This window comes from Budorcas taxicolor, chromosome 2 (genome assembly GCF_023091745.1).
Source record: "Budorcas taxicolor isolate Tak-1 chromosome 2, Takin1.1, whole genome shotgun sequence".
Taxonomy (NCBI): Eukaryota; Metazoa; Chordata; class Mammalia; order Artiodactyla; family Bovidae; genus Budorcas; species Budorcas taxicolor.
The window spans coordinates 140,275,392-140,419,570 of record NC_068911.1 but is presented as its reverse complement, the minus strand read 5'-3'; the positions used below and the strand labels follow the sequence as shown (position 1 = coordinate 140,419,570).

The 144,179-nt window shown below is 40.1% G+C and overlaps 2 protein-coding genes across 8 annotated transcripts; one reads left to right on the top strand and one right to left on the bottom strand.

Annotated features, from left to right (window-relative positions):
- The first annotated feature begins 57,601 nt into the window (after positions 1–57,601).
- On the top strand, positions 57,602–65,759 carry METTL21A (methyltransferase 21A, HSPA lysine). Of its 4 annotated transcripts, none has more exons than XM_052653861.1 (5): positions 57,627–57,647; positions 57,989–58,079; positions 58,501–58,680; positions 60,107–60,218; positions 64,859–65,759. In XM_052653861.1, exons 3-5 carry the CDS (start codon positions 58,534–58,536, stop codon positions 65,254–65,256), a joined length of 657 nt encoding a protein of 218 aa, XP_052509821.1. In that variant the 5' UTR covers positions 57,627–57,647; positions 57,989–58,079; positions 58,501–58,533; the 3' UTR covers positions 65,257–65,759. The 4 variants fall into 4 exon arrangements, with proteins under 4 accessions (XP_052509828.1, XP_052509821.1, XP_052509811.1 ...); XM_052653851.1 differs by lacking the exon at positions 57,627–57,647 and adding an exon at positions 57,703–57,840; XM_052653868.1 differs by lacking the exon at positions 57,989–58,079 and having other exon boundaries at positions 57,602–57,647.
- A 15,696-nt stretch (positions 65,760–81,455) lies between these two features.
- Positions 81,456–131,176, bottom strand: CREB1 (cAMP responsive element binding protein 1). Of its 4 annotated transcripts, none has more exons than XM_052653822.1 (9): positions 131,100–131,176; positions 112,368–112,489; positions 105,876–106,022; positions 105,134–105,175; positions 98,189–98,289; positions 94,971–95,113; positions 91,549–91,731; positions 89,500–89,650; positions 81,456–81,823 (listed from the first exon to the last, which is right to left on the bottom strand). In XM_052653822.1, the coding sequence occupies exons 2-9, from the start codon at positions 112,479–112,481 to the stop codon at positions 81,679–81,681; spliced, it is 1,026 nt and encodes a 341-aa protein (XP_052509782.1). In that variant the 5' UTR covers positions 112,482–112,489; positions 131,100–131,176; the 3' UTR covers positions 81,456–81,678. The 4 variants fall into 4 exon arrangements, with proteins under 4 accessions (XP_052509782.1, XP_052509774.1, XP_052509790.1 ...); XM_052653814.1 differs by having other exon boundaries at positions 130,984–131,136; XM_052653830.1 differs by lacking the exon at positions 105,134–105,175 and having other exon boundaries at positions 130,984–131,136.
- Between the last annotated feature and the right edge of the window lie 13,003 nt (positions 131,177–144,179).

Genomic DNA, 144,179 nt, shown 5'->3' with positions numbered 1-144,179 from the left:
TGATAGTGAGAAAAGAGTTAAAAACTAGAAAAACATTTAAATGAAAGAAAATTGATTCATCAACTCAAAAATCAATGAAAAGCTTATGTAATTATAATCTAAACTAAACCTATTTGATGATTTTAATATAATTCTATGAGAGTCACATAGTTAAGCTTCTGTTATCCTTGTAGGTAATCTATTCTGAAGTATAATGATCAAAATATGTCAAATTTACTCTTAATTCTTTGGCTTCCATTTGGATCCCTTATGACCTAGTGACTTTATAGGAATATGTGTGCCTATATCACATTCTAACATATTTCTTTTACTAAATAATCCATCATTTCATCTTCTTTCCTTGATTATTTTATTCTCTGTTGTCTCACATTCCTTGAGTGCTAATTCTCCCATTTATTGTCTCCTGACTCTCTCCTTTGTCAACAAAGTTCTGCCTAGTCAAAGCTATGGTTTTTCCAGTAGTCATGTATGGATGTAAGAGTTGGACTATAAAGAAAGCTGAGTGCCTAAGAACTGATGCTTTTGAACTGTGGTGTTGGAGAAGACTCTTGAGAGTCACTTGGACTGCAAGGAGATCCAACCAGTAAATCCTAAAGGAAATCAGTCCTGAATATTCATTGGAAGGACTGATATTGAAGCTGAAACTCCAATACTTTGGCCACCTGATGTGAAGAGCTGACTCATTAGAAAAGACCCTGATGCTGGGAAAGATTGAAGGTGGGAGGAGAAGGGGATGACATCAGCTTCGTGTCAGAGGAAGGTAGATGGCATCACCGATTTGATGGACATGAGTTTGAGTAAGCTCTGGGAGTTGATGGACAGGGAAGCCTGGCATGCTGCTGTCCATGGGGTTGCAAAGAGTCAGACATGACTGAGCGACTGAATTGAACTGACTGACTCTCCCTTACAGTGGATCATTTCCTCACATAGTCTGTGATTTTTAATTGTGAGCATGTCTTTAGCAGGTACATTGGTTCTTTAGATGTTCCACATGCTTTGCATTATAAAAGTGCCTCAAAGAAAGATTTCGCATTTTCTTCCAGTCTAGCTCTCAGAGATTCCATCCCACTCATGATATATTTTCACACTGGTTTCTGGGCTTGGGATTCTCATACCTCATGGACAATATCAATTCAGATCTTACATCTCTGCTTGGGGTTTTAATTTCTCAGTGGAGACTCCTCTTTATGGATGAAGTGCCAAGGGCACTAGCTTCCTTGAGGCCACTGGTGTGTTGTGTCTAACACTCTCTTCACAGAGGGACTGGACGTCTAGGACTCTGCTCTGAAACAGCAATCTTGGTTCCAGTTCCCCACCTGGTGTGAGCCCTCAATCATGACCTTTATTCCTATATGGTTGCTAAGATGCCAGCCCACAGCCATTAGGACATGTGTCTGGCCCCAGTGCCCCAGGGGCTTGGATGTCATCCCATACACATATTGCTCTAGTTTTGATTTCTATCTTCTGTTCTGATGCCTCAGCATTTCCTTTTCGAGCTTATATGTTTTTAAAATTTTTTTTGCATCTTATCCAGAAATCCTGTGGTTTCTAAGAGTCCTGTGGGATTCTTGGAACTCTAAAAGGGGAAGAGTTGTCTCAGCTGGATCTCTCAAGAGATTTTTCTGGACAAGATCATCTCAGATTATTAAATTAACACAGCTGGTGCATCGCCCTCATTTTGAGGAAAGTCACTAGAGATTCGTCATTAACAACAGTTAGAGCATCTAACTTTTTCATTTTCACAGCTCTTCATGTATGATCACATGACCTTCATTTCCTTAAATTCTTTCAGTTCAGTTCAGTTGCTCAGTCATGTCTGACTCTTTGTAACCCCATGGACTGCAGCACGTCAGGCTTCCTTGTCCATCACTAACTCCCGAAGCTTGCTCAGACTCATGTCCAGCGAGTTTAAATTCTTTAGTAGGTAGAAATGCTCTAAGTATGTCACTTTTGTATGTTGAAGTAGGCAAAAAAGCTACGAAATTATTCTGGACTGTATTCACTGTTCTCTTAGGCATCATCTGAAGACACCCTCAACACCAAACCATGGTTAAGGTAATTCTTTAAAACTGAACATAATGACCAGAAGAAAACTAGACATACTTTTTTGTGTCTTTTCCCAAGATTTTTCTTATGATAAATTCCAAAGTGAAGTTTCATCCAAATTAAACAATTGGTTAAGTATATGCTATAGTTGCTCAGTTACCATAATAGGGAAATGATTTGCACTTCTTTCCTCACCGCAAGTCTAGTCCTGAGCTTAGGCAAAGAGCCCCAAAGAGGAAAATGAAAGCTACTGTAATGGGGCACCTCTCACCCACACCTCTTGTCTGTGGCTAGTAGCCACTAGCCACTCTCACTCCTGAGAATTCTGCTATTTGCACCCATGTTCTCCTTGTTGTTGATGAAAAACTTGAGAGGGCTGGATACAGATAAGTACAACCCAAGGGCAATTGACTAGTAGGTTCTGATTTTTAGCCACATCACTGAAATGAATGAAGTGAAAGTCGCTCAGTCATGTCTGACTCTTTGCAACACCATGGACTGTATACAGTCCATGGAATTCTCCAGAACAGAATACTGGAGTTGGTAGCTGTTCCCTTCTCCAGGGGATCTTTCCAACCCAGGGATGGAACCCAGGTCTCCCACATCGCAGGCGGATTCTTTATCAGCTGAGCCACAGGGGATCACTAAAATGTGTTTTCCTTAATTATATGATGCCTCAACAGAAAGTAATGGTAGGAATTATCTCTTCAAAAAAGATATAAAATTTGTTTCCTGTTGTATAGGACATCACCAAGATTTGTGTAAGCTCTTTTTGTCAAGCATCATCTCATTGGCTTTAAGAGAGTCCTCTGAGAAAAGGAAAGGGAGTTATTATTCATCTCACAGCAGAAGCTGCCTGAAGACCTTCTGGTGTCCCCCGGGCAAACCTGGGGCATCTAGATTAGCACTGACCTGACACCTTCCTTGACTCAAGTTGCCCTTTGCAGCTATGATCTGGATTCAGCAGTTCTTTCTAAACTTTACTTCTCTCAGACCAGAATGAGGTTTCACCCTCTTATTCTGATCCTTCTGCATCTCAGCTCCACAGCAGCTGAAATTCCCACACATATCACTGCCTTCTCACCATAAATCTTCCCCGTTACTCCTGAAATGAACCCGCATGGACTTTCACACGAGCCAACTGCACATTTATCATTTCGGTTATATTGACCATTGGCTGCAATCTTCTCAGTCAGAACAGACGAGCCAGGGTGATTCATGCAGGAATGGTAGGAATGACTGTGACAAATCTTTGGAAAGACAAACATTACATGGTACTTCATTTGTGATGGGAAAATATCCCAGCATATACAAGGCATCTGACTTTGTTAGCTTGGTGAAGCTCTAATGTAGCCACTAATATATACGGGATTTTTTTCTCACAGTCTGATAACAGCTTTATTGCATGTGAGTCTTTATCATTTACTGCTTACTATGACTAAAAAGGGGAAAGAGCATGCTATGACTTGACTGGCTGACTTAGATTCATGATTTGTTTGATCAGAAACGTGCCCTCTAACTATAGCGCTTCAATTTATGGTCGCCGTTGGTTTGACAATAAATGAAAAACATAATTAGAGAGCATTTAGGAAACTGAGCTGCTTCCTTCAATTAGAGCTTCTTATTTGGTCATTATTTTAGCCCCAAACTCTGCTTGAGTTTTTATTTTTGCCCTATAACTTTATAAAAATGATATAAATAAATCAGAAGTGCTAGCTAGGTGATGAAAAGTCTTTGCTGGTGGCTCAGGGGTAAAGGATTTGCCTGCCAATGCAGGAGACGCAGGTTTGATCTCTGGGTCAGGAAGATCCTCTGGAGAAGGAAATGGCAACCCACTCCGGTATTCTTGCCTGGGAAATCCTATGGACAGAGGAGGCTGGCGGGTTACAGTCCATGGGGTTGCAAAGAGTCGGACACGATTTAGCGACTAAACAACGACAACCACAGCTGATGAAAAGACCAGGAAGCCTCTTTATGTTGCTTCAGGCTGAAGAGGAGGATCTGTCCAGGGTCACACATTTGTGTCCGAGAAGCAGGAGAACAACAGGGAGACAAAAGGCAAGGGGCTGTGAGCAACAAGTCTGTGGCACAAAGATGAAATACTAGCTTTCTTTAAAATCTTCCCCGCCTTTTTTTTTTTTTTTTTAAATCAAAGGATTGGTTTAAGAGACAATGACAGTTGTGAAAAAAGGTGGGAAATTTAGAGTTTGGCACTTATGGGTTCTTATTCAGAAATCTCGTAAAAATCCAGAGTAGACACATATAAAGAGATGAGAGGGATTAACAAAGACAGTAGTGTCAAGCCCATGAGATCAAGGAAAGGCTAAAGCAACGTTCCAGTATGTAGGACACGGCAGAGGCGAGACAATTGCATATAATACCTGACTCTGAAGTGGAAACTTGCTCTAAAGCAGTTATTAGAACAATTGGCCAACTTGAATGGGTACTATGAATTATTAGATGGTAGTAGTGTATCAAAGTTAAATTCAGGACTTGGGTTTTTATTTTATGGTTAAGTGGGAGAATGTTCTTATTTTTAGGAAAGCACACATAGAAATGTTCAGGCATCAGGTAGATAACTGACCCTCAAATGATTAAAGAAAGTGAAATTCTTTGAACTGTACTTAAAACTTTTCTGTAATTGTTTCAAAATTTAAATCTATTTCAAAAATTCTAAAAATTAAAAGGACAGTCAGAAAGGTCAATATCTGTGTTCATATCTGTCCATTGCAGCATGATTTATATCAGAAAACTAAAAACAATGAAGATGTGTAAGAAATTATACATGATGATCTCAACTGTGTTTAAAAATATGGAAGAAATGATTATAAAGAAATCTGTGAAAGTGTTATGGTTATGTATATCTATGTGGAAGAACTATGATTTTGTGTTTTTTGGAGGGGCATGTATTATCACAGAGGAATGTTATGGTTCACTAGGACTAGATGGTAGAATTTAATTATAAAGTAACAGAAGTGAGGAAAGGGATTAGATGACATAGTATTAAGTAAATAGAATTGAATCATACAGAGAAATTGCATATATATGTCTTTAGTTTCTGACAAGTCAACTGTGCATATTCAAACTGTAGTTTTCATATGACCTAGGCCTGAAATGCAAGCCAACAACTTTATCTGTTGCCTAACAATAGAAACAGTGAAGGACTCCAGTCCTGTGGGAAGAACTGGCAGTGCTGGATTCATTAAGAAATGGTAAAGACTGAACTACTACTGACTATTACTGTATCCTGGGCAATTCATGAACTTTTCCAGAATAATTTTCATTTGACATGCTGTGTAGGATGTAACCTTTGGTTAAAAAGTAACTCTAGTTTTGATTTTAGGTTAAGTTCATAGTATTTACTTTAATTCCTTCTAGTGATCTTAGCTAAATCATGTAATTTTTTTTTTTTAATTGAGGTAGCTCAGACAGTAAAGAATCCACCTGCAATGTGGAAGACCTGAGTTTGATCCCTGGGTTGGGAAGACCCTCTGGAGGAGGGCACAGTAACCCATTCTAGTATTCTTGCCTGGAGAATCCCCATGGACAGAAGAGCCTGGCTGGCTACTGTCCATGGGGTCGCAAAGAGTCAGACACGACTGAGCGACTAAGCACAGCACAGCACATAATTCACAAAGCATAAAAATTTCATTTCAATGATCCATTTTTAACATGGTACAGTTCAGTTCAGTTCAGTTCAGTCACTTAGTCATGTCCGACTCTGCAACCCTGTGAACTGCAGCACGCCAGGCCTCTCTGTTCATCACCAACTCCCAGAGTCCACCCAAACCCATGTCCATTGAGTCAGTGATGCCATCCAACCATCTTATCCTCTGTCATCCCCTTCTCCTCCTGCCCTCAATCTTTCCCAGCATCAGGGTCTTTTCAAATGAGTCAGCTCTTTGCATCAGGTGGCCAAAGTATTGGAGTTTCAGCTTCAACATCAGTCCTTCCAATGAACACCCAGGACTGATCTGCTTTAGGATGGACTGGTTGGATCTCCTTGCAGTCCAAGGGACTCTCAAGAGTCTTCTCCAACACCACGGTTTAATAGCATCAATTCTTCAGCGCTCAGCTTTCTTTATAGTCCAACTCTCACATCCATACATGACCAGTGGAAAAACCATAGCCTTGACTAGACAGACCTTTGTTGGCAAAGTAATGTCTCTGCTTTTGAATATGTTATCTAGGTTGGTCATAACTTTCCTTCCAAGGAGTAAGCATCTTTTAATTTCATGGCTGCAATCACCATCTGCAGTGATTTTGGAGACCCCCAAAATAAAGTCTGACATTGTTTCCACTGTTTCCCCATATATTTGCCATGAAGTGATGAGACCAGATGCCATGATCTTAGTTTCCTGAGTGTTGAGCTTTCAGTCAACTTTTTCACTCTCCTCTTTCACTTTCATCAAGAGGCTCTTTAGTTCTTCTTCACTTTCTGCCATAAGGGTGGTGTCATCTGCATATCTGAGGTTATTGATATTTCTTCCAGCAATCTTGATTCCAGCTTGTGCTTCCTCCAGCCCAGCATTTCTCATGATGTACTCTGCATGTAAGTTAACATGGTACAGGACAGTGAAAAAAGAATTTTCATTTTCAATAGTTCTACAGATTTGTTTAAAAGAAAAGGAAACCCACATTTAACATTTGGAAAGAAAAGTGATTAGAACAAACCACTGGGGCAAGGCCCTTCAGTAATGACAATCAAGGTAGGGACCCATCTGAGCCTAACTGCTGTAGCCAAAGCAGAAGTTAAGACTTTCTTTAAAGGCATGAGGCATCCCCCCCTGAAGAGACGAGGTAAAATAGTATGAAGACGCATACAGAGACACACCTCCACATGGACATACTCCCTCCCCCCCGGCCGGCCCCCACACCCATCCGTCTTTCTCTCTCTTTAGCGAAACCTTTCTTTTTTGCTGGGTGCCTGCATTCGTGCTCAGTCTTGCTGACTTTTTGGGACTGCATGGACTGCAGCCTGCCAGGCTCCTCTGCCCACGGAATTTTCCAGGCAGGAATACTGGAGTGAGTTGCCAATTCATACTCCAGGGGATCTTCCCCAACCAGGAACTGAACCCGTGTCTCCTGTGTCTCCTGCACTGGCAGGCAAATTCTTTACCACTGAGCCACCTGGGAAGCCCCTTTTCTTTTTCCCTACGTATGGACAAATTCCCTTTCTGCATTCAGAATCCTTCCTGGGGCGAAGCTGTAGTTTACTATGTATGAGACTCTCATGGCATTTTCACAGCCTCTCCAAGCCTCACTTTCCTCCTGGTAAAACAACCATAAGAGTAGTTCCAGCTCTGCTAGGATGTTGTGAATATTTTTTAAAGGATTCATGTGAAGTGCTTTGCATGAATCCTTTAATGTTACTTCTCTTCTGTATTAGTTTCCTGTTGTTGCTGTAACAAATAACCACAGAGTTAGTGGCCTAAAACAACACGCTTTGATAAAGGTTGCAGCTGTAAAGGTTAGGAGTCTGACGTGGGTCTCCCTGAGCTAAGATCAAAGGTCTGGACAGAGCTGTATTCTCTCTGACTCCGCTGTTAGCTGCTTCAGTTCAGTTCAGTTCAGTTCAGTTCAGTTCAGTTCAGTTCAGTCACTCAGTCGTGTCCGACTCTTTGCGACTCCATGAGTCGCAGCACGCCAGGACTCCCTGTCCATCAACAACTCCCTGAGTTCACTCAGACTCACGTCCATTGAGTCCGTGATGCCATCCAGCCATCTCATCCTCGGTCGTCCCCTTCTCCTCCTGCCCCCAATCCCTCCCAGCATCAGAGTCTTTTCCAACGAGTCAACTCTTCGCATCAGGTAGCCAAAGTACTGGAGTTTCAGCTTTAGCATCATTCCTTCCAAAGAAATCCCAGGGCTGATCTCCTTCAGAATGGACTGGTTGGATCTCCTTGCAGTCCAAGGGACTCTCAAGAGTCTTCTCCAACACCACAGTTCAAAAGCATCAATTCTTCAGCGCTTAGCTTTCTTTACAGTCCAACTCTCACGTTGCTTCAGTCATGTCCAACTCTTTGTAACCCCATAGGCTGTAGCCCCCTAGGATCCTCTGACCATGGGATTCTCCAGGCAAGAATACTGGAGTGGGTTGCTATGCTCTCCTCCAGGGAGGCTGGAGGAGATCAATTTCCTTGCATTTTCAACTTCTGGAGGTTGCCTGACTTCAACGGTTCGTGGCCCCCTTCTTTCTATCCCTCCAAGTTCTGCTTCCATGATCAGATCTCCTTTTGACTCTCTTGCTTTCTTCTTCCAGATATGGACCCTTGAGATCCCATTGTACCCACCCAGATAAACCAGGATTATCTTCTCATCTCAACATCCATAACTCACATCTGTAGAGTCCCTTTTGCCATGTAAAGTGACATATATGGTCATGGATGTCTTGGGGTCAGCATGGATTATTCTGACTACCACACTTTCCCTTTCTGCCCATATTTGTTAACCCCCAGGTGTTCCTCAATCTGGCCTAAACTTTCCTTTCTTGCTTGAATTCTCTCAGGTCTCCTACTCATTCATCCCGCTTCCAGCTGTTAATTTCTCCTTCTCTTCCAACTCAAATCCAACCCATTCCACAAGTCCCAGGCAGTTCGTAAGCCCTTTAGTAAAGCCTGTTCAGGCCAACAACTTACAAGGATGGCTTCCTAAACCCCATTGCATGTGGTAGCTGTACTGTTCATTTGGCAGATACTCTGCCTTCTTGTCACATATTCATGGCACATATGAAAGTTGTTCAGTTGTGTCCGACTCTCTGTGACCCCATGGACTTTCCAGCCCACAGAATTCTCTAGGCCAAAATACTGGAGTGGGTAGCCTTTCCCTTTTCTAGGGGATCTTCCCAACCCAGGGATTGAACTCAGGTCTCCCGCATTGCAGGCAGATTTTTACTAGCTGAGCCACCAGGGAATCCCATCATGGCACATAGGTGCTGCATATGTATCGAATAAGTAAATGAATCTCCACCACCAGACTTTAAGAAATTGAGTCGTTTTGTCTTTTTTTCCCAGCTTTATTCAGGTATAATTAACATATAATATTGTGTTAGTTTAAGGTATACAATATGATGATATGATACACCTATATATTGGAAAATGATTACCATAATAAGTTTAATTAACACATTGATTGCCTAACCTAATTACCATTTTTTGGTATGGAAACATTTAAGATCAACTTTGTTAACAATTTTCAAGTACACAATACAGTTTTGCTAACCGGGGACATAAGAAACTGAGAACTTATTCATGTATAACTGGAAGTTTGTATTTGGCCAACATCTCTCCATTTCCCCGCCCCAACCCCTGGCAACCACCAACCTACTTATAGAACCATGTCTTATGCTACTTTCTAATTCAACACTTCAGGGTGGTTGAGGGGAGATACATGGCAATGATGAAAAGATAAATCATGTCCAGGAGCTCCAGGGAGGGAATATTTCCAGAGTCCCATCTGTTTCCTTAATTTAGAGCAATACCAGCTTACCTCCTACAAAAACATCTAGGGCAGGGAATCTTTATTCTCTTTGTGCTAGTGTCTATGACAACCTTTAGTAACAATTTTTCCTAAACTCTTCCTGCCCAACTTCTCATGCTCTCTTAATATGGTACCCATGTGCATGGCCAATAGAAGCTCTTACAGAAGCACAACGTCACTGCTGAGCAGCGTTCCAGAGGCCACCATTGCCTGTGCAGGGTAGGGCAGAAGTGAGACGTGGGAAGACTCAAACCCTCTCATTCTACCTGAGGATGACATTCTTAAGAATCTATGACCTCCCTTAATTTGCATATCACTAGTATATTATTTATTGGCTGATAGTTTTCATTGTTTAAAGAGTTTTGGACAGGAGGCATTTGTTATTCTAGTTCACCCCCAAAGATAGATATCACTACTTCATGTGTAATTTTGTCTTTCCAGTTTACGATGACCACTTTCTGTAAGTAAATAGTTTTACTTTTCTACTAATATTTTGAAAAAAATATCTTTAACAGAACTTTCTTCATCAGCTCATAGCATTTATTGAGCAGTTTTCTCAGTCAAGGAAAAGGGAAAAGAAAATTTGGTTTCTTTTGTCCTCATGGTTCTACCTACCAGCCTAAAGTTCATATGAAAATACACATCACACAACGCTATTTGTTGAGACAAAAATTTGTCTCACATTTTTGAGAGATGAGTTGAAAACTTTTTATATAATTCAGCAAATGATTAATACATGAACACTTCACTTTGCGAAACAAATAGATGAACAAGAAACAGTTCTGGCCATCGTGCTCATCAGGCATGAGCATAAAAAGCTGCCCATGAACTATTCCAGGCATCCATTCTTGCTCACCCCTCGTGATAGATTGGGCACTAGACCAAGAAAAATTAAACCCGAGATGTGGGAAAAAAAAAGTTCCTTTCAACTTACTGGGCAAACAACCAAGACTACAGACCTTTTAGGTTTCAGAAAACATTACAGAGAATCTTTACTGATGGTAAATTTGCTCTTCCAGCAATATACAACTTTTTCTGTATCCATAGTTATTGTGCCATTTCTGTGACTGCGTTTCACAGTTGGGCACAGATGTGGAGTTTCGCTTGTATTCAACTGTAGAAGATTAATTTGTAACTTTCCCCCCCTCGCTTTGGGGAAAAAAATCAGGAAGGAACTTAAATACAAGGCTTTTCCTCCTATTTTACATTCAAACATGTCTTGCAGGAAATGAACAAATAGTGATTCTCAAATATAACATTGTGCTTCTATGTGCTGCAGTACAAAAAGAGCTTTACTGGAATTTTGTGTGTTCCGGAAGTTGAGATTTTTTAAGGACAAATGTGGGACTTGCATTTTTTCACTTCCTGTAGAATATAAATGCCAAATTCCTTAGCCTAACACTCAAGATCTCCAAAAGCTCATCCCAGCTCACTTCCAGTCTTATCTAGGTCCATCCTGATTCCATGAACCCAGAAACATCTTGTGAGGCATGTTAAAGATTTTTACCTCCAAACTGTTTTTCCCTCTGGATTATCCTTTTATCTTTCCTTCCCTCATCCCCCAAACCCACTGTCAAATTATTTATTCTTCAAGATACATCTTCAGAGAAAAGGCATCCATAAAGCAACCCATACAGCATCTCCAAGTTAGAATTTCCTCCTTTCTTGGGTTTTCATAATTTTGCATAACTAAGGATTACAGCTTTTGTAATGAGGAATAAAAACTAAAAACTACTTAACAGCTTATCAAATAAAACTTGATCGTAATTTTTTTTTTTTAAAGGGCAAGAAATTCTTTCAGAACCAAAGAGTTACATTCATACCTTTAAATGCTCTCCCTAATAAGCAAAAAGAATAGAAATGCCAACCAACATAGGAAGCAGTAACAAGATAGAGCTGCCCTAGGGGTCAAACGTTACTATTTTTAAAAATAATGGAAAGGTGGGGAGAAAGCAATTAAAAAGCTAAAATACAAAAATTGAATGTGACCTACAAGAATAAAGTCAACAACATTTTAATTGGAGATTTAAAAATGATAGATGAATACATGCATACTCCTGCAAAATTTCTTCAATTAATGTGTGGGTTTAATGCAAATACTAATAAAAATTCCAATGTGATTTTTTTAATTAAAAAAAGGAAGTGAAGTTTATTGGGGAAAACTAAACAGACATGATTTAAAACATATATTGGAAAAAGAATAATGCAGTGACATTCGTTCTGCCTGATACCAAAACATATAAAAGCTACACTAAAGTAGAATGCTGTTGGAAGATGACCTGGGAAGTAACTTAACAGAACAGAACAGATAGCCTAGAAATAAATCTTGTTTTATGTAATACACTAGGAAATGATAAAGAGAAAAGAAAGGACTTTTCAGTAGCTGGTGTTGAAGACTTCAGCTCTTTAAGAAGAATTTTCTGGTTGCACACTTCAGAATAAAATGTGTTCTAAGTAGAATTTTAAAACTAATGATTCAAATAGTAGAATCTTCAGACAAAGTAGAAGAGGTGACTATTTTTTAATGTCTGGAGGAGAGGGTTCTTTAGGGTTAGAAGTAGGAAGAGGAAGCAAAAGAGGAATGAAGTAATATTTGATCACATAAGTCCCAAAGGTGTGCATATTAAATATAAACAAGTAACTGATTGATGTCTGGTAAGTTGGTGAAGCAGCTTCAGGCTCTGATAAAATGCTCCCTTCCACCTTTAGTGCCTATATCTATTTCAAACGCATAGTAATAATAAACAGGATATTGAAAGGAAAAATCAAAATGATATAATTGAGTTCAAGAAAGGAGACCAAATAATAATGATAAAGAAAGGAGACAAAAGCAAAAATAAACAAGTGGGACCTAATTAAACTTTTTTGCACCACAAAGAAAGCTGTCAACAAAATAAAAAAGAGAACATACTGAATGGGAGAAAACATTTGCAAATGATATGACTAACAAGGAGTTAATATCCAAAATATATAAACAGCTCTTACAACTCAGTATCCAAAAAAACAAACAACCCAATTTTAAAAATGGGCAGAAAACCTGAGTAGACATTTTTCCAAAGATATACAGATTGTTAACAGGCACATGAAAAGCTACTCAACATTCCTAATCATCAGAGAAATGCAAATCAAAACCACGGTGAGATATACCTCACATTTGTCAGAAAGGCTATCATCAAAAAGAACATAAATAAAAAATTTTGGCAAGGATCTGAAGAAAAGAGAACTCTTGTACATTTCTTGGGGGAATATAATTAGTGCAGCTACCGTGGAAAAGAGTATGGAGGTTCCTTAAAAAAACTAAAAATAGACCTACCATATGACCCCGCAATTCCACTCCTGGGTATGTATCTGAAAAAACAAAAACACCAATTCAAAAAGATACAGGCATCCTAGTGTTCATAGAAGCATTATTTACAATCGCCAAGACGTGGAAGCAACCTAAGTGTCCACCAACAGATGACTGAATAAAGAAGATGTGGGATAATAAACAATGGAATACTACTCAGCCATAAAGAAGAATGAAATTTTGCCTTTTGCAAAAAGGGATGGGCCTGGAGGGTATTATGCTTAGTGAAATAAGTCAGATAGATAAAAACAAATAGTATATGTCACTACTGATCTGTGGAATCTAAATAAAACAAACAAATGTAGCCAAACAGAAAAACTTTCAGTTATAAAGAACAAACTATTGGTCACTAGTGGGGAGAGGGAAAGAGTCTGTAGTAAGAAAAATGTAGGAGATTAAGATATATAATTACTATATATAAAATAAGTAAGATACAAAGATATAGTAAACAGCACAGGGAGTATTACATAAAAACTTAAATGGAATATAATCTATAAAAATTTTGAATCACTATATTGAACACCTTTATTTTCTTGGGCTCCAAAATCACTCCAGATTGTGACTGCAGACATGAAATTAAAAGATGCTCATTGGGAGAAAAACTATGACAAACCTAGGCAGTGTGTTAAAAAGCAGAGACATCACTTTGCTGACAAAGGTCTGTATAGTCAAATCTATAGCTTCTTCAGTAGTCAAGTACAGATGTGAGAGTTGGACCATAAAGAAGGCTGAGCACCAAAGAACTGATGCTTTCAAATTGTGGTGCTGGAGAAGACTCTTGAGAATCTCTTGGACTGCAAGGAGTTCAAACCAGTCAAACCTAAAGGAAATCAACCCTGAATATTCATTGGAAGGACTGATGCTGAAGCTGAAGCTCCAATATTTTGGCCAAAGGCAGGAGGACAAGGGGACAACAGAGAATGAGATGGTTGGATGGCAACACCAACTCAATGGTCATGAGTTTGAGCAAACTCTGGGAGATGGTGAAGGACAGGAAAGCCTGGCATGCTGCAGTCCATGGTGTCACAAAGAGTTGGACATGACTTAGCGACTGAACAATTGTATATTGTAACTATACCTCAATGAAGAAATTAAAAAAACATAAATATAAATACCACCATGGAACTGAAGCAAGCAAAACCTGCCACAGTTGAAGAGAGCAGAATTTCAGCTGTATACCTTCCCGTCTTCCATTCCCATATCCAAGGGTGCAGCTCGCATAGATACAGCCTCATACAGAGAACACTGAGGACAAAGATTAGGGCTGAGACTCCCTCTAGTCATATGAAACTGAATGGAAAATTGGCTTACCCATACCTTAGAGGTGTGAGTTCATAGGAAGCTGCAGACGTTGGGAAGTAGGAATTCAAAGACACAACCTGAGGCGTGAAAGAATTTGTGATATCTACAATGTCTCCTATCCTGGTACTAACCAGATTTGACCCTACTTAGCCTCCAAGTTCAGAGGAGATCAGGGGTGTTTAGGGTTGCAAGGCACGTTGGGATCTCCAGTTCAAAACTGGGTATGTAGTAGAAGTTTGATGTTCCTGACTTACTTTGATATTGTAGGTTTCATTCTACAGCCATACCATCTAAAACAAGACCATACAAAATTTGAAAGAAAAAGAAAAAGAGGATGGGAAAGCGTGGTATATGCCAAAAGCAATGCTGTCATATAGGAAGGAGTGAACTTGGAGGGAAAGGGAAAGAGAAGAAATAAATAAAAGACTAAAAACCTTTCTACTAAAAATGAGTTACAGTGTTCTCATGTCAGTAGACCAGGTTGAGGCCTTGACTTACAGGGAAAGTCAGCTTTGAGGTGACAGCCAGGTTCACTTCTGAGCAGGGAGGAGAAAGGGGAGACAGAACTCACTGACATGGAAGATGGTATCTTTAAAGTCATATTGTGCCATTGTAGATGAGAGTAACTACAGCCTCCCTTGGGATGAAATGTGAACGCTGAATGGCTCCAATAATTTAGGACAAAGCAGCAAATCAAAGGACCCTAAGAGGATGTTAATTACTGGAAGAGTACAAAATCTCTTAGAACAGATGCCTTTTCTGAAAAGATAGCAATCCTAGTCCTGAAGGGATAAATTTAATACTGAGACCACACAGAAAAGTAAGATTGCAAAGGAGATATAAATAACTTTAAATAAGGATTTTCCATAGAAAGCATCTTCTTCAAAGAAAATATTTTAAAATATGTTGGCCTATTTTACAAACACATTCCTGCCATTTCCTTCTCCAGTGCATGCAAGTGAAAAGTGAAAGTGAAGTCGCTCAGTCGTGTCCGACTCTTTGTGACCCCATGGGCTGCAGCCTACCAGGCTCCTCCGTCCATGGGATTTTCCAGGCAAGAGTACTGGAGTGGGGTGTCATCGCCTTCTCCTAGACATCCCAAAGTTCTCCCTAAAGAGAGACAGCATCTCCAAGACAAGAAATAGGATTTTGCAAGCTTTCGAAAAAAACATGTCTATGAACTGAACATTTGTTTTGTCTCAATGGTTGAAATAGGTTCCAGTTCTACAAAGGTGGATTTGGTCCTCCTACAGAATAAAGCACTTTTTGATTATTAAAGGATTTGCCAATGTAGCTACAGTCAGAAAAGAACATGTCTACTTGCTGGATTTATCCTTCTTCTCTCTCTTTCTTCATCTTTCCTGTCTTCCTTGAATTACAGATTCCCATGTCCATAAGGGCTAGGCAAGCTGCGTAAATAAACACAAGTTGTGGATGTGAGTGTGGGAAGTCTGGGGCAATGCTGGGCTGGAGAACACAGGCTCCACAGGAATGGGCAAAGGTACTGGCCAGCAAGAGCCAGCAGGCAACCTTGCAGGAATGCAGGCCCAGTGCTAAGAGATAGTCCCATTTCTGCAATAAGCCAGAATTATAGACATTCATATGAAATCCATCAGGTTTTGAAATAGCTACAGTTGATTCAAATATTTGCTTAAATTGGGCAGGCCAACTTTGGCCTTTTTGGCCACTTTGCAGTCTCTGATTTAACCTATTTAAGGCTAACGGTCTCATCTACCTCACAGGACTATTATTGATAGATTTCTTTTTTTTAATAACAAAAGCTATACTCATTGAGCCTTTACTTTTTGCTAGTCAATACTTGAAGTGCTTTACAGGTATTAATTCATTTTTACCTTATGTCAACTGCATGATGAAAGGAACTTCTAACCTCATTTTGTAGATGAGAAACAGAGGTACATGAAAAACAGATGAGACGATGCACAATTAGCATGCTAGTAACTCTTTATGTGCTGCCAGAACACAAGGCAGTATTATAATTATTAATGAAGGATGGGACTTCCCTGGTTGTACAGTATCTTAAGACTCCATGCTCCCAATGCAGGGGAGTGGATTCTAGCCCGGGTCAGGGAACTAGATCCTGCATGCCACAATGAAGATCAAATATTCTGAGCGCTCCAACTAAGGCCCAATGCAGCAAAATAAATTTTCAAACAAACTATAATGGTGGAATAAGGGGACTCTTTTGAAACTGGAAGGAAAAGTTGCACAACCGTGTTCTGAAGAGCCGGGAGTCTAGATGTGTTCTAGTTATCTTGCTGTGTAACAAATCACCTCAAAACTTATCAGATCAAAACAATAATTTACTCTCATTTCTCATGGTTTGGGGGTTGATGGGTTCATCTGGGCAGCTCTTATTGGGGCCACTCATGCAGCTGTAGTCAGATGGCTTCTGAGGCTGAGGTCACGTGAAGGGGTCTTCATTCACACATTAGGCACTTGGCCCAGGATGGCTGGAACCACTGGGTGCTGGCTGGGCATGGGTTTCTTCGCAGGACCTCTCAATGTGGCTAGCTTTGGCTTCCTTACAGCATGGTGGACTCAGGGTGCCTTGGAGCTCCATGAGCAAACCTGCTAAGGGATAAAAAGTGGAAGAGGTCTATGAGAGCTAGGCACTGAAACTGGCAGTCACTTTCACTTATTCTTGGTCAGAGCAGTCACAGAACCTACCCAGACTGAAGGGGTGGGTCATAGGCTCCACCTCCTAGTGGGAGAAGTGACCGAGGATGGATAGCCATCTTTAATCTGCCAAAGGATGGCCGACCAAATGGATAATCTCCATCATCCTAGCTGACAGGCTATCGCCGGAGTGAATCACTGTCAATTTTTGTCCTTGTTTTGCCTGAGTTCCATCTCCATGACAGCGAGATTGTCTAGGCCAAGGGGACATGCAACAGGGGAGTCACAGTTCCCCAGAGAAAAATCATGTAGTCCTCACTACAAAAAAATGATGAATGGATGCTACAGAAGTAAAAAACAATGTCTGCTTCAGATAGCTATTATTTGATTTAAATCTATTTTTGATCAACATGATAATCTTCACATAAACCCTTGCCCCTCCTTCCATGCCTTTCACACCCAAACACTGTGTCCCTCATTTTATTCGAATAACAGATGTTCACCAGTGGCAATGCTAGGCAGGCCTAGGCTAGGCTCTGTGTGGGAGATCAAAGAAGAATTGGCACTGGAGCTTGCCCACCAGTCACTCACTCTTGAGTAGGGGGAAAACCCAGGAACAACAGTAACATCAGAGAGGAGAAAAGAGGTGCCATAAGAAGCACAAAGTGCTCTGGAAGTTTAGAGGAAAGGGAGATTTCTCCCAGCTGCACCCTAATCACATACTGCCTCGCATCTCTGCAATTGTTGTCATGTCTGGTTACTGATTCCTGTGTTGTTGAACAACAGCAAACCAGTCACACTGAATAATTCACAGGGCCACTCCTTCCTCTGTCTCCGGACCATCAGCTCCTCCGAGGCAGGGCTGGAGAACTCTGATAGGCATATTGCAGGGGCTCATGTCTATAGACTGAAGAACGCCGCTCCAACAGAAAAGAACATCAGTAAGATGCTATCTGAATATGTAATATGTGCTCATAAATATAGGTCTTTATTCGCTTCCTCATATTTCTTCAATGCATTAAATAGGAGATTAAAGGCCACCTTACCTTGCCCTCTCCACTCCCCCTACCCCTTCCCCCTCCCACCCACCTGGAATGATATATCTTTCTAATGGCGCCTCCTGCTTCCAATGACTGACATCTCACTTGGGTGTGTCCTCCACTGCAGCTATGGAGAGATGTCAAATAAAGGTGATTGACTGTCATAGTAAAACACACTTTGGTGATGGCTCTACAAGGACTTGTACACATAGCAATCTCAGATTTCTTCATGGAAATTCTTTTGTGTGTGTCCCATTAGAGTGTCGCCTTTTGGCATCCCTTCCAAGCCTTTCTGAAAAACATACTATATTTTCCTTTTTGTTTCTTATTTTTAAATGACAGATGGTTAGGAAATATCTCCTTCTCTCGTATAATTATTTTCCTCAGTTTTTCTCCATTAAACAGCAATTACCCTCATGCATAATCTTTCTAAGTAGTTATTTTCTAGCTCCCAAAGAGAATAATCACAGTGAAGGCATTCATCTTACATACTTCACGGTTTTCCTCAGCAGGAAACTTCTAGTGAATATAATTTGTACCACAGTAACTAACATAGACACTTAAACATGCTTGGTAGTTAATTTTTTTTTGAGTGGGACCAAATTTACAGATAAAACATTCATCAGATATTTTCCAAGGGAGAGATGGAGTGAAAAAAAATTGTTTCCTCTGGCTTAAATTACCTCATTTTTGTACCGTGCTAAGCACTTTACAAAAGATGCAAATTGTCTGCCTTATGGAGAAGTAAAACCCCTCCAGGATTTATTTCTTGATGCCAGCAAGATTGAAAAACAATTTAATTCACATTATACAAAAAAAACACCTTAGATAGATTTAACAATTAAATATATAAATCAAGTCACAGCTAAGTAGTGGAAAGCAGAAATAAGCAGTTATGACATCTTTAGAAGAATTATAACTTATCCAAGCTAGGAAACAGTAAGTGAAATATCAAAGGACAAAAACAAGAGATTTGATGTTTTGTAAATTGTAACATTAAAGATGATTTTAAAAAGCAACATTATTTTACCAAAGATCATTCATGATTAATTTAGAAGAAATTATTCTTGGCTTTTGGCATTCAGTGATGGTCACATTTCATAAGATATCCCCAAAGCCAATGACATACAGAACCATGTTATTCTGAGTCAAAATTTGAATAATGTTGAGACCATGGTATGCCTGACAGAGTCCCTCACGTGAAAGTATCCTATATGACCCCCCAGCACCTGAATTTCAAGGAGGCCTTGTTCTTTTTACCAGGTTATTATGACATACTTCTCTCCAGAAGCCACATGTTAATATATTAATATTTGTACAAAGGAAAACATTCACTGCAATAGTTTTTCTCAAATGTGGGGATTCAGAAAGGTTTCATTCTGGAGAATGACATCACTGCTGGGAAATTCTATAGAATGGTGATAACAGAAAGATCAGCGGAAAGTTGCTGAATTTCTAGAGATATTAGCTGAATCAGGACTCAAATTGGCTTTAGAAAAATTGCAACTTTGAATGACAGTATACAAGGGAATCGATTAATACAAGGGATCAATTTTCAACAATCTCTGATTAAAGAAAGGAAAAAGAAAAATACCCATGCACACACACTAAAGATTCTTGTCCCCATCATACAGAACAAGAACCACAAGTGGTTAATGTGATTTCTAACAAGGAGACCTCTTGAATTAAATGACCTCTCCCGGCCGTATTAACAGCACGCCCAGCTGGACAAGTCCCAAGGTTATACACCTCAGGAACGACAACAGCGGTTCCCAGCCACACCTGCGTTCCTGTGTGCTGTTATATCTCCTTCCTGTTTCTCTCTGAGCTGGTCACACTATCATTAACCCAGATCTGGACCATGGGCTTCCCAGGTGGTGCTAGGGGTAAAGAATCCACCTGCCAGTCAAGACCTCGGTTCCATTTCCGGGTCGGGAAGATCCCCTGGAGGAGGAAATGGCAACCCACTCCAGCATTCTCGCCTGGGAAATTCCATGGGTAGAGGAGCCTGGTGGGCTTTATATAGTCCATGGAGTCGAAAAAGAGTCAGGCACAACTGAGCACAAAGCACAGCAGCATAACTGACCATGGCAAGCCCTCCAATTAGTCCCTCCGGCTCCAGCCCATTTCATGGTCAATCCATCAGACACATTCCCAAGAGGCTGCTGTCTAAAATGCAAGTATAGCTTTGTCCCTCCCAGCTTTAATATACTTCAGGGAATGGCCCATCACCTTCAGGAGACTTCCCAATTCTTTCTTTCTTATTCTGGTTTAAAAAAAGCAACATGAAGTTTACTACTGTAACCATTTTATGTATACTGTACATTCGTGTGAATTAACTATAAGTACACTGTTGTGCTGAACAGATCTCTTGAACTTCTTCATCTTGCAGAACTGGAATTCTATACCCACTGAACAATTCCCCATTTCCCCTCTCCTAGTTCTTGATAATCACTCTTCTGCTTCCTGTCTCTCTGAGTTTAAGAACTTTAGAGACTTCATGTAAGTGGAATCATAGAGCATCCGTCCTCTTGTGACTGGCTTATTTCACTTAGCACAATATCCTCAAGGTTCATCCACACTGTGGCAGGCAACAGATTTCCTTTTTAAGATTGAATAATATTAATACTCCACTCTACATGAAGATCACCACATTTTAGTCAGCCATTCATCCATTGATGAACATTTGGGTTCTTGCCATGTCGTCGCTATTGTGAATAATGCTACTTTGACCCAAAGTGGACAAACACCTGTCTCTTCAAGATCTTGCTTTCAATCCTTTCGGATACATACCAAGAAATGGGATTATTGGATCACATGATAATTCTACTTTTTGAGGAACTTTCATACCATTTTCTATAGTGGCTACAGTATGTTACATTCCCACTAACAGTGCACAAGTGTTCTAACTTTTCCATATCTTCACCAGTACTTATTACATTAGTCCCCTCTTATCCGTGGTTTCACTTTCCATGGTTTCAGTTAGCCATGGTTCAAAAATATTATGTGGAAAAATTCCAGAAAGAAACAATTCATAAGTTTTAAACTGTGGGCCATTCTGAGTAGCATGATGAAATCGTGAGCCACCCTACTCCAACCCACACAGGACGTGAATCATCCCTTTGCCTAGCGAATCCGCCCTGTAGTCAGTCACTTAGCAGCCGTCTTGATTATCAGCTCAACTGTCATGATATCTCAGTGCTTGTGCTCAAGTAACCCTTATTTTACTTAATAATGGTCCCAAAGTGTAAAGGTAGTGATGCTGGAAGCGACTACTATATTGTTATTATTTTACAGTGGTCAACCCCTTGTGATTAGTGAAATGGAACATCTTTTCATGTTTGTGGGCCATTTGCACATCTTGTTTCTTTTTTGGAGACATGTCTAGTGAAGTCCTTTTTTTTTTTTTTTAATCTGGGGTCTTTTTGCTGTTGTTTTGTTTTGTTTTTCTATTATGGAGTTGCTGTCCTTAATTCTTAAGCATGGTCTACACCCTTCCTGATCTGATTTGGACATCAGCCCCATTTCCGTCCTCTCCTTACCTCCTACACTTCTCTTTGGCAGGCTCAGTTGTTAGAAGTTCTCTACTAGAGGAGCTGGGCTATTGATGTCTCCAAGTGTAGCTCCTGCCAGGGTGCTCCCCTCCCTACTCCAAAAACATCTTGACCAAAAAAAAAAAAATCTTGACCGCTGGAGAAAAATTCTGCTTCTGTTATAAAGAACAATTACCTTGGGGGGATTACCTCTGAGAGGCCTTCTCCCACCATGTCCTGTAGCCCATCCACTATCTGTTGCAAAGAGAACCAAGTTCACCCTCTTCTGGACCATCGATCGACCCTATGTTCAGGGCTGATCACGTGGGGCTGTGATTTTTATGAGTATCTGACTCCCCTATGGGAGAAGGCAATGGCACCCCACTCCAGTACTCTTGTCTGGAGAATCCCATGGATGGAGGAGCCTGGTAGGCTACAGTCCATGGGGTCTCGAAGAGTCAGACACGACTGAGCGACTTCACTTTCACTTTTCACTTTCATGCATTGGAGAAGGAAATGGCAACCCACTCCAGTGTTCTTGCCTGGAGAATCCCAGGGACGGGGGAGCCTGGTGGGCTGCCATCTATTGGGTTGCACAGAGTCGGACACGACTGAAGGGACTTAGCAGCAGCAGCAGCTGTCTCCTGCATCTCCTGCATTGGCAGGTGGATTCTTTACTACCGAGCCACCTGGGATGATACAATCATGCTCTGTAAAGATTTTTTTCCATTTGATTTTAAGTGTTTTTTTTTTTAAATATGAAATCAATACAAGCTCAAGAAAATTAAAAATTAAATAAAATTAAAAATAATCCATAATTCATATTCCAGTAATCCTAACATATTGATAAACATGGTATTAGAGTTAGTTCATTTGTACCCCATTTTAGGCCTTAGAAAAGATGAATTCATTCAGTGAATGGTTGTATATTTGTACATAAGCACACAAGTACATATAGAATTAGTTTATATTATATTCTTTATAAAATATGGTATTCTTGCTGAATACTATGAATAACTTATTTCATTAAAAATCTTTATAAATATTCTTTAATATGGAAAGGGTTTTCACCATAATCATAAAAATAATACTTTTTCATTGGGGAAACATTTTTTAAACATATGTAACTCTAAAGTAAAACTACTTATTACCACCAAGAGAAAACTTCTATTAAGACTTTGGGTTGTGTTTTTTTTTTTTTGAGAGGAGAATATCTTTTTGCTGTTTATGAATGTGTATTTTAACAGAAACAAATGGAATAGATATTTTCAACCCTTGATATGTTTTTGCCAAATTACTTTCCAGAAAATTTGTTTTTATTAAAATGAACAGCATTGGTGAATGAAACTGTTCATCTCACAGTATCTTTTCCAACATCAAATATTATCTTTTAAATTCAGGGGTTAATTTTATAGTGGGGAAAAATGGTTATGAATGTGAACTTTAAAAATACTGATGGTTATGAAAATAATTGCTCATAATTATCTCATATTATGACACAAAACAGATTATGTACAACTAAACATACTTGAGAGCTCTATACAGCTAAACTCTAGTTTATATCATATCTGTTTAGACTGTTTTAAACCAAGATAACATTGGCTTTAAAACTGTTTTGAAAACTGCATTGTATTAAATGATAATGAAAGAATAAGAAAGTACCTGGCAAGGCAGGTAAAATAGCCTCAAATAAGACTTCCGTGGAAGAGACAAAGGCAGCATCTCTCTGTAATCTGTTTGTCTCTTTCTTTCCTACCCTATTCCCAAAAGGGTAGACAACTAATACATTGATATACACAGCACAATTCAAACAGTCAGATCCTACCTGCAATCAGAATTTTTAAAATGTTCTACTTGGGTATATTTTAAAGTCACTGTTGTATTTGAAGGGCTGTACATCAAAGCCACAATTCACAGAACACTAGAGTCAGAAACCTAAGTACTTTCAGAAGAAGTTTAATTTCTAGTCCACTTCCTAAGGCTCCCCAATGCTGTTGTATGTGCCCCTCTTGTCTCTTTGCCCCTGAATTTTTAAAAACAAATATTTATGCCCATTAAATGTTCAACAGATCCCTGGGTCAGGAAGATCCCCTGGAGAAGGAAATGGCAACCCACTCCAGTATTCTTGCCTGAGAAATCCCATGGACAGAGGAGCCTGGCAAGCTACAGTCCACAGAGTTGCAGAGTCAGTTATGACTTAGTGACTTCCACAGCAACAACAATAAATTAAATGCCATCACTGACCTTAATATTGTGACTGCGTCATCGGTCAAAGGGAAAGGGAAATCATATTTTCGGAATGTGCAGTGTTTGGTGTTGGCATTCAGAGTTCACAGCCCCAGGAAGGTCCTCTGTGGTACCTGAGAGAAGGGACGCCTGCCATGTGCTGTCTGTGTGTAAGGCTACTCCCTGCATCTCTAGATAACTATGTGAGATAATCCTGGGAGAAGGAGCAAGAGTGAGGTGTAAATGTTTGGGTTGTACTTCGTAAACACCAAGATACATGGGAACAAAGGCAAAATGTTAGACTCTGTTACAGCCCGTGAATGTAATACGATGCTGTCCTTAGTGTTACTGTCTGAAGAGATGAAATCCCTTCATACAGAATGTATTGTCTGGTCTGTGACTGTTATTCATCAGGGATTAATGCTCTCATTGTTCTGGGGCCCTTGTGTTAAAAATGCATGCTAATCGTAATAATGGAAGCGCAGGATTCAAACTCCCAACATTCAAGGCCCTAACGTTGACCTAAACAACCTTTCAATCTTGATCGCTTTCCTATGCAAAGCCTTGTTCCAGGAAAACTAGTTTCTCAACATTCCCTCCCCATCTCCACTCTGTGTTAGTGCCAGTCACTCCATCTGGAACACCCCTCTTACCAACATGGTCTGGCAGTTCTGTCTGTTAATCAAGAATCATCTTCTCAAAGTCACCTCCACAATAGCTCCCTTGTTGACCTTTCTCTCTACTCTGAGGAAGGTTCTAGAGACCTTTAGTTCGTTCTCTTCCTTCCTGAGTATGAATTTGTTGCAGGAAGTGGCTACTCAGCCAGTGACTACACTGGTCAGTATTGTACAGCCAGGTGTGCCTGAATGACTTGTTCTTGCTAGTTGAATATAAGTGGAAGGGACAGGTGTCACTTCTGGGCTGGGTGTTTTAAGAAATACGTCTGCATGAAAAGATGTTCAACATCGCTAATTATTAGAGAAATGCAAATCAAAGCTACCATCTCACACTAGTCAGAATGGCCATCATTTAAAAATCTACAAACGACAAATGCTAGAGAGAGTGTGGAGGAAAGGGAACCTCCCTACACTATTGGTGGGAATGTAAGCTGGTGTAGTCACTATGGAAAATGACATAGTGGGAGGGGCCTAGGAAAATTAAAAATGGAGCCACCGGGTGATTCAGCAATCCCACTCCTGGGGATATGTCTGGACAAAACTATAATTCAAAATGATACATATACCCCTGTGTTCATAGCAGCACTATTCACAATAGTCAAGACAAGAAAACAACCTAAACACCCATGAAATGAACCTGTTCCTCTCACAGATGAATGGATAAAGAAAACGTGGTACGTACATCCAATGAAATGCTACTCAGCCATTAAAAGTACAAAATAATGCCATTTGCAGCAACATGGATGCAACTAGAGACGATCATACTAGCAAGTATGATAGAAGTCAGAAAGAGGAAGACAAATACTGTCTGATACCACTTACATGCAGAATCTAAAATACCGGATAAACGAACCTATCTATAAAACAGAAACAAAATCACGGGCCGGAGAACAGACTGGTAGTTGCCAGAGGTTGGAGTTAGCAGATGTAAGCTTTTATGAATATATTTGTAATGGATAAACAACAAAGTCCTGCTGTATAGCACAGAGAACTGTATTCAATATCCTATCATAAGCCATAATGAGAAAGAATTATTTACTTATTTACAGCTGTGCTGGGTCTTTGTTGCTGTACGTGGGCAGACTTTCTCTAGCTGCGTGGCGCTGGGGCTGCTCTCTAATTGCATGGGCCTCTCACTGTGATAGCTTCTCTTGTAGCAGAGCACGCAGGCTTCAGTAGTTGAGTAGTTCACTGGGCTTGGTTGCACGGAGGCATGTGGGATCTTTCCAGACCGGGGATGGAACCCAGACTGGAGAGTAAGAGGAAGGTGATAAGGTAATCAGAAGCTTGGCATAGACAATCAGAAATTGGCTTGCGGCTCTTCCTGGAATTACTTTTTAACCTCTTCTCAGAGTGCTTCCCCCCGAACCTCCCCACACCCCTAAGAATCCACTGGCAGGTGGATTCTTAACCACTGGACCACAAGAGAAGTCCCAGTGGAAATTATTATAATTTTTTTTAAGAATTACAGAAAAAAAAGAAAGAAATGTGCCTGCCTTCTTCACTCTTCCTCCTCTTAGGCAGTTTGAAGCCAAAAATTGTGAAACCCTAGAGCATGGCAGGGACTCAAGAGGTACAGCCCAAGCCCCTGGATCATCAGCTGAAAGAAAGCTGCATGGAATACCATCACTGAGTTATTAAGTGAGGGTAACATTAACTTTCAGGGGGTTAAGCCACTGAAACCCAATGTTTTCTTTCTTACAGAGCTACGGCCATCTCCCTGACTAATACAACTTGGTATATTCGTTTGTGCTTGGCTTATTTCATTTCATATAGCAGGTGCTCAAAAAGTATTTGTTAAGTTGAACTGAAAATTCAGACACAAACACAAAGAGATATAAATTAGATTATACTGTTAGAGATAGTATGAGATATCCATTGACACCAAAATGCTCTTCCAGCTCTATTTTCTGAAAAAAAAGAAAAAAGAAAAAACAAAACAAAAATCCCTCACCCCAAGTCTCTTGTTTTACATGATAAGTACTCATACTTTGAGATCAGTTGTCACTTATTCTCAGCAAAGACAAAATAAGATGTTTTGAGAATTGACAGTCACTCTCATTGGATGAAAGTGCCAAGTATTCTTCTGGTTATAAGAACCAGATGGAATAACTGTGAACAATAATGGCAAGATGTCATTTGATTGTCATCTCTTTGATTGTCAGATCCTTGGGTCAGATTTTCAAATAAGACATAATTAGTGGAAAAAGGCCCTTGGCCAGTAGCACTTTCATTCATATTCCAATTCAACTTTCATTGTAAAATGATACTGTTATTATTGCTGGTATAATTTTTTAGGCTGAGCTAAGTTAGACAAAAAAGAGATCTCTATTAGCTCCAAGTTCAAAATGTCATCAAAACAAGATTGGGTTATCAGTCCTCCAAATCAAGCTTCAGGCTAATGCAGTATGATTGAATTATTGCATTAGAACATCAGCATATAAAGTTTGAAGAGGAAGAGGAAGGTAATAAGGTAATCAGAAACTTGGCATAGAGGATCAGAAACTGGCTTATGGCTCTTCCTGGAATTACTCTTTAACCTCTTCTCAGAGTGCTTCCCCCCGAACCTCCCCACACCCCCACCCCACACCTGGCTGTGTGGCTTGTGGGATGTGATTTCCCAGACCAGGGATCCAGGAACCAAACTTACACCCCCTGCAGTGAAAGCCTGGAATCTTAACCACTGGGCCACCAGGGAATACTCCTCAATGTGCTTCTTCCTATTTAAACCTCCTTAACCATTTTGGGCTTTCTTGGTGGCTCAGATAGTAAAGAATCTGCCTGCAATGTGGATTTGATCCCTGGGTTGGGAAGATCCCCTGGAGAAGTAAATGGTAACCCACTCCAGTATTCTTGCCTGGAGAATCCCACGGACAAAGGAGCCTGGCAGGCTACAGTCGATGGGGTTTGAGCGACTTAACACTTTCACTTTCACATTTTCCACCCATTTTATTTCTCATCTATCTCAATAAGCAAGCATCCACATGGAGCCCTAATCCTGTCTCTGTGTTCAGATACATTTTCTTAAGACCCATTTGTATTCCTGGGCTTCCCTGGTGGGTCAGCAGTAAAGAATCCACCAGCAATGTAGGAGACATTGACACTGAAGTCGCTCAGCCATGTCCGACTCTTTGCGACCCCATAGACTGTAGCCTACCAGGCTACTCCATCCATGGAATTGTCCAGGCAAGAGTACTGAAGTGGGTTGCCATTTCCTTCTCCAGGAGATCTTCCCGACCCAGGCATCGAACCCGGGTCTCCTGCATTGTAGGCAGATGCTTTACCGTCTGAGCCACCAGCGAAGTCTCCTGCACTGCAGGAGAGGCAGGGGATATAGGTTTGATCCCTGGGTCGGAAAGATCCCCGGGAGGAGGGCATGGCAATCCACTCTAGTTTTCTTGCCTGGAGAGCCCCATAGGGTTGCAAAGAGTCAGACATCACTGAAGTGACTTCGCATGCATCTATATTTCTAGATCATTTAATTTGCCTGGCTGGCCTATTGTATCATCAGATTATTTTCCATGAAAACATTCATGAACATGTCTACATATGTTTTTGATAATTTTTTTCCAAATTTTTTTTGCTTTTTCCTAAAACAAAAAGCTGAACCCATACTTTCTGAAGGCAAGGGGATTAACTGACTCAAACCCACGTTTGGGGACCCATTGTGCTCAGTTGTGTTTGACTCTTTGTGACCCCCTGGTCTGTAGCCTGCCAGGTTCCTCTGTCCACAAGATTCTACAGGCAAAAATACTGGCGTGGGTTGCCATTTCCTACTCCAGGGAACCCATTTGTGGTTCATAAAAATAAATTTACTGAGTCACGACTGGCATTTCCAAAAATGAAATCAAATAGAACAGGAAAAAATATTAGAGGGTGTCATACATCAGGGCTTCCTTCATAACTCAGTCAGTAAAGAATCTGCCTGCAATGCAGGAGATCTGGGTTCAATCCCTGGGTCGGGAAGATCCTCTGGAGAAGGAAATGGCAATCCACTCCAGTATTCTTGCCTGGAAAATCCCATGGACAGAGGAGCCTAGTGAGCTACAATCCATGGGGCCGCAACAGTCGGACACGACTTAGTGACTAAACCACCAAACCACACATCTGTTCAATTCAGTTCAGTTCAGTCACTCAGTCATGTCCCACTCTTTGCGACCCCATGGACTGCAGCACGCCAGGCCATTCTGTCCATCACCAACTCCCGGAATTTCCTCAAACTCATGTCCATCAAGTTGGTGATGCCATCCAACCATCTCATCCTCTGTTGTCCCCTTCTCCTCTTGCCTTCAGTCTTTCCCAGCATCAGGGTCTTTTCAAATGAGTCGACTCTTCGCATCAGGTGGCCAAAGTATTGGAGTTTCAGCTTCAGCATCAGTCCGTCCAATGAATATTCAGGACTGATTTCCTTTAGAATGGACTGGGTAGATCTCCTTGCAGTCCAGGGGACTCTCAAGAGTCTTCTTCAACACCACAGTTCAAAACCATCAATTCTTTGGCACTCAGCTTTCTTTATAGTCCAACTCTCACACCCATACATGACCACTGGAAAAACCATAGCCTTGACTAGATAGACCTTTGTTGGCAAAGTAATTTCTCTACTTTTTACTATGCTGTCTAGGTTGGTCATAACGTTCCTTCCAAGGAGTAAGCGTCTTTTAATTTCATGGCTGCAATCACCATCTGCAGTGATTTTGGAGCCCCCAAAAATAAAGTGATCACACACCTGCCACAGTTTCCACTGTTTCTCCATCTATTTGCCATGAAGTGATGAGACCAGATGCATGATCTTAGTTTTCTGAATGTTGAGCTTTAAGCCAACTTTTTCACTCTCCTCTTTCACTGTCAAGAGGCTCTTTAGTTCTTCTTCACTTTCTGCCATGAAGGTGGTGTCATCTGCATATCTGAGATTACTGACATTTCTTCCAGCAATCTTAATTCCAGCTTGTGCTTCATCCAGCCCAGTGTTTCTCATGATGTACTCTGCATAGAAGTTAAATAAGCAGGGTGACAATATGCAGCCTTGTTACTCCTTTTCCTATTTGGAACCAGTCTGTTGTTCCATGTCCAGTTCTAACTGTTGCTTCCTGACCTGCATACAGATTTCTCAAGAGGCAGGTCAGATGGTCTGGTATTCCCATCTCTTTCAGAATTTTCCACAGTTTGGTGTGATCCACACAGTCAAAGGCTTTGGCATAGTCAAGAAAGCAGAAATAGATGTTTTTCTGGAACTCTCTTACTTTTTTGATGATCCAGTGGATGTTGGCAATTTGATCTTTGGTTCCTCTGCCTTTTCTAAAACCAGCTTGAACATCTGGAAGTTCACGGTTCACGTATTGCTGAATCCTGGCTTGGAGAATTTTGAGCATTACTTTACTAGCATGTGAGATGAGTGCAATTGTGTGGTAGTTTGAGCATTCTTTGGCATTGCCTTTCTTTGGGTTTGAAATGAAAACCAAACTTTTCCAGTCCTGTGGCCACTGCTGAGTTTTCCAAATTTGCTGGCACACTGAGTGGAGCACTTTCACAGCATCATCGTTTAGGATTTGAAATAGCTCAACTGGAATTCCATCACCTCCACTAGCTTTGTTCGTAGTGATGCTTTCTAAGGCCCACTTGACTTCACATTCCAAGATGTCTAGCTCTAGGTGAGTGATCACACCATCATGATTATCTGGGTCGTAAAGATATTTTTTGTACAGTTCTTCTGTGTATTTTTGCCACCTCTTCTTAATATCTTCTGCTTCTGTTAGATCCATACGTATCTGTCCTTTATTGAGCCCATCTTTGGATGAAATGTTCCCTTGGTATCTCTAATTTTCTTGAAGAGATCTCTAGTCTTTCCTATTCTATTGTTTTCCTTTATTTCTTTGCACTGATCACTGAGGAAGGCTTTCTTATCTCTCCTTACTATTCTTTGGGGAATATTGATTCATGAAAATTCTATTTAATTTGCTTATATATTAGTATGGGCTTCCCAGGTGGCACTAGTGGTAAAGAACCAGCCTGCCAATGCAGGAGATGTAAGAAATTCGGATTCGATCCCTAGGGCAGGAAGACCTCCTAGAGGAGGGCTTGACAACCCACTCTAGTATTCTTGCTTGGAGAATCCCATGGACAGAGTTGCCTGGCAGGCTAGTCCATGGGGTCACAAAGAACTGGACACGATTGAAGTGAGTTTAGCAAGCATGCATATGTTGGTATGTTCTAGTAAGCAAAAGAAAATATTTCTCAGTGTGAGCTGAAGTAAAAAAGTCTGAAACCCACTGATCTAGCAGATATGTTTTGGTTATTGTTGCCTTAATAATTTAGCTACCTATTATTGGGGCTTCTTAGGGTGGAGGGAATAGGGGAAAGATCAAGATTTTAATAATTAGTATTGTTCCTTAAGGTAACAATGAAAGAGAGAAAATTCCTCAGTGAAGAAACAGAATACAAACTTCAGCAAGTCTTTTTACAATGAAAAACTTGAGGCTTATTCCCTAAAACATCCATAAAATTCATAAGAAAATTATCACCTTGTCCTAAAATTATAGTAAAACATTAATTTGCTTAATTATTAGCTTTAAAGGCTAACTCACTTTTTAAAAATCGTTTCATTGAGATATAATTCACATACTATAAAATTTATTCAGTTAAAGTATATAACCCAGTAGCTTTCAGTACATTCAAAGAATTGTGTAATCATTCAGTTCAGTTCAGTTCAGTTGCTCAGTTGTGTCTGACTCTTTGTGACCCCATGAATCGCAGCACGCCAGGCCTCCCTGTCCATCATCAACTCCTGGAGTTCACTCAGACTCACGTCCATTGAGTCAGTGATGCCATCCAGCCATCCCATCCTCTGTCGTCCCCTTCTCCTCCTGCCCCCAATCCCTCCCAGCATCAGAGTCTTTTCCAATGAGTCAACTCTTCGCATGAGGTGGCCAAAGTACTGGAGTTTCAGCTTTAGCATCATTCCTTCCAAAGAAATCCCAGGGCTGATCTCCTTCAGAATGGACTGGTTGGATCTCCTTGCACTCCAAGGGACTCTCAAGAGTCTTCTCCAACACCACAGTTCAAAAGCATCAATTCTTCGGCGCTCAGCCTTCTTCACAGTCCAACTCTCACATCCATACATGACCACTGGAAAAACTATAGTCCTGACTAGACGGACCTTACTTGGCAAAGTAATGTCTCTGCTTTTGAATATGCTATCTAGGTTGGTCATAACTTTTCTTCCAAGGAGTAAGTGTCTTTTAATTTCATGGCTGCAGTCACCATCTGCAGTGATTTTGGAACCCTAAAAAATAAAGGCTGACACTGTTTCCACTGTTTTCCCATCTATTTCCCATGAAGTGAAGGGACCAGATGTCATGATCTTCATTTTCTGAATGTTGAGCTTTAAGTCAACTTTTTCACTCTCCTCTTATTGCTGCTGCTGCTGCTAAGTAGCTTCAGTCGTGTCCAACTCTCTGCGACCCCACAGATGGCAGCCCACCAGGCTCCACCATCCCTGGGATTCTCCAGGCAAGAACACTGGAGTGGGTTGCCATTGCCTTCTCCAATGCATGAAAGTGAAAGTGAAGTTGCTCAGTCATGTCCGACTTAGCGACCCCATGGACTGCAGCCTGCCAGGCTCCTCCATCCATGGGATTCTCCAGTCAAGAGTACTGGAGTGTGGTGCCATTGCCCTCTCCGCTCCTCTTATTACTACAAACTAATTTTAGAATATTTTCATCTTCACCCAAAGAAGGCTTACACCCATAGCAATGACTCCCAGTTCCCCACCTTCCCCAGCTCTAATAAGGCACTATTCTATTTTCTGTCTCTATAGATTTGCCTATTCTGGTCATTTCATATACAATTGACTCTTGTACAATGTGGGGGTTGCAGGCACCTATGTTCCTTGCAGTAGAAAATCTATATAACTTTGCAGTCAGCCCTCCCTATATCCAAGTTTCTTCAATCTTGAATTCAATCAACTGCTAATTATGTATTACTGTAGTATGGATTTATCAAAAAAATTCATGTATAAGTGGACCCACACTTAATGTTTAATTCCCTCTTGTTCAAAGGTCAACTGTAAATAGTATCATATAATACACGTAGTCACATATACATAAATTCTTATTGTCTTTCATGTTTGGCTTCTTTCACCATGCATGTTTTCAAGGCTCATCCATGTTGTAACATGTATAAATATTGCATTCCTTTCAATGGGTGAATAATATTCCAGTGTAGGATATACACATTTTCTTTATTTATCAGCTGATAGACATTTGAATTGTTTCTACCTTTTGGCCATTATTGATAATGCTACTACAAATATTTTTGTACAAATTTTTGTGTAGATATTATATATTTTCATTTCTCTTGCACATATACCTAGGAGTGGAATGATAAGTCATATAGGAACTCTATACTTTATATTTTAGAAACTGTCAAACTGCTTTCCAAAGTCCTGCACCATTTTACATTCCTACAGTAACTTATGAGGATTCCAGTTTCTCCACATCCTCTCCAACACTTGTTATTGTGTGTACTTTTATAATAGCCATCCTAGTGTGTATGAAGCGGCATTGTACTATGGTTTTGATTTTCAATTCTCTAATGACCAGTTATATTGAGCATAGTTTATTCTACTTATTGGGCATTTGTAATTCTTTGAATAAACCTTTATTTAAAGACTTTGCATGTTTTAAACTGAGGTATCTTTTTCATTGCTAATGTTTAAGTGCTCTTGATATACTTTGAATACAATTTTCTTATCACAAATGATTTGCAAATATTTTCTCCTATGATTGTCTTTTCACTTGATGCTGTCATTAGTACAAACATCTTTAATTTTGATAAAGTCCAATTTTCTATTTTTTCTTTTATTACTTGTGCTTTTGATGCTGTATCTAAAAAGCCACTGCCTAGCCCAAGGTATAAAAGATGTATCCCTATGTTTTCTTCTAAAATTTTTATAGTTTTAGCTCCTAAATTTTGGTCTAGGATCTATTTTGAGCTAATTTTTTGTATATGCTGTAAGATAAAGATACAACTTCATTCTTTTGCATGTGAATATCCAATGGTTCTGGTACCCTTTGTTGAAAGATGCCAGAACCATTGATTTGGCCATCGAATTATGTTGGCACCCTTGCCAACAGTCTGCTTACCGTAATTACAAGTGTTCATCTCTGGAATTTCAGTTCTATTCCATTGGTCTATATGTCTCTCTTCTTGTCAGTGTGACAAAGTCTTGATTACTTTAGCTTTGTTGTAAGTTTTGATATTGAGGACTGTGAGTGCTCCAAAACTGTTCTTTTTCAAGGTTGTTTCATCTATTACGGGTATCTTCCATTTTTGTTTGAAGTTTAGAATCAACTTGCCAATTTCTCCAAAAAGCCCAGCTGGGATTTTTGATGTGTATTGCATTGAATCTTAGATCAGTTTGAGGACTACCGTCATTTTAATAATATTTTCTAGGTCTATCTATGTCAAGCAGAGTGAAGTCAGAAAGAAAAACAATATTGAATTTTAATGCCTATGTGCGGAATTTAGGGACTTCCCTAGTAGCTCAGAGGTAAAGAATTTGCCTGCAAGGCAGAAAATAGCATAGATGACCTTATCTGCAAAGGAGACGTAGAGACACAGATGCGAAGAACAAATGTATGGATAGCAAGGGGGAGAAAAGGGGTGGGAGGAATTGGGAGATTGGGATCAACCCATACACACTGCTAAGACTACGTATAAAATAGATAACTAATGAGAACATGCTGTATAGGACAGGGAACTCTGCTTAATGCTCTGGGTGGTGACCTGAATGGGAAAAAAGTCAAAAGGGAGGAGGCATATGTATATGCAAGGCTGATTCATTTTGCTGTGCAATAGAAACTGACACCGCATTGTAAAGCAACTATACTTCAATAAAAATTAATTAAAATAATACTGTGAGCTTCAAACATGGGATATCTTTCCATTTATTAAAGTTTCAATTTTTTTTTGTTTTTGGCTGCAACCTGCAGCGTGTGGGATCTTAGTTCCCCAACCAGGGATTGAAACCACACCCCTGCAGTGGAAGCCCAGAGTCTTAACCACTGGACTGCCAGGGAAGTCCACCAGGGGAGTCCTTGTTTGTTTATTCTTGCCTCACCTTTTTTAGACCATGGGAATTTCTTTCATGCCTGCTTATGCCCTAACTTCAATGTTTGCCTCTTTTTTTTAATTTCAGCATTAATGATATAGAATAATTTTCCTAGAGCTGCTTCAAGAACTTAAAAAAAATCTTAAATTTGAAACTTCTATTTTAAAAAATCTCTGTTCTATTCGACCACTTCTAAGTCTGTAAAATGCAGACACATGGATTTATTCTGAGAGAAGTTAGTGCATCTGCCCTCAGCTACTTCCATAATGTGACTGGCATCAGAATTATTTTTGGCCTCATAAACTGTTTTTTTTTTTCTTTTTTAAATTATAGGTAACTCTAATGCTCTAGAAATTCACATATACAGCAAAACACACACCCACATCCACTGAAAAAAACCCTATTTTAGCAAAGAGCTTCTCCATCCAGCTTGTTCTGTTCAGCTTCTCTTTGCTCCTTCTTCAGTTCTGCAAATTCAGGTTTATATTTAGCTCCCTTTTGATTCTCCATATGCTCCTTCTAAAAACATTTCCTATTAAGGACGTTTCAACGGCTGATCTCTTGGAGAAATACTGAGTGAATGTGACCTGGAGTAGGTGTGACTGAGGTTTGTCTGCTGGGGGCATCCCGATCAGACTGTACTCAAGGAAGCCCCTTGGGGAAAGGTCTGGCCTGCAGCTCTCCCGTTTTTCCAGAACCCTTACTGCTGACGACTAGAGAGGGTTAAACACAGCGTGTGCAGGGTTGGTGGGGTGGTGGTCAAGGCACCCCTGTTTGCCCATGTTTTTCATTTCATGGGGAGGGGGAGTGGGCAGAAGATGGGAGGGGTGGGGTCCCAGCACCACAGACAAGAGCAAACAATCTCCTGGCAGGGAGAGGCCAGCATGCCTACCTGCCCAGGGTCAGGTCAGATGGGGGCTTCCCAACCCAGCCAGGTCGCTGACTCCTGATGGTGGTTCTCTGACAGAGCTGACCCTGGCCCCCTGATTTCAGAGCAACTGCTTATGCTTGGCCTGAAGGACAGGAAGGAAGAGAGGAAGGATTTCGATGAGACTAGCTTTGGGGTCCCTCCATTGGCCCTTTAAAACCACTCTGGGCCTTGGTTTCCTCATCTCTAAAGACTAGATGGTGCATTACTCATCTGCTTTACTGTGTTGGTCTGGAACTGAACCTATGATATCTCCGAGGTGTGCAGGTACTGCAACAAAGCAACTCACATGAATTTTTTGGTTTCCTAGTGCATTTCCTTGGAGAAGGAAATGGCAACCTACTCCAGTGTTCTTGCCTGGAGAATCCCAGGGACGGGGGAGCCTGGTGGGCTGCCGTCTCTGGGGTCACGCAGAGTCAGACATGACTGAAGCAACTTAGCAGCAGTGCATATAAAAGTTATGTTTACGTGATGCTGGAGTCTATTAATGTGCATTAACATCATGTCTAAAAAAAATGTACCTTAATTTTAAAATACTTTACTGCTAAAAATGATAACCATGATCAGCCTTTAGCACGTTATAATATTTTGCCTGTGGAAGGTCTTGCTTCATACTGATGGCTGCTGACTGATCAGGTTGGTGGTTGCTGAAGGCTGGGGTGGCTGTGGCAATTTCTTAAAATAAGACAATGATGACAGCTGCCTCATTGATTGACCCCTCCTTTCAGGAACAATTTCTCTGTATTCTGCAGTGATGTTTGATGGCATTTTACCCACAGTAGAGCTTCTTCCAAAATTTGAATCAATCCTCTCAAGCCCTACCACTGCTTTATCAATCAAGTTCATGTAATATTCTATTTTTTGTTGTTGCCATTTCAACACTCTTCACAGGATCTTCACAAGGACTTGAGTCCATCTCAAGAAATCACTTTCTTTGCTCATCTGTCAGAAGCAATGCCTCATCCATTAAAGTTTTATCATGAAATATTATTGGGTCTTCCTGGTAGTCTAGTTGGTAAAGAATCTGCCTGCAATACAGGAGACGCAGGTTCAATCCCTGGGTGGGGAAGATCCCCTGGAGAAGGAAATGGCAACCCACTCCAGTATTCTTCTCTGGAAAATCCCATGGACAGAGGAGCCTGGCAGGCTACAGTCCATGGGGTCGCAAAGAGTTGGATACAACTTAGCGACTAAACCACCACCATGAGATTCCAGCAATTCAGTCTCATCCTCAGGCTCCACTTTTAATTCTAGTTCTCTTGCTATTTCCACCGTATCTGCAGCTACTTCCTCCACTGACGTCTTGAACCCCTCAAAGTCATCTAGGAGGGCTGGAGTCAACTTCTTCCAAACTCATGTTCATGTTGATATCTTGACCGCTTCCTATGAATCACTAATGTCCTTCACGGCATCCAGAATGGTGGATCCTTTCCAGAAGGTTTTCACCCGAGTTTGCTATGATCCTTCAGAGGAATCATTATCTCTGGCCACTATAGCCTTTTGAAATGTATTTCTTAAATAAGACTTGAAGGTTGAAATTACTCCTAGATGCATGGGCTGTGGAATGAATGCTGTGTTAGCTAGCATGAAAACATCAGTAATCCCACTGTACATCCCCATCAGAGCTCTTGGGTGACCAGGTACATAACCAGTGCCAGTAATATTTTGAAAGGAATCTTTTTTTTACTGAACAATAGACCGCAACAGTGGTCTTAAAATATTTAGTAAACCATATTGTAAACAGATGTGCTCTCATGCAGGCTTTATTGTTCCATTTATAGAGCACAGGCAGAGTAGATTTAGCATCATTCTTATAGACCCTAGGATTTTAGAAATGGTAAATGAGCATTGGCTTCAACTTCAAGTCATCAGCTGTATTAGTCCCTAATAGAGTGTTGTTGTTGTTGAGTTGTTAAGTTGTGTCTGGCTCTTTGTGACCCCACGAACAGTAGCATGCCAGGCTTCCCTATCCTTCACTATCCCCAGAGTTTGCTCAAACTCATGTCTATTGTGTCAAGGATGCCACCCAACCATCTCATCCTCTGTCATCCCCCTCTCCCTCTGCCTTAGATTTTCTCAGCAACAGGGTCTTTTCTAATGAGTCAGCTCTTCCCATCAGGTGGCCAAAGTATTGGAGCTTTAGCTGCGGCATCAGTCCTTTCACTGAATAGTCAGGGTTGATTTCCTTTAGGATTGACTTGTTGATATCCTTGCTGTCCAAGGGACTCTCAAGAGTCTTCTCCAGCACCACAGTTCAAAAGCATCCGTTTTTCAGTGCTCAGCCTTCTTCATGTTCTAACTTTCATATCTGTACATGACTACTGGAAAAACCTTAGCTTTGACTCTACCAATATTTGTTGGCAAAGAATTGTCTCTGCTTTTTAATACGCTGTCTAGGTTTATCATAGCTTTTCTTCCAAAGAGCAAGCAACCTTTAATTTTGTGGCTATAGTCACCATCCACAGTGATTTTGGAGCCCAAGAAAATAAATGAGCGTTCGCCTGTCATTCGAAGCTCTGAAGCCAGATACTGACTTCTTTCTAGAAATGAAACATCTAGAGATGAAACATCTCTAGAAATGAAACATCTGGCGTCTTCTTCCAACATAAGGCTGTTTCATATACACTGAAGATGTTGTGTAGCATAGCCACCTTCACAAATTATCTAAGCTAGGTCTTTCTGGATAACTTTGACAGTAGCACTTGCTGCTTCACCTTCCACTTACATGTTCTGGTGATGGCTTCTTTCTTAAACCTCATGAACCAACCTCTGCTAGCTTCATAGTTCTCGTCTGCAGCTTCCTCACTTCTCTCAGCCCTCATAGAATTGAAGGCCAGTTAGGGTCTCGTTTGGGATCTGGCTTTGGTTTAAGGGAATGTTGTGGCTGGTTTGATCCTCTATCCAGATCACTCAAACTCTCTCTACATCAGCAATAAGGCTGTTTTCCTTTTTTACCACTGACGTGCTCACTGAAGTAGCACTTTTCATTTCCTTCAAGAACTTTCCCTTTGCATGCACAACTTGGCTAACTGGTGCAAGGTGCCTAGCTTTTTGGCCTCTCTCAGCTTTCGACATGCTTTTCTCACCAAGCTTGATGGTTTCTAGCTTTTGATTTAAGGTGACAGATGGTGACTCTTCTTTCACATGGACACTTAGAGCCGCTGTAGGATTTTTAACTGGCTTAATCTCAATATGGTTGTGTCTCAGGGAATAAGGAGGCCCCAGGAAAGGCAGAGAGATGGGGGAACAACTGGTCAGAGGAGCAGTGACACGATACTCATGAATTAAGTTCACTGTCTTGTACGATCAAGGTTCATGGTGCCCCAAAACAGTTATGATAGTAACATCAAAGATCACAGATCACCCTAACAAATGCAATAATGGAAAAATATGAAATATTGAAAGAATTACCAAAAAGTGACACAGAAACACAAAGTGAGCAAATGCTGTCAGAAAAATGATGCCTACAGACTTGTTCAAAGCAGGACTGCCACAAACCACCAATCTGTAAAAAACACAATTATCTGTGAAGTGCAGTAAAGTGGAGAGCAGTAAGGCGAGGCACGCCTAGGCTTTGTAGGGTTGTGAATGTGCTCGGCACCTGCTGCCCTCAATAAACATGATGATACCCCCTCAGCTGCTGCCCCTCCATCTCTGCTGGTGGCCGGTCTGTTCTCCTTCCCTCTCTGTCTCTGTCTCCCTTATTTTCCTGAATCTAGCCCCCACGTCCTCAGCACATCTTGGATTCCCTTTCAGCTCTTCGTCTTTATTCCTTGGCCTTCATTTTCAGTGCTTTTCGTTCCACTCGAGTGGATGCCAGCTTGATCCTGTTGATTCATTCCAGTTGATCCCAGTGGTCAGAGGGTTCAGCTTCTTTGTTTCTAGACTCTTCGTTTTCACTGTTGCTGAATGTTACCATATTTATTTGCCTTGAGCTAAAAGCCACTTGAACTCACCACCACAGTGGGAGGAGACGGTTTTTACCAGCCTGGCACATTCTGGAATCCTTTCTCCAGCCGACCTCAGCCCAGTGCTCCCGGGGGCCAGGCCAGCAAGCAGGGCTCCTTCCTCTTTCTGAGATCTTCAAGACCATCACTCCAGGCCTCTCTGCCTTTTGACACCTTTGGGGAGGGATAAACTTCTGAGACGTGGCTCGTTTCTGTCCCTTTTCCTCCTGGAAGCAGGTCTGTGCACAGAGCCCACGCTCCCTGTGCTGAGAGAGTCACCTGCATGCCCCACTCTCACCCAGCGTCAGCTTGCTTTTGCCTACAGATATAACCCATGCCTCCAGCCTCTTCTCTCTCAGTAAGTAAAAAGCATATTTTTGTTTTCAGCTTTATTCACTGTTTTCTCTCTCCAGCTTCTTTAGAACTCAAAGAAGAAAAAGAGAGATGCCATTTATTAAGGGCTCCTCAAAGACTCCCATGGTGTTGGCAATGCATGAAACTGGCTAAGGAGAAGACACTAAGAAATAGAGGGGACTGTGGCAAACTGAGAGAGAGAGTGTACCGTCCAGGGAGGAGCGTGCCAGCTCAGCTCTAACTGATTGCTATCTTCTGGGCTTTTAGGCTCATTTTAGCCAGATACTTTCAAAAATGTCAAAGAAAGCCAGAGACCTTGATTTTTACCTGACATTTCCTCCTTTTTTTTTGGTCTAATTTAATTTTTAGATCAAAAACTTTTTGGGGCCACATGTGGGATTTTAGTTCCCTGACCAGGGATCAAACCCATGTCTCCTGCATTGGAAGCTCAGAGACTTAACTGCTGGACTGCCAGGGAAGTCTCTATCTCCCCACCTCGAAATGTTGACAACAAAATTAAAATTAAAACCATGAGAGCCAAGTTGGTGTGGAATGAACAAAACCTATCTGTAAGTCAAGGCTGTCCACAGGCTGTCGGTCAGGGACAGCTGCCCACATCCTGTCCTGGACCCTCAGCACCGCATCCTCCCTGCTCACATTTGCATGTAATTCCACTTCCATCATCCCATCTGGAAAACTTCCTTACAGCCCATCAGCAAAACTTGAATTCCAAATGCCACGTGATACCTGAAGAGGGGCATTGCTGTAAGTGAATGAGTTCTTTTGGAACTGCAAGCTAATCATTTTCATTTGATAACATTTGATTCTCCTTTTGATCTGACTTACTTAAAATGTATCCACTTTTATACTAGTTACATATCAATTAACATGCCCAGTATGAAAAGCAAATGGTTCCATCCCTTTTCTTGGAATCAGGTTGATAAAACACTGCTAACTCTTCAGCATCATTGACTCGAAGGTGCCTAGTAAGTGGAATTTGAACTTAAAAACTCTTGCAGTGAGGTGGGCAATAATTTTGTGTGATGGTTCTGAATTGTAACATTGATTCAACAAACATTTACTTGGTGTATGCATGCGTGTGTGTGCTCAGTTGCATCTGACTCTTGGTGAACCCATGGACTGTAGCCCACTGGGCTCCTCTGTCCATGGGATTTCCCAAGCAAGAATACTGAAGTGGGTTGCCATTTCCTTCTCCAGGTGATCTTCCTGACCCAGGACTGAACCTGAGTCTCTTGCATCTCCTGCCTCAGCAGGTGAATTCATTGCCATTGCACCACCTGGGAAGCTGTGTTTACTCAGCAGTTCTCTATAAACCACAGCTGTGATGGCAAAACCCACCAGAACACAAGCCTGGAAACTTCTCCTGAAGCTGCCTCTTGTGCTGTTGAACAAGAACGTCAGGCTCAGCTGCAGCTGCTATGCAGCTGTGAACCAGGGCAACCTCACCGGCAACATGAAATGTCCGAATGCGGCTACTGATGCTACCCATCCCCTTAGGGTAGAGCTCCTGGCAGTCCTCCTTTTCTCTCTTGGTGAGGTCTTACGGAAACTTTGACATTCAGAAACTGCAGGGTAACTTCAGGAAGATGGTAATGAACATGGTCATGCCAGGGCTCTGAATGTGATTAACTTTCTGTAGCATCAACGTGAGCCTTGTTCCTTAGGCTTCTCGAATATCCTCGAGACTGCCTCTCTCTGGCTGTGTTCACGTCATCCAGGGCAGTCAGCCTCACCCTGGAGCCACCCAGGGCTCTGTGACTCACCCAGAGGAGCCGGGTGGCGGTGCCCCAGAACCACCTCTCCTGCGGGGTGAAAGCCGGGGAGTCAGGTCCTTCAGTGGTTCAGTGCCAGGTCTGATTGCTCTTCAGGCTCATCTCCTACCGCCCCCCTCTTGCCGCCCACCTCGGGATCATCTCCTGCTGCCCCCCTCTGGCTCACAGCTGGTCTTCCTTCCCCCTGGGGCTTTTGTATTTTCTACTCCCTTGCTTGGAAAGCCTCCCAGCCTCTTTAAGTGGGGGTTTCTTTTTAATCCTTAAAAATTTCCATTTAAATATCACCCCCTTAGAGTCCTCTCCTTCCAGTGAGTTCCCTTATGTATTAGTGAAGATGGGGCCAGGCTATTCTGCATTTGTGAATAAGCCCCAAATCTCTGTGGCTTAATAAAATGAAGATTGATTTCTTGTTCCTGTCACAATCTAGCAGCTCAGGGCTCCAGCTTCTCCTCAGCTGGAGGGTGAGCTCCAGCTCACGCCTCCCAGGGCATGAGGATGGGTGAAAAAAGACTTTCAGGCAGGGACGCTATGGCCCTCACCCTCATGGCCAAACCCAGCCCTGAAAGGTGGCTGGGAAAGCAGTCTTCTTTTATAGGCATTATTTCAGTTAAGCTCCACAGCAGGCCTCGAAGGTAATTGGGAATAGCTTGCTCATTTTCCAGGTAGGACACTGAGGCTGAGAGAGGCTATGTGACCCCTCACCCTTGACCCATGGCCATGCAGCTAAGCAGTGGAGCCAGAATTCTACCCAGGGCATCAGCCTCCTGAGTCCACTCAGAACCCAAACTCTGTATTGCCTATGTTGCTTCCCTGTTAAAGATAACAAGAAAATGGATAACCTATAACTATTTTCACAATAATACTGAGATGTTATTCACCTTTTTCACTCTCATTCTCTCATGAATGGATTATGGGGCTTTCCAGAGGCTCCGTACATATGATAATGTCATTGCTGTGATGGTGACATATAATGGCGATGTGGCTGTAACTTTAAAATGAATTAACAAATAGTTTTATTTTACCTTCTTAAAATGTATCCTTTCTAATATAACATTAATAGATTTTACCCACACAAAGGTCTTCCCCAGTGGCTCAGACAGTAAAGAATATGCCAGGTCTGCAAGGCAGGAAACCCAGGTTCGATCTCTGGGTCAGGAAGATCCCCTGGAGAAGGGATGGCTACCCACTCCAGTATTCTTGCCTGGAGAATCCCATGGATAGAGGAGCCTGGTGGGCTACAATCCATGAGGTTGCATAGAGTCGGACATGGCTGAACAACTAACATTTTCGCTTTCAACCCACACAAAAGTTCTTTGGGGAGGTCTTCAATGATGTCAGGAAGTGTAAAGGATCTTAAGACCAAAAAGTTGGTGAACTGCTGCTGGGTTATAAGTTCAGGGCAATGTGTTTCCTACTGCTGGGTTAGAAGTTCAGGGCAATGTGTTTTCTAGTCACAGTTTAAATGCTAGTGTACAGCAATTAAGAGTCTCAGTTTAAACTTTGCACTCAATTAAGAGTGCACGTCCACTGCAGGAGTCTTGGGTTCAATCCCTGGCTGGGGAACCAAGAGCCTGCATGCTGCAAGGCATGGCCAAAAGGGGGGGAAATGCCCACACATCTCAACTTCTGTATCTTTAAAAAGGGGTTATGGTATAACTATCATATATTACAGGCTTCCCTGGTGGCTGAGATGGTTAAGAATTCACCTAAAATGTGGGAGACCTGGGTTCAATCCCTGGATTGGGAAGATCCCCTGGAGGAGAGCATGGCAACCCACTTCCATGTTTTTGCCTGGAGAATTCCATGGACTGTATATCCATGGGGTTGCAAAGAGCCAGGCATGACTGAGTGACTAAGCACAGCACATAATATATTATAAATATGACATATTATAACAAATAATCTGTATTACAACATTGGATAAGAGTAATTTAAAACATTAATCACAGTAGGTTGGATTAGAATTGAGCATTCTAAAAACTAAGAGAGGAATATTACTATTTAATAATAAATTCAAAGAAACTTTCCATATTTTCTATACCTTTCTCTCAAGTCCATTCCTTTCAAGAATACTGGGGAAATGTGGCCAATTTGCTCTTACTATAATATTCAATCAGTGAGGCTTCTACCTTCCAGAGACTGATAGTCTTATCAATTTACCTTGGCCCATATTAACAAAAAGTCACTACAGGTAAAATTCATAGTAGCAAAATCCATTTTACCTATGTACTGTGTAAATAGCTCTTGAACTTGGCTGATGGGTTGTTATGTTTTCCCATGCTGCTGTCATTATGGGAAATTTCAGTTTAAATAAAATCAAGCAGGCACTATCTTCCAGTTCACTGCAGTGGCTATATGATGGCACAATGGCTCAAGTTTATAATCTGATTTACCTTCCCATAGCGAGTAGGCCATGTGAGCAGAATGTTCACTGCAATGGAATACAGTGTCTGAATAACTTGATATTTATAATCCCTGTTACTTAATAGAAGGTGAACTGTGTGAGCATAGAGTAGCCCATTTACAAAACAACAGCTAAGGATTGCACAAGGGCAAATAATGCTTGATTTAAAGTGCAATAGCAATTCCTTTAAGATATTCTAGCGTTTTGAAAAATTAAAATTCTAAATGATAAATTAAAAAGGAGTAAATCAGAAGAAGTGGTTAAATACTACTATTAGGTCAGGTGTTATACGTGGTAATTGACATGTTTATCATGCCATGTTTATCATGTTAAGTTGATACGCTCACCACCTCCCAACAGTTCAGTGACATAGGCATTACTATTTTGTTGTTATTCAGTCACTAAGTCATGTCCAACTCTTTGCGATCCCATGGACTGCAGCACCCCAGGCCTCCCTGTCTCTCACTATCTCCTGGAGTTCTCTCAAGTTCATGTCCATTGAGTCTGTGATGCCATCCAACCATCTCACTACTATTAACCTATTTCTGAAAAAGGGGAGAAGTTTATCTTTTTAGGATTTAAACTCAGACGCTATGATTCAGTGGGCCAAGCTCTCAACCACTGTCCATACTGGTGTCTACTATAAAATTGTGCATTTTAAGCAAATTTGGAGTTTTTTAAAAAGTTATTTTTCATTAAAATTTTGTTCTCATTTATTGTCCTCGCTGCTTTGTTGTGGATTGTGTCCCCATAAAAGAGATGTTAAGCTTGAACACCTGGCACATGAGAATGTGACCTTATTGGGAAAGAGGGACTTTGCTAAGATGCCATTAAGAAGACATGCTAGATTCGAATGGGCCCTAAGGACTGGTGTCCTTATAAAGAGCAGCAGATCTGGACAGGAAGAAGACTGCCGTGCGAAGATGGAGGCAGAAATTGGGAATGCATTGTCACAGACCAGGGAACACTGAGGGCCCCCAGAAACTGCCAGAAGCAGGGAAGGAGTCTTCCCTGAGACCTTTGGAGGGGGTATAGCCTGGCCTGCCTACACCTTGATTTCAGACTCCCAGCCTCCAGCTCTGAGAGGAAGTATCAATATATTTCTGTTTTTATAAGCTACCCAGTTTTTGTACTTTGTTATGGCTGCTGGAGAAGGAAGTGGCAACCCACTCCAGCATTCCTGCCTGGAGAATTCCAGGGCCGGGGGAGCCTGGTGGACTGCCGTCTATGGGGTCACAGAGTCGGACACGACTGAAGCGACTTAGCAGCAGCAGCAGCATGGCTGCTGCAGGAAAAGGATACACTGACTCCATGGGTTGGAGCCCCAGCTGCACTCACACTCCTGAGAGCGAGGCCTTGACTACTGATGCACTGTTGTGCCAGGCACAGAGTAGATGCCCCTGGAGACAATGTCAGCAAGTGAACGGATGATCTGAACAAATTAAGCTAATAATTCGATCTGGATTCTGAGACTGTTTTGAAGGTCTAGTTTTGCAGTGAGATCACTAAGAATCTCAAAAAAGTAAATAAGATACTATCCTAAATATCTTTTGGAACAAAGGAGAATAAAAAAAACAGGTTTTTTAATTTGATGCAATGAATTGATAGGCAATAGGGAGCTACTGAAATGCATGGCTAGAAAGATTGTGTGCAGGCAGAGTGCTCTCTTTAGAAGTGAGCTTTGAGAAGGGGACCAGAAAAGTGAAAGTATTAGTTGCTCAGTTGTGTCCAACTCTTTGTGACTCCATAGATTGTAGTCCACCAGACTCCTCTGTCCATGGAAATTCCCAGGAAAGAATACTGGGGCTCCCTGGGTGGCTGCAATGCGGGAGACCTGGGTTCGATCCCTAGATGGGAAGATCCCCTTGAGAAGGGAGTAACAATCCATTTCAGCATTCTTGCCTGGAGAATCCCATGGACAGAGGAGCCTGGCAGGCTACAGTCCATGGGGTCACAAAGAGTTGAACATGACTGAACGACTAACATTTCACTTTGAGAATGGGAGGGTGGTAGAGTGACGACCTGGCAGGACACTGACCCACGGGCATGGCAGCAGGTCAGCCAGCCAGGAGACCACTCTCGAGCAGCCAGCTCAGGCAGCTCACTCTCAGCAGCTTAGGTTCAGCCAAGGCTCCAGCCCATGAAGTCAGCGTAACCGTTTCCTAGAGCTGCCATAACAAAGTACACCAACTGGGTGGCTTATAAAAAACTGAAATGTGGTATAGACAATCTTATTTTACAAAGCAGAATTAGAGACACAGAAGTAGAGAACAGATTTATGGATACAAAGGAAACAAGGGCCAAATGGGGGTGGGATAAACTGGAAGATTGGGGTTGACACATACATACTTGCAGCCAGTATTGGGATGTTTCAACCACCAGCAGGGCTGCCCAGTGTGTTCTGATGTTGGTGGCAGACAGGAGACCAGGAGGCCAGTCTACAGACAAGGGGGTTTGTCTCAGAGAAGGAAAGTGTTTAGGAAGAAACAATGAGAGCCTGCTACACATTCAGACAAATAAACTGAAGGATGGCAAATCATGTAAAGACTTCATGGTGCCCTCAGGTCAGAGGCAGTGCCTACGCAAGCAGCCAGGGCAGAGGAAGATATCAGGATGAGATGGGGGAGACAGAAACCACAGGCTTCTTCCCTGGATGTGCACCACCAAGGCCTTGAACTCACCGCAGTCACTGAAGGCACCTGGGATCAATGAGCACCGTCGAAACAGACTGAAGGCGTGGGCACTGGAAGGCGCAAAGTTTACAGATCTTGTGACCTAGGGGAAAGCGGGGGCAGCAGATGAGGGTGATGAAATAAGTAATGGCAGATGTTTAGTAAACATTTCCTGTGTGTGTAAGGTACTGGTCAAAGCACTGAGCGTGTGGTCACCACCTTCCTTTTCCCATCAAGCTGGCAGGGTCATGATAAGACATCCCTTTTGCAGATGAGGAAAATTCACAAAATGCTAATTCATGAGTCAAGGTCCTACAGTTAGGAAAGGATATGACCAGCAGTGAAGTCCAGGCCTTTGACTCTAAGCCTGTTTTCTTAATTTTTCACTCTAAAGATACTCAATACCATGCATTAAAGTGTTCAGTGAGCTCTTCCATACAGCATCCCTCTTGGTGCCTGCAGCAATCCTGTGAGGTGGGTATTATCAACCTCATCTACAGATGAGGAAACTGAAGCTCAAGGTGTGGTAATAACTTGCCCAAGGTCGTGAGATTTGGGACCGGTGGAAGTGGGTCTCAAGTCCGCGTCCTGCAGTCCCAGCCCCCCACTCTTCCACTGCTCGGCTGAGCTGATGAGCAGAGCACTGCTTGTGCGGAAGTGGTGATTTTGAATACACTGAACCCTGAAATTGCAGTAAAGAGGCTAAGTAGGCAAGAGCATAGGAAGAAAGGCCAGCATTCTGAGAAGCTGCAGAAGCCTGGAGGACCCTGGTGGCAGAAGGGCGACACCAGAGCCTGGTGTCCTGTTGTCCTAGAGGAAAGAACCTCTTTAAGTCCAATGTCCAGAGAAGGCTGGTGCCAGGACAGAGCCAAGACCTGGCGCTGGCCAGAGGCACTCTGAGAGAACAGACCATGTCAGTTGGGCGCCGAGAAGAGTAGGGAGGTTACAGGCAGAGGCAAGCCTGCAGCACTCTTAAAATCCTGAATTTTTAGATAATAGGGGACTCTTAGACTTGTTTGAAGGCAAAAAGCAGCCAGTGGTGGAAAGAGTTGGGGAGCAATCCTCCCCAGTTCTGGAGAGGAGACAGAAGACTTAGGGCTGTGTGAGGTGGGGGTGGGGGGTGCCTTTTCATCCTAGAGTGGACAAGAAAGATGCAACCAGATATCACACTTCTGTTTCACCAACATATTTATCAAGGTGGGAGGGGAGGCTTCCCAGGTGGTGCTAGTGCTAAAGAACCTGCAAGCCAAGGCAGGAGATGTAAGAGACGTGGGTTCGATCCCTGGGTTGGGAAAACCCCTGGAGGTGGGCATGGCAACCCACTCCAGTATTCTTGCCTGGAGAATCCCATGGACAGAGGAGCCTGGCGGACTATATAGTCCATGGGGTCACAAAGAGTCGGACATGACTGAAGTGACTTAGCACGCACGTGTGGGCTCCAGTCATCTGCTGACATTGAGTGTAGAGAGGAGATTTTTTGTCTTTCAAACACAAGTCCATCTATTAGGATCATATTTGTTGTTTGGCAAATACAATAGCAAGTTATTATATAGGTGAAAGTTCCTCAGTCTGACTCGTTGTGACCCCATGGACTATACAGTCTACGGAATTCTCTAGGCCAGAATACTGAAGTGGGTAGCTGTTCCCTTCTCCAGGGGATCTTCCCAACCCAGGGATTGAACTCAGGTCTCCCGCATTGCAGGCAGATAGATTCTTTACCAGCTGAGCCACAAGGGAAGCCCTATTATATACATGAGGACCTTATAGAATGTTTATTTTCTGTTTATGTTACTTCCTAAAAAAACACATCAGAAAATACAATAGCTAAAGCAAAAAAGGGAGCTTTATTATCAGGTTACACTGGCGTCCTGTAGACCCCAGGAGCCCAGGTGCAGCAGGAGCTGGAGGACCATCTGGAGGCCTGGCTTCTCCACATACAGCACACCGGGTGGCCCTGATGGGCATGGCTTTTTCTCCTTTGTTCAAGGAACCAGCCCAGGCTGAAAGTATCAGGATTGTTTTTCTTCTTCAGGGGACACAAAAGGGAAAAAGCAGCTCAAACTCATTTAAGTTAATTAGGGAATTTAATGGCTCAAATAACCAAGCACTTCTGGCCCACTGGATCCAGGCGGTCACTCGGCGCCACAGGAGGCCCTTCTTCCACTGGCACCTGCAAGGGGCTCTAGTCGCTCCTGGTTCAGTCCTCTTGGGACCAGATGACTAACAGGACTTGGATTTCTCGTCCTTCTCAACCCTCTGGTTCTCTGAGAGTTCCAGCAAGTCTCACGATTGGCCACAGGAAAGCCCAGCTTTGGCCACATGCCTACTTCTGACCCAGCAGATGGAAGGAAATACTTTTTGGCCAGGCTGGGGCCACTTGCCTGGTCCTGGAGTCAAGGCTGAGGTCAGTCCCACCCCCAACATAGAAGAGTAACAGCAAATGCTACATGAAGTTCACTGTTTGCTGGGCATGGTTTTAAGTTCTTTAGACAACTTATTTTAACCTCACCTTGTGTGCTAAAATAGTTTCAGTCATGTCTGACTCTTGGCGACTGTGCACTGAAGCCCACAAGGCTCCTCTGTCCATGGGGATTTTCCAGGCAAGAATACTGAGTAGGTTGCCGTGCCCCCCTCCAGGGGATCCTGCCGACCCAGGGATTGAACCTGCGTCTTTTATGTCTCCTGCATTGGCAGGCAGGTTCTTTACCGCTAGCACCACCTGGGAAGCCCTTGTTTACTAATTTAATCAGCAGATTATTCCCTCTTTATAGCTGGGGAAATTGAGGCACAGGTGAACGCATCTTAGCTAGGGTCTCACAACTAATTGAAAATAAGTTGCAGAGCTGGGATAGGACCCAGATTCTCGGGCCCCAGGGCTGTTGACAATTAGCCAAAGGGGACTGCTACCAACAAAACAAGAAATAAATATTGAATTAATAAAGATAATAACAAGAGATGTGCAGTAGCCACCCTGAATTCTCAATCTGCAGAGGGAATTATCTGCCCAGCCCGGGCCGAGTATCCACCTTGGTCCAGGGCAGGATCACATTGTACCAGGGTGGCTGCATCTGCTTTGACCTTGTATATGGACCAGTTCCAGAAAACAGGAAGGATAAAAGAATAAGCTCCCTTCTACCAATATTCTCTAGTGAGGAGTCATAAGACTGGGGAAAGGCAGTTTTAGTCATAGGAATAAAAATAAAAAGCTGTAAATTAAAAGGCCCTGGGTATACTTGTTTATATTCTATCTTACCCTAAATTCTGCTCTCCACAAGGGGAGAGTAGGTATGAGGGTCCAATAGACGAAAGGTACATGGGGAACCATGGACCTGGAGGAGACGACCAAGCACGGTCCCTTTGTTTGGGTCCAGGAGATGCCCAGGGAGTGAAGCCCAGCCACCTTGCTATAAGCAAAAAGCACATAGATTTAGAGATTGTTATATTACGAACGAGCTGCACTTTGGAATTATAAATAATCCAGAAAGTGAATCTACCTTTTTGCACATCTCCCACCAGACTGTCCCAAGTAGGAAAATGATCTTCAAGCCTTAGAATCACAGCTGCATAAAAGCAGTCAGTTGTCTCAGTTGAGGCTGATGCTAACAAGGGACAGTGGGAGGTGTGTGAGTGCTCAGTTGTGTCCGACTCTTTGCGACCCCATGGACTGTAGTCCACAGGCTCCTCTGTCCATGGAATTTTCCAGGCAAGAACACTAGCGTGGGTTGCCATTTCCTCCTCCAGGAGATTGAACCTGGGTCTCCTGCATGGGCTGGCGAGTTCTTTACTATCGTGCCACCTGGGAAGCCCCATGTAGAGCTCCCCAAGAGGATCACCTTTACTGAAATTGAGCCACCCACACTATAAACTTCTCCCTGTTTTGAAATTTCCATCTTTTTCACACTTGTGTTCTGGCAGCTTTTGCTGCCTTATATTGTAATAACAATCTCCAGTCTCAATGATGAGCTCAATAAAGGCTTATTTCTCACTCGTGGTTCAAGTATTACACAGGGTGATTGGGGCTCTGCTCCACCAGGGGATGGGGTTAGGCAGCACCCCCATCTGGGGTCTGCAGGTCTTTAGCAAAGGGAAAAGGAGCAGTGACAGGGCTCCAGAAAGGGGCGGTCCCTAACCCCATCCCCAGGTGGAGCAGACACAATACAAGGGAGAAAAAAACTGTCTTTTCAACAAATGGTGCTGGAACAACTAGACATCCACATGGAAAAAATAAGTCTAGATACAGTCTTACACCTTTCACAAGAATTAACTCAATATGGATCACAGACTTAAAATGCAAAACTATAAAACTCCTAGAAGATAAAATACGAGAAAGCCTAGACAACCTTGAGCATAGTGATGATGTCTTAGGTATAATACCAAAAGCATGATCCATGAAAGAAATAACTGATAAGCTTAACTTGCATTAAAGTTAACATTTCCGTTCTGCAAACGAAACTCAAGAGAATAAAAAGACAAGCCACAGACTGGAAGAATATTTCCAAAAGACACATCTAATAAAGGAGTATTATCCAAAGAACTCTTAAAACATAACTATAAGAAATCAGATTTTAAAAAGGTCCAAACAACAGGTATGTGAAAAGGTGCTCAGCATCATTAATCACCACAGAAATGCAAATTAAAGCCACAATGAGCTATTTGTTGAATCCCTATTATCAAAAAGGTAAGAGATTACAAGTGTTGGTGAGAATGTGTAGAGAAGAAAACCCTTGTGCACTGTGGGTGGGAATGTAAATTGCCACACTCACTATGGAAAACAGTATGGAGGTTCCTCAAAAAATTAAAAATAGAACAGAATTACCATAAAATCTACCTAGAGGCTTCCCAGGTGGTGCTAGTGGTAAAGAACCTGCCTACCAATACAGGAGACATAGAGACATGGGTTCGATCTCTGAGTCGGGAAGATCCCCTGGAGGAGGGCATGGCAATCCACTCCAGTATTTCTCAGTTTTCTTGACTGAGAAATTCCAAGGACAGAGGAGCCTGGAGGGCTACAGTCCATGGGGTCACAAAGAATCAGACATGACTGAAGTGACTTAAGATAGCAGATCTTAAAAGTTCTCATCACAAGGAAAAAAACTGTAACTATGTGAGATTATGGATATTAACTAAACTTGCTGTGATAATCATTTTGCTATATTTATATATATATCATGTTATTATGTTGTATACTGTAAACTAATGCAAAGTTATATGTCAATTATATCTCAGTAAAACTGGGGAAAAAAAGATGCTCCATGTCACATGTAATTAGGGAATTGCAAATTAAAACAGCAATGAGAGGCCACTACAAGCCCATTAGAATGGCCAGCATTCAAACACTGACAACATCAAATGCTGGTAAGGATGTGAAGCAATAGGAACTCTCATTCATTTCTGATGGGACTGCAAAATCACAGTCACTTTGGAAAGCAGTTTGGCTGTTTCTTATAAAACAAAACATACTCTTCCATGTGACTCAGAAGTGATGCTCCTTGGTCTCTACCCAAAGGAGGTGGAAACTTATGACCATAGAGAAGCCTGTACAGGAATGTTTATAGCAGCTTTATTCATAACTGCCAAAACCTGGAAGCAACCAGGCTGTCTTTTAGTGGGTAAATGGACAAACTGTACTACATCCATACAATGGAAGGTGTGTCATTCAGCACTTAAAAGAAATAAACTACCAAACAATGAAAAGATATGAAGGAACCTTAAATGCACACTAAGCAAAAGGCTACACACTGTACGATTTTAACTATATGACGTCCTGGAAAATGCAAAACTTTTTGGAGTTAAAAAAAAAAATCAGTGGTTGCCAAAGGTTATGGATGGATATGTGGAAGACAGAGGATTTTTAGGAAGTGCAACGACTCTATGTGATACTCTAATGGTGGGTACATATCTTCATTTGTCCAAGTTCATAAAATGTACAACACCAACATGCTATGGAGATCAGTGGAGAAATAACTCCAGAAAGAATGGACAGAGCCAAAGCGAAAACAGCACCCAGTTGTGGATGCGACTGGTGATGGAAGCAAAGTCTGATGTTGTGAAGAGCAATATTGCATACGAATCTGGAATGCTAGGTCCATGAATCAAGGCAAACTGGAAGTGGTCAAACTGGAGATGGTAAGAGTGAACGCTGATGTTTTAGGAATCAGCAAACTAAAATGGTCTGGAATGGGTGAATTTAACTCAGATGACCATTATATCTACTACTGTGGGTAGGAATCCCTTAGAAGAAATGGAGTAGCCATCATAGTCAACAAAAGAGTCTGAAATGCTGTACTTGGATGCGATCGCAAAAACGACAGAATGATTTCTGTTCGTTTCCAAGGCAAACCATTCAATATCACGGTAATCCAAGTCTAAGCCCTGATCAGTAATGCTGAAGAAGCTGAACTATAAGACCTTTTAGAAGGTTCTATGAAGACCTATAAGACCTTTTAGAACTGACAGCCGAAAAAGATGACCTTTCAATTATAGGGGACTGGAATGCAAAAGTAGAAGTCAACAAACACCTGGAGTAACAGGCAAATTTGGCCTTGGGGTACAGAATGAACCAGGGCAAAGGCTAATAGAGTTTTGCCAAGAGAACGCACTGGTCATAGTAAACACCCTCTTCCAACAACACAAGAGAAGACTCTACACATGGACATCACCAGATGGTCAACACCGAAATCAGATTGATTATATTCTTTGCAGCCAAAGATGGAGAAGCTCTGTACAGTCAGCAAAAATAAGACCAGGAGCTGACTGTGGCTCAGATCATGAACTTCTTATTGCCAAATTCAGACTTAAATTGAAGAAAGTAGGGAAAACCACTAGACCATTCAGGTATGACCTAAATCAAATCCCTTACGATTATACAGAGGAAGTGAGAAATAGATTTAAGGGTCTAGATCTGATAGATAGAGTGCCTGATGAACTATGGATGGAGGTTCATGACAGTGCACAGGAGACAGGGATCAAGACCATCCCCAAGAAAAAGAAATGCAAAAAAGCAAAATGGCTGTCTGAGGAGGCCTTACAAATAGCTGTGAAAAGAAGAGAAGAGGAAAGCAAAGGAGAAAAGGAAAGATATACCCATTAGAATGCAGAGTTCTAAAAGATAGCAAGGAGAGATAAGAAAGCCTTCCTCAGTGATCAGTGCAAAGAAATAGAGGAAAACAACAGAATGGAAAGATCAGAGATGTCTTCAAGAAAATTAGAGATACCAAGAGAACATTTTATGCAAAGATGGGCTTAATAAAGGACAGAAATGGTATGAGCTTAATAAAGGACAGAATTGGTATGGACTTAACAGAAACAGGAGATATTAAGAAGAGGCGGCAAGAATACACAGAAGAATTGTACAAAAAAGATCTTCATGACCCAGATAATCATAATGGTGTGATAACTCACCTAGAGCCAGACATCCTGGAATGTGAAGTCAAGTGGGCCTTAGGAAGCATCATTACAAAGCTAGTGGAGGTGATGGAATTCCAGCTGAGCTATTTCAAATCCTAAAAGATGATGCTGTCAAAGTACTACACTCAATATGCCAGCAAATTTGGAAAACTCAGCCACAGGACTGGAAAAGGTCAGTTTGCATTCTAATTCCAAAGAAAGGCAATGCCAAAGAATGCTCAAACTACCACACAATTGCACTCATCTCACATGCTAGTAAAGTAATGCTCAAAATTCTCCAAGCCAGGCTTCAACAATACGTGAACTGTGAACTACCAGATGTTCAAGCTGGTTTTAGAAAAGGCAGGGGAACCAGAGATCAAATTGCCAACATTTGCTGGATCATTGAAAAAGCAAGAGACTTCCAGAAAAAACATCTATTTCTGCTTTATTGACTATGCCAAAGCCTTGACTGTGTGGATCACAATGAACTGTGGAAAATTCTAAAAGATATGGGAGTACCAGATCACCTGACCTGCCTCTTGAGAAATCTGTGTGCAGGTCAGGAAGCAACAGTTAGAACTGGACATGGAATAATAGACTGGTTCCAAACGAGGAAAGGAATACATCAAGGCTGTATATTGTCACCCTGCTTATTTAACTTATATGCAGAGTACATCATGAGAAACGTTGGGCTGATGAAGCACAAGCTGGAATCAAGATTGCTGGGAGAAATATCAATAACCTCAGATATGCAGATGACACCACCCTTATGGCAGAAAGTGAAGAAGAGCTAAAGAGCCTGTAGATGAAAGTGAAAGAGGAGAGTGAAAAAGTTGGCTTAAAGCTCAACATTCAGAAAACGAAGATCATGGCATCCAGTCCCATCACTTCATGGCAAATAGATGGGGAAACAGTGGAAAAAGTGTCAGACTTCATTTTTGGGGGCTCCGAAATCACTGCAGATGGTGATTACAGCCATGAAATTAAAAGATGCTTACTCCTTGGAAGAAAAGTTATGACCTAGACAGCATATTAAAAAGTAGAGACATTACTTTGCCAACAAAGGTCCATCTAGTTAAGGTTATTGTTTTTCCAGTAGTCATGTATGGATGTGAGAGTTGTACTAAAAAGAAAGCTGAGCACCGAACAACTGATGCTTTTGAATTGTGGAATTGGAAAAGACTCTTGAGAGTCCCTTGGACTGCAAGGAGATCCAACCAGTCCATCCTAAAGGAAATCAATCCTGAATATTCATTGGAAGGACTAACATTGAAGCTGAAACTCCAATACTTTGGCCACCTGATGCTAAGAGCTGACTCCTTTGAGAAGACCCTGATGCTGGGAAAGATTGACGGGAGGAGAAGGGGATGACAGAGGATAAGATGGTTGGATGGCATCACCAACTGAATGGACATGAGTTTGAGTAAACTCCAGGAGTTGGCGATGGACAGCGAGGCCTGGCATGTTGCAGTCCATGGGGTCACAAAGAGTCAGACACGACTGAGCAACAGAACTGAACTGAACTGACAACACCAACAGTGAAGTCTAATGTGTAAACTCTGGTCTTTGGGGGTGATAATGATGTGTTACCGTAGGTTCATCAGTTGTAATAAATGTACCATTCTGGTGGGAGATGACAAATGGGGGAGGCTAGGCACCGGGCAGGGAGTGTTTGGGGAATCGTTGCACTTTCTTGCCAGTTTTGGCATAAAACAGCCAGTTTTATGCCACTAACATAAAAAAGTTAGTGATGAATAACTGAGCAAAGCAAAGAAAGGAAAGAAAAAAGGAAAACATTTTCACTGGTGACCTTCAAAGTTCTTCAAGTCACTTTTGCAGCCCAGGGTACCAGCTTTCTAAGGAAATCTGGACAGAGAGCAGAGCACGCCCCCTGCGGGATTCGAGAGGAATAGGAAGCGGGGAAGCGGGGGTCGCGGGCTGGTGGTGGTCCAGGCTGCCGGCCGGAATCACCCGGGAAGCTCTGAAAAATAGGATTGCTCTAGGCCCCACCGCTTACCAGCTGAGACTTTGCAGTGGCGGCATCCAACTCTGCAGGGCTGAAAAGCGCTCCAGTTTATTCCAAAGTGCAGGCGGAGCTGAGACTCGCTGCGAGAGAGCGGCGGCGGGTGGGTTGCGGGGTCTGGGGGTCAAGATCCAAGAGGAAAAAGAAACCTTCCAGGGAGAAGGAGGGTAGCCCTCATCTCGTCATTTTTGCCCCCCCTCCCTCCAACCCCCAGCGCAGTCACATTCCTGGATGCTCTCTCCAACCGCGTCCCTCCCAGGGGCCTGCGGCCAGATGCCACACTCTGAGCAGCTTTCGTCTCAAGAACGGGTGCCCCCAGGGCAGGTGCGCTGACCTTTCGGCCGGGGAAGGAAGGAGACAGGATTCCGGCTGACAGCGCTAGCAACAACCCCGGCCAGGGTGCCGCGTGCGGGCTCCGAGAAGGGCTTTGTCGCGTTTCCCACTCCGCAGCCACGGAGCACGCGAATTCACTAATTCGGACTTCACCTTGGTGAGATGGTGGATGGGTGATGGGTGGTGGATGGCTGACCACGTATTCTTAGGGGCGAATTTTCTCCTACACCCGCTAACTGACCACCCTTAAAACTAAAAACCCGCAAGCGCACAGATTCTAAGACCACACACACACAAAAGCGCGAGCGCGAGAACTAGCGCACAGACTGGCACGGAGACCCGCCGCCTCTCCAGCGCCAGGCGGGGGGCTTCGCGGTCCCCGGCCGCCGTGGCACCCACGCCCTCCGCGCCCCCGCTTCTGCAGCGGTGTATATCCACTAGTGTAGTAGTGTTAGTCACTTAGTCGTGTCCGACTCTTTGTGACCCCATGGACTATGGCCCTCCAGGCGCTTCTGTCCATGCAATTCTCCAGGCAAGAATACTGGAGTGGGTTGGCATTTCCTTCTCCCATCCTGATGGTAGTGGACACTGTAAACATTTAGGCATAAAGTGTTGGCTAGCATAGCTCACCAGTAGAATGAGATCACCTGTTGGCTCTCAGCACCGCCCTCAGTGTGGCGATCTGCTCCCGTTTGGTGCTCAGTAGGGACTTGAACTTGAGGATCTCTTTCATTAGGGCTTTCTTGTCTTTATCGACCACGGGGTCTGCAGCTCCTTGACGAGACAGTTGCAAGGACCGGTCCACGGCTTTCTGCAGATGTTTGATTTGGTCCCGGAGCATGGCATTAAGGTTGTAGATATTCATTGGTTCTTTGCGAATGTCACTTGTATCTAATACTGGAGATGATGGCGGGGCAGTAATAACAGAGGGTATCGTAAAGCGGAATAATCATACTGTTAATGCCTAGTATTTAAGTTCAGGATCGACTCCGCCCAGTTTAAGTTCAGGATCGAGTCTGCAGTGGTCGTTATAGAACTCCCCGATTTAGACAGCGTGGATCCCCCACGAGCTCCACCCTCGGCGGCCAGAGAAACTGACTTGCGGGTGCGGATACCTTGCGGACACACGCGGCGGGAACCGCGCCCCGCCCCCGCCCCCGCCCCGCCATCCCCGCTCTGGGTCCCCACACTGCACCCGCCGCTCAGCGTCGCTGGCGCTCGGGGATCGCTTGTTCTGGGAGGGCGGGGGACCGGAAAAGGGTGGCCCAGCGCCGGCCGCCCGCCCCCGCCCGCCCCCGCCCGCCCCGGCGGTCTACCCGGTCTCTGGCCCTTTAAAGCCGGTCATTTCCGCCGGCGACCTTGGGGGCGGGGAGAGCAACGCGCGCGCCTCGCGAGGCCGTCTCCGGAGCCGTAAGTAGAGGCCAGGCCGTGCCGCGGCCCCCAGTGCGTGGCCCGCCGGGCTCCCGGGGCGCTGGCCGCGCCCTCGGCGGGGAGCTTCCGGCGCTCCCGGGGCGGGGTGAGGCCGGGCCGAGCGGGCGGCCCCTCTCCAGGCTCCCGCCCCTACGCCGCAGCTTCCCGTGGCCCCGGGGCCCGGCGGAAGGACGTGCGTCTCTGTCGGCCGCCCGGTTTGGGGTTGGGGGCGGGCGACTCCGGGGAGGGCTCGCAGCCGCGGAGGGGGGCGACTCCATGCCGGACCCAGGGTCCCGCTCCCCGCGAGTGATTCACAATGCCCGAGTGTCTTTCACTTTCAGTCTCCAGGAAATGGATCTGCGTAGACCGTGTATATCCAGCTGGTGCCATAAACCAGGATAACCGCAACGTTAACCCCAGGTTGAAGTTCAGGTTCGAGTCCGTGGTGGTCCCCACTGAACTCACCGAGCGAGAGGGAGCGAGGGGAGACCAACACAAAGCAACAGATGCCCCGCCGACCGCGGCGGGTTGCAAGCCGCCGTCCACGCGGGCCCAGGCGGTTTAGAAAGCGCTACTTTCTCCGCGCCCTGAGCTGTCACCTCCACTTCGCTCACTCATCGCGCTGCGGATTCACTGAGTGGTTACGGCTGAGTGTATAGGGCACCCAGCACCTTTGGCTTGAATTCAGAGCGAAATCTCACTTCCCAGGAGGGCCGTGCAAAAGGGATTAGAGACTTCGCCTCAACTCCTTCTTCTTTTGAACTTGTAACAATTGGCTTTGAGCATTTGGAGCTACTAAAGAGATCATGCATTTTCTAGCTAGAGCCTCACTCAAGATTCTTTTGCCCTACAGCTTGGAGGGAGCAGAGAGCTGGGCGGGGGCGAGATGGCCCTGGTGCCCTATGTGGAGACCGTGGAGATGGGGCTGCAGAGATTCCACAAGCCTCTGGCCACCTTCTCCTTTGCAAACCACACGATACAGATCCGTCAGGACTGGAGGCAACTGGGAGTCGCAGCGGTGGTTTGGGACGCGGTAAGTGATCCCCGGACGCCTCTGAAAATATCAGCAATTGATGATAAGACTGCTCTTATTTTTGAAAAGTTAACAGCTTTGTTGGCTTGTAATTCATATACTGTACCTTTCACTTAAAGTTTTTTTTTTTTTTAAAGTAAATTCACAAAGTGGTGCAAGTACCACTATGCTCAGTTTTAAAACATTGCATCACCACACCCCATCCCCAGAAAACCTCTACCCATTAGAATCATTTTCCTGCACCCCACCTCACCAAACAGATTGCATTTTAAGGGTGAGTAAAGAAAGCTGAGAGAAATTAAATGACTTGCCACTGGAGCCCCTAGCTGCTTTGGACACTAGTTTAACACTGCACAAAGGAAATGTAACTGACAAAGCCCCGCAGGAGGATCATGTGTTTTCTTTAAGTTTTCCATAGTTGTCATGATCAAAAAACGACACTGTAATGGCTACTTTTTCCTCTCCCCAGCCCTGTTCTTTGAACTGCTTGTGGCAGACTTGCCCTCAGCCTCTAGCCACACCTGGGATTCAGTGGGAACTCAGGATTCAGCGAATGCTGGATAAATGATTGGCATAGATACAGTTTTACAATCTTAACATTGTATTGCAGGTGTCAGAAACATTCAGGGATACAAAATATTGATATATCTGTAACCCAGTAGTACTACTTCTTGGAATCTAGTCCAAGGTAACAAGAAAAGTTTTCTTAGAAAGAGTAATAAAGATACAGAATAGTGAGGAATGGATGAGTCTCCTTCATTCTCACTGAGAAGAGGAATTGCTTGGTATACTAATAGTATGTGGCCATGAAAAATTAAAATGATGTTAAGAGCATACATGATTTTTAGAGTTGTTTGCAAATGCTAACTCACATATCAAGTCCAACCCTTCATCTGAAACTTACCCCTTGAAGTCCGGTCGCTGTGGGGTGATGAGTGTTAGGGGCTCAGGAGAGAGGGATGCACCTCCGAGAGACTTCGTGGGGCTCTGCTTGTCCCCTTTGGTTGTGGCCTTGCTGATTTGAACTGGGTTTAGGAACTGGACATGCCTTAAGCCAAATCACAGAGACTGTTCATGTCAGCTCTGCCAGAATGGGTTTGTACACCTTGAATGTCAGAGTGCTGTGACACAGAAGTTAACCTTCCCAGATTCAGCAGGACCCGGTCTTGGATGGGCAGAATCACTGACTGCTGCTCTCCCCCTAAGGGCCTCTGGTGGGGCTGGGGGCAGCTGGGCTGTGGGACTTGGTATCCATGTTTGCTCTAGGTGACCCTACCAGCAGCAGCTGAGTTCCCATGGGTGCTGTTAACCTGGGAGTTGAGCTTTGCAGTGGGAGGGGGTGTGTGGTAACTTCCTGGAGCATGGAGCCTGCTGGAAATCCTAAAGCGCTTATTGACCTTAACTGTCATACTGTGTTTTGACTCAGGCTGTCGTTCTTGCCACGTATCTGGAGATGGGCACTGTGGAACTCAGGGGCTGCTCTGCTGTGGAGCTGGGTGCTGGCACAGGGCTGGTGGGCATAGTGGCTGCCCTGCTGGGTGAGTGTGACGCAGGGCTCCCTCCTGTGTGAGTGGAGGGGTCGCCTTTTCATGACGCAAACCCATTGTTAGTTTCCCTCTTACTGGGTTACTGTCCTTCTCCTTGTACTTATTATGAGTCACAGGCCACAACTGCTATGCTCACAACTCCAGGAAGGCTCATTCCTTCTCTCTCTGTCTCTCATCCTGTTATTTATATTCTCACTGGAGATGCTTTGCCCACTTCAATTCTGTGATGATCTTAAGGAGACTGAATTCAAAGAGAATTATCCAATTCATGTGTTTTAAAAAAAAATTTTTTTTTATTTTACAGTTTTAGGTACCGACCTCCTGCAATGCAGGGGAAGCAGATTTGATCTCTGGGTTGGGAAGATCCCCTGGAGAAGGAAATGGCAACCCACTCCAGTATTCTTGCCTGGGAAATCCCATGGAGCCTGGCAGGCTATACAGTCCATGGGGTCTCAAGAGCTGGACATGACTTAGCAACTAAACCACTATCCCTGTCTCTATATTTGGATTTACCCCCAAGGAAGTAAGGAGAGCAGAAAATCTTTTACCTTTGTTGCTGAGGAATCTTTGGTGGTTTGTTCCTTTTAGGAAGGGTTGGGCCCCCTGCAGTTTGAACTGACATCTTCTATTAAACAGTAGGTAGTTCTGACTTGATGTCAAGGTGTGTGTGTGTGTGTGTGTGTGTGTGTGTGTGTGTGTGTGTGTGTGTGTGTTTTGCATACAGACATTAATTTAGGCCTAGAGCATTTTTAACCTTCATTTCTATTTCATAATTCATTGACTCTTTTGACAAAGAGTTGACTGTTGACAAATTTTTTGATTCTTTACAACTTCTGGCTTGTGCAGTTCAAGCTATTTGATAATTGGGTAGACCTGCTTCTAAGATACAATATATACTATTCCTCACTTCAGTATTGTCAGCTGGGGCTCTTGTTTCTGCTTCCCTGGGTCTGGAGTGGGGCCCAAGAGCCTGCATTTCTTATGAGCTCCCAAATGATGACAGTGATGCCCAAACTGCTGGTCCTCAGACCACGCAGAGGTGGTCAGGATCTAGAATTCCATCATGTGCGTACAAGTACTTGAGGACCCACTAAAGCCCCACTTCTGTCCTGTTCTTTTTCTGGTAACATATCTTTTTCAGTATTCCTTTCTCTGTTTAGATTTTGCCTTCTGATGGGGAGCATAGGCAGGGGCGGTGGGTGGAATTATGTACCTAGAAGCTGACTTAGGTCCATCTGTATGACATCACTGGAGAAGGCAATGGCACCCCACTCTAGTACTCTTGCCTGGAAAATCCCATGGTTGGAGGAGCCTGGTAGGCTGCAGTCCATGGGGTCGCTAAGAGTTGGACACTACTGAGCTACTTCCCTTTCACTTTTCACTTTCCTGCATTGGAGAAGGAAATGGCAACCCATTCCAGTGTTCTTGTCTGGAGAATCCCAGGGATGGGGGAGCCTGGTAGGCTGCTGTCTATGGGGTCGCACAGAGTCGGACACGACTGATGCGACTTAGCAGCAGCAGTCTGATATGACAGGTGGCACTAGTGGTAAAGAACCCACCTGCCAATGCAGGAGACATAAGAGATGTGGGTTTCATCCCTGGGTCGGGAAGATCCTTTGGAGAAGGGAATGGCAACCCATTACAGTATTCTTGCCTGGAGAACCCTGTGGACAGAGAGGCCTGGTGGGCTACAGTTCCATGGCGGGGCAAAGAGTCAGACACGACTGAAGCGACTTAGCACACAAGCGTGTCTGATGTCACAGCACTTTCAGTCACTGGGGAGGCCCTCACTGATACCACCTTTTGTTCTCCTCGCATTAACCTTATATCATCCGTATGTATGTTAGGTATGTTTTAAAATTTTCATTTTGCCAGTGAAGCTGGAAGTTCTGGGAAACTAACCCACTTTCTGAAGTCCTGATCAGTGTTGACCTGAGACTCAAACCAGGCTTGTCAGATACAGCAGCCTGAGTTCTTTTCTTTCTGCAATACTAACCCTCATCTCGGTGACATGAGAGGAGTTAACTGGATGAAGAGATGAAGTTTCTTTTGTCTCTTCCTGAGAACAAGGGCCTCCTCACTGCTGGCAAGACAGAGTGTTGTGATGTGCACAGGGTTAGAGGCCCACTAGGCGCTGACCTTTTTTTTTTTTCAATTTAATTTTACTGAAGCATAGTTGATTCCCAATGTCATGCCAACTTCTGCTGCACAGCAAACCGACCCAGGCATATATATACATATATACATTTTCCATTTTGCTCCGTCACAGCATACTGAATACAGTTCCCTGTGCTACGCAGTAGGACTTTGCTGCCATTCATCCCACATACAATAGTTTGCACCTGCTGATCCCAAACATTGGGAAATATGCCCTCCTGCCCACTCCCTCACCACCCCCCAGCCGCAAGTAAGCACTCCACCTGCTCTGACTTCTTTTAACTCTTACTAGCTGTGTTACCAGAGAAGGCCATGGCACCCCACTCCAGTACTCTTGCCTGGAAAATCCCACGGACGGAGGAGCCTGGTGGGCTGCAGTCCATGGAGTCGTGAAGAGTTGGACATGACTGAGTGACTTCCCTTTCATTTTTAACTTTCATGCATTGGAGAAGGAAATGGCAACCCACCCCAGTGTTTTTGCCTGGAGAATCCCAGGGACGGCGGAGCCTGGTGGGCTGCCATCTATGGGGTCACACAGAGTCGGACACGACTGAAGCGACTTAGCAGCAGCAGCAGCAGGTTGCTTCTAAGTCCTAGCTATTGTAAACAGTGCTACTATGAACATTGGGGTACATGTGTCTTTTTCAGTTGTGGTTTCCTCAGGGTATATGCCCAGTAGTGGGATTGCTGGGTCATATGGTAGTTTTACTACTAGTTTTTTAAAGGAATCCCCATCCATATTTTAATCATAGTTATGATTGTGATTCCATACATGTGCCTATGCATTTGGTTATTCCCCTGCCTAAGTTACCTTCTCAGTGGGGCCTTTCCTTTCAAACCAACTCTCTTACTTCCTGATGTTTTATGTCTCTTTTTCCTGCTTTATTTTTTTCTTAGTGTGTACTTCCGACTAACATACTGGACATCCTACTTTTAAAAACACCCCTTGCTGCCTCTCTCCTCGCTTAAATGTAGATTCTGTGAAGGTAGGGGTCTTTGTCCCATGGCTGATGGCAGCCACCTGGATATTTATGGAATTGGTGGATGTTTTGGGGAATGGTCAACTGACAGTAAGATTCTGCTGAAACTTGTGGCACACTCGGCAGGTCAGAAGTAGCCTCAGAAACCTCTGAGGCAGGCATTCGAGGAGGTTTCCATCTAAGAGCTATTAATGTGAACACCGAGGTGACATGGAAAACCACATCACTCCAGTGCTGACAGCAGAGTGCTCAGTAGACTGTTAGGAAGTCCAGAGGTAAAGTTCTAGGTCAAAGCAGGAAAAGGCTTGTTACCGGGAGAGATGGAAAGTATCACTGAATTCTACTCACCAGGCAGCATTCTGGCTAGCAACAGTGATAGGTGCATGCATCTGTCAACTTGCACATTTTCACACTATCACACTCAGGACTGAGTCACATGTCCAGCTGAATTATATACCCTAATATGTTCTATGTCAAGATAAGAAACCTTCAGTGTAGACTGTACTGAAATGGTGCTGCCAACAGCTGTTCTGGGACCCTCTGGGGGATTGCCCATGAAGATTGCAGACTGGAGGATGCAGATGAAAAATAACTTACGAAAGAGTTAAATGTAATGTTTATGTTTTAGAATTTACAGGGTTAAAACCAAGCAGGATTATGTGTATGACAGTGTTAATGCAATGTAGATGAGGTGTTTCAGGGCTGACCTTATGTAGTTGCTTCACCTGAAGGGTAACTACCATTCAGACTTCTCTCCGCCATACTGGTTCAAAAAGTTGAATCTCTTAGTTCATTGTAAACAACCCACAAGAAACAGATTAATACAATACTGCCTCCTTTATTTTACACATTGCTTGTAGAAACTTAGCACATAGAGAACATTATTTCACCTACAGGACTGTAATACAATCTTGTGATTTTTAACTTTATCGTTTTTCCATAATTATATATAAATGGAATGATTACATATAGATTGGCTGCTTCCTGACAGCGTAAGTAGAGGTAGATTGAAATTTCTTAGTAGCCAGTTAATCTTTTCCATGCTTCCTTTTAAAGCTTTAGCCCCAGAAAGGAGCCTTTCTGTGTTTAAAAGTATCTTGCTGTCTTCATAATCGTTTGCACCCAGATTTTTCGTCTTTGGCTTCAGTTTTGCCCTGGAGCCTACTGACTTGAAGATGGTAACCTAATGAATGAAGTGTAATGGTAGACACTTATGGAGGGTTGGGCCACTTCTGCCTGCAGATTTCAGAAGCATCAGCTAGCGTTCACTTGGGTGCTTTGTATTTAATTGGCATAATATCTGCAAACAGCAAGAAGGAGTCATAGAGGCAAACCGGAGGTTCATGTTTACCTGCAGGCGGCAGAGGAGGAGCTTCTGGCCATTGTTCTGATACATCAGGTGAAATGTGTAGAGTCGCTCACCTGCTGTTTAACTTGACCCCTCTACTTGTTAATTATACTGATGTGTGCATTACTTTCTGTCCCACATTCTAGGTGCTCACGTGACTATCACGGATCGAAAAGTAGCATTAGAGTTTCTTAAATCAAATGTTCAAGCCAATTTACCACCCCATATCCAGCCCAAAGCTGTTGTTAAGGAGCTGACTTGGGGACAAAATTTGGGGAGTTTTTCACCTGGAGAATTTGACCTGATACTTGGAGCTGATATCATATATTTAGAAGAAACATTCACAGATCTTCTTCAAACATTGGAGCATCTCTGTAGCAACCACTCTGTGGTTCTTTTAGCTTGCCGAATTCGCTATGAACGGGATTACAACTTCTTAGCAATGCTGGAGAGGCAATTTACTGTGAGTAAGGTTCACTATGATTCTGAAAAAGACGTACATATTTACAAAGCACAGAGGAGACGCCTGAGAGAGGACTTATAATTGGTTCCAATTTATAAGAATGTTGTCACTGAGTGTATCAATTAAGGTCTTACATGGGGAATATAATCATATGTAATAAAGTAGCCCGCTGTACAAGTTTAACCAAAGGTTCTCAAAAGACAAAGCAAATGGGCAGTTTTAAAACAAAGCAGCACTTTGTCCCATAGCTGTGACTTCTTTAGTTATATTTTACTAACTCTGAAATTCAGTTAACATTAAAGGAAAGTGTGAGATTTTGGTTTGTGTTGTTTCTGTGTCCCATACGCTCCCTCTCAAAAAACAATTTTCATCGATGCTATGATGAAGGGTTGGTGTAAAGAACTTGTTTTGGTGAGGCTAGGTGATACAAATCATTTAAAACACACTGTAAGACATACGTTTATCCCAGTTTTCTAATTTTCTGAGTATAAGACAAGAAGCTTAATGTACATTCCCTAATCTGTTAATACTATTGAAATCTTTTGTCTGATGTATTTAGGCCTTAAGTACTTTTGGTTACTAGAGATTAGGATGTGAGTTTTCTGAGGTCTCATATGGTTTTTTGGTGTAATTTCAGATTTAGGTATATAAACAAAAGTAAATAAAAATAAAAATTTAGTTACTTTTTGGTAAGCTCCTAAAATCTTGGACCTCTGTGTGCTGGGAATAGGTTATCTTCTTCAAATCCAAAGCTGTAGTATCTCCTTTCAGCTTTACCCTTTCTCGAATGTGTTTGTATTTCTCAAATGTTGTTTTGTAGGCTTTCCCTGCCTCCTCATGATGCACAGGATGACAGGAAAAGGAAAAGTTTTAGACCTCACCCCTCGATGGGAGGTCGACTCCCCACGTCTCAGCTCCTTCCACATTGCACTTGTAACTGTTTAGTCAGTGTTTGTGTGCCCCAGAAGATTGCACAGTTCTTGGGGGGCCAGGAATGCTTCTGCCTCTTTCATTATGGTCTCCCCAGTATCTAGTATATCATAACCAAAGATTTGTTGAATGAAAAAGATACATTACAGTTAGAGGGTATTGATCTTTGGATTGACTGATTGCTACATTGTTTTATGATTACCTTTGATAGACTTTATGAAGTCACACACATACCCTGGCCTTTTGTTTTTTACCCCCACAACGTAAAACCTTAAACAACAGCTTAAACATTTAGACCACAAGAATATTATAATCTCAGTATGATGTTTCGTACTAGATAGATTTCTTTGTAAAACAATAGAAACAAGACCTCCTCCCTCTTAACCTTTTAATGACTATTTTGGATGTGTCATATTTTAAATAGAGGTTTAGATAGAGGTTTTACTTTAATACAGGCGAATTTAAAGTTCTGAGCATTGTGATGTACCAGTTCAACACAGTTCTGGTAAATGCACATGAAATGGAAATATCCACAGATAACCGAATCCAGAAAATGCCAGTACTGTACCATGGGCCTGGAACATCTTTAAAAACAAGTAAAATAAAAGCCCTGTAATATTAACAACATTGTAATGAAAGGCCAATCCCATCTAGGTTTGTTACTAGAAATGAATATATTAATTGGAGTTCAGCTCCTTTGCTTGAACATCCCTGGCTTTGGAGAGAGCCACGAGAATGTCCGGGTATGGATGGGGTGGGGTGGGGGCAGTAGACTGCTTGGATGTACTACCAAGTGAAGTAAGCTGTGATTGGGTTCTCTTACATTTCTGTAAAACATAAAGAATCAGAAAAGGTGGAAGGTAACTTTTCCCCCTTGTCCTACAAATAGAAGAAAGGTGAAAAAAATTCACCAGGAATAGCTCGGCCTGTCTAAGTGAAAATCAAGTCATGGTTTTCTTTTTTTTTTTTTGGCTTTGGGTTCAAAATGTCACAGGTCCAGTTCCCCAGGGAAATAGACTCAGGGTTGAAGGTTAAGGTTCAGAAAGTTTAAATGAGAATGCTTTCAAGAACCTCTGAGGGAGTAAAAGTAGCAGGATTGGGAAAGAGGGAGAAATTGGGTTGGGATGCAGGTGGGAAAGCCCTCAGCAGCATTCAGAGCTGGGGTGGCCAGAAAATGGGTGTTGAGGCAAGGGGGTGGGACTTACATCCTTGTGTAGTCAGTCATTGGATCCAAGGGGCTTAACTTTGGGGTGGAGACAGTTCCTGAGAGACTCAGCTGAGCGCCATCAGCCACCGATGTTACCAGAAGCTGAGAAATGAGTGCTTCAGGGGTGTGTACAGAGGGAGGGGGTGTAAGAATATATCTGGTCCACTATAAATGTCAACAAAGTTGCGACTTTTTATATCTGAGAAAAGGAGTAATTTATCCCATAAATATGCATTTTAAAGTGTGCTTATTTTGTCTTCAAGGATAGAAATCTAGTCTCCTCTAGACCTACTGTCCTAAGCCTTGATTCTCACATTGCTCAGTTTCTTAACTGTTACGTGGTTAACAGCCAGTGGGTATCAGTAACTTTTTTTTTCCCAGTTAAAATCAAATGCCAATTCTAATGAGGTGGATGAAACTGGAGCCTATTATACAGAGTGAAGTAAGCCAGAAAGAAAAACACCAATACAGTATACTAACACATATATACGGAATTTAGAATGATGGTAACGATAACCCTGTGTGCGAGACAGCCAAAGAGACACAGATGTATAGAAGTCTTTTGGGCTCTGTGGGAGAGGGCGAGGGTGGGATGATTTGGGAGAATGGCATTGAAACATGTATATTATATGTGAAACAGATCGCCAGTCCAGGTTCAATGCATGATGCAGGATGCTCGGGGCTGGTGCACTGGGATGACCCAGAGGGATGGTATGGGGAGGGAAGTGGGAGGGGGGTTCAGGATGGGGAACATGTGTACACCTGTGGCGAATTCATATCGATGTATGGCAAAACCAATACAATACTGTAAAGTTATTAGCCTCCAATTAAAATAAATTTATATTAAAAAAAATCAAATGCCAAGATGCTGAGCTAAAATATACATCAGGTGTTTAGAACTAAAACTCTAAAGTCCACTTGTTTTCTAAGATCTCTCTTAAGGGTATCTTCCTTTAGTTCATGACAGAACCATCTGAAGCTATGGTTTCTAACAGCTTCTAACAGTACATTTATTCTTGTACTCAAGGATCACAATTATAATTGATCAAAAAACTTTATCTAAATGAACTGAACACTAGATTGAAAACAGGGCAGAGTAACATTGTCTGGAATGTTTCATCATCTCTCCAAGTACAGTTTATGCTCCAGCAAGGCAAGGACTGTACCTCATATTTTATATTTCAAGTATTAAGTGTCCTCTTCATAAAAGTTGTTCAATAAATATATACTCATGAAAAATACATATTCCTTTACATATCAGTTACTTTATTAAATTGCCTATTCTCAGGGATATCAAAATGTAAAGCATATTCTCAGTAACAAAATTGTTATGAATTTATATAAAAGATTCAGTTCCAACATCATTTCTGTTTAATCTATGCTTTTAGTTTATGGTGGTTGATGGAAGCAAATGATTTTCAGTCATTTTTAAAATCAAGAAACAAAAATAAAAATTTAAGATACTGTTCTTAAAATTCAAGCACTTTAATTTTTAAAATTTCTTATTTGTTTGACTGCACTATGTAGCTTGTGGGATCTTAGTTCCCTGACAAGGGACTGAACCCACACCTTTGACAATGGGCAGAATCTTAACCACTGGACTTGCCAGGGAATTGAAACAATTTATTAATAAGATTCTTTTGAAAATCACTTTCAATGCACTATTGGTAAGAGTCCCTTGGACTGCAAGGAGATCCAACCAGTCCATCCTAAAGGAAATCAGTCCTGAATATCCATTGGAAGGACTGATGTTGAAGCTGAAACTCCAATACTTTGGCTACCTGATGCGAAGAGCTGACTCATTGAAAAGACCCTGATGCTGGGAAAGATTGAAGGCAGGAGGGGAAGGGGAGGACAGAGCATGAGATGGTTGGATGGCATCACCGACTCAATGGACAGGAGTTTGAGTAAACTCGGGGAGTTGGTGATGGACAGGGTGGCCTGACGTGCTGCAGTCCATGGGGTCGCAGAGTCAGACACGACTGAGAGACTGAACTGAGCTGATAAGAGGTCCTGGATATAGTTGGTGAAATAACGTGATTTAGTGTGAGAAACAGTCATGTTACGGCTCCCACAACCTCTGCTGAGACAGAAGCAGCATTTTCAAGTGCTTTACAAGAATGAGGTGAGATGCTATAGTGAGTATATTTCCGTGTTGTTGGAAACTGGAGACTTGGGTTCTCTCACCACTGACGTGAGCTGCCAGGAAAAGCAGGGCAGTCCTTGGGCTCTTTTTGTCACTTCAAAATTCGAGGACTTGTCAGCTCAGAAGTTTCTGCTTTAAAATCACGTTATGCTTTTCTTCCTACAACCAGAGAAGGGTTAAAATCTAACACTAAAATGATGGTCTCATTGCATGCTCCCTAGCTGAGGACAACTGTTGCTCACGAAGATTAGAAGGGAAAACAGTATAACAGAAATGAGAAGGACTGCTAACCTTAGGCTAGTCTGCTACTTCTAATTTTTCTTTGAATATTTATGAAAAGAGAGACTGTGAAGTTTGACATAAAGAATACTAATGAATATGACATTTTAAAATTAACTTAGCAGTTTCTTAATACTGCTTGGCAAACCACCTCCAAATATGAAGAAAACTATACTTAAAGTTTCCACTTTTCAGTATCTATCCTGGAGACACACTAACGTGTATATACATCTATACTAACTTGTGTATATCTTAACAGCCAGCAGTTTCAAACTAACTAAATGTCCAGAAAGAGTACTAGTTAAATAAGCTGTGCTATATCTATACAATGGGATACTTCACACCTGTTAGACTGAGATAGATAGACATGTAGTGAAATACAACTATTGCCAAGACACATTCAGAGCAATAAAGCACCATCTATATAAAAAAGGGACAAGGAGAGAAAAGACATTTACATTTGTGTGTACATTTAGTGACAGACTGTCACTAAAAGGATATACAAACTCACCCATTTGTACTGTTTTTTACCAAATACACTATTACTTTAAAAAACTAAGTTAAAAAATTAGAATGAGGACATTATCAAGAAAATGAGAAGAAAACTTACAGGAGAAAATATTTGCAAAATCCTATTATTTGATAAGGATGTAGTATCAGAATATATAAAGAACTCAAAACTCAAGAAAAAAAAAAAGCCGAGCAATGAAGTTGGACACTTCTCCAAAGAAGATATACAAATGGCCAACAAGCACATGAAAAGACGTTCAGTATCATCAATCATTAAGGAATTACAGGTCAAAACCCCAGTAAGACACCAATTCCCCATCCATGAGAATGGCTTTACTATTTTTTTTTTTTTTTTCCAAAAAGTAAACAAGTGTTGGCCAGGATGTAGAGAAACTGGAACACTTCTGCATCACTGGCGGGAATGGAAAATGGTGCAGCCACTGAGGCAGTTCCTCAGAATTTAACTCATAGAATTATATGACCCAGCAATTCCACTCCTAGATGTATCAGTTCAGTTCAGTCGCTCAGTCGTGTCCGACTCTATGCGACCCCGTGAATCGCAGCACACCAGGCCTCCCTGTCCATCACCAACTCCCGGAGTTCACTCAGACTCACGTCCATCGAGTCAGTGATGCCATCCAGCCATCTCATCCTCGGTCGTCCCCTTCTCCTCCTGCCCACAATCCCTCTCAGCATCAGAGCCTTTTCCAGTGAGTCACCTTTTCCCATGAGGTGGCCAAAGTACTGGAGTTTCAGCTTTAGCATCATTACTTCCAAAGAAATCCCAGGGCTGATCTCCTTCAGAATGGACTGGTTGGATCTCCTTGCACTCCAAGGGACTCTCAAGAGTCTTCTCCAACACCACAGTTCAAAAGCGTCAATTCTTCAGCACTCAGCCTTCTTCACAGTCCAACTCTCACATCCATACGTGACTACTGGAAAAACCATAGCCTTGACTAGATGGACCTTAGTTGGCAAAGTAATGTCTCTGCTTTTGAATATGCTATCTAGGTTGATCATAACTTTTCTTCCAAGGAGTAAGCGTCTTTTAATTTCATGGCTGCAATCACCATCTGCAGTGATTTTGGAGCCCAAAAAAATGAAGTCTGACACTGTTTCCACTGGTTCCCCATCTATTCCCCATGAAGTGATGGGACCAGATGCCATGATCTTCATTTTCTGAATGTTGAGCTTTAAGCCAACTTTTCACTCTCCACTTTCACTTTCAAGAGGCTTTTTAGTTCCTCTTCACTTTCTGCCGTAAGGATGGTGTCATCTGCGTATCTGAGGTTATTGATATTTCTCCCAGCAATCTTGATTCCAGCTTGTGTTTCTTCCAGCCCAGCGTTTCTCATGATGTACTCTGCATGTAAGTTAAATAAGCAAGGTGACAATATACAGCCTTGACGTACTCCTTTTCCTATTTGGAACCAGTCTGTTGTTCCATATCCAGTTCTAACTGTTGCTTCCTGACCTGCATACAGATTTCTCAAGAAGCAGGTCAGGTGGTCTGGTATTCCCATCTCTTGAAGAATTTTCCACAGTTTATTGTGATCCACACAGTCAAAGGCTTTGGCATAGTCAATATAGCAGAAATAGATGTCTTTCTGGAACTCTTGCTTTTTCCATCCAGCAGATATTGGCAGTTTGATCTCTGGTTCCTCTGCCTTTTCTAAAACCAGCTTGAACATCTGGAAGTTCCCGGTTCACGTATTGCTGAAGCCTGGCTTGGAGAATTTTGAGCATTACTTTACCAGCATGTGAGATGAGTGCAATTGTGTGGTAGTTTGAGCATTCTTTGGCATTGCCTTTCTTTGGGATTGGAATGAAAACTGACCTTTTCCAGTCCTGTGGCCACTGCTGAGTTTTCCAAATTTGCTGGCATATTGAGTGCAGCACTTTCACAGCATCATCTTTCAGGATTTGAAATAGCTCAACTGGAATGCCATCACCTCCACTAACTTTGTTCGTAGTGATGCTTTCTAAGGCCCACTTGACTTCACATTCCAGGATGTCTGGCTCTAGATGAGTGATCACACCATCATGATTATCCGGGTCGTGAAGATCTTTTTTGTACAGTTCTTCTGTGTATTCTTGCCACCTCTTCTAAATATCTTCTGCTTCTGTTAGGTCCATACCATTTCTGTCCTTTATCGGGCCCATCTTTGCATGAAATGTTCCCTTGGTATCTCTAATTTTCTTGAAGAGATCTCTAGTCTTTCCCATTCTGCTCTTTTCCTCTATCTCTTTGCATTGATCGCTGAAGGCTTTATCATCTCTTTTTGGCATTCTTTGGAACTCTGCATTCAGATGCTTGTATCTTTCCTTTTCTCCTTTGCTTTTCACAGCTATTTGTAAGGCCTCCCCAGACAGCCATTTTGCTTTTTTGCATTTCTTTTCCATGGGGATGGTCTTGATCCCTGTCTCCTGTACAGTGTCACGAACCTCATTCCATAGTTCATCAGGGACTCTATCAGATCTAGGCCCTTAAATCTATTTCTCACTTCCACTGTATAATCATAAGGGATTTAGGGTGGCAGTGAGCAGATACCCCTCATCCAAGGTATGGAGCAGCAGCTGCGCTTTGCTGGAGCAGCCGTGAAGATACCCACGCCCAAGGTAAGAGAAACCCAAGTAAGATGGTAGGTGTTGCAAGAGGGCATCAGAGGGCAGACACACTGAAACCATACTCAACAGAAAATTAGTCAATCTAATCACACTAGGACCACAGCCTTGTCTAACTCAATGAAACTAAGCCATGCCCATGGGGCAATCCAAGATGGGCGGGTCATGGTGGAGAGGTCTGACAGAATGTGGTCCACTGGAGAAGGGAATGGCAAACCACTACAGTATTCTTGCCTTGAGAACCCCATGAACAGTATGAAAAGGCAAAATGATAGGATACTGAAAGGGGAACTCCCCAGGTCAGTAGGTGCCCAATATGCTATGGGAGATCAGTGGAGAAATAACTCTAGAATGAAGGGATGGAGCCAAAGCAAAAACAATACCCAGCTGTGGATGTGACTGGTGATAGAATCAAGGTCCGATGCTGTAAAGAGCAATATTGCATAGGAACATGGACTGTCAGGTCCATGAATCAAGGCAAATTGGAAGTGGTCAAACGAGATGGCAAGAGTGAACATCGACATTCTAGGAATCAGCAAACTAAAATGGACTGGAATGGGTGAATTTAACTCAGATGACCATTATATCTACTACTGTGGGTAGGAATCCCTCAGAAGAAGTGGAGTAGCCATCATGGTCAACAAGAGTCCGAAATGCAGTACTTGGATGCAATCTCAAAAATGACAGAATGATCTCTGTTCATCTCCAAGGCAAACCATTCAATATCACGGTAATCCAAGTCTATGCCCCAACCAGTAATGCTGAAGAAGCTGAAGTTGAACGGTTCTATGAAGACCTACAACACCTAAAAAAGATGTCCTTTTCATTATAGGGGACTGGAATGCAAAAGTAGGAAGTCAACAAACACCTGGAGTAACAGGCAAATTTGGCCTTGGAATGTGGAATGAACCAGGTCAAAGGCTAATAGAGTTTTGCCAAGAAAATGCACTGATCATAGCAAACACCTTCTTCCAACACAAGAGAAGACTACACATGGACATCACCAGATGGTCAACACCAAAATCAGACTGATTATATTCTTTGCAGCCAAAGATGGAGAAGCTCTATACAGTCAACAAAAACAAGACCAGGAGCTGACTGTGGATCAGATCATAAACTTAAATTGAAGAAAGTAGGGAAAACCGCTAGACCATTCAGGTATGACCTAAATCAAATCCCTAGATGTATATACCCCCCAAAAAAGTTGAAAACAAGCGCTCAAACACAAAACTTACACATGAATGTTCACAGAAGCATTATTTACAATGGCTCCAAAGTGGAAACAAAAAAGGTACAACAGATGAACAGTGGCATATACATACATTGGATATTGCTTGGCCATAAAAAGAAGTGACGTTCTGATAAATGCTACAATGTGGAGGAACTTCAAAAACAGTAGGCTAACTGAAAGAAGCCAGACGTAAAATGTCACATATTGTATGATAATGTGAAATATCCAGACCAGGTAAATCTGAAGATTGGTGGTTGTCAAGGGCAGAAGGGAGGGGAAAATCGAGTGACTCTTATTCGAGTACAGCATTTCTTTGGAGTGCTAAGAATGTTTTGGAACTAGATACAGGTGGTGGTAAGACATTATGAATGCAGACCTCAAACAAGAACAAAAATCACATTCAGACTCAAATTACCTTCCCTCTTCACTTGTTGGGCCCTCACTAGCATTCTAAGCCCTAGTATGGTCAATGTGGAGAAATTAAAATGAAGAGGGAAGGACAACCCTGATTTAGGCAGTGGTTAATGGTCTCACCTTCAAGATGGAGAAGAACCAGCTTAAGGGACAGTTCATTTAGAGGAGAAATTAAAAGTTCAGTTTGGACCTCTATTTTGCAGTCGGAGTAGATGACAAATGTGAGTCTAGAGTTCAGGACTCAAATTGTATAAGTGTGTTAGAATTGTTTCCTTGGCTGTGTGTCTTAGTCTCTTGAAGACAGGAACTTTCCAGTACCCTGAACCGTGTTCTCAACATGTACGTGTTTGTGAAATTAGCAAGTGACAGCAAAGCTGACGGAGAGGATAGGCACTCTTCGCTTTTACTGGAGGTCCAAGCACCTAAGCTCAGCTTACAAGGAGGGTCACCGTAAGTCCCAGTTTGCTCAGCATAGCCTTGGCTTACACCCCACCCTTTCCCTCGCAAAAATGTCTGTCTGTACATTACATTATGTGGTCACCCCTTGTAGAAGAAAAAAGGAATAAAACTCATGTATTACTTTCAATACAATGTCAGATATAGCAAGCTTAAACAACATGGCAATTTTTAAAAGCCCTTTAGACTGCAACTGCTAATTTTCAGAAATTGAATCAACAGTACAGGAGACAATCTTTTATTCTTGTGCTTTAAGTGAAGAGCAGATTAACCACATCTCCTCCCCTTTCCTTCCATTTTATGTAATTACAGAACTTTAGAATTACAAGGAGACCCAATAGATCCATCTATTCTTATCCTTCCAATGCAACCATGCATTTTGAGACATTAAACACAGCTGGCCATATGTCTCCCATCAGTTGTCTCAATAACATCTCTAAATCCTCAAAAAGGCACTGTTCATTAATCTTACTGAAAAAAGAAATCTTGTGCTAAAAACCAGGAATACAGTAAAATTAAGTAAAGCTACGTTGTTTGAGTTCGTTTTCTGCTGCTGTGCAACATAAGCTTGTGATATATTCTAGCGTAACTTTTGCCATTTAACAAAATAAACTAAGTCCACAAAATATTGCTTAACACACCTAGGAAAAACCACAATGTAGATGATCCCATCCCAAAAAAGAGACTTAAGAGTTTTTAAAAGCATGTTTATGTGACAGCACATAAATGTTTGTGTAAAAAGGGCATTATGACAGTTGATACCACAAAGATTACAGTAAGAAAAAGCACTTTATGACAATATTTCACAAATTCACAAGGATTACTTTAATATACAAAGCAATTGCTACCATTCTGAACACAAAGCAGCTAATATGTACATAGTGTTAATAAAATGCATTATAACTCAGTACATTTTTTCTCTTTACACAAAGCACAGAAAGATTTAGGTTAAAAAAAAATTAAAACAGGGATGCTTCTAGAATGTAGGGACTCTTATTAGAAATGTATTTTCCTCACTAGAGTTACTTATTTAGTATTCAACTCCAATAGCAACATCAGAGTTAAAAGTCAATACCCTGTTTTGTGCTGACAGTTTTAGGGGGAGGTATTCTTGACCCCAATCCTCAAGGAAAAACAAAACAACAAAACCAAAAACCCGACACCTTTCTCTCTAGAAACTTCCCTGATTATTTTGTTTCTAAAGTTTCAAGTGATACAGCTAGGTTAGAAATAATTCTTTTTGGGTGGGGATGACAACTGACATGACAAACCAGTCAGGGACTGTACATGGAAAACTGCAAACGAGCACTCTCCTCTGCCATCCTAATCTATCCTCACAGATTATTTCCCAATTTTAATATAAATAACTTTATTACATACACAAATTGGAGTGGCACCTGGATAAAAATACAATGTCTATAAAGCATATACCAATTCAATTTTAAAAACGTAAGAAAATAAAACCTCCCAAACACAACGACAGATCGTTTCACTTGGCCAGCTGACTAAGGTCATCATCTGCAGGGATTTCCTTCCTTCCCTACCAATTTTTGAACTATGTTAGATTTACTCTCACATCTGAGATGCTCCTCAGACACCAGCTTAGAAATGCTTCTATAGGCAAGTATTAAATAATGCCTGTATAAAGCAGGTAAAATTTGCATTTCCTATGGTTTGACCCTTTCAAAAGACATTTACTGAAGAATATTCATTTTCCTTTTACTTGCTGGTGAGAATAACTCAAAATGTATCGTGTTTTACCCAACTAGGACCTGTATGTACAGTACCAGAATGCAGACAGGTCAATATTTTCTCTCTGTGCTAAACAACGCAGCCTGTTTATAGTATCAAATTGCTTCACAGGCTTTTTTTTTTCTATTTTTATTTTTTTAAAAAATAAATTTCAAGCTAAAACACCTGAAATATAATCCCTCCATTCAAACGTTATCTGGTCCCTCTTAAAGTTTGTCTGCCCCCTGAGGACGCATACAAAGGCTTAAGCTACATTCACTCATTAATAAGAACTTATCATCAGCAGATGAGACAGATGGAACTGCAGCACCCTGTTTGATTGATTTGAAATTCTTCCATACTGACTCAGCTCCATGATATGTTCGACCCCTCAGGGATTAGTGCCTCTCTCAGCCGTTGATTCTAGACAGTCAAGGAAACCAGTTCCTAGTACATACAGTGACTGTGCAGTCAACTTAAAAAAAGTCAACACATCAACATTAAAAGTATTCAAGATGTATGTAAGCCGTCCAACAGAAAGTTCTAGTTGTGCTTTGTACAACTGAGTGAACAAATTTATCCCACAATTCTTCACCTATAGGCTTACTATAAGCACACCTCACTTTTCCTCTCATCTGAAACCAAATTTAGACAGTTATTTTTTATGTTAATGAAGACAATTTAAAGTGAAAAAGTTAATCAAATTATTACATGTTCTCCATGACAACAATAATTAATTACCTTGAAGTCTTTCACTGTTCTGCACAAATTCAAGGATATCTTAGGATCCTACAGATAGCATTAATGTTGGGATGAGGACAGAATCTCATTTAAAATTGGAAATAAATATTTATTCACTTGAGCTGTATTTCCTTCTATCTTTATTCATGATGGAAGAGAATTAGATAGGGTTTGAACCCATTTTTAAATTAATTGAGCTAGTCTAATTTCCTTATTTTCCTCTTTTTACAGCTACTTATAAGGCTAGCATTTAGGTGTTAAATAAAATATTTTAATCAATGAAAAGCTTCCATTAAAAAAGACACATGATTTGAAGAGAGGAGAAAGACATAAAAAGTCAGATGACAATCAATTGATGAGGGAATTTCTCAAGTTTGCAAATACCCCAAACAGGGTCATTTTAAAAGTGCAAGTTACACCAAACATTTACAAAGAATATAATGTAAATATAATCCAAATAAATATACAACTTTTGTATTAAGTCAATGGGAAACAATATACCAACAGTTTTCAGGGTTACAAAGGCAACAAACAGAGCCTCTTGAAAAAAATGAAATGGTGTGTAACAAGTATCTTTGGAACCTACTTTAATTCAAAATTTTAACTTTAAGATGTCAGCCTTACTTAATCCTGAAAAATGAAGCAGCCAACCTTCTGATCTTCAAAATAAACAGACCAATTTATGCTGACAGCTGACTATAGCTGATCACAGAATTAAAAATATTAGAAATGAAAATAAGAAATCTAGATTGAAGTCACTTTAAGTAAAAGCATCCTGGTTTAAACAAACTTGTATCTTCCTAAGCCTTTGTATGATTCCACATGTCACCCTAAATGGTCAAAAGGATCAGGGATTAGGCCTGAGAGACAGAGATAAACTTCAGCCAGATACTTCTGATCGGACAGCCTGCCTGACTGGTATTGTGCTTTCAGATACTAGCACTGCTGCTGACTTACCATCTAAGTATATTTTCTGACAAAAATCCCTGCTCAAATGAAAACACCAAAAAGTTTTCCCCCAGGATGATTTTTGAAAAAAATCAGTGGTACCTTTTAGAAGCTATCTTCAAAATGTTCTTACCACTGTTATAGCTGCCAGAGACAAAGCATAAAAACCAAATACTTTTGGGGGTGGTGGTGGTGGTGGTGGTTCAAGTGACTAGTAACATGTTTAAAAGTATCAAGTCAAAGAGAATTAACAATTAAAAAAAAAAGAAAATTAGCAGATAAAAAAATCCATCATGAGTGCTGGAGTAATGCAGTCCAAGAAACTACCAAAAGGGATGCAATAGATCACGCAAAAATGTAAAATTTCATCTGACCTCAATATACTATAATACTTAGCATTCCTGACTTAAGAGCTCTCAGAGCCTCAGATATATACTGTATGTATATATATATATGTACACATATATTATACAAATGCCATCCCCCCAAGAATATCTAAATGAATAGAGCACCTATGACAATATTATGGTTGCCAATATGGTACTTGAGTTTGAAAAAGAGTGAACTTAAAATTACATCTGGTATCAATTCTTTTTAATAATGTGAACACATTGGATCTAGCCCTTTCTAAACCACTTTTCAGTTAAACACTATCAAAGCCTAAAAACTCATAAGAGCAATATATCAAAAATAAACCCCTCCCACTTCATTTTTATTAGAGTTAATCTGTCTTATAGATAAAAGTGCCACATGGCCCTATATTTGCAAAGTGAGCAATACCAAACTTGCTATTTTCTAGGCAAATCAGTAGCATATGTACAGATTCCTATGATGACATTTTTATTCCCTTTTGGCCAATATGAAGAGAAAAAACATTTATAATGTGGCCACATATATTCTTGGCTGTAAGATTTTTAAAAATTATGTTGTTAACAAAGATTCTCTAAGTTGCATGCTTAAAAACAAACACATTTTTCCCAATTCTCTTAAAAAAAAAAAAGTTCACAAAAGATGCTTAATTTCTATCTGTATAAACGAAACTCTTCAAGTCTCTCCAAGGTCTAAACAGATTTAGCAACAGAATATACTTCTTACCTCACCATTAACTGACTTCAAACCAGAGCAGTCATCCTCAAAGTAACTTATAAATCCAACCAGCTAATATGGATGTGATTGCCTTGATTTGTCAGGGACTAAGAGACCACTAAATTGCTAATTAAACAACCTTGATTTCTGGAAACATTTAATTTGCTAAATATTTTAATTCTAAAGCTTATCACTTTTAAAATGTTCAGTTTTGACATTCTGACTCATTTAAAAATTCTGGTTTGTGAACAGATTTGTGATTTTGCTTGGTTTCTATCAAACCAATTTTGGAAAATGGTATATCTATGCTGGCATACAAATAATTTTTATGTTACAACTTTCACCGTTAGCTCAGCAGGATAAACAACAAAATTTACAGTCGTTTGAAAGCCTTCTTGAGAATCTGGTGAACTGTCCAAAGATAAGACTACATCACTCAATTCTTAGAATGATGCTGGCTTCATAAACTCTGTTCATCCTTAAAAAAAGACAACGGTTTGTTACAAACAAAAAATACCATTTACAAATATTAATTAAAAGTCTTACTTTTCAAAACGGACTCAATAATGAACACCCACATCTGCATATTTTGTTAACACATTAACAAACTTTTAAAAACAACCCATGACATAACTAAATATAAAACATTAAATCCTAGACTCTCTTAAAAAAAAGAACAACTTCTCAAATGAGAAATTATAATCTAACATTATGTCATTTTCAATTTTTCAGATCTATCTCAGTCTTATTTTTTTTTAAAGGGTAACTTTTAAATTTATCGACTTAGTGAATAAAATGAGTATTAGTAATTGAAAGTCATATTGGAAACAATGTGTGATACATACAAACACAGCCGGCTCTAGTCAGGTAAAACAAACAGGCAGCTCCTTTACAGAGTAACAGAGGATATACAGCACACTGGAAAGCTAAGCAGCCCTATCCCTTTTGGAAGGAAACAACAAAAAAAGGTCTTACAAGAATGACAGTTCAAATATTGTAGTACAGCAGTCATTCAAATGAAGTCTGAAGAAAATTATTTTCCTTGTGTATATCTAGTATTGTACTTTTAAACTATATCCTTATAACTTTTTTCATTAAAAAATTCACTAAACTGTTAAAGTATGTTAATATGGAAACAATTTAAAATCAGTATTTTTCTATAACACATAACATTTTATAAACAAATATATCACTTTGCTTCAACATCTTGAAGGCTTTCCTGTTGGTGGTATAAGTGCAAAGGGGAGCAGTTTAATTAGAAAAACCTTTTTAAGTAAATGTGTGACAATATAAATATTTTTGAAGGTGATGACAAAAACATTTATTTAAAAACCTTGTTATATAACTCAAGGAACTGGTTTACTAATGAGCATCTTTGTACTAAAAATTTAGCACTAAACTAAATGAAGCTTTGTAATTTTACTTACTTTGATTTAATTTAAAATCAAATACCATGCTTTTTCATTCAGTTAGTTACTTCTTTTAATGTATTCAAAAATGTTGAACACATACAGAACTGAATTAAGAAGCAACAACTGCCCTATCGAAGAGCTATAGTTAATACAGATTATTTTTAAGAACCAAGGACAAGTGTTCAGTATTGAAGAGAATGTACATAGAAAGCACTCTGAATTCATTCTTAATTTCTTCAACACCATCCTAAAATTCTTTTCTCACAGGGTATGTCTCTTTAACGATTTTACATAATTCACAATGGAAATGTGAAAACAGGTCAATCTGGCAATCAACACTTCTTCATTGCACCTTACTTACTTTAAGCATGCGGCCCAAACATTACGTCAACTCAAGAAGCTGGGGTAATTCTGTCCCTAAGGCAATCAAGGAGCTCAGCACAAACCTTGAAATCATTAAAAAAAAAAAATTTCTTTTCCTCAATTCCCCCATCAATTTACAAGTAAACAAATTATTACTTCTTGAAGAGGGCAAGGGATACAAAGCAGAAGTCTCTTCATGATTCCTGGTGCTGAAAATTTCTTGAGGGGAGAAGTGGAGGCAGGTGTTGGAGCATTCACAGTTTAATGCAAAAGCACAAATGAATGAAATTCTGTAGTTGCTTTCAGGCAGTTTTGCGCATAGAAAAAAAGAAATGTTTAGAAAATAAAATGTTTATTTCGTCTTTCTGGTTGTGGCCAAGCCAGTCCTTTTCCCACCATCATAGGTGAAAATTTAAATCCCAAATTAATCTGACTTGTGGCAGTAAAGGTCCTTAAGTGCTTTTAGCTCCTCAATCAGTGTCTTGTTTTGATTTTCAAGCACTGCCACTCTGTTTTCTAGACATTTCACATATTCTTTCTTCTTTCTACGACACTCTCGTGCTGCTTCCCTATAAGCAAAAGACAGGAAAAATTATGCAACATTTCTGCAGCCTTTGTTTTGGGTTAGGTAGAATACATTAAAAAAAGAGATCTGGCTCAAAGCAACAAACATTTTAATGTATTATAGATTAGGCATTTGAAAAAAATAAAGAGAATGACTCGGAAATTGCCTAATGTAAAATTTTCAACATACCATAGAAAACTGATTAAAAAAAAAAACAACTGTTCTGAAGCACCAATTTTAATTGATGGGGCAGAAGGGTAGCAAGCATTATCACATGAAAATAAAAATTACTATATTTTGGAATAGAATACAAAAATTCAAAGGAGCTTTAAATAAAAAATTTAAAGAACTCTTTAGCTTGGAGAGTGCCTCTTAAGGTGTCTCAAAAATTTCTGAGTATTTTTAAGAACAGAAGAGAATGAAAATATTCTCCCAATGGACTGGATGGGCATAAGGACAAATACACAAAACAATGAAGCAAGCAAGCCAGACACCCCAGAAACAAGCCTATACAAATATGGTCAATTACATTTTGACAAAAGTACAAGGGCAATTCCACAAAGAATAGTCTTTTTTAACAAATGGTGCTAGAATAAACAGTTGATACAGAAAGATAAATCTGAACACACTTCACACCTTACAAAAATTAATTCAAAAGGGATCAGAGACCTAAATGTAAAATATAGTTATAACACTTGATACAGCGCACTTGGAACTTTCATACATTGCTGGTAGAAAGGCAAATGGTATAGCCACTCTGAAGAACAGTTTGTCAGTTTCCTATTAAATATATACTTACCATTCCATCCATCCAGGCCACTCCTAGATATTTACTCAAGTGAACTGAAAGTTCATATAAAAACCTGTATCTAACTGTTCATCGTAACTTTATTCATAATCCTTCAAAACTAGAAACGAAGATAAACTTTAAGGTGAATGAATAAACCACATCCATAGAATACCAGGGATAAAACCAACTACCTGATTCATATACCACTAACAATGCATTGTGCTAGGTGAGAGAAGTCATATCCAAAAGGTCACATTTATAGGAGATTCTGGAAAAGATGGAAGAAGATGGAAAACAGTTCAGTGGTTTCCAGGAGCTGGGGAAAGAGGTAGAGGCCAACCACCAAAAGTTATCACTGGGAATTCTTTTTAGAACGGTATAAATGTACTGTATGGCACTGTGGTGGTAATATGTCTGTCAGAAGCCACACAACCATACAGCACAAAGAGTAAAGCAATGACAATTTAAAAACAGAAAACAAGATGTCAGGCAATCCCAGAATTGAATGAACATGTTGAGAAATCTAACTTTACTGTAAATGTATGACATAACCTCACTGAGGACGTCCCAGGTGGCTCAGGGGTAACGGACCTGTTTGATCCCTGCGTCGGGAAGATCCCCTGGAAGAGGAAATGACAACCTGCTCCAGTATTCTTGCCTGGGAAATTCCATGGACAGAGGATCCTGGTGGGCTACAGTCCATGGGGTCACAAAGAGTCGGACAGAATTTAGCAATTAAACCACCACCACCACCCACCTCACTGAAAGGAGTAGAGAAAAAAGAAGCACAGCTAAGTAACTCTGAAAACAGTGCCTTCACTAGTACTTTAAGGTTATAAGCAAAAAAAAAGGAACTGTGCGTAACTGTTGTATTGTAAATTTGTTTCTAACAGGGGTATAAGTTAGCAATTACAAAACTATTTTATATGATACTAGCATTTAATAAATAGATAAATAAACCGTCTTTATTGGGAAGCCAAGTTTCTGTCAGAGAATGAAGTTACAAATAAGCAAAGGGGGAAGGTAAGGCTAAAATAAACCCTGTGGTTAGAGATTAGTCAGTGGGGTTAGTAAAATATACTTATAATAATTACTACAGTATATAGTAATACACAGAACTATAGATATGTGCATACATGAGCTAGTGTGTATACACACACACACACACACACACACACACACACACACATATTTCCTAGCTCCGTCCTTTAAGAGGGCCTCAGTAGCAGAGAGCACTTTGAAAAATTTTATAAAAAGAGAAAAATAACTGTAATGGGGGGCAGTTGGACAGCACTTTAACCAAGTGGTCAAAGTAAACCATTTTCCAATGAAAGAAACTAAGGCTCACTGAAGAAATGGCTGATTTCAAAACTAAGGCAGAGAAAACCATAAGATGAGAAGTTGAACCTGGATAATGTAGTGTCAGAAAATAAAGATGTGTTTCAAGAAAATTAAGATGCCATCTAAAGGACACAGGAACCAACTTATAAGAACTCCTAATGGCCAAAGCTGGAATAATCTTAACAATATCATAATTAAGTAATACTGAATTACAGCCCAAAGAATAAGGTAAATATCTATAAATTCATACTGAATTTGAATGAATATGAATAAATTCACATTCATAAAAAATACATGGGGAAGGGAAAGATTTTCCTTAAAGAATTCCAGTTAATAATTGCAGAAGGGATGGGGAAATCTCATTAGAATTTTATCATAGTAATAATCACCGCAGGAAAGACCTCCCTGTGAATACTAAAATTAGTGGGGAATACCTGAAAGAGAAATAAGATATTTGCATAGTCTCCAAGTATCTTTGTGAAATTACACCAATTACTATGTTAGTTTTCACCTATAACCACAAATTCTTTGATACCCTCTGTTCCAGGAGGTGGTATTTAATAATCCTCCATTTCAGTGTGGGCTGAATGTAGTAACTTGCTTCTAAGGAATAGGGTGTAAAAAGAGAAAAATAAATGTAGTGGGGCAGTTGGAGAGCACTTTAACCAAGTGATCAAAGTGAACATTCTCAGGAATGAATCATGCTAGTATGTGCTTCCTGATAAGTGACAAGAAGGGGCAGACTACACCTCTGTGGACTCTTCCCCCAAATTCATTACCTCCACCTAATCGTAAGAAAACATCACACAGGTCCAAAGTGAGGGATATTCTGAAAGAAACTTTATTACTCTTCAAAAGTGGCAAGGCCACAAAAGACAAAGGAAGAGACTGTCACAGACTGGAGGGGATGAGGAGCCACAAGGAGTAAATGCAGTGTAGTGACCCGGACTGGATTCTGGTAGAGAAAAGTGGAGTAACTGAGGAAATTCAAATAAAATGGACAGTTCAGTTAATGGTATTATACCATGATAAAAAAGAAAGAAAGTGAAGTCGCTTAGTCGTGTCTGACTCTTGCGACCCCACGGACTATAGCCTACCAGGTTCCTCTGTCCATGGGATTTTCCAGGCAAGAATACCGGAGTGGGCTGACATATTTCCTTCTCCGGGAGATCTTCCCGACCCAAGGATTGAATCCTGGTCTCCTGCACTGTAGGCAGACACTTTACAGTCTTAGCCACCAGGGAAGTCCAAAAATACTATGTTAATTACTATCCATAGTATATGACAGAATGTTAATTTCTTTAGTTTTAAGAAACACAGACTGGTTACATAATATGCTAAAATTGTAAGAAAGTTGAGAAGGTTGATAAGAGTATCTAGAACTCTGTACTAAAATGTTTTTAACTGTTCCCATAAGCTAAAATTATTCCAAAATAAAAAATTAAAAACTATACTAAAAATGTTATTTATCATTGCACATATATACTAGGGGAAAAAAATTATACTCCAGAATGTTAACATTTTGGGTGGCACATCAGTGGTGAGTAAATATTTTAGCTTATGTTTTCTAATATGCTTATAATGAGCATGTTTATCTTCTGTAATAAAAATTTAAAAAAAAGGGATTATAATATATATATATTGGTAACCTGCTCTTTTCCACTATGAGCATCTTCCCATCTCAATAAAAACAAACCTTCATTATTAATGGTTGGTTTTATAAAGTTGAATGAAAAAGTAATTTGCTCAGTTGTGCCTGACTCTTTGCAACCCCATGGTCTGCAGCCTGCCACGCTCCTCTGTCCATGGAATTCTCCAGCCAAGAATACTGGAGTGAGTAGCTGTTCCCTTCTCCAGGGGATCTTCCAAACCCAGGGACTGAACCCAGGACTTCTGCACTGAGGATGGATTCTTTACGGTCTGAGCCACCTGGGAAAGCCCAAGAATACTGGAGTGGGTAGTCTATCCCTTCTCCAGGGGATTTTCCTGACCCAGAAATCGAACCAGGGCCTCCTGTTTTGCAGGCAGATTCTTTACCAGCTGAGCAACCTGGGAAGTTGAATGGATGTACCTTCACTGACATAGCATACACTTTACTTGGTTTGAATTTTTTATTTTTTTAAACCCTATTTCTAATTCATTGTCTTTAAATCTACCTATTACATACCCTTATCAGTCTTCTGACTTTATATGTTAAGAGGTTTCTAGTTTGTTTGCTTTGCTATTTCATCTTTTCCTTAGCTAATCATAGGTGTTGTCATACCTACTTAACCTTTTCCTTTATGACTTCTACTTTTATGAAAACTGTTAAATTCTTCCTGCATTCTAAAATTAGAAGACAGGGGTTGCATTGCTTCCGTAATTTTTTACTCCTCCCTCCCTGTGGGAAGACTATACATCCCCATTTCACTGACGTTGGGCTTGTCCTCACCTGTGCTTTCGCCAGTGGTACTCGAGTGGACGTGATGTTCACCACAATCAAGCAGATGCTTCAAAAAGCATTGCCCCCTTTCCCTTTGCTACAAGGACAGGACTCAAAGAGATGCTCCTCCTTTGGCTGGGAGCATGTGGAGGAGAGCCATAGCATATGACTTGCAGCTGCCAAAATGTAAGTAAGTGAGGAAGAGATTTTTGTTTCTAAGACACTGATTTTTTGTTACTGTAGCAACACAATTAATGTAACCATCTATACTTTTAGAACATTTACCACTTTATTTTTGAGTATATGGCAATTTGAATGTTACAGAATTTGAAGAATCACAACTTTTCCTTATCCAAGTTTAGAGGACAGCCTTTGTGTGGGGTACATAAAGGGCATCTATCCTAGTGACTATGTTAAGGAGAAGACTGATTCTCTAACTTTTCCACCTAAGTAACCATAACACCAGAGAAAGCTAAGGATGGGGGCACAATCCAAAGCAACCACTGTTGGTATGAGTTTAGTTTTACCTTTAGTTTCGAATCTTTAGTTTTACCTTTAAAATGTTTGTTTCTGTCAAATTTTTGAGCAACATAAATATTCAAGGGAAGCTCCCATGTTTGCTTCGTGGCCCTCCCTACCTCCAGCACACTGCCACCATGTGTTCCAGTTTGAGCAGCAGAGCAGGCGATGGCAACTGCACGCTGGAACCCGGGAGGCAGCATGCGCACATGCTCTGGTGCCAGGTCCAGGCTCATTTCCCAGTTCTACCCATTTCTTAAAAAGGTGTGACCTCTGGCAAAATATTTACCTGCTGACTGTAAAGTGGAGGTAAGCTTCTGTCTTACTGTGTGCAGGACTAATGAAATATATAAAGAAACAAAGTACTGTATCTACCATATACTGGTACCTAAATAAGTGATATCTCAAGGGCAAGGTCAAAACTAGCATATAATTGAGTTGTATCAACATAAAGGTGGTGCCTGAAATACAGGTAGGCATGAAAGTTTCAAGGGAAAATTTGAAAAGTAGGCAGAAAACCAGGTGAATAAGCCAAAGAAGAGCTTAAGAGAAACGAGCAGTTAGAAGTGTCAAATACTCCCATAAAGGTAAAATGAAATGAAAAGAGAGTACTAGATGTGCCAAATGCAAGGGTATCTGTATGTTTCTGAAGACACAGGAGTGGTATGGTGGGCTCAGAAGGCAAATTCTAGTGAATGAAAGTTGAAAAAGTAGAAGCAGCAGGAATCTGGGAATAAAAGGAAAAGGGAGCTATAGCAGTCAATGGAAAGTTTCCTTAGAGTGAAATTAAATCCAAGCCAAAGTATTTTATTAAAGAGTTCACAGTAAGTTAGGTAGCTTCCCTGAATATCTCAGGTAAACAGAGGTTGTTAGGAGCTGAAGCTGTGTGTGCCCTGTCCCCAACCTGGAGGTGTGTGTGTTTGTGGGTGGGTGGGTGTGTGTGTGGAAAATCCATGAATCAAATGAATAGAGAAAAAGGAAAATTTGGTATGCCAGTCAAATTAATTTGCTTTTATAAATGGGCATCTCTCTCTTCTGTACACCAGAGCAGACAAGAAGCTACAGTGCTGCCTCCTCACCTGATTCTTAAGTGTTTCTGTTCTACAGAGCCAGACTACATAGCCATAATCTGAAGTCCTTCTGATGTTTTCATAATGAAGAGATGTATTTTTTACCTGACTTCTGTGTCTGTTGAGAACTGGTTTCTTCAGTAAATACTGTTACCTTAAGTTTTTTAGTGTAGCCTTTACCTGAGACTTCTAATCAGACTTGCTTCTCATTTTAAAAAGGGTTAAACATTTCCCTACAAACATTTAAAACTGCAAAAGTTTAAACAGAATTTATATTTTTAAATACATTTAAATATGAACACAGCTTTTATGTTTCTGCTTATTATTCTAACTTAAATACTTACAGAAAATCACAGATTGATGGAGCACCAATAAGTTACCCAGCTTGTTTCCAACTCTTTTCCTAATAACCCGGAAAAAAACTGACGTTTCTCATAGTCTAGATGTAATTTACTAACATTGTGTAATAGCTAGGAATACTTTAGGAATGAAAGAGGCTGATCTGAGCTGAAAAATGAAATTGCAGAAAAACAGATGTTTCAATACAGCACTGCAGTTACAAAGTACTTTCAAAGGAATTATCTTATTTGACCCACAGAACAACCCTCTGGGTAGGTAGTAGGATTCTATTTTTACAACAGATCCTTTGTAAAAATGCCAGAAAACTGAGGTTTAGGAGGTGATGCTCTGAAGTCACAGCAAAAGGGGCAGATCCAGGATTTGAATCTAGATCCTCTAAATTCAACTTTCACGTTTCCTTCACTTCATCACAGCATGTGAAGAATCTTGGGGTGAAAGGCAGAGGAATATTTTCAATGTTTCAAACTTTTAACATCTTTATTTTCCTTTTCTTTGGTCTGTCTTAGTTAACTTCCATATTTATCTTAAGGTATATTTAAATCCTAAGCTAAATACATACAAATACTAAGGTAAATACAAGTAAATAACATTTTTACTCTGCTTTTGTTTTTTAATGACAAAGCTATTTACAGCTATGAGTTTACTTTATGGAAATAACTTTCTCATATTTAAAAAATTTTTGACATCTAGCATGTTGATTGTTTAAGACTAGCTCTGTTTTAAAATTTTTGTCAATAATAAGATATTCTCAGAATTAATCTATTTTTCGAAAAATCTTTATTTAGGTGTTTAATATGCATTAAAACTTGGACTGGCCATCATACATTTATTACAAATACATTTAATGTAAATAAAGCTTACCATTTATACACACACACACAATCTTAACTTTCTTAATGATACTACTTGTGACAAAAAAACAGTTTTTAAATAACTGAGTTAGCTGGCTGAAGCAATAGTGAAAATACAGCAAAGCTGTGCATTCTCTCTCTCATGGAGAAACTGCATGAAAGAAAAACTACTACTTATCAAAGACTGACCATTAGCCATCTCAATAAAGAAGTTTTAGCAGGATCCATCAATTTTACCAGAAAAAAAATCCCAATGCAAAGATCCTACTGACATAATCTGAAGTTATTCTTGACCTACAACAATCTAAGTAAATGCAATGTATATACCTGTTCTTCATGAGGCGAACCTCTCTCTTTCGCGCCGCTTCTTCAGCAGGCTGTGCAGGAAGTGCAGGGGAAGACGCCATAACAACCCCAGGGGCAATGGTGCTAGTGGGCGCTGTGCGAATCTGGTATGTCTGTACATCTCCAGAGGCAGCTGAAAAGAGAAACAGTGAGCATGGTGTGAGACACTGAAGCACTGTGACTTGGTAAAACTATGGGTCAATCATGAATCTGAACATACATTTTGAATTAAAAGGAAAAAAAGCAACAGATGATTCTGACTAAAATGCTGAGAATCAGCAGCACTCTTTGGGTCATTCATTACTCAGAAATAATTCCCAATTTAGAGTATTTATTAGTATAGGCACTTGGATGAAAAAGGATCTTCATGACTTATGTCTGCTGGATCTTACATTTATCTTTCATTGGAACATAGTTCTGTTCTGTTGTTAACATGTTTACCAGCCTTAAACCTAAAAGGTGAGTAGGGCACAGCTTGGATGATCTTCCTAGACAGAGTATAGTCCTCAATGTCTTCCTTTGATACTGGTAAATTCATATTAAAAAATTTCAAGTAAACTCTTGCCATGACATAAAGACGACCATGATTTTTCATAACATAGCAAAATCGAAGAGAAAATAAAGCATTATGGTCAACTATTATAAATTCCTAATTGTAACAAAACTGAAAGGATGAAAAAGTGTATCACTTGATAACAATTATACTACCTGTTAGCACTGTTTTAATGTAAATGATAATGGCTAAATAAATTGAAGTTTTATTTTTATAATTAAATGATCCATCATTTGCGAAATAAAAAAGTCTCTTTCTAAAAACAGCTTAATAATAAATATGCCCTCCTAGGAATAAGAAACCTAACATTATCTGAGAGAATTTGAAACTCTTTAAAAACCATCCATTTTTGTTATTAACATCAATTAAAATGTGTAGTTTGAGAGTTGAAAAGATGTATATACTAAATGTGTTACCATCTTCAAACTGACGTTCAGAATTCAAATTCACTGACATCCTGCTTTACAATTTTTGAGTACCTGCGTGTGAAGTGAAAAGGTGTTTTACTCCCATTAATAAGCAAAATATTATCTTCAAATATTATTTGTTTAGTAACAAAATATCCTGTAAGTACATTAGGGTCCTTTAAATATTTTATGATTCTTTAGCTAGTTTTAGAATTATTGAAAATTAATCATCCATGGTGAAGGGGCATATTTGTCATTACCTAGTAGAGACAAAACATACTATTAATGAAAATATTTTTAGAAACAGATTATTTCCTTAATATGCAAATTTTAAATCTGGCATAAATCATTCTTAAAATATGCAATGAATTCAAAGAAAAATGATCCAGTATTCATAAAGATTTCTGAAACAAACAGGAAGAAAACAACAAGAAAACAAAAAAAGAAAAAATTTTTATAAGTTCTGAATTTTTGCAATTCACCATGGATTTAACTACTCTTGCTCATAGAGCAGTGGACTTGCACACTGGCAAAAGATTTTTCAGAATATAATGATTTCCTTTGAAATAAAAAATGATGACCACAGAAATGGAAGATATAAATTACTTTTGACTAAAAGCAGAGAAACAGAATTTAAACCTCCAAAGATTCTTTTCAGTGATTTAGCACAACTTTTCATTTGGCACACTGAAAAAAAATGAGGTCAAGGGAGGCTGGCTTTTACTGAAGGTCACAAGCAAATCTATATACTTAGATTTAGAAAATAGCTTTTTAAACTCCTATTTTTATTGTCTTTCCCTCTAGCCTACCCCATTTCTCCTACATCCAAATGTTAAAGGTGTTAAATATAGAAGTTATATTTTTAAAACTGAAAATAGTTGTTTTTATGCCATGACATTTTGGTCCAATTGGAATAACGGAAGAAGAGTTCATGGAAAATATTATCTATGATGCAGAAAATAGGCTGTATTTTAACAGTGCTTTGCATTACCATACTTACTTTTTTCTGAGTCTATAAAATTTTAACCTTTTAAAGAATTCACCACACCTGTGAGCTCTAAATTCTCTTACCTTGAACGACAACTTGGTTGCTGGGCACTAGGATCTGCTGTCCATCAGTGGTCTGGGCATACTGCAGGATGGTAGTGCCTGGCTGAGTGGCAGCTGCATTGGTCATGGTTAATGTCTGCAGGCCCTGTACCCCATCAGTACCATTGTTAGCCAGCTGTATTGCTCCTCCTTGGGTAATGGCAACTAAAATCCAACAGATTTTATTGTTACAAGTTTAATTAATACCATATAAAACACACACACACACTAAATTCCAATAATAATTTGCAAGACATATCTAGGAGAAATTATTACAGCAGATAACATCACCAAGAAAGATTCTCTATAGTCAAGTAACTTTCTGCTCTGCTGCTGCTGCTAAGTCACTTCAGTCGTGTCCGACTCTGTGCAACCCCACAGACGGTAGCCCAACAGGCTCCCCCATCCCTGGGATTCTCCAGGCAAGAACACTGGAGTGGGTTGCCATTTCCTTCTCCAATGCATGAAAGTGAAAAGTGAAAATGAAGTCGCTCAGTTGTGTCCAACTCTTAGCGACCCCATGGACTGCAGCCCACCAGGCTCCTCCATTCATGGGATTTTCCAGGCAAGAGCATTGGAGTGGGTTGCCATTGCCTTCTCCAAACTTTCTGCTCAGGAAAACTTATATCCAATTTCTAGAACACAAGTATACTCTATGAACCACATTATAATTTATAATAATGTCAGTTAACAATTAAAAAAAATGAGAAAATGTTAAATTCCATTTGAAGTTATTTGGTTGAGAAGAGGTACCACTCTGTGACCTACACTTCCTTTATTCTCACATTAACTATGTACTATATTTCTTCTCTACATTCATGTACATTAGCACAGACATGGGTATGTAATAGGCACCCAATAAATGATTATTTTAATGCATAATTAATAAAGCAGTTAAGTAGTGCACTCTGTTCTCTTACTCAGTTAGGAATACATAAAGTGTAACAGAAGTCCACTCAATGAGGCAACGGAAATGTCCTGGGGAACTTAATTACCATAGACCTCTCGGAGTTTAAAACTAGAGCCCAAGATGATCATTTAGAAAAAAGTATCTTATTGCTATTTGTAAGCTACATATTCAAGCCTTCTCATGTAGAATCCATTGATTATTCACATGTGTTATTCATCTGCTCCAAAGAAATATGTGAAAAGTATTCTGAAATTAACACTGCTGGATAACTTGAAAGAATCAGAAGGTTAACAGAATCAAACCACAATTTCTCAATTAGAGTTAATGAGCAAATTCCACTGTATTCAACACAAACAGCTTTCTTCTTGACTTTGAAATCAAAGTGGAAGGAAAGAAGGAAACTAGAAATCAGGAGATCTGGGTTCTAGTCCAAGTTCCATCACTAAACTTATTATTTGAATCTGTTATCTCTTCTGTAAAAATAAAAATATATGGTTCTAGCCCATAAGTATCATTGTTATAAAACTCAAATGAGACCATGTATATAAAAGTACTCTGAAAACTGAAGTCTGATCCTATCAAACATTGTTTTTCTCTTAATATTTATTTATACACATCATATTTTAAAAGGACTTAAGATTGCTCTCAAAAAAACTAAATTAAAACAAGAAGGAAAAGAAGTCAAGTATATACTAAAAGAATGTTTATGTAGCATTATTTGAAACAGTAGAAAAGTCCTAAATATTTATCAGTGTATGTGAGTTTTAAATAAATGTTATATTTATACAGTGAAACACAATGTAGCTATTAAAAGAAACCACTTACATAACTATATATGCATATATTTGTCTGTAGTATATAAAAATGTAGGTCTCACATGTATAAAAATACATTTTACATGTTTATGTATAAACAGAATGAAAAAGAATGAAGGATGTATACCAAACTCTTACTACTGGGGAGCGATGGGAAGGGTCTTTTCTTTTTATTAATACTATAAACCTCTACCATTTGAATTTTCCCAACCATATACTTGTTTTATAAGAAATATATAATATTGTTACATATGTAAGTGGTCATTATATTGATTGTTAATAATAATCAAGAACATAATGTTTAATCAGTTCCATCAAAGTCATATATGCATATACAGAGAGAATAAGGCCTAAACATGAACGCATAAAGCCTTTAAAATCTCAAAGTATTAACCTTAAAACAAGCAACTGTTAGCCGCTGGATGGAAGGGGTGTACCAAATGAAACATCTATTTTTCTGAGCTTTACCTCCCTCAACTTCACTTCCCTATTTGAGATTCTGATATGCCTCTGTCTGGAGAGCATGCCTTCTAGTTCTAATTCAAATGAGAACTGCTGTGGTAAATGAATCTCTGTTACTAATAGGACTATGCTATATTCCTCAAGTGTACTCAAGTTGGAAAAAAGTTCATGTATTAATATGTTAGAACACATACCTTGAATAGCTCAAATTATTTTGATAAAAAATACACACATACACCTCTTTCTGCCAACGAAGAAGAAAAAGGATGAGTGAACTCTAATAAACTTACAGAATGGACAAGAAGCTTAGTCAAAAATGCCTGCCTTCTACTTGTTATTAAAAGTTTCAGCTTTGGTAGAGCTAAAAAGTCTGCTACTTGTTTTTAATATGGCTGGAATGCAAATTAGTTATGCAAACCATGGCCAAGGTGTAACTGGAAAATTACGAACTGGGAGTCAAACTTTTATACATATTTCTGACACAGACTACCCCAGGACATTAGAAAACCGATGTAGCAGAAGAGTTTTGATGTGTACATTTGATGTGTTATTAAGGAAGAGAGGGAGGGCAACTATATAGTGGGCAGCATTGTATTTAATAAACAAATAAAAACGAAGACATCAATGTGTGAGGCACTGTGGAAGGCAAAAAGATATTGGGGAAAAAGGAAAAAGGTACCATTCACACAAATGCCTTTGATCAAAAAAAAGGTAGCACTCACAAAGTACTTTTGTAACAGATTGAGATGAAAGATAAGAAGAGAGACCCAAGTATCAGAGAAATGGGAAATCAAGACATCAGAGAAATGGGAACTTTGATAATTTTTCAAAAGAAACCTTTGCTTTCTGTTAGACAAAAATTGGCCTTAAACATAACCAAAGAATAATTATCTGAAAAAACTCATGTTTTCTATTAACATGTTATATGAGGACTGAAACACATTTTTAAGTAGTGGTTTAAAAAACTTCTTAGACTCTCCATGCACCTGAACAAAACAAACGGCCACTTAAAGGTCTTACATACCTGGGTAATCCTAACTAAACCCTGAAGAAAAGCAAATACTTCTGTTACAAAACTTTGCATGTAAGTAAAGGAAGTATAACAATGACAATCAAGATTTAGCAAAGTGCAGGCTGCTTTTATAAGATTACTTTGAGGAGAATGTAGCCATTAGTTTTTCATCTCATTTTCCCAAACAGAAATATCAATTACTCACTATACTGTCCACTGCTAGTCTGATAGATCGGAGTTGGCACCGTGACAGTGGTGATGGCAGGTGCTGAAGTCTCCTCTTCAGATTTCTCTTCTTCAATCCTTGGCACTCCTGGTGCATCAGAAGATAAGTCATTCAGAATTTTCCTAGAAAAATAGAGAATCGTATCAGTTAAAATAAAGGTAACATTTACTGGCTAAATACAAAGAAGAGGAAAAGATCAGAAAACTGACAGAAAGTTGACAGTGTTTAGGATAGAATTTAAAAATGTTATAGTTTAAAATGTAAAAACTTATAATAATAAACAATAAAATTTGCGACATTAAACTAAAAATGAATCAGGGCATCTACACGTCAAAACCATATGAGGACTAGAAAAAACACAGATGTATTTCTCCTTTCAGTGAACATAAAAAGACGATGATTCAAAATCCAGGTGCAATTAAAGAAGAGATGAATAGAAAAACTGACTACAGGAAAAACAATCTTTTGCATGGCCAAGAATGCTTCCCTGGTGGTTCAGCAGGAAAAGAATCCACCTGCAATATGGGAGACCTGGGCTCAATCACTGGTTTGGGAAGATCCCCTGGAGAAGGGAATAGCTACCCACTCCAGCAGTCTGGCCTGGAGAATTTTATGGACTTTATAGTCCATGGGGTAAAACAGTTGGCTACAACTAGGCGACTTTCACTTTAATCTAGATGCTAGGTTATTTTTTTCTTTGAAACCAATACAGTCTTATGGTGTATTGGCTTTTTTGGCAACCAAATTTAATCAATGATAATTAAAGAACATTAATTATCTTTTTTAGATGAATTCTTAATCCAGAATCCTGTATGGGAATAACATTTTATTTTAAACTCAGGTTCAGAAATTTTACCATTATCCTCAACATTTTATCCTATTCAGTTCAGTTCAGTTCAGCCACTCAGTTGTGTCTGTCTCCTTGCAACCCCATGAACTGCAGCACGCCAGGCCTCCGTCCATCAACAACTCCCGGAGTTCACGCAAACTCACGTCCATCTAGTCCGTGATGCCATCCAGCCATCTCATCCTCTGTCGTCCCCTTCTCCTCCTGCCCCCAGTACCTCCCAGCATCAGAGTCTTTTCCAATGAGTCAACTCTTCGCATGAGGTGGACAAAGTACTGGAGTTTCAGCTTTAGCATCATTTCTTCCAAAGAACACCCAGGACTGATCTCCTTCAGAATGGACTGGTTGGATCTCCTTGCACTCCAAGGGACTCTCAAGAGTCTTCTCCAACACCACAGTTCAAAAGCATCAATTCTTCGGCACTCAGCTTTCTTCACAGTCCAACTCTCACATCCACACATGACTACTGAAAAAACCATAGCTTCGACTAGATGGACCTTTGTTGGCAAAGTAATGTCTCTGCTTTTGAATATGCTATCTAGGTTGGTCATAACTTTTCTTTCAAGGAGTAAGCATCTTTTAATTTCATGGCTGCAGTCACCATCTGCAGTGATTTTGGAGCCCAAAAAATAAAAGTCTGACTATTTGTTTCACTCTATTTCCCTTGGCTGCTATGATCTTTCAAGATTTTTATTCTACCATCTATTAGGGTACTTTGCCCTTAAGTTTCTGTTATTTGTTGATCTGATAAACATGGCTTTTATGTTTTCAGCTCAATTACTGATAAAAACACCAAGCCAGATGAAACCAAGTGAGAACCCTTCAAGGACTTCCTCTGGGTAAAAACTGATCACTATAAAGCTGGGCTGTTCCAATAAAAACCCAAATGTTATTATTTAATTCCCATTTCTCCAACTTCATAAAAATAACCTAAGAATTTTTGTACAGATCTTGTTATAATCAAATTAAGACATACAGGCTAGAAAATAACAGCATACTCCACTATGGAGGTTTGATTGTAAGGGAAGATATCTTTCTCTACACATGTGTGGTGCCAATTAAGGCAAAAAAAAAAAAAAGATTTTTTTCCAACATAAAACTCATGTATCATAAGGTTACAGCTAGGGTTTACCTAGAACTTATATAGAGAAGCCATGTAGCTTGTTTCTTAGTATCAAGTTGAATTTGCTTCAGGATCAAATGTCTGACATAGTAACACTAGATATATTTCAAAGTTAAAAGATAAAACTAGCTACATTTTGAGAATTATGAGTATAAATAAATACAACACATACTTGGTAACACAGAATTCTCAAGATCTCAACTTACTGCTATTTCTTTAGGATCCCTAATTAAATTGTGAGGATAGAGAAAAGGGCTAGCTTAGAAGCCAAGAAAATGGAGAAAATATAACATTCCTTTGAAAAACAGAAATATATATAAATAGAAATAATGTAGGCTAAAGAAGGGAAGAATAAGCTTGAAATTTATTAGACTATGAATTGAACTTAAAGATTCTGGGAATTGCTTTTCCTGGAGATACTTAATATGGTTCCAGTTTCTATATAGTACTAAAACAGTTTTGGTCCATCTTGGAAGCAAGGTATGGATTAGGCAACTTTTGTAGCTGAACATAAAATTGCAGTAAGATGCCCCTAAAATTAGGGAATATCACCAAACATCACCCTAAGCAACTATTAAATTAACAAGCAGGGAGTATCACCAAACATCACCCTAAGCAACTATTTAATTAACAAGCAGTTATCATGCTAAGTACCATGGAATAAGAAATGTGTTGTGAAGTACACGGCACAGTCTCAGAACTGATTTATAACTAGAAAATGCTATAACCTTATCAAATGTATTCCAATCTTTTAAACAGAAAAGCAGCAGCCAGCACAGTCTACAAAACCAGAAGGAAAAAAAAAATCAGTCTTTATCCAGGACTATTCAGAGTAAGGCTTCTCTGGTGGCTCAGATGGTAAAGAATCTGCCTGCAATGCAGGAGACCTGGTTCGATCCCTGGGTCAGGAGGATCCCCTGGAGAAGGAAATGGCTATACACTCTAGTATTCTTGCCTGGAAAATCCCATGGAGAGAGGAGACTGGTAGGCTATAGTCGATGGGGTCACGAAGAGTCAGACACAACATGTTCAGATTAAGAAGTGCTCTTATTCTATATGACAAGCTTCAACTTATTTGAGAGAAGCAACTCAGGATGAAAAGACATGTTCTGTATGGTCCTGAATCGAGCATCTAATTGGTATTCCGACATCTCTTCATCTGTAACTACACAGGGGTATACCTTTATACTCCTGATCCTAAATTCTTTTAACTATTCAATTCTGTACCTGTAGGAAGGCCTCCTTGAAAGAATCTCTCTTCGTTTCTGGGAATCGGTTACACTATCCACTGACTCCTGTGAATCTTCACTTTCTGCAATAGTTGAAATCTGAAAATAAAGAAGAACTTTATCACGATAATCAAATTTAGTTCCCATAAAATTTTTACAAATTTTAAGAAAAGGTCAAATACAAAAGGGCATATTTCAACCTTATACATGCTTCAGTAGAAAACCAGTTTTTATTGGAGATAGTCATACCATCCCTCTCCTCTCCCTTCCCCTCATCCTACCGAAGTCAGAGACCCTAAAATCTTTTTGTCAAAACCAAACTTTTGTGATATCCAAAATCAGCCTAATCTCTTTCAGGACTTCTTATAATCAACACTGAATGTATTATCACTTGTCAGTTGTTTTCTTATAGTTAGAATAAAACTACCAAGTAAAATAAAGTTCTGACATGAAGGAAAGAATAAATGACTAAACATCTAGCTATCAGTCTACTGATTGTACAAATATTTTCCTTTAAGTGATGTGTAAATACTTTGAGTATATGTACAATTGTACAAATAAGATCGGTGATCCTTCAACCATGTTCCGGATGGCTGTTTCTGGCAATTCTGGAAGAAGTCCTCTGCTACATATAGACATGTTTCAAAGTTGGCAATCCGTAATTTTTATTAAGCAAAACTTCAAGGTAAAGAACTATGTATTTCTGGAAAGTATGCTTGAATTGAGAAGGAATAAAGGTAAGTGAATACAGATTTTATGTGGGATAATAATAATAGCAACTAGCATTTACTGAGAACTTACTATGTGGCAGATGCTATGTTAAAGCATATACATATATTACATTACTCAGTACTCACTAAAATACAGTAACTTTAGGTGCTGCATAAGTACCATTAGTATGTCCAGTTTATAGATGGAATAACTGAGGCACAAAGAGTTTAAGTAAATCACCCAAGTCACAAAGCTATGAAGTAGTGAAGCTACTGTCAACACTTGACATCTCAAATTTACATGTCTATACTAGCATCAACATCCTGCTGGTTCCAATCTCAAACCAATTTTGTCAGAAGCAGCAACCCAGAGCATTTTCAGACCATTTTTAGACTAGAATTTCAGTCATTTAGGTAAGCTAGTCTGTCAAATTTACATTGCCAAGTTTCCCTAGGCTAAATAGCAGGAGCCTCCTGCTCTCTCCTAACCTAGGTGAGCATGCTGCTGTCGGAGTGAGAATTAAATTTAACCAAGGCAAAAGGGTCTATGTGGGATAGCACCTTATCAAAAATTTATGGCAAAGGCAGTAAGAACAAACATATTTAAGAGAAACTTGAGAAATCAAGTATGTGGTCCGAGCCTAAGGATTCTGGAGAGCAGGCAGTTGTATTCGCAGGGCTTTGTGATACACACTCACTTTAAAATGAAGTTTGTTAAATCTAGTAATGTTTCACAAAATAGAGCTACAATAAAGTAACATATGTGCCCCTTAAAACATTTTAAAGTAAACAAAGTATAGTCCCACAGACCTGTGATTCACGGTAGAGTAACAATACTAAGCTGCTGCTGCTAAGTTGCTTCAGTTGTGTCTGACTCTGTGCGACCCAGTAGACAGCAGCCCACCAGGCTCCCCCGTCCCTGGGATTCTCCAGGCAAGAACACTGGAGTGGGTTGCCATTTCCTTCTCCAATGCATGAAAGTGAAAAGTGAAAGTGAAGTCGCTCAGTCGTGCTCTTAGCAACCCCATGGACTGCAGCCCACCAGGCTCCTCCGTCCATAGGATTTTCCAGGCAAGAGTACTGGAGTGGGGGTGCCGTTGCCTTCTCCAAACAACACTATAGTTACTGCCAAAGGAGCACACAGAACACTTTCCCACTAATCTGTAGCTGCTGTTAACTAGCTCACTCAGCAGAGTCTCTACACAGACTTTCTCAAAAATGTAGAGCTGATGAGGAGTTGTAAAAAGGCAGAGAATCAGAATTTCAAGGGATAATAAGATCAAACTCAAAGTGAATAACCTGACAGATGTTTACCCTCATGAATGTTTTTTAGAACCTTAGTTTCTCTACCATTCTGTCTTTTTTTGCTTAACTCTGATTCTTACAACCTTCTTTCAAGGATATATAATGACGTAAGCATACTCTTCCAAGTCAAAAGTCATTAACAACTTTAAAACATGCTACATAAACTACACATAGGACAATTTTGAAATGAAACTAATTAACACTGCTTTTTAAATATACGGCCTTTATTTTTTTCCCCAAAACTCAATGCATCTATTGCTCCCAGTAGAACAAAGTCTCCCATTCCTCTTACCTGAAACAACCTGTCAATTCATACAAAAGGAACTAACTTATACTCTATGACTGCAATTAAAAAAAAACTGAAGTATGACTGCTGTACAATGTAATTTATAAGTATACAGTATAGTGAGTCACAATTTTTAAAGGCGATATTCCATTTACAGTTATAAAATACTGGCTATATTCCCTGTGTTGCACAATAAATTCTTATAGCTTATTTTATACCTCTTAGTCCCCTACTCCATATTGCCACTTTCCTCATCCCTATCCCCACAGGTAACCACTAGTTGTTCTCTGTATCTGTGAGTCTGTTTCTTTTTTTAATATATTCACTAGTTTGTTGTATTTTTAAGATTCCACATATAAGTGATATGTACTGCAATTTTTTAAATGTAAAGGGAATTCAGAACTATTCAATACTACTTAATGAATGTAGTATTTCCTCTTTGGTGGCGTACTATCCAGAGAGAACTTAGAATTATGAATATGAAGCCAATTCCTATGGACTATCTACCAACAAACAAACAAAACTCCCCCCAACCCCCAACACCATACCCCGCCAAACCAAAACCAAACAAAAAACCAACCCCCCCAACCGCTAAACCCTCATATCTAAGAGCATTAAGTACCATTAAAATCCTTTTTAATAACAGTTCAACACATATTTAATAGGTTATTTTAAAAATAACATGAAAAACTATATCCCACTTGTAAGTATCAAAGACTATCATCACATTCCAATGACAGAGCCCCTTCCTCTGGTCTTCACCTCCTCCTGCCTCTATTATTAATCCCTTTCTGAGTTCCTTAAATAGGACTTTAATCACGGCCACTTATAGGTCAAGAAATTTTTAAAAAGCTAAACCCATCACTGAACCTGTGAAGTTTTAGATATGTATTTCTCAATACTCTCTTTATTTGTTAAAACAAAGTTTGTTAAAAACCCATACCTCCTGTTTATAAGAAGGAAAAAAACTTCGATGTTACCTGAAATGTCAAAATAAAATATACAGTGACTAGCACAAAATTTTTTAAATGGTTGTATTAGATATTTTCTCAAACTATACATGGTCCCCTGAAAACTTAAGCACTTTCCTGGAGTACAGTTCAGGCTCAGGTTTAGGTATAGTTGTTTATTCACTGGATCAAGGAGTTTAATAGAAGTCTAGAACAGTAATCTCCAAAATGTTTTGATCTGCAGATCTCCCTTATAAATAAGAAAATTCAATATAAGCACACACATTTATTTGCAAGTTTTAAGTATTATCTGTATCATAAAACAAATTAATTTTTAAAGAGTCAGGATGTATTAAAATACACTTGTAAATTTCTTAATATTTCATAACAACAAGAGTGATGTGCTTTAATATGGTTCATTAAGAAACCATTTAATATTTTATAACAGTGACTCAAAAATCTGATTCTAAGCCTGGACTTTCTGAAATGTGATCTGACATCTGCAACTGCTGAAAAAAGGAGTTCATGACAGGTGGATATAGCAGTAAGTGCTTTGTGGCCAGGCTTACTAAATAAAACAATCATTTTTTTTTCACTTTCATCTATCAATTGCTTAAACTTTTGATGAGATTTACTAGTATATTTTCATCTCCCTGACTCTCGGTCAGTTATTACATGCTAATAGAAGCTTTTATATTTTAACAAGTAAGTTCAACACCTACTGAAACTCAAAAACACTTCTGAATAGTCTGGAAAACTCTATCTCCAGAGTTTTAACAGTATATACATTTGAATTTCTAGGTGACAAATTTATTCTGTTTTCAGTGAAAAAAAAAGTATGGGAACATTTTCAAACTTCTATATTCAAAATATTATGTCCAAAGCACGATTTCCTTTCAAAATGCAGGTATTCTCATACATTGTTAAAATGTCACCTTCTCTCAGAAAGGATAGTTGAAAAGAATGTCTTTTTTTTTTTTTTCAAAAATATCTGTTAGTTAACATATCCTTTATAGGTTATCTCTTGCTTGCCATCATTATAAAGATCAGCAACTCTGGAATACTTGTCTTATGTAAAAACAAACAAGTAACATCCTTATGTTTGTTCAGCAACTCAAATATTTGCTATATGATAACAACTGGATATCTTACACAAAAGATTTTTATTGTTGTTCCCATCACATTATAAAGTATTGTAAAGGCAGTATCAAAAACTTCAGTGCCAGCCACAATCCCTCTTGCTCACTCTATTCAGGCCAAGTCGTCTTGCTCTTCTTTGATATGTAAAGCATACTTTCACTTTTGGACCTCTGGACTTGCTTTTATTGTTTGTATGGCTTAGCCTCCTTCATTGCTTTCTAGTTTTCTGCTCTTTGTGTTCCCTGACCACTCTCCATAAAATAAAATACCCTTCCCTCCACATTATTCTCTATCCCTTTCCCCTGCTTTAATTATCTTCCCAGCACTTATCCTCACCTGACATATTTTATTTTTTCATTGTGTCTCTTCGCTCAAATGTGATCTTCATGAGAATAGAGAAGTATTATTTGCTCACTGCTGTCTTTCACAGCACCTAGAACAGTGACTGGCACATAGCATGTGATCAATAAAAATTTGTTGAAGGAATGAAATGTAATAATTTAAGGTAACATAATCCATAAATCCTATGAAATGTTTTAACTGCACTGTATTAAAAATGCATCCAAAATTAATAAATGATAAGTGAGGATGATACTGTTAACTCCTATACATTTGTGTAACTCCCATTATTTTTGTGGCAATTTTTACATAATCTGTGAGATCTGACTTACACATATACATAAGGGAAAAGTTAGGGCACTGATGAATATGAAATATTAGTAAAGCTTAGTTTCTAATCCTCTGAGATGAAAAAAAAGATAAACAGAAATCTTAGTATCTTATTCTCACATCAAGAGAAATGTACCTTATATGTTTCAGAAATGCTGTTCTAGAATACCAATATTCTTCCATCAAGAAGGTTGAGGAAGTCAGTTCTCTCCTTGTTTGATCACCTCTTCTGTTATAAACCATTCTCTAATGATTAATTCTAATCACTGTTCACCAGCTGAAATGACCACTGAAGTTTAATAGCTTCTTCATGGTTTAGGGCCTTTAAACTAAAACTACTGTTTGTGTTTCTGTTTGTAGAATTCAGGTTTCTAATTATAAGCACAGCTCACACATTTCTACAAGTTAATGGTCATTATTATTATTCTTACCACAAAGTAAAGATTAAAATTAAGACTATAATCAACAATTAAACATCATTTATTAAAACCAATGTTTATAATGTTAGCAAATTTTGTGGTAATTTTTGTGTGTTCTTTATAGAAAGACCTCCTATCATAAGTGAAAAAGAAAAAGTAAAGGTTAATGAGATCTGGAATCTAGGTCTCCTGACTAGGAGGTCAGATTCTTTCCACTATTATCAAGAGGAAGATACGAGCAGGCAATTAATAATGGCATACATCATATGAATAAAAGTTAGGCAGCATTCAGTGAAATAAAAACTGAGACAAAAGATAGGAGACTACTGTTCAGTCAGTGTGGTTCTATAGAAATATCAAATTCTTCAGTCTTTACCTGGACTATACCATCTATTTAGTAACAACAAATTCCTTTTCAATATTACAACTTGATGACTTTACTTATATAAAAACATTTATTCTTCTTTCTCCTTCTACCCCTGCCCTAAATTCCAAGCAAATGAAAGCACAGAGATCAAATGAAGTAGAGGTGAGTTAACATCTATTATATCCTTTGATGACACTGCTGCTACTGCTGCTGTTGCTAAGTCACTTCAGTCGTGTCCGACTCTGCATGACCCCACAGACGGCAGCCCACCAGGGTCCCCCATCCCTGGGATTCTCCAGGCAAGAACACTGGAGTGGGTTGCCATTTCCTTCTCCAATGCATGAAAGTGAAAAGTGAAAGGGAAGTCACTCAGTCGTGTCCAACTCTTCGTGACCCCATGGACTGTAGCCCACCAGGCTCCTCCGTCCATGGGATTTTCCAGGCAAGAGTACTGGAGTGGGGTGCCATTGATGACACTAATAGAAGACAAAAAGGGACTTCTCCCCTCTACAAGTATCAATCAATCTGGCTACTGTACTCAAGGGGAAAAGAAAGAAAACAGCTCTCACCCACAAGATGACGACATGGATGGTGAAGAGGAAACAAAGCAATGCCAATTATAAACGGCTGAAGAAAAACAGGCATTTACTTGGTCTGGACATAGTTTTAATGGGAAGGACGTGGGAGATAGGGAAAAGGAAGCAGTCCAATAGAAAAAGGAGTTAAATTTGCTTAAGTTATTTCTGAGGATAAAATTGGGACCACTAGGTAATACTTTTAGAAAGATATTCTGGTTCACCTCAGCGAAGAATATTTTAGCAATTACCCCCGATTATAAACTGGTTACCTCTGGAGATTGCCTCCTTTCTCTCAAAGAGCTGAAGTTATGCCAGACTACCCTTTGGAGGATGGGAGAAGGATGTAAATAGGGAAACTAAGTAACAGATTAAGGGCTGGATAGGTAACGAGTTTGGCCTAGACTTAGAAGATACCTAAGATTTTTACTCAAACCTTGAGTTCCATGTTTAGAGAGAAGGGACAAAGATATAAAGAATAATTTCTCACCTTCCTTTCTAAAAATAGGACCTAGGACTCACCTGAGTTCCGGAGAAAAGTCTTTTTAAGTCCTTACAGGAAGACTGTGAAGCAAAAAATATGAAATGGGAGGCTGGGGTTATGGCCTACTTGAATGAACGTTCAAGTCTTTTTCTTTCCTTCCCCAATAAGCTCACTGCAAAGATGTATACTGTCCTAGGTTCCCTACAGTTAAGTAGACGTTTACATGCCTTTATTCCCCTTGGATCCAAATTATAGGAACAATCTCTCCAAAGAATAAGATAACATGCATGGAAAAATCCCTGATTCTTAAGGTACACTTTCTGAAGGTATCATTTCGAAGTTATATATACTCTAACTTAAGACTCCTAAACATAGTTGTTTTTCTCTAAAATTCAAATAATACCTTAGGTAAGGTTATTAATTTTTGACAAGGGTTGTTTTTCTCCAATTGCATGTTTAGAAAATAATTACAAAGTTATTATTTTGCATCTTATTTCCCTGAGGTACTTATAGTCTCTCCCAACATTTCCACTTTATCCCGTAAACTTTATGACTTTTCCCAATCAATTCTTTTTTTCCTCCAGTTTAAGAAACAGTTTATTATGTCTGTTCTTGTGTATATATGTTCCTATACTTAAAGTGACTATACAGATGCAGCGTACTCCGTAATTACTGTACAACTCTACACTAGACATGCTCCTATTTTCATAATGAAAGGAAGAGAAATATGGCTATAAACAACAGTTATGGAAGTAGATGCAGAACTTTTTATACACATACCTGAACTGTCTGGACTTGTGGAGACTGAATAACTGATGGCTGGGCCGCCTGAATAACTCCATGGACTTGAACTGTCTGCCCATTGGGCAGCTGTACTAAAGTTACGGTGGGAGCAGATGATGTTGCGTGAGCTGCTGGCATAGATACCTATGGTGTTGAACATGGAAAAAAATTACCATCACAGATACCTCCTTGGGCGTACTCATGTTTAATATGAAGCAACTTTTTAGCAGCAAAAGGATGACCCTTCTGCTAGGTTAAGTATTCCAGTGGTGTGAAAGGAACTAACAGTAAACTTAAGATTCTTTTTGAAAAAAGAAAACAAAACAAAAAACCAAACACTACAAATACTTCCCATGCCCCCCACTTTTAAACTCCTCCCAAATGACAAAAATAAAAAAACTGTTCTAATGTAATATCAAAATATGTAACAGACTTTTTTGAACACTAAATGCCACTTTATTTGTACGGTGCTTTAAAGTTTCCTACCTGCTTTCATATTCAATTTCTCATTTGCTCTTTGAAGAAATCAGACTGAGTTAGAATAAGAGTTATCCCCATATTCTCTCCCCACCGAGAGACAGAAACATTAAGTGCTCCAAGAGATTAAGCAACTTACCCAAGGTCAAGAGATAAGCTAGCTTTGAAGGAATGTAAAATTCTTCAGAATATCATGTGTTAAATTAAGCCATGTTCTAAAGTATAACTGTTCCCAAACTTGGGTGAAGCTTAGCTACTAAGTCTAAAACAAATACACATCTTACAGTATAAAGCATATTTTTCTCTTATAAACTTATTACAAGTATGCCTTTCATTCATGAGGAAGTACAAACTGAAAATTTCAATCTCCTCCCAGCACTGAACTGGTAACAGTTGATATTTTAAGGATTTATCTTCCTCTTGAAGAGATAAGGGGGCAGAATTGAGAGAATTTGAGAAGCCAGTTTTCTCCTGAGGCACAAAGGCGGCAATCTTAATAAGTCAATACCCAGGTTAAAAGGGCTCTTAAGTCATACATATCTATCAGATTGCATAGTATTTACGGTTCCTGCACTTGAATGTGTTTGAGGGGAGCAATTTGATTTGTCCTTTTGGTAATAAATTTGGGAATTTAATGAAGCTCATGTGATCATACTCTTTCCTTGGACTGCAAGGAGATCCAACTAGTCAGTCCTAAAGGAAATCAGTCCTGAATATTCATTGGAAGGACTGATGCTGAAGCTGAAGCCCCAATACTCTGGCCTCCTGATGTGAGGAACTGATTCACTGGAAAAGACCCTGATGCTGGGAAAGACTGAAGGTAGGAAGAGAGGGGACAACAGAGGATGAGATGGTCGGATGGCATCATCGACTTGATGGACATGCCTTGAGCAAGCTCTGGGAGTTGGTGATGGACAGGGAGGCCTGGTGTGCTACAGTCCATGAGGTCGACTCAGTCCATGAGGTCGACTCAGTCCATGACTCATTCAACTGAGTGACTGAACTCACCTTCTGGGGATATGTGTGCCAGAACAATGCTAGAATGGAAACTACAGAAATGAGAAAGACATAAGTTTTTGCCCTTATAGAAATTACTGAGGCATGTGTATAAAGGAATGGGGAAAGGCCACAAATAAATATAATTCAATGAAGTAATGAAGTCTGCAAAGAGAAAAATGGACACACTGAGGAGAGCGATCCAGCCCAAAGCAAGAGGAGGAGAGGCTACCAGGGAAGTATGTTAATTTGAAACAAAGCATATTAGTTAAAAAAAAAAAAAAAAAAGAATGAGTAAGGCATGTTCTTATGAGGTGCAGAGGGGAGGCACAGAACTTGACGCAGAGGGTGACACTGGCAAAAGCAGGGAGAAGAGCAATGCCTGTACATGGCAGAGGGGGATGACCAGCAGTTACTACCACTGGAACATGTAAGTGTGTTACTATAGGAGGGAGGAACTGTGGAGAGATGAGTAACAGGCAGGGGCCAGATGGGCTAGTCATGAAATCTTATACAAGTTACACTAAATAATCTGCATTTTATCATGAGATAGGAAAAAACACTGAATGGCTTTTGAACTCCTGAATACCATAGTGAGGCTTGCATTTTAGATAGATCACTTTACTTTAGTGGTAGGGTAAAAGATACTTATTTCAGAGGAAGAAAAAAGTAGAGGTGAGACCAACTGAGAAAGTCTATATATAGTAGTAAAAGTGAAGGCCAGCAATTAGGCACTAGGTGTATTAGGGATGGAAATAATATTAAGTGATTTAATGACAATTCAGGAGGCAGACCAGAAAGGGATTTAAGAATGACTGATGGAAGGAAGTGAGAGAGAAAGCAAAGACAACCCACATAGTTCACATGTGGGTGAAATGGGTAAACTATGCCAAACAGAGAACACAAGCAGCTTATGGGTGGCTGGGGTAGTGGTGGAAAACGATGGAACTGATATGACATCTGAATCTGCAGAGATGTTTACAAGGTAGTTAAATATTTGACTATAAAGCTTGGGGGGAAGATACCTACTAAAGGCAGAGGCTAAAGTCATGAGCTTCCCCTCTGGACAGTGAGGAAGTCCTTCCTTATCAATCACTTTTTTTTCTGGCCACTATAAATCTTACTTAAGTTTTACTTGGTTCTCAAAATGTGATCCACGGATTACCTCCACTAGAGTTACATAGGGTGCCTGTTTATAAATTAGTCACAACCTCCGATGGACCCAAGGACATGTTCCCTGACACCAAGGCTGGAGAACCAAAACTGTAAATTATTCAGAATATCTCATATCAATGGAAAGCTCTTCTAATATTTGAAGCAATTAGTATGTCCTCTTCTCTGAGTATTCTATAAGGTAAATATAACAAGCTAACTTAACAAATAATCCTCTTTCTATGCTAATCATTCCATATAAGGGTTCCTCTCATTGTAAATTTACAAAATTCAGATACACCAATATAGAAAAAAATCACTTATACTCCTACCACTCAGAGCTAATCATTTAATATTTTTGCTGTAGATACATGTGTTTTTAAAGATGCATATATATATATACACTCAATTTTTATAGCACTATCACAGAATCTTTCAAATCCATTCCAATATCTCTTCATACCATTAATAGTATTCTTTAATAGTTTTAATGACTGTCTAATGGTAAAAATTACATAATTTAATAAATTCCTTATTACTGTCTATTTAGGTTTTCAAATTTGCCTATTACAAGAAAGTTAATTGACAACAATATTGCAGCAATCATCCTTTCACCCAACTCTTTACTTAAAACCCTCCATAAAAATTAACATTCTTATAGTCAAAACCAACATGTTTTTTCCACTTTAAAAGAAATACTTGTAAATTTCAAAAGTAAAATAAGACATTTCATTATTATTTAAGATTGATTTTCCTCCTTCACTAGTTAGGCTGAATTTGTTTTTTTACATTCAATGGTCAAATCACAATGGTCTTGACAATTTTATTATAAATCTCTAGTTTACTACTAGACAACAAAAATAGGTTATCAGAATTCTGAGAAATTATGTCAAAATGTATATGTTAAGGACTTGGATGAGCAAGTGAAAAAAAACCCCTCTGTAATTAAGTATTAAAAAGAACAACAAAACTTACAAAAGTGAACAGACACTACTTCTAAAACTCAAGTATCATGTCATTCCACTTATCAGTAACTATATGCTAATTGAACATAGGCATATAATTTTGTTCCTTCCCGAATTTCCAATTAAGCTTCATGAAACTGATTTTGTTTTTACAGGCATCATCACACCAGCAGAGAAGAATGGGAAAGGAAGTTAACAGTAAAGAGTTTTGGAGGCTGAAAACAGGTGTGTGAATGGTAACGAACTTGGAAGACCTCAGACGGCCAGCTCATGAGGTGGAGGCAGGGACAGCTTGATTTGTGCCACAAGGTCCTTAAGAGGCTCAGAATCTAAGGCCCCCTAGAAGGTAGAGTGAAAGGAGGGGCTGAAGATAAGAAAGGCTGGCTGAAGGCTCTTTGAAAACCAAGCAGATCCCCTCCTCACTCTCTGTGAATGGACACTCATCTCCCCTATAAGGACAGAAAAACGTTGGTTTATTTTCTGATAGAGGGTTTCTTGACTGCTTGACACCAGGCACTGCTGAGGTGAAGTGCTACACTCCAGTCTCCTTCCGCTGGCTGGCTCACAGGTCTTTACTTATATGCAGGAGATAGTCAAGCTTTTCTCTGGGGAACCTGAGCAACACACACCCAGTTAAGAAGAAAGACTCAGCATAATGACACTGGGATGCCACCCTACCATGAAGCTCACAACTCACAGACGTCAGGCCCCACACATATACACACAACGTCCAATGTAGGTTTTTGGTCAGCTACTTTTAAATGTAGGCCAACAACCACAAGTTATCAAATATCTGAGGAAAGCTTCTAATATGAAAGATGGTGACCAAAAAGATAGAAGAGGAAAACTGTATACAGAAGAAAATCTATGTAGAGAAGAAAACTTAAAACTTAGTATTATAAAGGGAAAATACTGCCTGCATGAAACATTTGAAAAAAAAAAGTGAAAGTGTTAGTCACTCTGTCATGTCTGACTCTGTGATCCCATGGACTGTAGCCCACCAGGCTCCTCTGTCCATGGAATTCTCCAAGCAAGAATACGGAGTGGGTAGCCATTTCCTTCTCCTGGGTATCTTCCAGACCCAAGGATTGAACCCAATCTCCTGCACTGCAGGCAGATTCTTTACTGTCTGAGCCACCAGGGAAGCCTAAAACAAACAGGATACTATTAAAATACAAAAGGATTGTTCAGAAACAAAAGGAACTCTTGGAAACACGATAGGAGAAATAAACTCCGACAGATGGGGTGAAATGTGAAGTTGAAGAAATCTCTGAGGGCAGAGCAAAAAGACAGACTGAAAACAGGAGAGAAAATTAGGGAACAGTCCTAGAGGTATTAACATCTGGATCACAAGAATCCCAGAGATAAAAGAGAAAGAAGAGGGAGAGAAAAAAATCAATGAAATAACTTAAGGAAATTGCCCAGAATTGAAGACCCGAGTTTCCACTTAAAAAAGAAAAAAAAAAGGGCCCACTGAACACTACTGCACAATGGATGGTAACACTTCAAGGTCTTGATAATGAAATGGTGAAGCAAGGTGAACAGAGATTTTTACAAGATAACAAGAGATACAAAGAAATGGGTTTAGTCTTTTAAACATCAATACTAGAAATTGACTGTGCCTTAAAAATTTGAAAAACATTTTCTTTACCAAGAATTCTTTACCCAGTCAAACTTGATGAAGGAACCACTGGAAACAAAACTCCACAAGAGAAAGACAGTAGGAAGGCAACCTCCAGAATGACATGACACAGCAGACATGGAGGGCAACCAGACCAGAATGGTGTCCCGAGAGATAGGTACGTTGAGGATTGTCATCACCAAAATCCCTGCTGGTACTGTATCTTCTTTTTACCAGAGGGCTGAGTGCTTGGATGAGTCCCGATTCGTATCTGTCCACATTCGCCTTGACATGTACTAAAGAGGCCCTGATGCTTTCACCTTTGTTCCTGCACCTGCTTCATCTTGAGTACGTTTACTTCATCCCTAAATATATTCTGCTTTGCCTTACTCCTTAGAGCTGGAGGTGGGCCCCGGTGATCTTAGGAGAAAACACAAAACATCCCACTGCTTCTGACTACCAGCAGACCTAGTATTTGGCCCTAGTATTCCTGCTAGAGACCTAGTATTTGACCCGTATTTTAGCTCAGTGTGGTGACCATATGTGATTAGTCCTCCATTTCCCAAGATCCATTCTTGCTCATGACTCTATCTGGAGAGCTTTTAAACTCTCTGGGAAGCAGAAGCTCCACATCCCACTCTTCTTACCTAGCAGGTTATTTATTTGCTATTTGGTTTTTATATTAACCACTTTTCTCACTCATATATAACATAATGCCAATAAATGTTAATAAAACATTTGAGGAAAAATACGTAAGAACAAAAAATAAAGATGAGAATATAATCTTAGAATGTTTAACACAAAGACAAAATGAAAGAACTATGAATCATACTTCAAGAAATACAGGGACAAAAACTATCATCCTTGATATTTATTTGTGTGTCAATTATTTATTCTTTTTCGTTTAAGCACATCTAAATTTAGCCTTTCAGATTGTGTCCCCATGCCCCCAAATAAATCTATATATGAAAAAAAACCCACCCAGTTATCATATTGTTTTGTTCGTTTAAGAGACCATCTACCCATCAGTTTAAATGTAATTATCCTGAATCATGTCACTACTACAAATAGTGTGTTAGTATCTAGCAATACATTTTTCTATGTTACTGAATACTGTCATTTCTAAAATTAGGCTGATACTAAATAAATAGGAATTTTGATATTCTAAGAATGTTACCACTCATTCTATGTATATCTCTAATAGAATCTAAGTTCTCTTGTATTTAAAACATATTCCTCTTAGAAGAGACAACTTGGAATCTCTCCATGTTTTTATACCTGGGCTAATGTGGCAATCTGTGGCTGGGCTTGAACTGTCATTTGCTGGCTTTCAGCTTCTGTTACAGCTGCATCTCCACTCTGCTGGTTCTCTGCTCCAGATTCCATGGTCATTTAGTTACCTACAATAATATGGAAGAGTGTTACAAGCACTACAGTGCTTTGTGCTTTTGTGGTTTTAAAGGCAATTTTCAAGTTATAAAAAGGTATATGTGGTGGTTAGGTTAGCAGGTGCACTCAGAAATCTAGTTAAGCTACAATGTAGTTGGATTCCTGTCAAGACTTGTCCAAATATGCTGAGCTGTAAAAGTTCTAGTTTTTTCAAAAAAGAAAAAAGCTTTTTCCTTTCAATTCCCATTACTCCATCTGTTATGGAAGACAGGATTCCCCTCTTCCATGAATCTGTCCTAATAAGGAGAGGAAGGGCAGCAGAAAAGTTTTAATTTTTTCAAAATGTATCAATCAGGTAAGGAGGGAGGGCAGAGAGCAGAAGTGAGCTGATGACAGGGTCTATGAGATACTGGCTTCAAGGTACCTCCTATAAAGGCATTCCCTCTATCATAGGGAAGAAACAGAAAAATTATAACCTACTTCCTCAGGAAACTGCTGGTGGTTAAGACAAAATAGCCCAAGTTTCAAGAGCTCAACCTGTGGCTCTTGACACAAATTAGAGACCTCAAGCATGGAAAAGGTTCTTTTGCGTTCTGACTCATTACCCTATATAATGTGCAACACTCCACACGTGCATGTATACACACAAACAATAAAACACTTAAAAATTTTAACTGGATTCTAGATAAATTAATCAAGGCTGACCCTTTTAGATACTGCTTTGCTAAGAGTTTAGTGTGTTTGTTACATGTGGCACTGGGTGACTGCAAAAGTGGAGGGCAATTCCCAGCAGCGGACACTACTTTAAGATTAGAGAAACTGATTATATATATAGCAGATATGACTGGGGGAGGAACTGTGTTTCAAGGAGTCACAACAAAAGGGATTATTTCTTACTTGTGTACTACTGTTATCACTCAGTTCCTAACGTATTACCTGTCAAAAATAAATTTAATAGTAAGGACTCCCTATGGCGATTTGATAAACAACACAAAAACTCCAATGCTTTTCCAGAATTTATTACATTTATTTTATAACTCTGAAATTGATAACCAAAATAGTAATTAATCCTTATGTGATTATTACATTCCATCAAAATGTATCACATACTAACATTCTGCCACCATTCACAGGAGTCTATAATATGTTTTTACAAGTGACAGTTAAAAATGAAAATATCTCTGTGGAAATGAATAATTTAGAAATAAAGAAGCCACAAAACAAATGACAAAGGAAAAGATCAACAGACTTGACTACATAATTATTTAAAATATTAACAAGACAAAAGCCACCAAGACAAGTACACAAGGAAAAATATCTCATACATACAGTCAACACAATAACATCTAGAATACAGAGACACTACTACTCAGTAAGAAACTCTTATTATTGACTAGTTTACAAAGACAGAATTTTTTCTGGAATAGTAAAAAACTAGAAACAAGTATCCATCATTAGGAGGACCATTAAAAAATTAAAGCAATGAAAACCAATGAAGTCTAACTACAATGGAATGACAAACAAAGCTTTCCAAGACAGTGAAATGGCAACTTATAGAACTTATTATAATGTAGAACCCTATTTACATTAAAAAAAAAAAAACACGTAAAACAAATTATTATAAAGGTATATGCATGGAAAAGGTGTAGAAATTTTAACTGAACCATAATAAGTGCTGGTTCTGAAAAGAGAAGATTTGGTAGAATTGTAAATGATGATTTGCACCTTTTATTTATTTACTTTCTTTCTGTGAGCATGGATTCAGGATTATGTGTTCAATTAAAGACATTTTAATACCAGAAATGATGGGTAACATTTTGAAAATATGAATCAAAAGCTTTATTTCATGAGAGCTTTATTTCATGAGAGCCATGATTTTGAGATATCCACTGATAAAAAGTTTTTAATCTGATACTTATAATATGAAATTAGTATTTGTTCAAAATTTACCTATTTACCCCAATTTCCAAAGAGTAAAAATAACTATTTTCTTAAAGAATTGTAAAATAACTTTACTACCCCCTGTGATAATTCACTGAGTTGTACACTTAAAATCAATGCTCTTTTAAACTAAAAAATTTCACACAGACTTAAAGCAACATCAAAAAATAGTTTGTGAATACTAAATACGGTCCATACTGTTGCTCTGGAAGAAAACATGAAAGCAAAAAAAAAATCTAATCTTAATAACAATAAAGTAAGTAAATGATCAATCTGAGGACAGCACAGAGTCAAGCTAAATAACAGCAGAAGCCCACAAACTTTTCTCTATCTTCTGCCCCACATCATCAACTTAATGAGAACAAAGATAAACACAAATTTACCATCATAATACCTTTTCGTAGACAGAGAATACACAACCATTTTGTAAAGACTTTAGTCCTAGCCACATTTTGTTTTTTAAATTTTCTGGCTGCACCACACCACATGTGGAATCTTTCCCACCAAGGATCACACACACACCCTACCCACCCCCAGCATTGGAAACATGGAGTCTTAACCACTGGACTACCAGGGAAGTCCGCCACATTTTTTTTTAACCTATGCTGTCATCCAAATAGTTTCACCCTATCATCTGATTAAAAGTAACTCAAAGCGCAGATCATACTTCTTTTGTTTACTTTTCAATGTTAGAGCCACTTAATTTTCTTTTAACATTTAAGGTGTGTGCTTGCTAAATTACTTCAGTCGTGTCCGACTTTTTGTGACCCTGTGGACTGTAGCCCACCAGGCTCCTCTGTCCATGGGATTCTCCAGGCAAGGATACTGGAATGGGTTGCCATGCCCTTCCCCAGGGGATCTTCCCGACCCAGGGACTGAACCAATGTCTCCTGTCTCCTGCATTGGCAGGCCGGTTCTTTACCACTAGTGCCACCTGGGAAGGGTATCATTGCAACTTGCTTCAGAAAATAAAATATTTATGATTCTATAATAAAAGAATAAAACCATTAGTTAACATAAGTAATTATAGTTACAAGGTCACATTCAAAGAATGAATGTGATTTGCATCTTCTTCCCTCCCCAACTAGATGATATTATTTTACTTACTTTTAATTTTCTTCTAAAGACAAAGTGTGGTATTTCCAATGGTTAGGATCCCCCATGTAAATAAACTGCCAGTGTTTCATTACCATTTCATTCTGGAAGACAACCAAACCTTTTTCAAAGTGGGGGAGAGCCATATTAATTAGCTTCAGCAGATATCAACCACTTGAGCAACAGTACAACTGTCTTTCATCAGTTAATTCAGGCCTTTCTCAAACAACAAGTGAGAATCATTTAAGGAAAAACAATTTGTTTCAGGTAAGAAATGCAAGAGTCAACTAAAACAGAAACTATTCTGGTTTTCACCTTGAAGGTACTGAAAGAGCAGTCTCCAACTAAACTAAATTAGCATTTAATGTGAGCACATTAATTATGATTTTGAAAGCTTTTACTCCTTTGTGTTTGTGTCTTCAGGTGGAGAGAGAAGAGATAATGAGGTATGCAGTGTACAGTCTTCAATTTTTCTATTAGCCCAGGAGCAGTCTTAGTCAGCAGAGCAGTATTCAGACACAGGATCATTTAACAGAGCCAATATACAGGTTCCCAAAATTACTTGAAAGGAGATTCCTAATTGATTATACAAATGAAATGCATTTTGGGAGTGCAAAAACAAGCAAAAGACTGAATAAGCAAAGATAAGGTACATATGAAGTCAGATACAATGTTGTAAAAATACTGGATCTGAAATATTAGAAACAATAGATCTTTAGAAATCATGGAAAATCTAGTATTAGCTTGACAGTCTGTCAAGAATTCTTGAGTTCTTCCAATAATTCTGAATTCCAAAATTTATTTGGGAATATTTAAGATTTAGGTATTTTCATGATTTAACCCTAAAAATAGAACGTAATTCTTTGAAAACTATGAACTTAAAAATGAATTTCAAAATCGTGTCATGCCTAAAAAAATTTTTTTTAATAAATTCATTCACAAAGACATGCCATTTTGCTCTAAGGGTCTTCAGAGCTCTATCTCAACATGAAAAACAAAAAGGGAATGATTCTGCAGTATTAGGCACCTCACCTTGAGTGAAACAAAGAATGCTGTTCTGAATAGTTGGGAAATAGCCTAACATTCGATGGAAAGCTGGAGCTGTCATCAAGTGGTCACAGGACAAATTAAATTTTCTGTGTTCTAGTTTCCTCATCTGAAAACAACAGATGGATAAAAAGCTCTCTCTCAATTTTCAATGCTTTGATCTTAGGAAGTGACAACACAAGATCATGCCCACACACACAATTATGCAGGCCACTTAGTATTTATTACCTCCTTTTACTATATGGTTCGTGGCAAAGACAATGGACTAAAAATATGTCGCGTAGCCTCTTAATCTTGGGCAAATATAAAAATATTACCATTCAGATATGATACATAAAATTTATCACTTTAACAGTCCTTTTCTTAATTTTCAAAGAGGATAAAGCAGCTTTTTTCTTTCCATCTTAGAAAGTGTCAAGAAATTTATCTGACTAGGATTGTATCACTTTTGTACCTTTACATAGTCAAGACAATTGATATTCAAAAATTTCAATATAGTTAGGATAAACATTCCAGTAAAGTGTCTATTTAAGAAGACAGTGTGCTGATAGTCAAGAGTGGTGGAATGCCGAACACTGATGATGAATACAGTATCAATAAATTTGGGAATTTTTTTCTGATTAGAAAAATGGTATAAGCAAAGACTTTAATTACAGTAGGCCTTTAGAGAAATGAGTGAGTCAGTGGCTGGTGTCTAAAGGATAAAGATAAAGGATGGTCATTCCTTATCAATCTGCAGCTACTAGGGCAAAATGACAATATGAGAATGATGTCTCAAAGTTAAGTTAATGGGTTTAGAATTTTTATGTTGCAATGTGTTTTACTCTGTAAAGCAATATATCCCGAGGTAACTCACCAGAAGTGAATATTCACTGTTCTTAAACTAAAAGGATCTTCAGTTATAACAACTTCCATTATATACAGTACACTTGTATTATAGCATTATATCCAAGTACTTACATGTTGGGCACTTGTTCAAGTTACTAGAGATGAAGAAATAAATTTTTTTAAAAAACTTTGTGAAATTTATATTCCAGTGTGTGGAAATAGAAGAGAAAGTATAACAAGTAAAACATGTAACAAATCAGAACACATTAAGTGTTGGGTAAAATATAAGGGTGGGAAGGATGCTGACGGATTTTCAATACTATAAAAGTGGTAAGTATAAAGCCCTCACGGGTAAGGTAGCATTCAAATTCACCTACTCAGCACCTATACAGAACTATACCAAATCAGGGAGAAATTTCTGGCAGTACCAAATTCTGTAATAAAGGTCACTGAACAAGAAAGCAAGCCTGTATCGTCACTTTCGCTAACAACCATTAAGTGAAAGCAAAGAATGCTGTAAATCTCCACCTTGTTCTTTATCCTAAAATACTTTGACTTTAAGAAGTGCCCAGGTCTTTAAGATCCTAAGCATTCTAGCTCAAGTTTATGAAAAATAAATCCATCTCCCTCACAAGTTTACTTTTTAATCCCTTAAATCTATGACAAATGTAATCCAGTTTAGAATGAAAGGTTCAGCATTCATCGAAATGAACTGTGAATTTTGACTTGAAGAAGAAACAATACATTCATAACTAAGAGAACATATGAATATAGGCCATGGTTTTAAAATGCAAATAACCTTTATTATAAACAAGGGGGAAAAAAAAACCCTGCTCCTGTGTCTAGCAAGTGGGTGACTCCTGAACTCTTTCACCAAGTCCAGGGATTTAAGGAAATCACAAAAGCAGACTTTAAAGTCTCCAGGGTAATCACAGCAAAAAGTCACATTTAGGCACATGATTTTAAAACTAATGACCAGTTTGTTGTCATAGTCAAATGTATTACTAAAAATATTTTGCAGAAAACCTAAAAACATCTAGGGCTCATGTACAATACTTTTTACATAGCTATTTTGTACTTGTTAATTTTTTAGTATACTACAGCTGTTTGAAAGCCTTGCTAGCATACTCGTACACCTTTAATATGTCTTGATTAATATTCTGAGTGTTATGATTAATTTGAGCTTCCCTTGTAGCTCAGTTGGTAAAGAATCTGCCTACAATTCAGGAGACCCAGGCTCGATTCCTGGGTTGGGAGGATCCCCCGGAGAAGGAAATGGAAACCCACTCCAGTATTCTTGCCTTGAGAATTCCATGGACAAAAGAGCCTGGTGGGCTACAGTCCATGCGGTCCCAAGAGTTGGACATGACTTAGCAACTAAACCACCACCCCATGATTAATTTACTAAAGCAAATTAAAGCAAAATGTTCAGCTGCTACATAAAGGACTCCAGCTTTCCAGGAGTCAATGATTATGGTGCACTGCTTCTTTTCCTCTATTTTTCCTCCTGTATGCTTTTTGGTTGTTAACCTTGAGACACTTCATTTATCTTCACTGTATGCCCTATTAAGCAGAACTGAGATGTATGCAATCAATACTGGAAATCTAATGCTTCAGGTTTCTGATGCTAATAATAGTCATTTGGTATTAAATACAGCATACTTTCACTGAAACCAGATAGGAAAATGGCATATTTGAATGTTGTAATGTGTCTGTATACATGTGTGTAGGTATGTACATATGTACACAAGCACACTACACGCTCAACACACGTACCAACTCCAGCTGTAAGAACCTTATTAGATTAGAGACTGATTACACTTGGACTGCAGGGAGATCCAACCAGTCCATTCTGAAGGAGATCAGCCCTGGGATTTCTTTGGAAGGAATGATGCGAAAGCTGAAACTCCAGTACTTTGGCCACTTAATGCGAAGAGTTGACTCACTGGAAAAGACTCTGATGCTGGGAGGGATTCGGGGCAGGAGGAGAAGGGACGACAGAGGATGAGATGGCTGGATGGCATCACGGACTCGATGGACGTGAGTCTGAGTGAACTCCGGGAGTTGGTGATGGACAGGGAGGCCTGGCGTGCTGCGATTCATGGGGTTGCAGAGTCGGACACTGACTGAGCAACTGAACTGAACACCCTAACAAATTAAGGTTATATATACATATATGTTTTTTAGGGAAAGAACCAGAATAGGCAATGTGAAAAACTAAAATAACTTGGTAACTTTACCAAGCTAAGTAAATTCTGACATAATTTTCAGAAAGTTTTCTCTAAGATCCTACCAAGATCCTTCTCCCTTAACTGGAATACAAATCCATACTTCATTTAGCCTATAGTCTAGTATTAGAGGAAGGGAAGAAAACTGTATCTGAAATTAATTTTATGTGATCTGAATCTGATGAAATTTAATCACTTATGAGACAAAAGTAAAGGCTTGAGAATATATGTTTTAATAAATTATTAATAGTAATTGCCAGTACTCAACTACCATCACCTAAGGAAAAAAAAAAACACCACAACAAAAAGGAATCTTTTCAATGTTATTCCCTAATTTATTTATTGGGCTAAATAATTCCCTAATTTATTTATTGGGCTGAACTTAAAGAAAACCATCTTAAGTTCAAGATTTACATGTTATGATTTATTGCATTTTCTGATTACTACAGTATTTGAATGCTATTTAAAATATGTAGTATGCTCTGTAAAACTGTCCTCACAGAAAGTACTTAACAGAAATGAATTAGGAAGGTTATTATTTGATTTACATAAACCACCCTCATATTCTAGTGTGACTAATTCTATACTATCTTTCAATAACAAAGCTTTAGTACTTTCTCAAATCAGTTACTGTTATTTTTTTAAGTACTGGCAAAATGTATCTGCCTTGTTTTCCTTCAGGTAAGACTACTCATGGCTCTCTAACAAGCCTTCATGTATCTGGTCACCAAGAGACAAACAATGTTGCTTAGCAAAGCAGCAGCTATGACTATGCATTATTTTACATAATAACATTTAACTGAACTCTTCCCATTCTTTCTACCCAAACACCCATCTGATACCATTTTCACAACTTTTTCCACCTTTAGCCTTTCAAAGAAGTTACCTTATATAAGGTTCTATATATGAAATTCTACTAATTAGATTTTTGAAGCTGCTTTTTTTTTAAAGGGAAAAAAGCATTATGCACCTCCTACATGTAATTACTTTTAGAAGAGCAATTTCCATGTTGAGTAAAGAGTGAAGCTGTCTTCAAATTTCAAGTTCTGCTTCATAAACTAGCTCAAGGCTAACACTGTTAAGGACTTACAGAAGTTGTGCCTGGAGGTTAAATATTTATAGCCCATTATTCCATTTACTCAACAAAACCTGAATGACTATGTGAAAATCACTATATTGAAATGAGAAATGAATGTTCAAGTGTTTTTTTTTTTTTAAAAAAGGGTATAAAGTTAACGTTTATTATTCTAACAGTTTGCTTTGAACTAAATTTTAAAATGCTATTCTTGGTGAATTATTTACATACTAGACAACAAAGAGTGAAAATCAGTTTTCCTGAAGTAACACAGTACACGTCATATGGCAGGAGTCATAAGACAGGAATTCTGGCTTTAGCTCTGACTTCACAGATGGAGAACTGAAGATGTTAAGAGATTTCTAAGAACTTTATAAGACTGTTTAGGGCCATGCACATCTAGCTTCCCATATTATTAAAAGTGAAGAAATATCTGGCAGTAGAACTGCATAAACTATTAAGCAACATGCTAATCATTTTAATTATATTTGGCTTACTAGAAAAATCTCAAGCACTCAAAGCACCAAGGGTATATTGAACTATATCTTAAAAAATAGCCATGGATAATCTACAAAGATGAAAAATGACATGTAGACCACAGTCTACTTGTAAAGTTTTGATAAGGATTCACTTCATATTTAGGTATCTTTTATCTCTAATCCTGAAAAATCAAGTCCAGCATCTCAGGTAAATGCACTTTATTATAATCAACCTAATAGTGACTTCTGGTGATCCCTTTGATTAACAGTCTCATGCTATTTTTCCTGTTTCAGAGGTGAAAAGCGTTAGTAAACCATCAGAGTTAATTCAGACTCCAGAGAGAAGTTTCTTTTTAAGCCACGAAAAAACTAAATCTAATTTCCTTGGCTTTTAAAAAATAAATCTGTAATCTGTCTAATCAATTACAAGTGTCCGACTATTTGCGATCCCATGGACCGTGGCCCACCAAGCTTCTCGTCCATGGAATTCTCCAGGCAAGGATACTGGAGTGGGTTGCCATTCCCTTCCTTCTCCAGGGGATTTTCTCAACTCAGGGATGGAACCCAGGTTCTCTCACAATGCAGGCAGATTCTTTACAGTCTGAGCCCCAGGGAAACCCCTAATTGTCTAAGCATATGCATGTATGTCAGCTTCCTCTAACCTCAAGGGGGATTGGTTTTAATCCTGCTTTTCAAATCTGTGACCCTCCAAGAGGAATTCATTCATTCTAAGTTTTCGTGCATATTACATAATAAGTGTTCTGCCAGAAACTATGGGGACTATAGTGTAAAGCAGCCAAGAACCCTTTCTCTCAAAGGGCTCACAAACTCATCAAAGAGCTAGGCAAGTTTAAACTAACCCCTACCATCAGTTTACATATAAATTCCCTCCAACAAGTATTTAGTCAATAATTATTTCAAACCATAAACTGTTTTGAAATGACAGAAAAACAATGAATTATGGAAAAAAGGAAAGCAAGAGCTGGCTATTTACGGTAACCTTTCTGTTGATGCACACTTGATTAATAAGATAACAAAATCAACATTTTTACAAGACTTTGGCTACAATACTTCAAGTAAATGAACTTTCATAAACCAAAACTATTGATGAGGAACAACAAATTTTAGTAATCATCAATAAAGCTAAACCTTCAAAACTTTCTTCACAAAGAGATAATGCTATTAATATTCAGAGTGACGAAGACTATGCTTTACTGTTATTTCTTGCCCAGGGAAAATGTTCTACTAGTTTGTAAATTTAAATTCTCCAGAGGTCAGCTGAGTCAACTGCAAAAAATGAAGGAGTTAGTACTGGCTCCATGGTGTGTGTGTGTGTTAAGTCACTCAGTCGTGTCCAATTCTCTGCGACCCCATGGATTGTAGACTGCCAGGCTCCTCTGTCCATGGGACGATCCAGGCAACAGTACTGGAGTGGGTAGTCATTCTCTTCTCCAGGAGATGTTCCAGACCTAGGGATGGAACCCATGTCTTCTACACTGTAGGCAGACTGCTTATGCCCAAGATATCAGGGATGCCTCCGTGGTAAAAGTCTGCGGTGTGAACTTCCCTAATACAGCAGAATTTAAATTTATGAGTAATACACTACGTCCACACAAACAGAAAATTCTCTAGTAACAAATAATTCACAAAAATTTGAATTAAACTTTGTTTTAAAGTTGCTATCTCTTGATATTTACCTTTGCTTCTTTTGGTCAGTACTCAAAACTAAGGAATCTGGACATAGGATAAAAAAGAAGACCAGAGCAAGTGGGGTGTAATTCCAAATATGTACTAGTAGATTTAGTTATGTTTTTCATTAGTCATGGCTTTCAGAGATATTTAGAAAATGTCTATAATAAAGAATTTATAATGTCCAAGATATGACAACAAAAAGCACAAGCAATGAAAGGAAGAAGAAAACACAAAAGATGAATTTGAAATTGTCAGAATTAAAAACTTTTGTGCCAAGGAAGTGAAGACAATCCATAGAAGAAAACTTCATAAATCATATATATCTGGTAAGAAACTTGTATCTAGAATAACAAACAACTATTACAACTCAGTAATAAGACAAATAACCCAATTTAAAAATGGGCAAACGATCTAACAGACGCTTCTTCCAAGATATACAAATGGCCAGTAAGTACACAAAAAGATGACTGACAGCACTAGTCATCAGGGAAATGCAAATCTAAACCACAATGAGATACTACTTCTCACCCACTAAAATGGCTACAGTGAAAAATAAAAACAAGTGTTGAGGACACAGAGAAATCTGAACTCATACACTACCACTGGGAATGTAAAAGGGTACCACTCTAAGTCTGGCAGTTCCTCAAAACCGTTAACACAGTTACCATGGGGCTGCTAAGTTGCTTCAGTCGTGTCCGACTCAGTGAGACCCCAGAGACGGCAGCCCACCAGGCTCCCCCATCCCTGGGATTCTCCAGGCAAGAACACTGGAGTGGGTTGCCATTTCCTTCTCCAATGTATGAAAATGAAAAGTTAAAGTGAAGTCGCTCAGTCGTGTCCGACTCTTAGCGACCCCATGGACTGCAGCCTACCAGGCTCTTCCGTCCATGGGATTTTCCAGGCAAGAGTACTAGAGTGGGTTAGCAATTCCACTCCTAGGTATAAAGCCAAGAGAAATGAGAACATATGTAATAAATGAATGCTCGTGGCAGCATTATTTACAATAGCCCAAAGGTCCAAATGTCCATGAATTCATGAATAAAATATTGCATATCTATAAAATGGAATATTATCTAGCAACAGAAAGGAATGAAGTCCTGATAAACATGGATAAACCCTAACAGTTTTACTGTGTTAAGTAAGAGAAGCTCATCACAATGCAATCCATTTATATGCAATGTTCAGAATAGGTTTCCCCAATGGCTTAGCAGGTAAACAATCCGCCTGCAATGCAAGAGACACAGGAAAGGTGAGTTCGATCCCTGGGTTGGGAAGATCCCCCTGGAAAAGGAAATGGCAACCCACTCTGGTATTCTTGCCTGGGAAATCCCATGGACAGAGCACCTTGGCAGGCTACAGTCCATGGGGCCACAAGGAGTCAGACACAACTAACTATTAAAAGAATTCAGCACTGGAGACAAAAGTGCCTAGGGAACTTTAGTAGTTGCCTAGGACCGGGGGCATGGAGTTACCTACATTTTAGCTTGTTATATCACACCATTCCTGTTTATGTTGTTCCTCCTCTTACACGAAATTTAAAGCTTCCTGCTTCACACGTAGGGCTCCTAAATACTGTGGGTTTACATTTAATACGACACTTTCTTCACCTCAAGAAAGGTGAATGTACAAGTTCATTCTGCTTCCATGTCTTCATTTGTGTTGTCCATGCCACTGCCCACAATACATTCGCCTTCATTTTTACCTTCCAAGTTCTTCCGTATGCAATTTGAGTACTATCTTCTCACAAGTTTCCTCACTGAACACCTTTTCTTCTAAACTCAGTAGTTCTTCCAGACAGTGAGAACTGACATTCTGCCATGTATAAGCCATTTTTTATTATACTTGCTTCTGTCGTCTCCATTATACTGTAAGTACCTTGGGCAGTAAAGCCACATACTCAGGCTTCTATAGCAACTAGAACAATGGTTTATTTAATATCTCTAAAAATACTTGATTAAATTTTCTTATGACTATTTCACCAACTATGAAAAAGATGATGGTCAATAAATGTTCGCAGAATAAATGACTAGACGGATAAAAGGCAGTAACAGCAAACAATAAATATTTTAAGAGTATGATGCCCTTTTAAGACTACAGAGTTCAGAACAAGCAATAAATTTCAATTCAATGATGACAAACAAGGTATTTATGAATCTCCTATTGCTAATTGCTTACAACAAAAGGGATAATCACCCTCAAAATCGTTACTCAGCTTCGTTTAGATTACAAACATTTTTAGTTACATCTATACTGTCCTACTCTTGCCTGGAGAATCCCATGGACAGAGAAGCCTGGTGGGCTACAGTCCATAGGGTCACGAAGACTTGGACACGACTGAAGCAACTTCAGACAGACACTGTCATATAATAATAACCAGAAATTCAAACACAGACAACCAGTTCATTAGAGAAAGACTTAAAATTAAAGAAATAAATCTTAGTTTCCAAGATTTACTAATCTTTGGTAGACATTTTCTAATACCAGTGGTATAAACTCTCAGACCCATCCTCCACTCAGACACCAAGGTCATTACTTAGCTATTTTAACATCACTTAATTCCCTCTTCTCCAAACAAATGTATTTACTTTTCTCCTTTAGAAAAAAAGTTAGCATCAATGCTTCAGACTTCCTCTCTAAACCTTGATGAGTGACAGAATATTCAGAGATTCTAGATAAATCCAACCAGGAAGAATTTGTTCAGACAGCCCATTTCACTTCACTTATGGTAAACTAAACTTTAATAATCTTACCTCAACCCCAAGGAAAAGCAACTCAGGTATTTAAAAGTTTAACAAGGGGTACTATTCTTAAGCTGTGATTCATGTAATTGATTAAATACATAAAGGTAATTTTTCATCACTGGTTATGTAAAATACTGTCATCTACTTATCTGCTGGAATTAACCAATCTTCTTATTGGTAACAGAGGAGACAGGTAAGCAAAACTAGGTAAAATAATGAAACATATCTGTACAGGATCAGGACTGGCAGAGCTAAGAAGAGAGAAAAATGCAAAGCAAAACACAAGACAAAGAGTTTGTATATACTAAGTGAGCACACTGAGTCAGAAGAGAAACAAATGTGTTTCAAATATGTCTCAAAAATCTACATTTACAGATTTGATAGTATAAATTTAGAACCATATTTTCTTCTTGTAACTTCAAAAAGTTGACCAAGACTAACCACATATAATGCCTGTTAGCATATTTATTAAATTGGCAGAGGAAAACAAGTAGCCATTTTCACAGTATCAGTTTGTTGTTTTAGCTCATGATCTTTACCTCCAACCCAAAAGACAATCCACTGATACAATGAGACTGTGAGAAATCATTTAATTCCCTGGTAGCCCTCAGATACGTTCCAGAGGAAACCTTTCCCGTCTTTACAGATTTCAATTATCCACTCCCGACCCCTACCAATCTGCAAGTGCTTTGTGAACATTAAGTCATAGTAAATCCTCAAAATAACAGTAAGACAATATTCTTACATTGAAAGCTTTAATATATCTGTCAAGTTAAGCATACAAAAAATGAGATCACCAAAACAGCTTCATTTAATGATTTGTTTTTTTTAAAAGATAAGAGAGCTGAGTCCCTGCTGTTAGATTATTAGTTATCATTTTCTAAGTTTAATCAACTTAAAGACCTTATAGCATGTGTATTTTAAAGATAAATATACTAACAGACGTATATTTAAAATGTACTAATAGTTAAATGCTGCTTAGAAGGTCGAAAAAAAGAAAAAGAGAGCACTGAAACTTTTCTTTTGTGCTCTTGTTGAAAGAAGTTATTACTTGGGCCAAGTAATAACTTAGCCAAGGACTTCTACAGTAAAAGAAAAAAAAATTCATCTAAGAAGAAAAGTCTCAGTAGACAATCATATAGGTGAAACTATTTATTTAGGTATCAAATATAAAACTCACTGATAACACCAAGAAATATTAGAAAATCATCAAAAAGATAAGTTAACGAGTGTGTAAAAAATTAACTCAGAGAAAGCTAGTACAGTAATCAAGATTACTGGGTAACTGCATCCCCTGAGAATGGTCTACTTAAAAAAAGATCTGGACTACATAAGATGTTCTTTCTCATTTAAAGAGAAAACTATAGACTTTTATTGGCTGAAATAATAAAAGGAAGAGTCTGTTTAGGGCTATAAGAACCACGACAAAGGAGTTAAATACAGACTAAATTTACTTTGAGAGTTAACTCTTATACAGCTTGCTTCCCTATTCATACTGATCTCGAATATTTTAATAAAACTTAAAAAAAAACCACTGAAACTGAAGATAATCGAGGGAGTTTAAGGTCTTTATGTACTGACACAACCCAAATGCTAAGCCGTGTTAAGTGAAAACTGCAAGATATAGGTGTGTACACAGTGTACTACCAGGGGATAGGGCAGGAGAGTACATACATATCCGTTTGAACTTGGATAGAGTACCTCTGAAAGGGCAAGAGAGAAACTGGTAACACCTGGGTGATTGGAGGGTGGGGGCAAAAAACATGGCCTGCTGCTGCATGGCACTTTAAGTGTTCTGAATTATGGGCTACCTGAAAGAATTACTTATTAAAAAATAAAAATTGGAAATACAAAAGTAAAATCCTCTTTTCTTCCATCTTCATCAAGTGTGATCTCGCTTTCCTTTTGACTGCTTTCTTATGGCATATATTCTGCCTTATTAGTCATCATGTCCCCAATAGTTCCTTGAGGGTAGAGATATATGACAGTGTAATCCATCTTTGGATTTGCTGCAGCTTCTGGCCTAGTGAATTAAAACACAGTAACAATAATGATGAAGAATAATTTAAAACATAAAGGAAACATTTGTTGACCACTTGTGACATGCCTAGAGTTTAATATGTATTAACTCATTTAATTCCCACATGTGTCTGAGTTAGATAACTGTTTACTTAAGATCAAGGAAAATTAGAGAAGTACAGAGAAGAAATCTGACCAAGGTTCCACAGCTAGGAAGTTAAAATAAAACTTAAAAATAAATTGAATCCCCAAAGAAGTACTTTATAATTACCTGACAACACTAACAGTAGCTGGCATTATTCTAACAGATAAAGAAACAAAGACTTTCGAAAGATCAAGAAACTTCTCGTAGGTCACAAAATTCCTTGAGGGTAGGCACAGGATGATAGTGGCAACAGCAGGATTCAAACCGGCCTGTGATTCCCAAACCCAGTGCTTTTTCCACTAACTACATTCTCTACCACAGTAAATGCTACCTATTATTTGCTGCTACTGCTGCTAAGTCACTTCAGTCTTGTCTGACTCTGAGCCATAAACTGTGTCTCAAGTGATAATGTAGAAATGTGTTTATACCTGAGTAAGAAAAAAAATCCTTTCATTTTCCTTTTATCATTCTGACTACTATATCCTTAACCTTAGATTTGAGCTCTAAGTAGTCAATAAAGAAGCTATCACTTGAAGTGACACTATATATCAAGAAAGATGCTTGTAAGATTGTATCACAGGCTGGCTATAAACAAGTCCACATAACCATGTCTGATAAGACATTTATAAAATAAATGAAGTTACAAATTTCACTGATACATTGTAAGCATAAGAGTACAAGAATTTTTTTCTACTGTGTAAATAAAGGAAAAGAATTTTTAAAATGCGGTGAAGTGAGGGCTATATACCTGGTTTTACTGTAGCCATTATTATATCCCCCAAAATAAAACTCAGTGTCTTAGAATGAAAAATAAAGTACGTCTCTATGAAGAAACAAAAATGTCTATTAATCAGATCTAATCATGAAAATGAATTTCAGAAAGCAGAAAAAGGTGCCATTTTATGAATAAGTTTCCTTACGCTCTTCTGTGGGGGAGAAAAAAAAATGATTCAAAAGGAGTTACACTGGAGTTTCATATTCCATAAGAAATGCCCTTTTAATAGTTTTCAGTTAGTTTCTATCAAAGACTCACTGCTTTTCTGAATACACCTCCATTAAAAAACGGTTCAAGCAGATTTAACTGTAATTTCTGCTGATCCCTGGGAGGGGGTAGAAGTATAACTTAGTAACATGTTACATATGAATATTCAAATATTAATGATTACAAAAGTTTACAAAGTTTCACCTGAGACTGGTAAGAATTAGATTATGAATTTATAATTTAAATATTTAAAAGATCTTTTGGATAAAACAAAAGAAAAACTATCATAACTTAAAAAAAAATTCAACAAAGGAAGAGTCATTGTCAGTATCTGTAAGGGAAAAGAAATTCTGTTCCACTTATGCTGGTTTGCAGAAAAGCCTTAAAGAAAATCAGTAATCTATGGCATCATCAACACCATAATTTCCTCTGTGTTTGGAAATAAAATCACCTTCCCAACCCTTAACGGAAAAATACTATTTCATCTTCTTAATTAATTTTTTTGGCAATGAAAAATGGCTAATGTGTTTTTTTTAAAAAAATACTAGTAATACAGCAAGGAGGTTTTGGAAAAGTGACTTGGATAAAGAAAATCAGAAGACAGTGCTCATACTAACAGTATTTATTCCTAACAAGAAACCTTGTATCAATCACCATTGTATCATACCATGAGACAGGGAAGTATTTTAAAAAGAACCTTTTGCATTACCTAAAATAACCGTTTTGGGTTTATATTTAAATCAGGAAATGAATGTAAAAGATTTCAGCAACTGGCAACCAGAAGTATTTTATACTAAACCTTTAGAAGGCAGAACTGATGAAAGCTAACGATAGCATGAAATTTTAACTTCTGAAGAAGGTAAGACAAACTTAAATAGGTCACATCCCATGGTCCTTTAAAAACTGTCTTGATGTGTCAATGATTTTTCTGCTGTCCGTTTTCCCCAAAAGGGAAAGAAAAAATAAACCTTGTGGCTTAAATTATTGTGGGTCTGGGGCCAGGGTTACCTACTACGGGCGAAGCAAATAATGGATACTTTTAAATGGCTATTTTTACAATTAGGGTTAACCAATTTCGTATTTAAGAAAGATGTGAGAAATATGGTCGGGCTGCGAGGGGAGATCCAAAAGACCCAACACCACGGCTGTCCCCCGCCAAGGTGACGTGAAACAAAAGTACATCGCTAATACTCGTTTCAACGAAGTGTTTCAGAATGATAGCTCTCAAGTGATTACCTTATTGAAAAGGGTTAAAACCGAAACTGTTTTCAAAAATCAGCTTCCCTTTTACAAGATCCCAATAGGTTTTTTTAAAAATTACAAATATATTTTTCTTAGCACCCCCTTCCTCCCCCAAGAATGCATTTCTACGACTACTAATTTAAAAAAAAAAAAAAGGGTGAGGGAAAGAGTCAAAAAATTATTTTAAAAAGCGCGAGTTCTCATTACCTCATGTTAGCAGAAAAGCACAGAAAACAGCATTTTCCCAATGGGGCGGGAGCGGGGGGAAAGGGCGTGAATAAAATACAGGACGAGAGGAAAACCTTGGGTTTCGAACTTTATTGCACAAAGAGAGAAGAGGAGAGTAGGTCAGACTGAGCACCGCTTCCCCTCGCTAGGCGGGCATGGCAGACACGGAGGCTACCGGGAAGGCAGGCACCTTCACCTCCTCTGCCCTTAACTGTCGCCTTCTTCCTCCTCCACCCCCCGCGGGCACCCCGGCGGCGCTGCCCTGGCGGATTGCGGGCCGGGTCGGGGGGCGAGACTGTCGGCGGGGGCCGGGCAGGCGGCACCGGAGGCAGCGGCGGCCGGGCCGGCGGGCGGCCTCCCCCGGGGCGGCTCCGGACTCCCGGCTCCGCGCCCGGCCCGGCCCGCCGGCGGCGGGAACGCGGGCGCCAGCTCGCCGCGGCCGGCCGCCCGCCCGCACACACCCCCGGCCGCCGGCTCCCACCCCGCCCGCCGCCCGCCGCCCGCCGCCCCCCGCCATGAGCGCCGCCGCTGGCTGCAGGCAGAGTCGCTGCCGCCCCGGCCGCCGCTGGCTCCAGTCCGCCGCCATTATTCTTTGTTCGCTGCGAGCGGCGGCGATGGTGTGGGGCTCGGGCGGAGGCTCCATCTTTACCGCGGCCCCTCCTGCGAGGGGAAGGCCCCAAGCGCGGGTGTCCGGCGCCTCCCCGTCCCCCCTCCGTCCCCCCGGCTCTCTCCGGCTCCTGCCTCCTCCTCCTGCTCCTCTTACCGGTGGTACAAGCTCCTCCGTCACTGCTTTCGTTCGCGGCCCGGATCTCGCTGGAGTTTTATTCTCTCCCCCACGTAACACACCGCGTCAAACTACACCTCCGCCGCGTCACTCACCAACACTCCGCTTCTCCCAGCCGCCCGGGCCACAGGCAGCAGCAGCCGCCGCCGACTGAGGACTCGCAGCCAGGGAGCCAGCCAGCGCCGCCCAGTGCCGAGTGCGCAGCGGCCGCGCACGGAAACAGCCGAGCTCGGTCCGGAGGAGCTCGAGCTGCCCCGCCCTCCGCGCTGGAGGCGGAAGTTGCCGAAGACTTTCGAGTTCCTTCGGGCGCGGCGGAGGGGTTCCTCCGGGAGAGGGAAAGCGGCAGTGGGCTGGGACCCGGGGGTGGGGAAGAGGGGGTCTGTCTAAGCGCCCCCGCTGCCCTCGCCGCGTATCGACGGTTTAAGGCCGGCGGCGGAAACTTGCAGGAAGAACTGGGGTTTGTGTGTGGCGTGGTGGGGAATTCCCGAGGGGTGTGGACGGTTCGATGGAAACCCCCGCGCGGGCTGCCCTTGCGGCTGTTAGCGGCGGGCCCTAGGGCGGCTGCAGCGTCACGGGCCTGGGCCCCAGAGCGCCTCCCGTCCCGGGAACTTTCAAAAGCTGCAGGGACCAGAAAGACGCGCCTCCGGGTCGGGGCCGCGGCTGAGCGCGGAAGCCCTGCGGAGCCGGGGAGGAAGGCCTGCTGCAGCTCTGCGGTTCCCCGAGGCCTCGGCCGGACGCTGGGATGCTAGGCCTCGGCGCGGCGCCGGCGCGGCCCAGGGGCGTCGTGGGCCCCTGTGGGAAGGGTTTTCCGCCTTTCTGAGCAGGTCGGGAGGCTCCGCTCCGAGAATCCGCAGAGAAACCTGGCGGCCGCCGGCGGGACCGTTCAATTTCGGGCCACGGAGGCCCTGGGACTCCGGGCAGCTGGCGGAGTTTAGCCGGGCAGCGAGGACGGCCAGGCCGGTGGGGCACACCTTCGGCCTTCGAGCCATGACCTGCCCTGACCGAGGTTGCTCTTTTGCATTTTTGGAATGTCTTCCCCTAACCCCGCTTACCTGCCCGCTTTTGGGGGGGGGGGGGCGAGGGGGACCCATCCTGTATTGCTTTCTTTTTCACAGTCAGTTTTCTACTGCAGCCGCTGCCCTCTTTTCTTCACCACCCACTCCCCCATCTGAACCCTCAGTGCGACTTCCGTTGCCTGGAAGCTGCTGATCTTGCCCCCTCAGAGGTCACGCGGAGACTCGATGCTGACTTTATCATTATCTGTTTTATTTAACTGGGCAATGCTCTCTCCCGGGCTTTCAGGTCTGCTGTAATTCACTTTCAGTGGCTTTAAGCTCTGGAGAAGGGAATGGCAACCCATTCCATTCTTGCCTGGAGAATCCCAAGGACAGAGGAGCCTGGAGGGCAACAGCCCATTTGGTTGCAAAGAGTCGGACACGAGTGAAGCAACTTAGCAGGCAAGCTTAAAGCAAATGTGTCTTAGGAAGCGGAGAGGGTCCAAGTCAGAGCTTCGCCCTATACAGGCTTGTGTTGAAAGAGTTCCCTAGCCTCGTACTGTAGCCTAGCACTGTAGATCTCCTCCTGCTTCCTCTTTGGGCTGAAGAATAACCTCCTTTCCTTCCGTTATTTTCAACCTTTCTTCCTCTACCGGCTTTTTTGTCTAGTATTTGAACAGCCTTAAGTCTCTCTCCCCAGGAGAAGGAAATGGCAGCCCGCTCCAGTATTCTTGTCTGGATAATCCCACGGACAGAGAAACTTGGCAGGCTACAGCCCATGGGGTCACAAGAGTCAGACGCGATTTAGCAACTAAACCACCACCAAATCTCTCACGTCTAGATTTCTGTCTTTAAGTCCCTCTCCATCTCTTACCACATGGACATTGTCTCATGACTCAGCCCTCTCTAGTCTAGTTTCTGTTCTTACCACACGCCTGGAGCAGCTCTGAATTGTCACAGACAAGCTTCAGGCCTCTGCTTACAAGACCTTGTTCTGGCATCTTACACTATTGCCTACACCCTCATCCACATATGCTCTTGTCTTACACTCTTGTTTTCCTCTTAACTCTCTGGTTCTTTAACAACCCGCTTCTCCTCCTTTAGCCAGTTGTTAAATACGGGAGTCCTGTTGAGCTTCACCCGCTTCTGGAGTCCCACCGTATGTGCTTTCCCAGGTGGTCTCATCCTCTTCTGTTCCCTTCAGATACCATGCACCAAAGACTCCAGCTCAAAGCTCAAGCCTAGATCTTGCTCTTGAGCTCTAGATTCATATTCCCAAGTGTCTTTGCTACACTTTCATCGGGATGACTTGGGTGTGCCAAACTCCTCTTCCTATAGCCCTTGGTTCAGTAAAGGAAATCATATCCATCTACTCAGTTCAGAAACCTAAGACACCTCCAACACACATCAGAATCACCTAGACCTACCTTGAAGAAAATAGGATTTGTGGCTTCTCTCTGTTCCTACGACCACTTTCCCATCCCACTCTAAGTTAACTTCACCTCTTGCTGGAAGTTCTGCAGTAACTACCATCTAGGTCCTACAAAACTGGTCTTGGCTCATTCCGATCCATTTGCCATACTGCAGCCAGAGTAATTTTTAACAAATACAAATCTGATCAAGTCGCTACCCTGATTGAATTCCTTCAATCCTTCCCTTTGTTTACTGAACACAATCTGAGTCCTTATCATGAAGGCCAGGCCCTCTGTTATCCAGGCTTGTGTTCTTCTCAGCCTCCCCAATGATTTCTCTAGCTATCTGCACTCCAGCCATGTTAGTCTTTTATTTTTCTAGGCTCTTTTCTCTGGTTCCCTACTGTAGGCTCTCACCTCAAGGTATTTATACATGCTATTCCCTTTCCTTGAAATTCTTTTCTGTCACCCACTCCTCCTACCTAACTGTACTTAGCACTTTCCTGATTCATCATTCTTGGAATTATTTGTTTACTATCCATGTAAGTCTGCAGGTAGTGACCAAGTGTGCCTCGTTTGCCACCAGAATTTCTCTCCTCCCATCCTCAGCACAATGCAGTGTTGTTCATTGAGTATTTATTGAACAAATAATATCTCTGTGGTCATGGCAAAATTTATTAATATTTTAGGATTCACATCCTGGTTCAGCTGTGTGACTTTGGGCATGATCTTCCCTCCTGCACCTCAGTTTTCCCATCGGTGAAATGAAGATGATAGTAGCTACTACATCACAGTGTTCTTGTGGTAATTAAATGAGATCATTCATGGAAAGTGTACTTGACACAATGACATGTAACAAGTGTCAATTAAAATGTTGCCCATTCTTAGATTTGTTTATATATCTCATCTTTGTGTCAAATACACTTTCAAAATGTAGCTTACCTCCTTGCTCTTACCCTGGCCCTATACATGATACCAAAATATTGGGATTATTTGGGGCTTCCCACGTGGCTCAGATGGTAAAGTATCTGCCTGCAGTGCGGGAGACCTGGATTTGATCCCTGGGTCCAGAAGATCCCTTGGAGAAAGGAATGGCAACCCACTCCAGTATTCTTGCCTGGAGAATCCCATGGACAGAGGAGTCTGGCAGGCTTAATTTTTAATTTTAAAATTTCCCTGCTTTCTCCTTTTCTTTTCGCACTATAAACTCACTTAGGCCCTATCTCTTCATGTCTTAGTTGCTTTGCTAACTTCCTAGGTGCTTTTTAACTGCAGGCCCACTTCCCTGATTAACCTTTGCCCTATGGTCAGATCAGTGAGCCTCCAACAGTCATTCAATTGTATTTTGTCCTTGATGTCGGCTCCCCTGACCTCTGTTCTTACCTGACCTCATTAATTCAATTCATTCAGTCATCCAGTCATTCAAGGGCATGTTATTTTACTAAACACTTTGGATATACTTCAGATTTGAAATGTAGTCTTCTAATTTCATGTATTTGCATATCCATAAACCATAGAAATGAACTAGAATCATCCAACTTTAGCATCCATTTTTATCTCTGGGACTTGAAAGCTACTCCCATTTTTGACTTAATTTTTCAATTGGAAAACAGGGTTAATGAAAGAGAAGAGCACATGGGTGCAAGTGGACTTAGTATAAGGTAGATGAGATGGAAAAGGGGAAAGATCTCGAGATGATTGTAAAAGGGTTCAAGGAGAAAGTGGTATCTGAGCACTTTTTTTTTTCTAACCACCGCTTCCTTTTCCTGTTATTTTTCTCTCTTGCTTCCGCTGTTGAACCTAATTTTTACCCTCTCTGTGAACTCAAGTTCCATGAACCCTGCTTGTTTTAGTTCATCACCTCTCGTGACTTAGTTTGTTTTTCTACCTAACCCTAGGGCCATGGTGACCTATTTTGTTTATTCTAAAAATACCTGTTGAGCACCTACTTTGTGCTCTGTACTACAAAACTGGAGCTATAGCAATCAATAAAGGTTGTTTCTGCTCTCAAAGGTACTGCTTTCAAAGATACTAGAATAAAATCTTCAACCTCCAGTATCTGATATTTATCTTTTTTGTTTACTCCTTTATGCCCTCATCCTGTCTTGTGATTGTAAATACAATGCTCATGCTGATTAACTCTCAAAATTATATCTTTTCCCCAAATCACTCTCCCAAACTCCAGACTCATTTAAACAGCTGTCCACTCATGCCTTCACTGTTGTCTTAGGATGTTGTCTTAGCCTTGGTTCTCCCAGAAAACAGAATCTGAGGCAGAGGCTTCTGTGCTCCTATCTTATTAGGGAGTACAGTCCTGGGGAAATGAGGGTAGGGAAAAGAAGTGAGTCAGGAGAGAAGGTTAAGATTCAATCAGAGGATGCTAACGTTACCCTCCTCTGGAACATATATACAGTTTTGTTTTGTGTGGGTACCAAGCAGACCTTTGTGTGAGATGTGTGGCCTGAGCATGAGGCAAAGCACTATTGGGTGGTTACTGCCTGAGGTTGGGTGGCCATGGCAATAGGGACAAAGTAAGTTGCAAATTGTCCCACAGGCAAGAAGGCCAAGAGGATCCTAGGTGCTACAGAGGTGTCTAATAGACATCTCAAGCTCAATATGTCCAACACTGAGCTGATTTTCCCCTCACATCTGCACCTGCAGCGTTTTCCATCTTAGTTGCTGAGGTTAGAAATCTTGTAATGATTCTTAATACCTTCTTTTCTCTCTTATTCCACGTCTATTCTTGTAGGTAATTCTATTGGCCGTACCTTCAAAATATATCCAAAAACTGACTACTACCTCCACTGCAGGTACAGGTGACCTGGGTCTGCAGTACCTTCATCTCTTGCCTGGATTACTGCAATTGCTTCTTAGGAAGTTTCCCTACTTCTCCCACTGCCACACACCAGCTACGCTTCCACCTTAGCACCTTGGGTCTGTTTCAGTGCTTAAAACTTTTTTTCCAAAGTTGAAAATAGCTGACTCCCTCACTCCAGGTCTTTGCCCCAGCGGCCACTTTCTCATTGAAGCCTTGCTCATACTGTTTAAAATTACAATTTGACACCTCCCTCAGCCACCTCTATTTTTCCCTACAGCAGTCATTATCTTCAGATACACTGTCTGTTTTACTATTTTTTATGTTCATTATTTATTGGTTCCCCTGCTAATATACACATTCTAAATAGGAGTGGAGAAGGAGTGGAGAAGGGGGTGACAGAGGATGAGATGGTTGGATGGCATCACTGACTCAATGGGCATGAGTTTGAAGAAATTCAGATACACTGTCTGTTTTACTACTTTTTATGTTCATTGTTTATTGGTTCCCCTGCTAATATACACATTCTAAATAGAAGTGGAGAAGGAGTGGAGAAGGGGGTGACAGAGGATGAGATGGTTGGATGGCATCACTGACTCAATGGGCATGAGTTTGAAGAAACTCAAGGAAATAGTGATGAACAGAGGGCATGCTGCAGTTCATGGGGTCACAAAAAGTCAGACATTGCCTAGCAACTGAAACAATGTAAATTAATATTTTGCTTTTTGAAGTTAATCTTCAACAATAGAAACAACAAAACTCTTTCTACTTTCTCCTCTAGCTACTGTCCCCCCCGCCTTTTTTTTTTGCTCTTTATAATGCGTATCCCTGAAAGAGTTCTCTATTTACCATCCCAATTCCTTTCTCACATTTTCTGTTAAATTCATTCCAAATAGCTCTTGCCTTCAGAATTCCACCAAAACTGCTCTAGGTGTTACTTAATCCAGTGGCCTGTTCTCAGTCTTTTCAGTTGACTTAGCAACAGCATTTGACACAGTTTTTCACAACCTCCCATGTAACTTCACTTGTTATACTTGTTTCTTCGGTGTTACAGTGTTACACTTATTCCTTTACTCTCCTGATATTCATAATGCACTACTAGTCATGTTCTCGATCCCTTTTGCTCACTGACCTCTTACGATTCGAGTGCCCCAGGTCTCTGACCTTGCATCTCTTCTGTTTCATGTTCTCTCCCTCGGTACCTCATTCAGTATTACGGCATCAGATATTATAAATGTGCTCACAACTTCCTAGTCTCAGATTAGGCCTTGTGTATCCAAGGATATTTAATAGACCTCTGAAAAGTGAGAGTCGCTCAGTCGTGCCTGACTCTGCAAACCCATGGACTGTCTATACAGTCCATGGAATTCTCCATGCCAGAATACTGGAATGGGCAGCCTATCCATTCTCCAGTGGATCTTCCTGACCCAGGAATTGAACTGGGGTCTCCTGCATTGCAGGTGGATTCTTTACCAACTGAGTTACTAGGGAAGCCTTGGATGTTTAATAGGCCTCTCCATTTTATTATATCTAAAACTAAACTCCTGATCTCTCCTTTGCTCAAAAACCTATACTTACAATCTTCTCTGTCTCAGTTAATGGTAACTCCATCATTTCCACTGCTGAGGCTGACTCAGCAACTCTTTTACACCCCACATCCAATGTGTCATCAAATTCTGCTGCTGTTTCCTCAAAATATGTGACTAATTCTCCCATCTCCACTGATACCACCTTGGTCCAAGCTGCCGTTACCTTCAATCAGCATTTCATATCAGCCTTCATTAACCTTCATTTTCTTCTCAGCCCAGCAGCCAGGGTGATCCTTTTAAACTATGATTCTGTTCAAAGCTATCTAGTAGCTCCCACCTCACTCAGAAAAAGCTGTGATTCTTACAGTTAGGCTTACAAGACCCTGTTTCCTTTCTGATCTACTTCCTGCTCTTCTCACCCTACCTTTCACTGCTCAGGCCCATTGACCACCTTGCTGTTCCTTTACATTTTGGACACACTCTCCTCAGGGATTCAAATTTGCTGTTCTTTCTGGTCAGGATGCTCCTTTGAGACGTTTCTGTGTCCTCCTCACCTCCTCAGGTCTTCGCTTAAATGTGCCCGTTTCCGTGAGGCCTTCCCTTATTACCCTGATGAAAATTGTTCACCCCACACCCCACCTCTCTCTTTGCTCTTTTGCTCTCTCTGTCTCCTTTTGGTACTTTATTTTGCTCCATGGCACCTGTCACTTTCTGGTATGATATATACTTAGCTCATTTAATATGTTTGCAGGGACTTTTGTCTCTTTTTTGACTGCTATATTCTTAACATTTAGAACAGTATTTTATACATAGCTGCCACTCAAATGTTTGATGAGTGAATGCAGTTGAAATTCTGGACTTAATCTCCTGGCATTGGTTTGCATAAACAGGTCTCCTTAGCTTGATAGCCTCTAAATGCATCTATAAATATTGTTTCTGTATTACAGCCTGAATCATAAGAGTCCACCAAAGTACTGACTTCTTGTGAGACCTGATTTCAGCATGGTCACACTCTCTGCCATCTCTGTCTTAGTTCTATATAACCTGAAAGAGACGAAGACCTCTTTGAAGCTTTCTGATCTTCCCACATTCACAGTTAGAACTGAAGAACTGATCAGCAAGATTCTGGTTGCTTCTTATTTCTATTTTGAGGACCAGTTGGTAAGCTAGTAGTCCTGCTGCATTCTTGTCTTCCTTGTGACTGAAAGCAATGCCATGTAAACAGAATCAACTGACCTCTTATCCTCCTGGAAATTACAAAAGGCCAGTGGTTGGCAAATAAAACTGGTAGCAGCAACAAGTGAAGATTTATTGAGTTCTTACTTTTTGCTGGGCACTGTTTTAAACACTTTTGACTTATTAACTAACATAATCCTCATAATGACTTAATGAGGAAAACAGTAACATTAGGAACATTTTGTACATAAGTAAGCTGAAGCCTGAAGGGATAAAGAAAATCACATCTCCAAGGTCTTAGAACTAGCAAGTGGCAACAGTGACAGTGTGAACCCAAGCTGGCAACCTGATTCCAGAGCCTGATTTCCAGAGCTGACAAACTGATTCCACAGTGGCACTCTTAGCCGCTGTGCTCCACTGCCTGGTTGTAGAATGAGAAGTAGGGGAGGGAATTTACTTTGAGAAGAAAGCAAAGTAATTATTATTCCATTAGTGTGAGTCTGATAGCATCATAGTAATACAAGCACTTTCCTCTCATATTGTTCCTGTCACCATTTCATACATGACACAAGAATTAGGCTAAAAAGTTTCCAAAATGCCTCGTCAGTCTTCCTAGGTGAAGGAGTAGGCTCCTTGGCACCCTCTGTCTAACCATCCCCTTTCAGTTTTGCTTTGCTAATTCCTTCTGTGTGGCTGAGCTCTGAAGGGTATGTCATGAACTCTGAGCATGGTACTTAACCCCCTACCTCAGACTTGCACCCTAGTCCGATTTCACTGCCTGAATTCCATGTTTTGGTTCCCATTAAATCACCTGTCACACTTACTTGCCATTTTTTGTTTAATTGTCTGGTTCCCTGCTAGACTATAACCTCTGTGAGGGCAGCGATTGCATCTACCTTATTCACTGCTATATCCTTAATACCTAGCATGGTGTTTGGTGCACTGAAGGAGTTCAGTAAAAAAAATAATAATAATAATGAGTAGAAATGGTATTTCTAAAGAACATCTGCAATCATAACCATGCATTAAGGTGAATTTTCTTATGGTTGGACTAGTCCATCTTTTTCTTTCTTTTTTTTATTTTTTTAAGTCCATTGTTTTAGAAATAGGAAAGAAAATTTTCTTTTAGTCTGCTTTCTGGCTTTGGGGTTCTTATGTTATCATTGCTTTGCCATAATGCTAGTTTTCAATTAGTGCTGATTTCTTCTTTAGATTCAACTAACATCCAACTGCAATGTGATGGACGGCTCCATGAAGTCTTTCATATATGTTTGCTAATTTAAATTGAGATAACTTTTTTTTGAGGGTTTCGGCCTCAGCTGTACAACCAAGACACCTGACTGACTTGCACAAGATCAGACTGTAAGTTTGAGAATTGGGGTTTGAATTTAGAAATTCCAATTCTAAATTTAGCTTTTTTTCATATGTAATATGACCTTTCTGTTCTCATCTTTGATTCTTGTCTGTCAGTCTGTGGTTAACACCCATATTACTGAGTGTCAAGCGTATTTCATAATCTTGTAAGCACCTCCTTCAAAAATTTTTTCCCCTCTCATTTGTTCTGTTTTCCACTTTTATTCATTTTCTTCCCATTTCTACTCTGCCAGATTCTCTTCCAAACAGTGACACTCATGATTCATGAAACGTTTCTGAAGGCTGTTCTAATCTCATGTATGGATTAAAGGCTTCAGTAATATTTGGTTATTTCTATTATCATTCCTATCTGTTATTTTTATCTATTTGAAAAAAGATTTGAGAAGAAGCTCAGGGATTGGAAACAGTACACATACTATTTGGGCTCCTGATCAAACAAGGTGATTGAACACATACTTTTTGCTTTGCTCATTTCTGACACTCCACACTAAAGGGGTAAGAGAAGTGTAAACCCTTACGATAGACAGAATAACAGTCCCTTCATAAATACTCCTGTCTTAATTCCTGGGACCTGGGATTGTCTTATTCGAAAAAAAAGGACTTTGCAGATGTGACCAAGTTAAGAATTTTGAGATATGGTGATTATCTTAGATTGTTTGCGTGGACCCAGTATAATCCCCGAGGGCTTCCAGGGTGGATCAGATGGTAAAGAATCCTCCTGCAATGCAGGAGACCTGAGTTCAACCCCTGGGTCAGGAAGATCCCTTAGAGAAGGAAATGGCTGCCCCCTCTAGTATTTTTGCTTGAAGAATTCCATGGACAGAGGAGCCTGGTGGGCTGTAGTCCACGGGGTTGCAAAGAGTTGGACACGACTTCACACAGCTTTTTATAAGGGAAAGAAGGAGGCAGGAGAGTGAGAGAGAGAGAATGGAAGATGCTCTGCAGCTGGCTTTGAGGATAGAGGATGAGGTCATTAGCCAACCAATGCAGACACCCTGTAGGAGCTTGCAAAGGCAAAGAAACAGCTTCTCCCTCAGTTCCCTAAGGGGATGCCACCTGCCAACACCTTGATTTTAGCCGACTGAGACTGATTATGGACTTCAGACCTCCAGCAATTTAAGATGATAAGCTTGTGTTGTTTGAAGATATTTCATTGTGATAATCTGTCACAGCAGCAATAGGATACTTCTGCAACCCCTCAAGGACAAAAGGAGCAGAAAAGCTGACAACAGCGGTCGAGAGAATTCAACACGTGCTTAGAAGATAGGATAGATGCAGGAAGGGTAACTGACTTCGCAGAGTTGGGGAAACTGATACCTAAGCCTGCAGAAGGGGTATTGATGAGAAGGAAGCAAATTTGTCCGACAGGAACCCAGAGTTCAGGGGTTAGTGGCCGTGTCTGCTTTATGCCATTTGTAGAGCCTGGGAAAAGAGCATAAAAAGAGGCCTATGGAACATTTGTCCAAATATTTAAAAGTTATAAACCCAGCTAACAAACTGCTAATTAAAGTATATTCAATCCTTCTTTCTTGAGAAATGAGGAGAAAGGACCTCCATTCTGGAGTACTCCAGTGAACTTAAGGGAATTGTCCAGCATGAAAGAGAGAAACCAACAAACTATCCAACCAACTAACCAACAAACCAGAAAGTCTGACATGTAAAAATGTACTGAGATGAAATTTAAATGAGTAGTAGAGAGTTTTGAATTGCCAATATATGCCTAGGAAACTAAGTAAATGAAAAGAACAATACAATTATTAACTCCAGGGAAAACAAAAAGTTTGGTAGGAGAGGAAAAGTAATCATAGTTATTACATGACTCAAATCTAACTGGAATACAAGGTCCCAATAATGTAAATACTCATGATTAATCTAATTAAAGTTATGATACATAGTGAAAGGAGCATATATGTTGTGGGTGTGCAGAGAAGGAGGAGAATAAATCCTCATTTCCATAATGAAAATAAATGATGCCTAAAACAGAAATATCATGTTACCATAATTAAATATATGTGTAGAGATATGGAGGTCAATACCAAAGAACTAGCTAAAAAAAAAATCAGAGTGGGTATCCCTGGAGAACAGTAAATATTCAGTGAGAAGGTTGTTGACTCTGCAAACTTTGCGCATATTTAACTTTGATGAAACTAAAATTTTTATTTTTTAAAAAAAGATGATTTTAAGAGAAATATTGAAGATTCTGTCCTAGATTTGAAAAACATGAGCTTTAAGATTAAAAGAGATACTCAGATCTCTTGAAAAAGGCCGGTAACAAAGCACATGACCACGAAATTTTAGAACAGCCATTAAAAGCCTCTGGGAGTGGGTGAAGATACACATAAAGGACTAGAAATAAAATGACAGTGGTCTTCTCAACAGCATCATTGGAAACTAGAAGACAATGTCTCAATGCCCTCTGATTCTGAGAGAAAAATTATTTTAAATTCAGTATTCTATTATTTTCAGGCATACTAGATCTTTGCCCGTTATAGATACTTTCTCAGGAAGCTGTGTGTGTGTTGGTTGCTTAGTCATGTCTGACTCTTTGCAACCCTATAGACTGTAGCCCACCAGGCCCCTCTGTCCATGGGACTCTCTAGGCAAGAACACTGGGGTGGGTTGCCATTTCCTTCTCCAAAAGGAACTATAGAAAGAAAGTGAAGTCACCCAGTTGTGTCCGACTCTTTGCAACCCCATGGACTGTAGCCTACCAGGCTCCTCCATCCATGGAATTTTCCAGGCAAGAGTAGTGGAGTGGGGTGCCAGTTCTTTCTCAGGAAGCTACTGGAAGATAAATTGCCAAAATTAGAGCATAAAACAAACAAAGGAGATCTAGGAAATACAGATATATTCATCAACTCAGGCTCTGGTGCAGTCAAACAATACCGAACTCTCAGTGGTTTGCAGTGTAGGTTTATTTCTTTTCACCCAGTGTGCCCACTGTGTAGTTCTGCTCCTTTTCATCATCATAACTGGACTCAGGCTGGTGCAGCATTCTTTATCTGTGAAATTGCCAGACTCGTGGCAGAGGGAAAAGAGATGATAGAACTCTCTCTTAAGTTTCCACCTTGGAATGTCACATGCCATTGGCCAAAGCAAGTCACATGGTCACTTCTGAGTTTAACAAGGCAGAGATGGAAAATCCTCCCATCGGATGGGACATCACAACTCATAACCAAGCCTGACATCAATGGGGTGAGTATAATCACCCCCAAGACAGGAGCAGCAAATATTTTGAACAGTATTATACTCTTTCTCAAAGGGTACCCTTGCATGGAAGAGAGGCAGAGGGAATACCCAGGTCAGCAGCTGTGAGAAGAAGAGAGCCCCAGGAGGAAAGTCAGGTTGGGGGAAAGGAGGTTGGCAATGACAGCTCCCCTGATTGTTAGACAGCTGCCGCTTTTGGTAGGTACTGAAGAGGAGAGGTAGGGTAGGAGACTGCTGCTTTCTTATCAACTTTTTTGGTATAAAGTGAATTTTAAAGAAATATGTAAAATAGTTATTTTATATATATTTAAATTATTGTTAAAATGGATAGAAATTTATCTTTACTTTGATGTGCTTGTATGTGCTTCTGTGATATATATGTGTCCCATGTTTGTGGATAGGTGTGTGGTTAAGACAATTTTTTTCAGACTGTAGTTCAGAATAGTTTGTTATCCATCTACCACAAGGTAAGTACAGAAGCTGAGAATAAGCTTTTATAAACTTTAATAGCAATTTGACAGAGTATTTTATGCCTGTTGAAATCACTAATATAAAATTTGGGGGCTTATATTTTGTATATTCTTTAAAATTTACTTTTCTAGTAACTCATTTCTACTGTAATTTATAAAAGCTTGCAGTAGATTGAAAATTTTAAAATTTGGTCCTT

Bases quoted from the DNA above. Each gene is read 5' to 3' on its own strand.
- METTL21A (XM_052653868.1), top strand. From the start codon at position 58,534: ATGGCCCTGGTGCCCTATGTGGAGACCGTGGAGATGGGGCTGCAGAGA. The intron at 58,681-60,106 runs GTAAGTGATCCC...GTTTTGACTCAG, and splicing joins CAGCGGTGGTTTGGGACGCG to GCTGTCGTTCTTGCCACGTA. The intron at 60,219-64,858 runs GTGAGTGTGACG...CCCACATTCTAG, and splicing joins CATAGTGGCTGCCCTGCTGG to GTGCTCACGTGACTATCACG.
- CREB1 (XM_052653822.1), bottom strand. From the start codon at position 112,481: ATGACCATGGAATCTGGAGCAGAGAACCAGCAGAGTGGAGATGCAGCT. The intron at 95,114-98,188 runs GTACAGAATTGA...CTATTTTTCTAG, and splicing joins TCAAGGAGGCCTTCCTACAG to GAAAATTCTGAATGACTTAT. The intron at 91,732-94,970 runs GTGAGTAATTGA...GTTGGATTTTAG, and splicing joins GACTAGCAGTGGACAGTATA to TTGCCATTACCCAAGGAGGA.